The 124,382-nt window shown below is 37.7% G+C and overlaps 3 protein-coding genes across 3 annotated transcripts; 1 reads left to right on the forward strand and 2 right to left on the reverse strand.

Annotated features, from left to right (window-relative positions):
• Positions 1–202: 202 nt before the first annotated feature.
• Positions 203–12,614, reverse strand: CDO1 (cysteine dioxygenase type 1). The gene is made up of 5 exons (XM_081233401.1): positions 12,035–12,614; positions 8,674–8,751; positions 6,943–7,097; positions 1,795–1,964; positions 203–932 (listed from the first exon to the last, which is right to left on the reverse strand). Exons 1-5 carry the CDS (start codon positions 12,202–12,204, stop codon positions 903–905), a joined length of 603 nt encoding a protein of 200 aa, XP_081089527.1. The 5' UTR covers positions 12,205–12,614; the 3' UTR covers positions 203–902.
• Positions 12,615–18,856: 6,242 nt separating this feature from the next.
• On the reverse strand, positions 18,857–36,232 carry ATG12 (autophagy related 12). The gene is made up of 4 exons (XM_081231863.1): positions 35,982–36,232; positions 28,627–28,763; positions 20,686–20,748; positions 18,857–20,022 (listed from the first exon to the last, which is right to left on the reverse strand). Exons 1-4 carry the CDS (start codon positions 36,142–36,144, stop codon positions 19,963–19,965), a joined length of 423 nt encoding a protein of 140 aa, XP_081087989.1. The 5' UTR covers positions 36,145–36,232; the 3' UTR covers positions 18,857–19,962.
• Positions 36,233–36,361: 129 nt separating this feature from the next.
• AP3S1 (adaptor related protein complex 3 subunit sigma 1) lies at positions 36,362–103,999 on the forward strand. The gene is given in 7 exon segments (XM_081231862.1): positions 36,362–36,715; positions 61,204–61,295; positions 64,645–64,756; positions 81,061–81,132; positions 94,040–94,147; positions 103,282–103,375; positions 103,378–103,999. Coding segments are annotated over 7 exon segments (576 nt in total). The 5' UTR covers positions 36,362–36,646; the 3' UTR covers positions 103,407–103,999.
• The last annotated feature ends 20,383 nt before the right edge of the window (positions 104,000–124,382 follow it).

Genomic DNA, 124,382 nt, shown 5'->3' on the forward strand with positions numbered 1-124,382 from the left:
CTTCCCGGACCGGGGCACGATCCCGTGTCCCCTGCATTGGCAGGCGGACTCTCAACCACTGCACCACCAGGGAAGCCCTGGTCTTCTTATATTCTTACATCATAAAAGCATCTTTTGCAGTGCTTTTGGTAGTCTGCATAAACCTAAGAAGCCATAAATTATATGAAATTCTTGTCATGTTAAAGAGAAAGACAACTTCAAATTATGTTCAAATCCACTTTTATTAAAATTATTTGGCAATTCTGGCAGTACAAAGTCTTTGACCACTGGACACATTAGACATGAGTTTATAATTCTGGTTTGTTGTGGGTTTGGTTACATATATTTTTCTAAATCTTCTGCCCCTCATTTCATTACCAAATGGCAAAGCGCCTTAAGTTTCTCTATCTACAATACCCTATTATTTATAGAGCAGGAATTTGTAAAATAAGATTGAAAAAATAAACTGCACAGATTCAAAAACTTCTCTTCAAATATTAAGAACATACAAAGTATAATGAAGACATCTACATTTAGTCCTCCAAGTAGCAAGGTGGGTGATTTGATGTCTTATTTTTATTTATAGCTAATTATAGTTCAGAGACCAGTGTTTCCAAAAACTATAAAAACCTTCATTGACATTCCCAGTATAGTTCCAATGGGTTTAGAGGGTAAAATGAGTGGAGCACTTGATTTGGCCTTTAAGATCACAAGCCTTTTTATCTTTAGTGGGATTTTTTCTTCTACAGTAGCTCAGGGCACTATTTGCTTACTTAATGCCTTATAATTAGCATCTGCCTTATAGTAGATCTAAGTATTGGCCTTGTAAAGTATATTACTGGACCAAATGGAAGGAGGGCTTCCTGTCCAAGGCAAAACTTTCACTGGACCTTAAAGTAAAACCTCAGAGGGTCTGGTGTTCCTTAGTTGTTCTCCAGTGATCCTGAATTTGTCTGTAAGAAAGAAAAAAGCAAGCTGTGTAAGAATCTCTACATGAGACATTTCTTGTTCTAAGTAGTCCTGCTTTTCTGGCAGTATATGAAAGTCCACTGCATGGCAATGGAGCCCTGTTGTTTCGTTCCTGTGATAAGAGTTATCTCTTGGGGCTCGGAATGCAGGAAATAAACAGAGCAATCACTTGAGAAAATTCTGCCCTAGCTTCCTTCAAAGGCTGTACTTTCATAAGACTGATAAGGATGTTCAGACTTTGTTTTCATGCATTGTGTATTTCTGGGCATTCCCATGACTAACTAAAGACCATTCCCCTAAATGGCCAATTTATTTCAGTGATAGAAGATTGCCACATCATATTATTGTTGGTTGCCATCACTACTCAAAGACAAAGCAACTTGGCCAGCAAAACAGGCAAGTTTCTTTATTTATTATTATCAGAATAGGGTCTCAACTGTGCAAAGGTTAACTGTAATTTATTTGTATTATCTCAGCAAACTGGAACTATGAACATTAAGTCACAGTAGTAGCAGTTTTATCAATATAGTTCTCACTCTTATTTCCCTAATAAATGAAGAGAAAATATTTTCTTTAGGAATAAGCATACAGTTTGAAATTTTGAATAAGCAATTCTTTGCATCTAATTTAAGTATTATTTTATAAATTGAAAATACAGTCTCCAAAGTTAAAGAAAATAATAGAATATAATGGGCCTTTTCTCCAAGTTAAGACCTATCTCAAGAATACTTAAAATACTTAAAACTTAAGATATTTAAATAATACCTAGAACAAAAAAGCAATGCATCAGTGTAATGCTGCCAACCCACAAAGCATTTAAACACAGGAGAGAGAAATTATACTTACAAATGGAGTCCTGATTCCAAATTTGCTATGGAATGTCATGGTGACTTTGTTTTTATGTCCTGTTCTTTGATCAAAGGCATGGCACGTATCAAAAGGCGGACTGTACAAGTGAAGGCTCACGGCAGGTTCTGTATGGCTAATATTCTCTACTCGATGTAAGCCAATGGAATCTAAACAATATTGAAGAGGGAAGGGTAGATGAAGGAGCTTAGATGTTAGCTGTAGGTAAAAATCTGGTCAATTGCCCAAGATCTTAAATCAACTGATACATATGAATTATTAAAAGTTAGTTAGAATTGAACTTCCAGTTAAAAATAGTAAATGACACGCATTCTGCTTTCTCCTAAAAACTTCCCTACAACTGCAGCAAAAGAATAAAAAAGACATCAACATACAAAGATAAAGGGAAAAGAAGAAACTTTTTAATTAAAGTTAAAAAAAAAATCTTTAAACATTTGAAAGGTTAGAAGTAGTTGGATGGCTTTGCAGAGGAGAGAAAGCTAAATCCTCAGCTACCCTTGGAGATGGCCAAGAAATAACCTGATTTATGTCCTGAAACTAATAAACAGCTCAGGAACTGGCACCACATGTACTTCCTGAAATGAAGGTAAACATGGGCTATAAATACAAGAACTGGTTGAAGCCTATTTAAGTTTCGTCACAAAGCTTTTTCACCACCTCACCTTCCTTCCATCCCTGGTAGAAATCGAAGATCTATTCTCTAGAAAGAGTACAACAGATAAACTCAGGATTGGTGGATACCCGGTGAAAAACAGGTGACTTAAGTGAAAATTTACACATTGAGTGGTAAGATCTCCACTTTCTTCATCACATGGCTGCCAGAATGCTGCCAGACAGGAATTTCTTCTCCAGGCAGGAGACGGGAAGCAGCTTCTCTGAGAATCTGATCAGCTCAAGAAAAAAGTCCTGAGGATATCACCACTGATTTTTCCTCAAGGAAAAGATTTACCAGATGTTCCTAGAGTGAAGTCCAGTTGGCAAACACCATCCATGTTTGAAAGCTACCAATTAACTTTTTTGTCTCTGGTTTTTAAATATTAGCACATAGTCAAGGCCATCACACCTGTGAGCAGAGCCTCTAGTATAAAAGAGGCCAGAGCAACCTGAAAAAAAGGCAACATGAAATAGACACTACTCAAGAGAAGCCTTAAAAAAACAAAACCAAAAACTTATCATTAATATCTTCACAGAGCTAAGAGGAAGGGAATTCCCTAGGAGGCCAGTGGTTAGGATTTGGCGCTTTCACTGCTATGGCATGGGTTCAATCCCTGGTCAGGGAACTAAGATCCCTGCAAGCCACGTGGCGTGGCCAAAAAAAAGAAAAAATAAAAAGACATGAGGAAAATACTATATAAAAAGGACTAGAGAATAAAAAGAGCTTTTAGAAATATAAAGATGATACCAGAAATAAAAATCCGAATAGAAGGGTTGGAAGAAAAAGCTGACAAAGACTCAAAGAACAAAGGGCCAAAGATTGAACATAGGAAAGATTAAAAAAAAAAACCCCAAAACCAAAAAACTAGAGGACTAGTTCAGGAGGTTTAATATCTGATCAACAGTAGTTTCAGAAACAGAACAACAAAAAAATCAAAGAAACAACTTGAGAATATTTTCTTGAATTGAAGGACATGAATTTCTAGATTGTAAGAACCTACAGAGCTCCCACCACAATGAGTGTCATGAAACAAACTGCATCACTGTGATACTGGGGACAGAGAAAAGACACCCAAAGAGAAGTCCCCAAAAGTTTCTAGAGAGAAAAAATAGGATTCATACATAGTAAGATTCAAAAATCAGAATGGTACCAGGCTTTGAACAAGAAGAATGGAAACTAAAAGACAAAAGATTACCTTCATAGTTCTGAGAGAAAATGACTGCGAGGTCATGATTTCATATTCAGCTAAATTATCTATCAAGTTGCAAGGGTTGTATATAGAGATTTTTAGATATAAGAGGTCTCAGAAATTTACCTTCCATGAACCCGTTCTCATAGGGCCGTTGGAGGATATGTTCCACCAAAACAAGGCCATGAACCCAAGACAAAGCAGACGAGACCAGGAAACAAGGGGATAAGCACCAGGAGACAGTATAGGGAAAGCCTGGATGATGTGAGGGGACCACAGGATGAGCCCTGGCCAACCAATCCACACTGAAGGAAGTCAAAAGGCGTGGGGGAGATGCCTTCAAGAGATTAAAATAAACAAAATACTTGATTTTTATAACTATGTTGATAAGAAATTTATATATAGTAAGGAGAGAGTTGGAAGATTAATCAAGGAAGGAATTCAGTGTATTAGTGTAGTTAGTATAGGCACCTAATTTGGCCTTATGCTTTACGATCTAGCTCCATGAGCTTGCATGACAAAGAAGAGCAAAGCCCGGAAGCAGACGACTTTGGTTCTACTCCCAGCTAGACTGACTACCATTGAACAACTCAGAACTTCTTGGATCTTCTGTCTTCCTCATTTAAAGAAATGGGGCGTAATTCTCAGATCTGCAAACTCTTTGATTCTATAGGCTACTGCTTTTATAATACACCGGCTTGCTTTTGAACAAAAGTTAAACATTCTGAAGAACTGACTGCCCTTTATACAAATAACATTTTTTCTCCAATTGCACCTCCAATAGACCACCCAATGCAAGCAAAGATCCCACAAAAACAAGTCACCCATCCTTTAGAAATCCCCAAAGCTCATGTCTGATCCCTAAATGTTAGTAATCCCAGCATTATTATGTCTTTGCCTCCTTTTCCTTTATGCAAATGATGTACTCTCTGTCACAGTAATATCGGACTTTTCTTGGTGATACTTAGGGATGCCAGCTTGCTTCAGGCAATGTTCACCTTCTGCCTATTACAATAAGTAACTTGATCTCCTTGCCCCACTCTCCCTTTCTTCCACCCTATGACGCATACTGCTACTGGATTAATCAAGATATTCCCGAACAAAATTCTGCTGACTAAAGAAAGTTTTTACTTTAAGCTAGTCTTGGAGGCTAAGGCCCTGATCTTACTTTACTCTCCTACTACTCCTATCCAAGCCCATTCATCTTCCCCTCCGGCTAGACCGTTCCTGCATAGTCTTCATTCTTTGCAACGCTTGAATGAAAAACGTTCTTTGAACATGGGTTGTGCCTTCACCCATGTTCTTTCTTGTACTTGAAACATCTTTCCCCCCTAATCACTATCCACATCTAGCTCTCCTCCTGCATCTGTAAAAAATCAAAGGTTAAAAGTTGGTGGCTTTTGAGTAATGCATCTACAGAAATATTTAGCTTGTCCTATCCAGTATTTTACTGATTGGCAAAATTTCCCATAACAATCAGAATTTCCCACCTCTATGGAAAAAGAAGTCAGGACAATCTCACTGGAGCTGGGTGACCACGTTGTCCCTTTAGACAGGGCAGCTTGCACACCAGTTCCCACAGCCTAGTTCCGGCCCGCATCACTCACTCACTTTACCTGCTTGGCTCCTATAGACTTTTGCATTGAAGACCCTTGAAAAAAAATCTTAGATGTTCTCCAAGATCTAATGTAGCTTTATAATGACTCTATGACTCTAGCTGAAAGTAATTATTCTGAAAGGCTTTTGGCTTTATTGTGAGCAGTACCAGCAATCTTGTTCATAGAAATCTGGTGTGCTTGCTATATACAGCAACCCTCAAATAAAGAGTTTCCTACCACCTGAGAAACTAACTCCTTTGTTATGTGAATGGGGGAAAAACTTCCTGTACAATCTGACTTCTGTAACTGACTTGCATTCTTAAACTAACTGAACAAATTTAGGCTAAGTATCAAGGCCAATACTGAACGTTAAGATCTAAGAAGAAAGAACCTGCTTTGCCAGAAAAACCTCTGTAATATTTTATTTTATATAAGTGGGATAGCATCCCAACTAAGACTATGGGCTTTGGCATCAAATTCTTTGGGTTCAAATCCTGAGTGACCCTGGACAGGTTATTTAATCTTCCTATGTATTGGCAATTTCATCTGTAAGTGGGAATAATATAAAAAGTTATCTCAGGACTTCCTTGGTGGTACAGTGGTTAAGAATCCGCCTGCCAATGCAGGGGACACGGATTCGATCCCTGGAAGGGGAAGATCCCACATGCCACAGAGCAACTAAGCCCACGCGCCACCAACTACTGAACCCATGTGCCTAGAGCCCGTGCTCCACAACAAGAGAAGCCACCACAATGAGAAGCCCACTCGCCGCAACTAGACAACGCTCGCGCATAGCAACGAAGACCCAATGCAGCCAAAAATAAATAAATTAATTATAAACAAAAGTTAGCTCATGGAAGCTTTAAGGAGCTTTTTGGAAAGTTACTAAGTCCTTTAGGAACACAGATATTAATCACTGCCTCTGCTGAAGAGCATTTGGCTCTCCCATATCACATTTAGAAGAAAGAATGAATTCTTTGTAAGAGATCTAGAAATCATTGCTAAGTAATGTGCTTCAGGGGCTTCCCTGGTGGCGCAGTGGTTGAGAGTCCACCTGCCGATGCAGGGGACAAGGGTTCGTACCCCGGTCCGGGAGGATCCCACATGCCACGGAGCGGCTGGGCCCATGAGCCATGGCCGCTGAGCCTGCGCGTCCGGAGCCTGTGCTCCGCAACGGGAGAGGCCACAACAGTGAGAGGCCCACGTACCACAAAAAACAAAACAAAACAAAACAATGTGCTTCAAAAAGTTTCTCTTGAGAATACTCTTTTTAAAGTAAGCTGTGCGCACTTTAGTAAAACAGGGAGGAGCTACTAGCATTCTTAATCACTTCTGGAACATTTCTTTACATTTTCTAATGAAAGACTAACACTACCAAGTTGGCCTCACGCCTTTATTAAAAGACTCTACTTATGTAAATTCATGTTCGATTCTAACTGTCCTAAGACTTGGTAGGTTAATGACTCTTCAGTGGACACTAACTTGCATGCATATGTTTTTAATAAGTGATCCTAATCCACATGCAAATCTTTAAAAAGACAAAACCCACTGCTTTTAGATCACTTCCTAAGCAGATGAAATCATGGCTCCACGATCCAAATTCTATTGCACACTTGTAAGCAAGCAATATTTCAAGTGGGAGTTCAAGGTTTTTCCCACTTGTTGTTAGAAAAATTGGATGTTACCGTTGATGTAGGCACACTGGTTTTCCCTCAAGATTCTTTCAGACTTCTTGATCATCTCATTGGATTTTTTGTCAGGCCAGGCAAATAATGTCTCCTTTAGATTTCCCTGCAGCATCTTCAGAAAGCAGTGGGAGTCAGTGTGATCGTGGATACTGCTATATATACACAAAATGACAACTAGACTCAGTAGATGGTCCAGAACCCACACGTGTAACAATCTGTCCAGAGCTTACAGCTGCAACTGTCAATAGGACGTCTCCCAGGCCAATATCCATTTCAGCTGGAGTTTTAAATGTCATCAATTTATAATTCAACATTGTTCAGGGCAAAGTAATAAAATACTATGTCTTCCATATCAATGCATATAAGGGGTACAGTTTTGATCCATACCCCTACTGAAGAACAATTCATCTTTCTAAACCTTGTTGTAATACTACTTTGATAACAGAAACACAAAACCAGTAACCATTTATCTTCTCCAAAATATAGCTTTTAATTAAGCTGGGCTAGAACTTGACTTAAAAACTACATTAGAGAAATTTTAGAGCAGATAAAGATCCTTTATCTGTAACTGCATCACACTGAGAAGATCACATAACAGTGTTTTTTCCCCAGGCTTTTCATTTTTTCTCCTTCCTCTGGGGGACAAAAGGTATGCACATGTGTGTTACCAGCTGAAAATTATACTATAAAGCATATGAAATGTTAATATTTTATACATTTAGAGTATCCTATCTGTGATTACCTCCCAATATTGATGGGAGAAAAAAAGCAAATTGGATCTGGGGAAATAATTTATTCCTATAATCTTAAATAGCATTTAAGTTTATTAAGTAGTATTAGCTATAGGGTTGATTAAAAAATATGAACCTGTATATGCTATAGCATGTATTTCATATGTTGAATTCTGTTACCCCATATATGTACCATGAGAACTTGTTTCCTAATTCACAGAGCCTTGTTCTACTCCTGACATATAATGTGCTTTCAAAAAATATTGAGAGAATGAAAACAACTTCATTCTATATGAGTAAATAAATGCACTCTATAGACCTAACTTTCCAAAATCTTGTAAATTCTTGTTTACTTTTTCCCACCAAAAATGGGTCTGGATTATTGGCTTTTTTTTTTTTTTTTTAACCATTCTCAAGAGACTGAGAAGGATCTGTTTAAAGAGGTAACAATACTTGACTGGTAGTAAGACTTGCAAATGTATAAACTAAGGAAAAATTAAGGGACCAAGTTTCAATAATTGGTATTAGTCTAAGTTGTCTTATCTTCTGTATACAGAAAATAAACAATTAGCTTGAAGTACAAAGAAAGTTTCTGAATTTGTGAATTGCTTTCCTAGCTCCAAATCTGCATGCTTTGGTCTTTGGTCCGACAATTGTTTACACACTTCAAAGCACCACAAAGGTCAAGTTTTAGCACAACTTCATAGAAAGTTTAACTCCACAGAACACAGAGAGATTAAATTAAGCTGGTTACTTACCTCCACCTCATTTGATTTACTACTCATTTTGGGGGAAGGTCTGTCATAATACATGGTATATGCTAAACCCCTCATGCTAATTCCCATGAGAATTTTTGCTGGGATTAGGGGACATTGTGAACAAATAATTACAACATGCGATTTGTTAGTGCTCACAAGGCATGTGGCCAGCCTGGCACTGTACTTTTCATATGCTGGAATAAATACTGAATAAATATCTGAATGAATAGCTGTATTACCTGCCATGTCCTTCGCCCCAACATAGAATCATGAGATTAAATTTTCCATTTCCTTGATCCACAAGATTTCGGGTATATCTGAAAAGAACGTTTTCAGAAGTTTGAATTTGGTCGATGAGACAAACACAGGGAAAAGTAAGTGTGTCATACAGTATCATTCATTTACAAATGCTAATATTTTTACCTTGAAGCAACTTTAAATGTGGTTGTCTAATTAGAAATCGAGCACAAATGAAAGCAAATATTTTTTCACAGCTCATTTAGACATTTTTGTATTTTGAATCACTGTGTTTATAGCTGCTCAGTTCTAATTAATGGCACGAAAAAGGTAAGAGAAAAAAATTAAATTCCTTGAGTCTCCATGTGACAGCCTCAAACTGATAAAAAGAATAAAAATTTCTCACAGAAAGCATTCTCAAAGTGCACTATTGCTCTAGGCAAGAATGTTGCTATTGTCTTTTTTCCCCCTCCCTGTAGCTAAACCAGAATTTGAGAAACAAGGTTTCATTAAATAGCTGTTCTAGAATTCTCCTTAGTTTTACTAGAGTCCAGACACAAGTGACATCCACATTCAAAAGCATCATGTTGAAACATCCTCCACAAATAGAGTGGACATTGACCTAAGTACCAGAACAAAAGCAATTACACTTGGGAAGTAAAATAACACTCTAAACCTTTTACAATGAGGAGAAATTAGTAATTAGCCCCCAGAAATCCCAAACCAAAACAACCACATCCACACCAACCCCCTACCCCCTCCAAAAAATCAACTTTAAAGTTTCTATTGGTCCCACAGGTACTCTTGACACCATCTAATTAACAAAGTTCGATAATTATGACATTCATTTAGACTAATTTTTTAAAAACTTTTTATTGGAACATAGTTGCTTTACAATGCTGTGTTAGTTTCTACTGTACAGCAAAGTGGATCAGCTATACATATACATATATCCCCTCTTTTTGGATTTCCTTCCCATTAGGTCACCACAGAGCATTGAGTAGAGTTCCCTGTGCTATACAGTAGGTTCTCATTAGTTATCTATTTTATACATAGTTTCAGTAGTGTATGTATGTCAATCCCAATCTCCCAGTTCATCCCCCCAGCCCCCTGGCCCTTTCCCCCTTGGTATCCAGACGTTTGATCTCTACGATAGACTCATTTTTAAGGAAAGGAATCTTTATCCTTTTTGTTTGTTCACATGGTCATCTGTTCACTTATGTCCCACATGCCCCTTCCTCCCCTAGGCTGGAGGCCAGGTGCTGGCAGAGTAGGACCACTGAGAGAGTTGATTAGTAAGTGCTTTCTAGATATCAGTCATCCTTACTTTGGAGCCCTTTTAATGACCTAGCAGGCAGCTGTGCACACAGCCTTTAATTCACAGTAAATGGTTCCTGTACCAGGGATCCTACTTTTCCCTCCTCCAGCCCTAGGGTCTTGCTTGTCTGGGGCTTCTTCCAGACAATTTACTGCTTGGCCCCCAGTGGAACATATTTTGTCTTGATTCTTCTGCACTGGCCTTCCCAAGGTCAGAGATCAGATTCCTTCACAGTACTAGGACACTTATTACATGCGCAAAATACTACCACATTGATTTCTGCTCTCCCATCTCCCTCCCTCCCTACTCCAACTGCCCGCCTAGGAGTGCACCCATTATTTTACTGAGCTGTGCTTCAGAAACCTGTGGAATAGGTCAATCCAAATGTTTCAAGAGCTTGTCAATCAAGATAAATTCAAGGCCCCTGGAAATGTCCTTGTTCTATAGATTAAAAGCCCATACAGCATACCCTGGTTAATTAATTTCACTTGGTCAGTAATAAATCTAGGCAGAAGAAAACTATTATGGCCACCTTGTGTCTACAGGGGGTTTAGCAGTGGTTTAGAGTGTGGGCTCTAGAACAATAATGCTAATTTGAATCCTGGAGCCACTAAGGGACATTAGTATGACCTTGTGCAGGCAATCCAACCTTTTCATTGCCTACTATTTCTCACCTGTAAAACAGGGATAAGAATGGCACCTATCTCAGAGAGCTGTTGTGAGGTAATCAGTTAATACATGTGTCAAGTGATTGGAAGAGTATTAGAGCCCATAACAAGCCCTCAATTACTTGGAGCTAATGGCAAAATTACTCTGGTAGCTTTATTGGCAGCCACAGAATGACAGGAACCAAAGGAATTTCCTAGAACCACTTGCAAGTGGAAAATAGGATCCTAAGTAGACTTCACTTTCTATTTCAGTTCCTAAAGTACAACTGAAACAGCCCTTGGCGACAAAACTTTACCAAACACACTGTATATGCTGACATAAAGTGGCTAAGTGAAACGGCTTCAAAGGAAAGCTTCATCTTTTCTTATTCTTCTGTTTCAACTATGCTCCTTTCCCTGACCTCATCACGACCAACCATTAAGACTGAAGCGCTGGTTACCCTTCGGAAAAGAAACCCTCACTCTTCAGGGTGATTAAATTTTACTTCTCTCCCCAGAGGATTGGTAGGCTGTTTCATTTTTTACTTAATCTCCAAGCCAAGGCATCTCACTCAAGCACCTCTGAGGAGCAGGGGTCTCCAATTTACATTCCAGACCTTCAGATCTAAGGATAAGGAAAAGCATATTGCTTGGGGGCTGAAAGAAAAGCACTCATTTATTTTGAGAACCTGACAGTGGGTTTAAATAAACCCCCAGCCCGGGGAGTCCAACTGGTTTGGGAGAGGGGGCATCTTAAACTGAAAAATAGCAGCTGACAACCCCAAGTCGTTATTTTGTATTAACAAAAATGCTTGTTGGCAGACGCCTGCTTGCAAGCGACCAAGGGAGAAGTGATGGAGAATTGGTGTCGTTTAACTGCGTCCTCCACCGTCCACCCTTTTCTCCGGACCGCTGTTGGAGTGCTCTCCTGAGAACACCCCGGTTAGTCCAGACAGCTAGAGTCTGAGGGCGTCCAGACACCGGGGTTTCCCCGCATCTCCTCCGTGTCCTAGGCTAGCGACGGCTCCATGGGGGGGGGGTGGCGGGTGGCAGAAGGAGTGGCCGTTCGGAAGCCGAGGAGTTGATCAACAAGAAAAGAACAGAAAACTTGCACCGCTCGGTGGCCTCCCCTCTGGGAGCCTGCCGCAGTCTCCTGCCAGTGGGACACGCCTTCGGCCCAAAGCGCCGAACGCCCGCCCCCGTGTTCGCGGGCGAGGAGGCGCGGCGCTGGGGTGCGGGAAACGGCCGGGAGCACTGAGAGGGTGGGCGCTGCGGGCGCCGGGCGGCCCGCGCTCTCCGGGAGTCAAGACCCGCTCCCCACGCGCCCGCGCCGGCGCCCGCTCGGACTCAAGAGTCGGCGCCGGAGAGTCTCGGCGATCAGGGCGAAAGCACGCTCACCTGTACTGGTCGAACTTGGCGTACACTGCCCACTCGGCGGGGCTGCTCTCGTAGGCTTCCAAGACGGCCTGCACCTCCTCTACATTGACCTCCTCGCCGGCGAAGAGCTGGTGCAGGATGCGGATCAGATCGGCCAGGGTGCGTGGCTTTAGCACCTCGGTCCGCTCCATCCCTTGCGGACTGGCGGCGCGCGTCTCGCTGCTGGGCTGCGACGGAGGAGCTGAGCGAGCCGAGGAGCCGGAGGCGAGAGTTCCTAGCTGCTAGCCAGACAGTTACACACAGACACGAAGCCCCAAAATACACGAGTGCCACAGCGTAAAAGAAACCCCCGCCAAGATACCCACCGTGGCGGATCAGAGTACGGGCTGCGCACACAAATCTGGACCAAACCTGCTAGGTTCGGCCTCCCCGGGTCCTTTTTAAGCTCTCGGAGTCACCGGGAATGTACCAACGTTCCTCGGAGGGTGGGGAGAAGCGGGGAGCGACCTGAGAAGGGTGGCGGAGGCGGCGAGAGCGTGCGGGCAACGCCCACGCACACGGCCCCGGCTCCCTCGGCACCCCGGCCCTAGCGGAACCCTTCTCTCCCGGGTCCCGGGGCTCGCGGTGGGCTGAGCGCAATCTCTCCCCCACCGTAGCAGGCCGTCTTTCGGCCGCCCATCCCAACCCCTCTTCCCCCCTCCCCCGCTCCCTGAGGCTCCTGTGTGCAGCCTTGGTTTGCGACGCTAGGACGTCGACAGAAGGGGTCTGGAGAAGGGGCGCAGGACGCTGAGGAAGGACACGGACGCTTCCTTCCAAATGGAGCCGAGGGATTGATTTTGAACAGTTTACAAAGGTTGAGTATGGAGTCCACTCCCAAGGTGGAGAGCTTCTGTTCTGTCGATTGAAACCATCGATAATATGCCCCAAGGCTAGGTGAAAATAAGTCAAAGTCTTCTTTTAAAAAAATTTAAATGTGCTGTGCTTAAACTACAGTTTGACAAGGGAGGCTGGGGTCTAGAGCAACACTGGTGAAACAATAGAAGGCCGGGTATCCCTCTTTTTAAAAAAAAATCAAACATTTCCTTTAAAATATTGATAATATATCCAGGGCAAAGACCTGATGTTTCAAGTAATGGGTCAAAGAAATGATGATTTTTTTTGATTCCTAATACAGTAATTTAAAGGGTTCTAATCAGATTATTTAAATCCTTCAATTCTAGGCTTGTGCTTGAAGTAGCCTACCGGTAATACACACAAGGAAATGCATTTCTATGTTGTGCATAGCACGTAGCAGCTTTGAGATTAACACAAATTAAGTATGAATGAAAATAAGGAAAAAGTGAAGGACAGAAGAAATGCCAGTAGAGATTCCTTCTTTCTTACTATAGATGGATTCAGGGTTATTAAAGGTCTAGACTTCTGGAAGATTGGTCTGTTTCTCCCAGACTTTGCTCCAAGGTATTTGTATGTATATACATATGTATGTATATGTGTATATACTGTATATATTTAAGTTTACTAGTGCCACCTGCAGTCTTAAACACCCCTGATTAAACCGATTACACTATAAGTATTCTAACAATGTTGTCAGGAAGTAAACATAACACCTCAATCATCATTGTTCCAAAAGGGCTACAGGTAGAAAGCACTCCAGAGGCCTACCTTTTGTGATGTAGAGGTGGTTAAAGAATTATGGGACAGAGTAACTCGTACCCTTTTCATCATTTACTCATAATTTCTTTATTCTCGTCAGTGTTTTCTATTGAGTCTCTTAATTACTTCATTTAAGCTATTTTAATCCACAAATATTGGGAATGAACAACAAAAATCGAACACAAGCTTAACTATTTAAAACTCCTTTCAAACATGCTTTTCATTTCCTGGAGGTTCTATTTCCACAGTGAGGCTACCCGAGCTCAAGAACCTCATCCACCACTGCCTACTCTTTCCCGCTTCATTCTCAAGCTCTTTCAACCAATAGCTAACTTTTTAAAACCTCCAGAATATCTTTTATGTTTTTCCACCTTTCTATTCTTATTGCTATTCCACTCAAGCCTCTATTCTAATTTTGGGTGGATTACTATGCTGGCCCTTCCCAGTACAGATCCTTTATTCACACCCACTAATTATACTTAAGTTCAGACTGCTTATGATTCCTGGTCAGAAACTTTCAGTAACTCTTATTTCCTACATACTAGGTTTGTCAACCTGGCATTTAAAATTCTCCATGTTTTGGCTCTATATTTCCTTTTTCATCTTTTACCTTTACTTTTCTTCTTTACCAAATGTCTTCCAGCCAGATTATATTAGTCACTATTTCTTATGGTTACCAAATCCATTCTTCTGCTTTAAGCTTTTCCTTCTGCCTAGACACTAGAAAGACATTTCAATATGTCCAGATCCTACCTTAAGGTCTTAGCTCAAATGCTCTCCTCTCAAATAAGTTATATCTCCTCTTGAACAACTAAGGCAATAATCAGTATCTTTCTTATGGCACTTAGCACTTTGCAGCAGGTATTGTAGTTACTTATGTGGATTATCTTGACCGTGAGACGTTTGGGACAGGCTCCTTTTACATTTTATTTTTGTATTCCTTTCTCTACACCTAGTACACAGTGCCTTGCATATGCATGAATGGTGACTTCAGCAAAAAACATACTGGTAATTGGCTAGAGTAATTCAACTGCTAGTTTTAAGGATCCTTAGGGCTGTGCGTTCAAATCCAGCAGACTAGACTTGTTTCTTTCAAGGTTTTTTTTTTTTTTTTTTCCCCTTTCTGGTTACTCTGTAAAGAAAACCCATATTCTTCCCCACAGACTTGCACATTGTAACTTAACTACTGTCCCTCCCCCCTCCCCACAAAGTGACTGACATTACAGGCTCTATTGACATAAGTAGAATACCTAGATTCAGAGGTGGTAGTTCTACCGCACTCTGCATTGCCCAGGTCAATGATCATCACATTTTAAGCCAGACGTTGACATATGATAGATATCCAGAGAAAGGAGTTAGAATTATTAGAGGTTCAGTAATACTGGTCTATCCATCTGACACATTTTCACAAGCATGTACTATATGCCTGGCACTGCTTACAAAACTTAAGTCTCTGCCCTCAGAGGGCATATGTTCTAATGGGGCTGGGGGTAGCTACCCCAACAAATATGGTATATATGGAGAAATGGACACATAGTACCATACACAATACACGACGGAGAAAAATAAAGCAGGAGAAAGAAGGTAGAAGGTGGTGAGGAGGTGTCATGTGATAGTTGAACAGGGACTGAAGGATGTTAGTGAGAAATATAATTGTCTGGGGGAAGTTTCCAGGTGGAGGAAATGGTAAGCACAAAAGCCCTGGAATGGGAGCAAGTCTAGTGTTTGAATAATAACACCGATGAACACAGAGGTGGGTGGTAAGCTGTAGAAATGGGGACTGCAGATCACATAGGACAATGAAAGTCTTCAACTTTTACTCTGATATGGGAAGCCACTTGGGGATTTTGGCCAGAGAGCAGATAAAGGGAAGCCAATTAGCTGGCTATTACAGTTCAAGTGAAAGATAATGGTGGCTTGGCTACAGTGGGAGAATAGATGAAAAATGGTTGGATTCTGAACATGCTTTAGTAAAGATGTCAGGATTTGCTGATAGACTGGAAGTGGGTTAGAGTGGGATTAATAATTAGTTGAGCAATTGGAAGGAATGGATTTGTCATGATTAAGATGGTAGAAGACTTGGGAGAACTGAGGTGGGAAAGGGGGAAAAGATATGCCTCATAGATCTAGATATATAATAGAACCTCCTAATAGTTTTAGCAGGAAGGCAGAGGGAAGAGGGTTCCATAAAGAATAAATCCACCTCAAAATGGATAGGGCTTTCCTTATGGCTATCACTAAGTAACCAATAAGTTTCAGGTATATCTGCTCCATATGAGAACATAGAAGGAACTATGATTTATAAGGATTCCTCTAACTCAAGATTCTAATCACACTCATATACATACATGTTTTATCTTTCCTTCATCCATATCATATAAGGAAACACAGGAAATTCCCTGGTGGTTCAGTGGCTAGGATTCCGCGCTCTCGCTGCCGAGAGCTTGGGTTCAATTACTGGTCAGGGAACTAAGATCCCACAAGCTGCGCAGCGCGGCCAAAAAAAAAAAAAAGGTAAATCTAATATTTGGTATCAAATTTTATCTTTTTACTTTCTATTATTTCAAAAAATCAACTTAAACTTTCAAGAATTATTTAAATTCGTACCTGACAATCTACCTTCCAATTAGAATTAAAGTTCCAGGAGAACAGGAATCTTATGTCTTATTCCAATGCTGAGGACATAGTAGGCACTCTATGTGAATACACAAATGGAAATTTATAGTTTCAAGGCTTTTGAAAGAGATTGCCAAAATGTCCCCTAAAATTGTAGTACCAATTCACATTCCATTCACCAAGAATATGACAGGACTTATTTCCCCACAATGTTGCCAATACTGATAATTGTTTTAACTACTGATACTATGAGAGGTGATACTCAGCATTTTGTAGTTTTTACCTGTACTTTTTTTTTTTTTTTTTTGCAGTACGCAGGCCTCTCACTGTTGTGGCCTCTCCCGTTGTGGAGCACAGGCTCCAGACGCGCAGGCTCAGCGGCCATGGCTCATGGGCCCAGCCGCTCTGCGGCATGTGGGATCTTCCCGGACCGGGACATGAACCCGTGTCCCCTGCATCAGCAGGCGGACTCTCAACCACTGCGCCACCAGGGAAGCCCTACCTGTACTTTTTATAACTAATGATGTTCAGCACTTTTCATGCTTTATTAGCCATCTATATTTTTATTTTTTGGAATTACATTTTAATGAATTGTGCCCATTTTTCAGACGGTCTTTTTTCTTATCAACTGAAATGAGGTCTTCAATTATTGGACATCAAAACCCTGTCATATGTTGCAAACATTTTCATCTTCTGCCATACAAAAATTAAAAACATGCACATTTCCTTTACTGCTGCTTTAAATCATTCTGCAAACCACATCATAAACTCAATATATAATGAATTACTGATTATATGTGCATAAGGAAATGTACTAAGTATTATGTGTGTGGGTACCAAATAAAAAACCCCCAAACATCCTATTTTCAGGGATATTACAATGATGAAAGGGTGTTGGACATGCTTATAAGGGAGTAAGCGCAGTAACTGCTGTAATAGTGGTAGTTTGCTGTGTTCTTATGAGGGAGAGAGTATCTCCTCCTTGAGAGATTCAGATAAGCTTTAAGGAAGTTAAAAAATGAATTAGGCAGAGAGGTAGGATTTGAAGGGGTGGAGGTGTAGGAAACAAAAACAAACAAACAAACAATGCATGTTCAGGAAATAGCGAATAATCCAGTGTGGGTTGGACAATTTTGAAGGAAAATAGTATTTGTAAAAGTAAACCTGCTGAACTGTTTTCTGAATACTTTCCTTCCATTATGTGGTCTGTAGCTGAATTCCCTTAGTGTCAGAAGCTTACTAAGTATATTACAATCCTTGGAAAATGAAGCAGAAGCTGCATAAAAGGTGATTTTCATTATCATACCTCTGAACACTGTACTTTCCCGCTTTGGGTTACACACAACTAAACTGGTTGACTAATGCTATATAATTTAAAGCATGGTCTGCACTTCTCTTTGAGTTTTCTAATCTTATCAGAGTAGATGATATTAAAGGTCCCTTCAGGGTTCAAACTTCTACAGAAATCAGATTCCAGGAAGTATTCAATCTTATTTTGATTCCAGATAAACATTCTTAGCTTACCTTACACCCTAAATATGGGGAACTCACTGTGAAGGCCTCGGCATAGGCAGCTTCAAAGATGCAAAGCACACTATTCTAACATTATATACACTGTATGTAGAATGGGTCATCTTTGCACAGTAAGATAAAGCGTGGCATTACTGATGTTGATTTTCTCATTCATAAATATGGAAAAGTTAAAATATAACCTGAGGGTTTAGTTCCCCACCCCCCCAAGCTCATTTAAACCAGACATCTGCAAAAATATTTTGTGAATTGTGTTCTAGGTTCTAATAACCAAATAACTTATGGGATCCAGGCTTATGATCCCATGATAAATGTTGTATAGTCAGCACAGAATAATGTAAATACGGTTTTAAAAAGTGTAAAGCCCTACATATTCTTAAAGATTGTGAGTGAAAAAAACAAAGTATACATATTTAGCTAACCTCGGATTGAATAAGTTAGTAAATTATTTAGATCAGAAAAGAATAATTAAGTTGATGACACAAATTCAAACTCAAGTAGTTCTGACTGTTAATAATAGTCTATCATTTGAAACCTTAGCAGCAAACGTAAGATACACATAGGTTAAACATATTTTTCCTATCTGTTAAATATATATGCATATATATTCATATCCTTCAGTAAAGAGAAAGAGCACAAAACTAGAGAACAGATCCTTCCCATATTCAACTTATTTGACCTGAAAATAATATTCTTTCCAGCTTTCAACATACGTACTAATTTCTTACTTAGCCTTTACACAATTCAACCTGTATTATTTCAATGCTAAATACTAGCTGCATTAATTTATTAAACAGGGACATCATTATAAGGGGACTTAGGAATTTGTTCTCAGGCAGAAAATGAGAACTGAACAGTGATTTCATCACCTTAAACTGAATTGTTCCTTAGCATCCCTTAATGATAATGTATGGCAGATCATTAACCATAAAGTACATTCTGGGACTTAAAGGACATAAATGTAGTTCGAAGTCCTTTGACAAAATCATACCATTCTAATCACCTTTGAAAATCAACACTTAGAATTCTTGTATACACCTTAGATCCTGTTTGAACATTCCATTCAATTTACTGGGATTAAAAAAAAAGCTGCATTACAAATACAATACAGAAGAAGAAAAAAGGTTGAATCTTATTTAAAGCAATTATCAGTTTAATAGCATCAGTAAAAAATGGTACTTTTAGTCATGGCATGAAATACACATAAAATCTAGCTATTTTCCAATTATTCTCTGAGCATTTTCAAGTTGGAAAATACATTATAAAAACTGAAAGATGCTGCCTCGTTTACTCACTGAGTGCTTTTAACACTGTAAAAATAAGAGAGAGTTTAATACCACAGTTATAACCACTGGGACACAAGAATCATTAAATGATAAGATTGAAAAGAGTTAGATGACTCATTTGTCCAAAATTTGTAAAGTTCCTTCTGTTTCCCAATAAAACAGTTAAACCAAAACCACGAATTTTCTCTAAAGCAATCTTCCAGTGTGTCAACATGTGTGCTCTCTTGGCTAGATGTTTGCTAGAAATTAGCAGGAATAGCTATTATCTTTTGGCAAAGAGGTAAAACCAAACTGCCTAACTCTTTCTGCCAGCTGGGTTGCCCTCTACTGGACTACGCAAGGTAATGAAGCCAGCAGGTCAATGCAACTTTGTTTCACAAGGTGACACTGTAGATAGAAATGTAAATGAGAAAAGGCAGAACACGTACCTCAAACAAATTGCACTCCCCTGAATAAGCCCCAAAAGAATCCTTTAGTAAATTGACTTTTATGGGGGGGGGGGGGAATCAGCAGAGTGCTAATTTTTCAAGTAAACAATTTCAGTCATTTTGAGAAGTGGTACAAAAGCAGCTTTATATAATCTTAGTCTCCTTTTCAACACTTTGGAGGCAGCTCTGGAGCAATAGTTGTAGTATTGGGTAAACCCTAATGTCAATCTTTTATGCTGATTTGTGTTTTAATACAAATCACATTTTTGTGAGTCCATCTACTCTGTGGATATTTTAAATGTATAGACATGGGTCCCAGTAGATGCATGCTGAAGAGATCACATCCACAAGTCTCTTGCCACAAGATCAAAACTTTTCAGAGCTGTTTGCTTTGTGAAGATTCATTTTAAGTTAGCAATATCTTTTCCTCTGTAGCTCATCCCCATGCCTGAGATTTGCAGTAATGCAGGACCAGTTTACCATCACTGCCAAAACACTACAAAAAGAAAAACGGCAATAAATTAAACTCAATTTTTGTTATTCTTAGATGAAACTAAGAAAAAAAATGTTATACTGATCATAAACATCCTCATACATGTACATGTATCTATAAGGCTAGTTCTTTCAACAGATGCAAGCTACTATTGGACACATATTAGTAATCATAAATGTTTAATAGAACTTGTCCTTTAAGCACCTTAAGCATAGATAAGCAGACATATCTTAACCTTGTCCCTTCTCTACATCTGACTATAATGTATGTACTATTTTTTAGCAATGGTGCTCTAAGAATGCTGAATAAAGTCATTCTTACATAGTCTCCTTTTCAATTTCTTGGAGGGAGATCTGGATTACTGATTATAAAGACAATGTAGAAGATATTACATGTAGGTAAAAAAGGAGATCTTACTTTCTGGTCATATTTCATAGTCATCTTCTGTTTGTGTTATTCATTATTTAATTCTTCAATCACTGTATAATTTATTGAGATCCAACTAAGTTCAAGGTGTTAGAGGTATAACAGAGAACAAGAAAGTAATCTCTTTTCTTGATAGGCAATTAAGAATGGCTTATCATCTCTTTAAATGATGTGAGTTAATGATCATACTATACACAGATGAGCATATTCCATGAAGAAAATAAAGCGGTAATGTTTTACCTCATAGAGGGTTCCAACTTCCTGGTCTGGGGAGGGGGCAAAGGACTGATTCACATAAATAAACTGCAAGAAATAAGAAAATTATGGTGATTCATTTTTAATGGTATGCAGATTAATCTGCATTTTTCTGGGTGCCAATCAGCCAGCTATTTCCAATTGTTTGTCTTCAGAACTGAAGAAAGCTTCCCTAAACCCCTTCTTTCTAATTCTCATAAATTAGTCAGTTAGTGAGATCTTATGAAGAGCATGTCTTTCCTCTGGTGGAATAACAGAATTTTTGTTCCCAGCTTTTTATAACTAAGAAACTTTTGTTTTTACAAACAGCTTTTGAAGGTTTATCCAAGAAATTACATTAGTAAAAATATCAATTTTCTCACTTATTCATAATTAAAGACAGAATTTCTCCTAACAAAATTTTACACACACAGCCTCAAATAAAAACATCTAATAATTGAGATAGTTGGTGCATTTTTCTTGAGTAAATGACATGCACGGTTGGATTTTTTTGACCATTACCACCTCTGAAAACTCTGAGAAGTACTGAATTTCAGGCTGGGTGAGACCACTGTAAAGTCACTTGCAGCCAAATGAAGTAGCAAAAATGTAGCATAATTGAAACCTAATGTCCTTACAACCTTGTTTCTTAAAGGATTCACTGTTCAATGTTTCAGTTTAGTCTGTTTCTACTAAAACATTTTTAGTACTTAAAAAATTCCTGAAGATACTGAAACAAAAGATCACAGTGTCAAAGTGACTTCTGATAGTTTTCTTTTTAGAAAACAAAACATTTGCAGGTTAACATACTCAATTTTCCTTGTCTACAATCAAATTTTAAGACAAATTTCCTGGGCTTCACAAAGACCTTAAAAGTATCTATCAGAATAGTTGGTTGACAGATACTATTTGGGACACCAGCTAGAACAAGAATAAATATCACTTATATTTCTCCTTCAGGCAATAAGAGTAGGGGCTCTACTGAGATCTAGGTTTGAATTCTGGCTATAAATACAAATAACTTTTCTCAAACTGTGTCCTTGTTTGTAAATACAGAAAATAACAGGACCTATACTTCTTGAAGCTGCTGGGAAAAATAAAATGAGACAGTACACATCAAGTGTATGTGCTTGATATATGTACTCAATAGACATTAGTTAGACGTATTAAATTATTTAAAAATAGTTCATGCTTAAATATCAACTCATTATTAAGGCTGAGTAAGGTTCTAACATAATTTCAGAAACAACAGAAATCAGTGTGCATTTTAATGTGAATTTCCTGTGATAAGGATATAATAATTTGTGTTTAGTTCCTGACAGTTTAACTATGAGTGAACATAGATTTTACTCTTTGGAACATTTTAAATTAGGAAAAGGGATCTGGACAACAATTTAGTTTATTTCAGCAAACAATTCCTGAATGTCTATTATGTGCTAGGAAATGCACAAGGTGTGGAATTATGAAGATTAATATGATCTCTCCCCTCAATAAGCAAACATACCTGAATAGATAAGAATATAGATGGGGAAAATGCATCTGACAAGGTCTGTAGCCCAAAGATGGGGCATTAGTTTAGCCTAGCCTTTTGGTCAGGAGAGGCTTTCTGGAAAAAAAAAATGAGGAACAAATTAGGACTTAACTAGGTGCAGAGAGTAATAATTAAGACTCTGCAGGTAAAAGAAACAAAAATAAGATGTGAGTGTTGAGGGGACAGTACAGCAGATACAGTAGAGAACTATAAGAACTTAATGTAATTCTGTAACAGGAGTTAGCAACTAAAAGTGACTTTAATTAAAAAAAAAGCAATTAAGGTAGTTTAAATGGAAGTTCCATAGAGGTAAAAATTTCAAAATACAATCTTTAGCTAAATGCTAGAGCTTAGGAGGATAAAATTTTAAAGAATAATGATTTCTTTTTAAATCACCAGTCTTTCTATAGATGTCTCTTTAGTTATTTTGGTTGTTATAAACTTGAGATTTTGTAGGGAGGGTTCATGGGAACAGCATTCTCTTGAGTTCTTGCACGCTGCTAACTGTTTTGTGCCCTGATTAAATGTCAGTTTTGTAGTATATAAAATCCTTATCTCACACTTTCTTTGTATCTTTGCTGCTCAACTTTGATGGTAACCTAATTTCCTAAGCCATGTCCTTTTCCCCCTAGATGTCCAAAGGATTTTTCTTTTTATTTCACATCCAGTAATCTTACCAGAATGTGTCTCCGTGATTATTACACCGCGTTGGTATTCTCAGGATCTTGGTACATTTTTTTAATATGTAGTTTCAAATCCTTTTAGAAGAAATTTCCCTTGAATTATAATTTTAAGTATTTGTTTTGTTCCTCTGCTTTGGTTTCTTCTTCAGGGACTCCTATTTCTATGTTTACTCTCCTTTGTTCATACTCAATTTGTCATTTTCTCAAATTCTTTTTACATTTCATTCTACCCCCCCATCCCATCCCCCAGCCTGAGCAACCAGATTCTGTTTAACGTTTTTTTTAAGTTAAAAAAATTTTTATACAATTTTTAAAGGTTACTTTCCATTTACAGTTTTTACCAAATATTGGCTATGTTCCCCATGTTGTACAACACATCCTTCAGCCTATCTTGCATCCTTCAGTCTGTATATCCCACTCCTCCACCCCCATATTGTCCCTCCGCCTCCAAACTGGAAACCACTAGTTTGTTCCCTATATCTGTGAGTCTGCTTCTTTTTTGTTATATTCACTAGTTTGTTGTATTTTTTAGATTCCGCGTAAAGTTATATCATACAGTATTTGTCTTTCTCTAACTCATTTCACTTAGCATAATGCCCTCCAAGTCTATCTATGTTGCTGCAAATGGCAAAATTTCTTTTCTACGGCTGAGTAGTATTCCATTGTGTGTGTGTGTGTGTGTGTGTGTGTGTGTGTGTACATCTTCTATGCATTTATCTGTTGATGGATACTTAGGTTGCTTCCATATCTTGGCAGCTGTAAATAATGCTGTTATGAACACAGGGCTGCACGTTATCTTTTCAAACAAGTTTTTTTGTTTTCTTCACATGTATACCCAGGAGTGGAATTGCTGGGTCATAAGGTAGTTCTGTCTTTAGTTTTTTGAGAAACCTCCATATTGTTTTCCACAGTGGTTGCACCAATTTACATTCCTACCAACGGTATATAAGGGTTCCCTTTTCTCCACATCCTTACCAACATTTGTTATTTGTGTTCTTTTTGATGACAGCCATTCTGACAGGTGTGAGGTGATATCTCACTGTGGTTCTGATTTGCATTTCCCTGATGATTATTGATGTTGAGGATCTTTTCATGTGCCTGTTGGGCATCTGCACTTCCTCTTTGGAAAAATGTCTTTTCAGTTCTTCTGCCCACCTTACAATTGGGTTGTTTGTTTTTTTGATGTTGAGTTGTATGAGCTGTTTATATATGTTGGATATTAATCCCTTATTGGTCATACCATTTGCAAATATATTCTCCCATTCAGTAGGTTGTATTTTTGTTTTGTGGATGGTTTCTTCTGCTATGCAAAAGCTTTTAAGTTTAATTAGGTCCCATTTGTTTGTTTTTGCTTTTATTTCCTTTATTCTAGAAGACTGACCCAAAAAAATATTGCTGTAATTTATGTCAAAGAGTGTTCTGCCTATGTTTTCCTCTAGGAATTTTATAGTATCCGGTCTTACATTTAGGTTTTTAATATATTTTGAGTTTATTTTTGTGTATGTGTTAGTGAATGTTCCAATTTCATTCTTTTACATGTAGCTGTCCAGTTTTCCCAGCACCACCTACTGAAGACACTGTCTTTTCTCCATTGTATATTCTTGTCCCCTTTGTAGTAGACTGCTTGACCGTAAGTGCATGGGTTTATTTCTGGGCTCTCTATCCTGTTCCATTGATCTATGTATCTGTTTTTGTGCAATACAGTACTGTTTTGATGACTGTAGCTTCACAGTATAGTCTGAAGGCAGGGAGTGTGATTCCTCCAGCTCTGTTCTTCTTCCTCAAGATTGTTTTGGCTATTCAGGGTCTTTTATGTTTCCATACAGAATTTAAAAATATTTGTTTTAGTTCTGTGAAAAATGCCATTGGAAATTTTACAGAGATTGCATTGAATCTGTAGATTGCCTTGGGTAGCATAGTCATTTTAACAACACTGATTATTCCACCCAAGAACACAGTATATTTTTCTGTTTGTGTTGTCTTCAATCTCTTTCATCGGTTTCTTATAGTTTTCAGAGTATAGGTCTTTTACCTCCTTAGGTATGTTTATTCCTAAGGTATATCTTTCTGATTTTGAAAATTCTTTTTTTTCCCTTCTATTTTTCTTCAGCCATTACCTGTTGTTTATTTGCTCTTATATTCCATCTAGTTTAGTCTCCATTTCTGAAATTTAACCTATAATTCTTTTCCTGAGCTCTGTCACTTCAAGTTTTACTATTGCTGATTTATGTTGTTCTTTCATGTCTGGTATCATCTTTCTTTTGACACCTGTTTTGACATAATAAATCAATTACTGACCTGCTTGTAGGCACATTTTTCTCTGGCATGCTTTCATTGTCTTTAGGGATGTTACTCTGTTTATTTTGCTTCCTTGTAACACTGTGCGGGATTTGACCTTGATACTTCTCTGTTGCTTACTTGTATATGAAATCAGTTTTCTTCAACTTTTAGAATGAAATGGGTTAGTGTAGTTTCTCTAACTCCACAGCGCTCCCTCTACTGTTGTTTTTTGTATAGTGTTGAACAATATGGAGGTCTGCTTTCTTTCTTTCTTTTTTTTAACAATTAACTTTTATTTATTTATGACTGCACTCGGTCTTCGTTGCTGCATGTGGGCTTTCTCTAGTTGCGGAGTACAGGCTCTAGGCATGCGGGCTTCAGTAGTTGTGGCGCGTGGCCTCAGTAGTTGTGGCTCACAGGCTCTAGAGCGCAGGCTCAGTAGTTGTGGCGGCGCATGGGCTTAGTTGCTCTGCGGCATGTGGGATCTTCCCGGACCAGGGCTCAAAGCTATGTCCCCTGCACTGGCAGGCGGATTCTTAACCACTGCGCCACCAGAGAAGTCCCGGAGGTCTGCTTTCTGAGCTTTCCAGGTTGTTCCTCTCCATTTTGACCTGGTCCTTCTTTTTCCTTCCTTTCCCTGCTTAAATGTGTTTCACTTCCAGAAGTTCCTCTTCAGTGTGGGATCTTGTCTTGGAAGGGAGCCTGAGTCTGTTTTGAGAGTTCTCAGGGGCTAGTCTGCTCCAGTCCCTTAAGTTCTCCTTAGTGCAGATATATTGTAATCACCTGCTATTGGAGAGAATCAAACACTCTCAATTTCAGCTACTATTCTTAAATTGGCCCACTGTACTTTCCAGTGAATGCCTGTTAGCTATTTCCAGGTTCTCCCTTTCTCAGTGCTATCAGATGCCAATCCTACTGTTTATTTTTTTCAGCACATTTGCTAATAGGACGCAGATCCTGTGGTCATTGGTGGGTATTCCCACCAACTTGAATCTTAGGTTTCAGGATACTTGTCATCTAAGTTCTGTTATAAGTATACTGATCATGGGGTTTCGGTTTTGCTTTCTAGTTGACTATATTTTTGTGGGAATTCATGCCTTCTGACGCCCCTGCTATCTTCCCAGGATCCCCAGCATTACTTTTTCTTTTGACATTTATTTTGTGAAAATAATGTAGGGTACAGCTCTATGAAGCCAGAAGATGTGAGTTCTAGTTTAATCTAGAAAAGTGACAAAAAGACTACTTTTGTTTATGTTTCCTATTGTTTAAATGGGAAGAAATAATCAGATTTGCTACAAAGGTTTAAAGTTGGACCATATGAAATTGCTGAGTTTTTGGTTAAAGTGATTGATTGGGGGCTTCCCTGGTGGCGCAGCGGTTGTGAGTCCACCTGCCGATGCAGGGGACACAGGTTCATGCCCCAGTCCAGGAAGATCCCACATGCCGTGGAGCGGCTGGGCCCGTGAGCTATGGCCACTGAGCCTGCGTGTCCAGAGCCTGTGCCCCACAACGGGAGAGGCCACAACAATGAGAGGCCCACGTACCGCAAAAAAAAAAAAAAAAAAAAGGTTGATTGATGGCAGTTTTACATGGTTCAACCTAATATATATTGACATCAACCAAGTCCTTTCAGATTACTGAATATAAGCAATACGAAATGTCAAAACTCTAACATTAACATAGAACACAGCATTCTTTCACCTTTTCTTCTATCCACAAATTTCTAAAAGTAATGCCTTAATTACTTGGTACTACTCCTCTGGTTACCTACCTCTCCAACTCTTCATGGTATACTGTTAGTAGAGATAACCTCTGTTCATTTCTCTTAAGTGTATGTTCTCATTACCCTAACTTTTCCATTTAGACTTGGACTCTAGGCAAGGTCCTCTGCTCCTCAGGTTTTAGCTACCATATGCAAGTGGATGACACTATAATATTCTTGCCCATCTCTGAAATTTAATTAAGTTCTATACGGCACTCTTATAAAACAGATCTTTTCTCATTCCGAGTGATCACAAACAGAGATGTTCACCTGTAAAACTCAAAAATCCCCATCAGTTTTCCCTTAAAACTTCCTTTGGAGGAATCCTTGGTTCTATGCTATCCTTACCTCAAATAACTTCTAGTGATTAACCTATCTTGCACTTACTTTTGCACCCATGACGTAACACTTTTGTGAAAGCCACTTACCAACAAAATCTTAGATCAGAGTAGTTTCCACCTCTTCATTGACAAAAAGAAATAAATTCCAACACACCTCACTTTCATAAATAATCACCCAATCCTTACACATAACTGTATTTAAAAAATACTTAGTGATTCTTCAATTATCTATCCACATATACATTACCTGAGTTAACAATGACCAAGATTGTGGTCTGAAGATAAAGGCGTTCTATATATTAACATAACATGTGACAAAATGTCAAATACATGTAGACATTTAAATTTCTGTGGCCAAATACCAAATTAAAAACCTGTGGCATTTAAATTTTTAATCGTAACAACTCACCGTGAAATGCTTAACAGGTATCATAATATGAAATAAGTAGACCTGAACCTTAAAAACGAGGGGGTTGGGGCGCCCACACTGCACAGTCAAAAATCTGTGTATACAAGGCAGATTCAACCGACTGCAGGTTGTGTAGTAGTATAGTATGTATTTACTGAAAAAAATCCACGGATAAGTGGACTGCCACAGTTCAAACTCATGTTGTTCAAGGGTCAACTGTATACCTCTTAGTTCTTCCACAGCACATGGCAAAGGTATATTGATTACCTTGAGAAGAATGGGGAGGAAGCAACATTAATACCAAAACAAAGAAAACCCCAAAACTTTCTGTACCGATATTCTATGATAGATCTTTCTGCATGGGCATTCAGTGACTTTTTGAGGAAAACAACCAATACGGTAGGTTAAAAAAAAAAAAATCAGTCCACCTTTAAAAGCAAATCTAAAATTCATTTCTTTTCATGGTTCTCCACAGAATCCTTCAATAAAGCACAGAAATTCCACTAACAAAAGAAATAAAAGGACATTACTGAAGTAACATATGTGGCTCCTTATGTATTTCTATATACAACAGTTATTCATTGTTGCCTAGGAACTACAGTACCCCCTCCGTATCTATGGGTTCTGCATCCTCCCTCAGATTCATCCAAATGTGATGGAAGATATTTGGAGAAAAAAATTCCAGAAAGTTCCAAAAAGCAAAACTTTAATTTGCCGTGTACCAGCAACTATTTATGCAGCATTTACATTGTGTTAGGTATCATAAATGATCTAGAAATGATTTAAAGTATAAGGGAGAATGTGTACAGATTATACGCAAATATGCCATTTTATATAAGGAACCTGAGCATCTGCAAAGGATGCTCCTGAAATCCCCCTTGAATACTGAGACAAATGTTTTGTGAATTTTTGTAGGGAAATGATCACCATTGTTTTCTTACCAACTGTTCTGAAGCCACCAGTTTAAGGAACTTTTTGATGAAGTCAATGAGTCCTTGGATGGTTCGGGTTCGCTCTACTGCCCATTTCTTTGTTTTCATTATAGGAGTGTCTCCCACAGCCTTTAGCAGGATGTCAACTGTAAAGGAAAAAAAAAATACAGTTGACACAATCAAAACAGGAATGAGGGGCATCAATGTCCACACAGTTGAAAATCCACCTATAACTTTACACTCAGCCCTCTGGATCCACAGTTCTGCATCGCGGATTCAACCTACAACGGATTATGTAGTATTCTAGTACGTATTTATTGATAACAGTCCATGTGTAAGTAGACCTGCTTAGTTCAAACCCATTTTGTTCAATGGTAAGCTATACTGACAAGTACGCTGAAACATCTAAAGAGAATGTGATATAAAAGACTTCAGAAAATTTAAACCTTCAATCAACATACAGTTTATGTATTTATGACACTGGAGGTATGCCTGAGATGATAAATGGAAGATATGAAAAGATTCACTTAGAAGAATTTCACCTTCATCAAAACATTTATTTTTATTGAAAAAAAAGGTAAACCTAAATTTCCAACAAAGATGTTTAGCGGAGACTGGTTAAGTAAAGGATATTATACTCTATGATAGGATGTACATACTGTAGTATAGATATAAAACACACTCTAAACTCCCTGGGTTCAAAATCCTGGCTCGGCCACTTGCTAGGTATGTACATATATATCTAGATAAGCTCTTTAATCTCTCTGTACCACAGTTTCTTCACTTGTAAAATGAGGATAATAGCAGCAACCTGATAAGACTGTTATGAAGATTAAGTGAATACATATAAAGTGTTTAGAACAGTACCAGATCATAACTCACTTATTAAACCTTAAGATAATTAAGCTACAATTAAAGATACTATAAAAGCATATTTAATAGTATGAGAAAATTATCAAAAAATACTAAATATAAAGCAGCATAAGATTTCAATTTCATTAAAACCATCACAGGCACATATTCATATAAATGTGAATATGCACCAAAATGCTATTTCCCAGTAGGGATATTATAGGTGATAATCACTTGATTTTACTTGTGCTTTTTGTAACCACCAAGTTTTCTACAATAAACTTTTTTTTTTTTTTTTTGCGGTACGCGGGCCTCTCACTGTTGTGGCCTCTCCCATTGCGGAGCACAGGCTCCGGACGCGCAGGCTAAGCGGCCATGGCTCACGGGCCCAGCCACTCCGCGGCATGTGGGATCTTCCCAGACCGGGGCACGAACCCGTGTCCCCTGCATCGGCAGGTGGACTCTCAACCACTGCACCACCAGGGAAGCCCCTACAATAAACTTTTAAATAAAGGAAAACAATAAAAATTATTAAAAAGAATATACAAAAACTAGGGGCCAAAAAGGTTTCTGAGAAATCAAAGGTTTCAATAATTTAAAATACAAAGATGCAAACAGAAAGACTATGAATCTGTCTCCTTAAGTTACTTCATTAAAAAGAATTAGAAAATATAAAGAACAACCAAATGGAATTGAAGAATACAATAACTGAAGAGAAAAGTGCACTAGAAGGAATCAACATTAAACTAAATGAGGCAGAAGAATGTATTAGTTCTTCTGACAAAATACTGAAAATCACTGCCATCAAACAGAATAAAGAAAATAGAATGAAAAGAAATGAGGACAGTTTAAGAGACTTCTGGGACAACATCAAATGAGGACAGTTTAAGAGACTTCTAGGACAACATCAAATGGTAATATTCACATTATATCCCAGAAGAAGAGAGAGAGATCGGGCCTGAGAAAATATTTGAAGAGATAACAGCTGAAAATTTCCCTAACCTAAGGAAGCAGTCACCCAAGTCCAGGAAGTGCAGAGAGTCTCATACAGGATTGACCCACAGAGAAATACACCATGACACATTGTAATCAAAATGACAAAGATTAAAGGTAAAGAGAAAATATCAAAAGAAATATACAAGGGAACTCCCATTAGGCTATCAGCTGATTTTTCAGCAGAAACTCATGTCAGAAGGGAGTGGCATGATATACTTAAAGTGATGAAAGAGAAAAACTTACAACCAAGGACACTCTACCCACCAAGGCTCTTGTTCAGATTTGATGGAGAAATCAAAAGCTTTACAGACAAGCAAAAGCTAGAAGAATTCAGCACCACCAAACCAGCTTTATAACAAATGCTAAAAGAACTTCTGTAGGTGGAAAATAAAAGGCCACAACCAGAAATGAGAAAATTATGATACGGAAAAGCTCACTGGTAAAGGCAAACATATAATAAAGGCAGGAAATCATCCACGCACAAAGCTAGTAGGGAAGTTAAAAGACAAAAATCGTAAAATCATCTATATCCATAATAGTTAAAGGATACACAAAACAATTAGATGTAAAATATAATATCAAAACAGTAATCATGATAGGGGAAGAGTACAAATGCAGGGTATCTAAAGTGCGTTTGAAATTAAGAGATCAGCAACTTAAAACAAGCACGTACAGATATAGGCTCCTATACAAAAACCTCGTGTTAACTGCAAAACAAAAATCTATAATAGATACACACTCGAAAAAGAAAAACGAATCCAAACATAATACTAAAGACAGTCATCAAATCACAAGAGAAGGGAACAAAAGGGGGAAAAAAAAGACCTACAAAGATAAATCCAAAATAATTAACAAAATGGCAATAGGAACATACATATCGATAATTACCTTAAGTGAAAACGGACTAAATGCTCCAACCAAAGACAGACTGGCTGAATGGATACAAAAACAAGACCCATATATTTGCTGCCTATCAGAGACACATTTAGGATCTAGACACACATACAGACAGAAAGTGTGGAGATGGAAAAAAGGTATTCCACACAAATGGAACTCCAAAGAAGGCCACAGTTGCAATATTTATATCAGACAAAATAGACTTTTAAATAAAGACTGTTACAAGAGACAAAGAAGGACACTATAAAATAATGAAAGGATCAATCAAAGAAGATATAACAATTGTAAATATATATGCACCCAACACAGGAGCATCTCAATATATAAGGCAAATGTTAACAAACATAAAAGGAGTAACTGACAGTAACACAACAATAGTTGTGTTATGAACTTGGTTAAGTTGTTCGACACAAAATTAATGTACAGTAATCTGTTGCATTTCCTTTTTTTTTTTTTTTTTTTTTAGGCTGCACTGTGAGGCATGTGGAATCTTAGTTCCCTGGCTAGGGATCAAACTTGTGCTCCTGCACGGGGAGCGCAGGGTCTTAACCACTGGACCGCCAGGGAAGTCCCATCTGTTGCATTTCTACACACTAACAACAAAATATCAGAAAGAGAAATTAAGGAAATAATCTCATTTACATTTGCATGAAAAAGAATAAATTACCTAGGAATAAACATACCTAAGAAAGCAAAAGACCTACATTCCAAAAACTGTAAGACACTGATGAAAGAAACTGAAGACAACACAAACAGATAGAAAGATATACTGTGTTCTTGGATTGGAATAATCAGTGTTGTTAAAATGACTATGCTACCCAAGGCAATCTACAGATTCAATGCAATCTCTATAAAATTTCCATTGGCATTTTTCACAGAACTAAAACAAATATTTTTAAATTCTGTACGGAAACATAAAAGACCCTGAATAGCCAAAACAATCTTGAGAAAGAAGAACAGAGCTGGAGGAATCACACTCCCTGCCTTCAGACTATACTGTGAAGCTACAGTCATCAAAACAGTACAGTATTGGCACAAAAACAGACACATAGATCAATGGAACAGGATAGAGAGCCCAGAAATAAACCCAACACACTTATGGTCAAGCAATCTACTACAAAGGGGACAAGAATATACAATGGAGAAAAGACAGTGTCTTCAGTAGGTGGTGCTGGGAAAACTGGACAGCTACATGTAAAAGAATGAAATTAGAACATTCACTAACACCATACACAAAAATAAACTCAGAATATATTAAAGACCTAAATGTAAGATCGGATACTATAAAATTCCTAGAGGAAAACACAGGCAGAACACTCTTTGACATAAATTGCAGCAATATTTTTTTGGATTAGTGTCCTAGAGTAATGGAAATAAAAGCAAATGTAAACAAATGGTACCTAATGAAAGTTAAAAGCTTTGGCACAGTGAAAGAAACCATACACAAAATGAAAAGACTGGGAGAAAATATTTGCAAATGATGCAACAGACAAGGGATTAATTTCCAAAATATACAAGGAGCTCTTACAGCTTAATATCAAAAAACAAACAACCCAAACAAAAAATGGGCAGAAGTCCTAAATAGATATTTCTCCAAAGAAGACATAGACAGCCAAAAGACACGTGAAAGATGCTCAATATTGTTAATTATTAGAGAAATGTAAATCAAAACTACAATGAAATATCACCTCACACCAGTCAGAATGGCCATCATTAAAAAGTCTACAAATAATAAACGCTGGAGAGGGTGTGGAGAAAAAGGAAGCCTCCTACACTGTTGGTGGGAATGTAAATTGCAGCCACTATGGAGAACAGTATGGAGGTTCCTTAAAAACTAAAAACTAAAAATAGAGTTACCATAAAACCCTGCAATCCCACTCCTGGGCATATATCTGGAGAAAACCATGATCGAAAAGATATATGCACCCAAATGTTCATAGCAGTACTATTTACAATAGCCAAGACATGGAAGAAACCTAAGTGTCCATCGACAGATGAATGGGTACAGAGGATGTGGAATATCGTTCAGCCATAAAAAGAACAAAATAATGCCACTGGCAGCAACATGGATGGACCTAGAGATCATCATATTAAGTGAAGTCAGAGAAAAACAATTACCATATGATATTACTTATATGTGGAATCTAAAAAATGGTACAAATGAACTTATTTACAAAACAGAAATAAGAGTCACAAACAGAAAACAAACTTATGGGGGGGATGGGGGGATAGATTAGGAGTTTGGTATTTATATATACACACTACTATATATAAAATAGGTAAACAACAAGGACCTGCTTATAGCACAGAGAACTATACTCACTATCTTGTAATAACGTATAATGGAAAAGAATCTGATTAAGAAAATATACATATATGTGTAACTGAATCACTTTGCCGTACACTTGAAACTAACACAACATTGTAAATTAACTAAACTTCAATTTAAAAAAATTTTTTAAAAAGACATCCACAATCAAAGGAAACACTGAAAGCAGAGGTAGAAGTTCTGCTGCCTGCTAAAGTCAACTCTATTCTATTACAAACTTCCTGTCCCATTCCTTGGTACTAAAAATTGGGTCCCAATGAGGTTACTGAGATCAATTTACTGAAGTTTACCCCTGGAATGAAGCCATCTAGAACACATAATGCACAGTTTATCTCCCTACTAAAGTTTATCTTCCTTCTTCCATTTAGTAATCCTACCCTCAGTTATCTAAGCAAAAGAGATGAACTGGGAGATAACTAAGGAGATTTTGGTTAGCTCACCTTCCATACCTCCCTGTCCCTGCTCCTTCAATCCCCTGGGGCTATCAATCAGTCAACTGTAACTGGGTATTGCAAGTGAAGAATAGTGAGTTGTACTACTGAAGAAGAGAGTGAGAGCAAGAAGCTAGAGAAGGAAAAATATTTATTATAATTATAGCTGTACTTATTACTTTTTTTAATTCTAAAGGTGATTTGCTTATAGTTCTCCACTCTAGCTACACAGGAGACTCAACTGGGGGAACATGTATAAGAACACAGATGTCTACATCAATTAAATCAGAATCTTCTGGAAATAGGGCCTCAGAACTGCTATGTTTAAAAGCTCCCTCAGGTGATCCTAAAGTGCCGCCATAACTAACAAGCTCGGTCTGCTTCAGTAATATGTACATTAAGCCAAAGGTGGAGCATATGAAATATTTAAGTTTTTTCCATGAGAAAAGGTCCTCAAAAAAGGATGACAACTTCAGGGTAGACATTAAATAGCTAGAAAGTAAGTTTTCTATCACAGACGCTAACTCAAATGCTCACAGGAGCCAGAAGATGAAAATTCGATTTTTAAATGATAGTTAAAAATCATAAATTGTGCAGACTCAAGAAAACATGCCATATAACCTCAGGCCATATTTGGGAATGTGGGCCTTATTTTTTAGCCACAGTATTACACAGCAATCTTCAGGGTCAAGTACGTAGTTAATTGTTGACTAAGACTGCTAGATATTAAGACAAACTCTTTGAAAGTCTGTTTCTGCTTATAGTAAATTGCAAGGGAAAAAAAGGAACAACAGTACTGATTCACTTCGCTGTACAGCAGAAACTAACACAACATTGTTAACCAACTATACTCCAATAAAAAAGAAAAAGAATCTCTAAAATTCATGGGATTCGTCTGAAGAACAAGTCTAGTGGTTACCTACAGAAATAATTATAGTTTTTTTGTTTATCTATTGGTGAATAATGTGGAAATGACAGAAAAGATTTCCCCCAAATGTAGAGTCAGTCTGACTTAAAAGGGGGACGGTGCTGGGAGAGACAATTATCCTCCACAGCAGCAGAAAGTGAAGATGGATGAAAGGGCATGATATCACTGAGCACAACATGAGAAAACGAATTCCTGATTTTCTCATAAGCAACTCTACATGGAGTGCTCCACTTAGGAATTACTGTATTTTACAATGGCGAACTAATTCTCAAGCAATAAAGGGTTGAGGACTAATTCTCAAGCAATAAAGGGTCCAGTTCAAGCAACGAAATGATTCATTTACAAAGATTCCAAAACAGTGGTTTTTTTTTTTTTTTTTTTTTTATAAAAAGGCGATGCCTCTGCCTTTAGTTTTCCCTTAGCAGTCTTCATACTGGGTAAAACCCCAGTTTTTTGGTCCAAGGTGTGAATTCACACTCATTTGGTATAAAAAACAGCGACCTAGTCGGAAGGTGTGGATTCTAATTCAGATTTGCCACAGACCATCCTTATCAGCTAAAATCATTATTCAAATAATTAGATCCTGCGTTAAGTACCTGGAACTATCAAGATCCCACAGAGTTCCCACCTTCAAAGAGCTCTCAGTCTGGTCATTTCAAAGGAAGATGAGAGTACAGCGTAATAAAATGTCGTGACATTCAAAAACTGGGTACCACACCGCGAAGGTGCGTCCTGAGATAGCTTTCTTTCGAGGCACTTAACTCAAACGTCTTAAAAGCCGAAAAGTATACTTCCTCTCTCCTGACTGGTCAAAACCCTCGTCTGGAACCAGCCCTCCTCTAAATGTTGCTTCTTTATTAGCCGCCATCCCTATTCGAAGACAACCTCAACCTCCCGCCTCTGCCCAGAGTGAAACTGCTCTGAAAATTACTTTTCTTCTTGGTGTCACCGGCAGGCTCCTCTGTTCCCGGAGAGACTGCAGCGGAAGAAGGGGGCTCCGGAGTGGCTGTTTCTGGGGAGACCTCCGTGGGTCCTTCACCTTCAGCAGCAATTGAGGGAGGCAGCTGCAGCGTAGACTCCGGCTCCTCAGCCATCTTGCTTGGAAGGAGGTGAGGGCGGAAGTGGTGGCTCAGCGCATACAGTGGGCGGGCTTTGCGCCGGAGAGCGGCGCTAGGGAGGCGCCGGAGTAGGGGCGGGGAGAACCCAACCCACCAGTGAGAGTCGGAATTGCAGGTTGGTCCTATGCGTCGAACCTGTTGCAGTCCCCTGACCGCTGATAGACCAACTACGGTTTCTCCGCCCCCCTCAACAGCAAGTTTCCGGAAAAGGTCGGTAGGCAACGTCCCCGTGAGCCGCCGGGAGCGCAAGCGCCCCTATGCTTCGAGCTCCGGCCTGGAGCTGTTTCCGCTTCCCTCCGCGCCGACCCCGCCCAGGCCCCGCCCTATCCAAGTCCTTCCCCGCAGCTTCGGGGCGCGCGCGCGCGCGTGTGCGGGAGGGGGCGGGTGGGGAAGGATCGCCAGCGAGATCCCGAGGCGAGGCTCGCGCGCCCGCCCCCGCCCTGGCCCCCAGCTCCCACCCGGTCGGCCCGGCTCAGCCATGATCAAGGCGATCCTCATCTTTAACAACCACGGGAAGCCGCGGCTCTCCAAGTTCTACCAGCCCTACGTGAGTACCCCGCTGCCGCCGATTCGGGCTAGGGGGAGTCGTTGGCGGCCGGCGGCGCCCTCAGGGCGACCCCCTCAAGCGCGCCGCGGCCCTTCTCGCGCCCGGCCGTCTCGCGCTCCGGGCTGTCAGCCTCCCCGTGGGTGTGCCGGGTGCCCACCTCCCGCCGCGCTCCCTTCCTCCGACGTGGCTCTGCCCAGGTGGCTCCTCCGCCTGTCTGTGGGCTGGGTGGCTTCCCGGCTGCGCGGGCCAGGCCCTGGAGACTTCCCGGTGCGAGGCCGAAGCCAGTCAGTCAGCCGCAGCCCCCCTGCGCCCGCGAGCCCACCCGGCGCTCTCGCCGTTCTGCAGCCCGCGGCTTCTGTTAGCAGCCGAGGGAGACGGCGCGGAGCCGGTAGGTCTCGCAGCCCCACCTCCGTGACTCCCAGCCTTTCCTGGTGGACTTCTTTCTCTTCTCCTGTGGACGGATGGGCTACTGTTTTTCGCTGCCATCCTGTCGTCACGCAGGAACTTTGGTTTCCTGCGTTTGGAGACCTGCACGCTCAGTACAGTCTGTCCAATAGGTTGCCTTACGGGATCTACTGCCCCTGTGACTTTCAGGTGTCTCCTTTTTAACGAAAAAGATAAGTGAGGACCTAACGTTTTTATGTGGCTTTACCCCCAGTGGCTGCAATTTATCTACTCCTGCAATAACTGGCGAGGATTGTAGTTTGACTAGTTAGAACTGTGATGCTATACCTGAAAGTTACCATTTCAGCGGCTGGTTTGGCATTTTTCTACGTAAGGGAGTTTGCCCTAATTTATAGTTTTCCTTTCTCCTTACGAAGAATAGTAATATCTGTTAAACTCTTTTAGAAGTGTAAATATTGTTGAAAAATGCAGAAGATTTTAAGGTAGTGAAGATAAGTAATTTATCAGTGTTTGAGGGAGGGTTACAGACAGATGTGCTTATCTGAGGGCAAAATTCACCACTATGTAGAACACAATATTAGGCTCTCAGTGGTGGGATTAATGTAGAGATAATACCTATTGCGTAGTATTGGGCATTTTGCTTAGAGCCAAAAAATGAGCTTTCAGCTAAATACTGAAAGTGTGCCAAGGCTAACACTTTTATGCAGATAAATCCCAGATGGAAATCATTCCTGCCGTTAAAAATTAAATATGAAATGTCACTTTGCCTCAAATGATAATGCAGTCTGTGGAGGTGTTAGCTGAAGTGAGAAATCTTGAGCTCATTCCTCATTTCCTTAAGTAGTTTTGCTTTTGCTGGCGATAAAGAATATTTTCTACTACTCCTGTTTGGTTTTAGTGTAGCATAATTTAAATACTAATGCTCTAAGAATTCTACATCATTCTTTAATCCAGGATAAAATTCTAGTTGATTCTTCTGAGTGGAAAAAATTCCCTTGACTTTACATTGTTACCCATTTGCCTAAAATATAGTACTGTACTAGCCTTTACTGAAGGAATCTTTCCTTTAGCCATTTTGCCTGTGCCATCCATTTGCAGTGTAGAAACAGTGTGTTCCAATAGTGAAACAATTTTAAAATGTGTTTTTCCATATCTCCACTTAATAACTAAGCACTATTCAAAGTAGAAGATTTCGTGGCTAATCTGTAATATCAGTGTAACCACTTCTGTAGCGTAAAATTTAACCACATACAGAAAAATGTATTGAATTTGGAAATCCAGGAATACATCTTTCTCTTGTCCAATGATGGCAACAGAAATATCTTTTACCTTTACTCAGTAGGTAGCAGTGAAGGTTAATGTGGGAAGAGACAGTTGTTGCAGCAGTGGCAGCTCTGGTGTCATTTTTGGTCCTTGCTCCATGACAGTGTTATGGGCGGGGGGCAGGGAGCTAAGAGATGTAAAAAAGAAGAATCTAGTGGTTGCTGGACATGTGGAAATGGGGATGCTAGGAACTGTTATTGGTCTTTTATAAATTGAGTTTTGCCAACTGTGTATTTATTTTTGTCATTCAGGAATAATTTAAGATTATTTATTTATTTATATATTTGCTTTCTCTGATAGATCATAACCCGTTTGAGGGCAGAAATCTTTTTCATTCAGTCAGTTCATTTATTCACTCTTTATTCCATTTGTTTGTCAGCAAATGTTGATGTCTTGCCTACCATGTGCAGGCAGTGTTTTAAAATTTGGAGGTGAACAAACAGATAACTTCTGCTCTTTCAACAGGGGCATAGACAAAGCTAATAAGTAGAATATATACCATGCCGGATAATAATAAGTGCTGTGGGAAAAATAGAGCAGGGAAGGGTGATAGGGAATGCAAGGATGACACTTTAAAATAGGATAGTCAGGTAAGTTTTCACTGAGAAGGTAATATTTGAGCAAAGACTTGAGGGAGGTGAGAAAGCCAGCCTTGCAGGTATCTGGGGGAAGTTCTTTCCAGGCAGAGGAAGCAGCAGATACAAAGGCCCTGAGGAGGGAATGCCTGTTTGAAGAACCTCTCTTATTGGAAGAATAGGTGCCAAGATGACTGGCCTGGCAAAAGCAGACTATGTAAGGAAAGAGGAGTTGGAAATGAAGTCTGCATGTACAGGGCATCAGAGTTTATTCTATTCTCACTGCCTGGAATGTCCTTCCCTTCCACTGCCAAATGTCTAGATTCCAGGCTTAACTCAAACATCACTTAAGCATCCACTGAATCCTTTTATCTTGCTTAAAGACTTCTCTTGGATTTTATTTTTTTTATAATAAAATCTCTTAGGATTTTATTTTTATCTTTATTGTAGTACAATATTCTATTTCACATCCCAAAATTCCTTGGGGCATTCTAGATTCCTTAAAGGAAGGTATCAGGTTTTAGATATATTTGTGTTACCCCCAGCAATCAACATTCAGCCTTGAATGTAAAGAACTCCATACATCTTTGCTAAATGCATTCATCAGAGTTTCCTACCTTGAGATGGAGTGTGGATTAGAAATGATTTCCTAAGGTTCCTTCCAACTCTTTTTTTTTTGGCTGCGTTTGTCTCATTGCTGCACGCTGGTTTTCTCTAGTTGCAGTGAGCTTGGGCTACTCTTCATTGCTGTGTGCGGGCTTCTCATTGCGGTGGTTTCTCTTGTTGAGGACCATGGGCTCTAGGCGCGCAGGCTTCAGTAATTGCAACGTGTGGGCTCAGTAGTTGCAGCGTGCGGGCTCAGTAGTTGTGGCTTGCGGGCTCTAGAGCGCAGGCTCGGTAGTTGTGGTGCATGCGCTTAGTTGCTCCGTGGCATGTGGGATCTTCCTAGACCAGGGCTCGAACCCGTGTCCCCTGCATTTGCAGGCAGATTCTTAACAACTGTGCCCCCAGGAAGTCCCCCTTCCAACTCTTAAAATTCAGTCCTTTACTAACTAGAAGTTTTAAGAATCCATGCCTTTAGGACAGAAGTAATGATGAAATAGGTGTAACTGCAACTGTTTCTGTTTTTAGTTGAAAGAAGTCTTTAAGAAGTAGATATCCAATAATATTGACAGTTTTTAGTTTAATTTATTAAGGGATATCTAGGTGTGTGGCTGGGGTACCAGTTCTGTACTCTGATAGGATGCTGAGGTTTGAGTCCAGCAATAATGATTTGACACTGAGGAGTTTGAAAACTGTTTAACCATTTGCGAACCAGTTTCCCTTAGTGCATTGGATTTCCATTTCTTATTTATCCTCCCTCATGATACAACAATTTATATGTTCATCTTTACCCTTTAATAGTACAGATTTCCAGTTCCCGCTGTAATAGATTTTTAGGTTTGATTGTGCCTCCAACCTGCTGTTATGTGAGGGACATACGAAGTCAAACCAGTTTTTCTAAACTGAAGTTTTTGATTCATTCTGCTAGAGTCAGACGTTAAGATTTCAAGGGTGGACTCAGAATGCATCCACTTTTTTTTTTTTTTAACATTTTACTGGAGTATAATTGCTTTACAATGATATGTTAGTTTCTGCTTTACAACAAAGTGAATCAGTTATACATACACATATATCCCCATATCTCTTCCCTCTTACATCTCCCTCCCTCCCACGCTCCCTATCCCACCCCTCTAGGTGGTCACAAAGCACCAAGCTGATCTCCCTGTGCTATGTGGCTGTTTCCCACTAGCTATCTATTTTACGTTTGGTAGTGTATATATATCCATCCACTCTCTCACTTTGTCCCAGCTTACCCTTCCCCCTCCCCATATCCTCAAGTCCATTCTCTAGTAGGTCTGCGTCTTTATTCCCGTCTTGCCCCTAGGTTCTTCATGACCTTTTTTTTTTTTCTTAGATTCCATATATATGTGTTAGCATACAGTATTTGTTTTTCTCTTTCTGACTTACTTCACTCTATGACAGACTCTAGGTCCATCCACATCACTACAAATAACTCAATTTCATTTCTTTTTATGGCTGAGTAATATTCCATTGTATATATGTGCCACATCTTCTTTATCCATTCATCTGTTGATGGACACTTAGGTTGCTTCCATGTCCTGGCTATTGTAAATAGAGCGGCAGTGAACATTGTGGTACATGACTCTTTTTGAATTACGGTTTTCTCAGGGTATATGCCCAATAGTGGGATTGCTGGGTCGTATGGTAGTTCTATTTTTACTTTTTTAAGGAACCTCCATACTGTTCTCCATAGTGGCTGTACCAGTTTACATCAGAATGCATCCACTTTTGTTTTCACCTTCTGCATCCTTGAGCTATGACTGCAGAAGTTCAAATGTTTTTCTTGGTTTGTTTCTTTAATTGATATTTAGCCATAGCAACTTGGCAACAGTAAACTTTAGTGTTTTTATATTTGCTTGGCAATATTTGTGTATTACTATAAATGACTAATGAGATTTATATTTCATAAGCCAGATATATATATATATATATTTTTTTTGTTTTGTTTTGTTTTGCGGTACGTGGGCCTCTCATTGCTGCGGCCCCTCCCGTTGCGGAGCACAGGCTCCGGACGTGCAGGCTCAGCGGCCATGGCTCACAGGCCCAGCCGCTCCGCGGCATGTGGGATCCTCCTGGACCGGGGCACAAACCCGCATCCCCTGCATCGGCAGGCGGCCTCTCAACCACTGCGCCACCAGGGAAGCCCCACCAGATATATTTTTACATAACCATCAAGCAAGAGAAAAAAAAATCTCTGGAGTTATGATTCTCATGTTATCAATGCACCATGGCATATCCTGTGGTGAATATCTGTAATAAAATAAAAGTGTTTTTTTATATTAATTATCTTAGTTGTGTCTACACATATAAAAAATTGTGTATGTATAAGCATGCGCACAAAGTGCAAACAGGAAAGTTTTCAAACTCTTACATACATGAGTTGTCTCAATATTCTTATAAACTATGTCTGATTATTAAGTTGTTTGTCAACCAAATGCAAGCCCTAGAAGGAACTCTCAGATTGTTCTTTCCTCTTTTTTTTTGAATGTATTTACATAAAAAATATAAAGTGTAAGTATGTATAACTTTTTTCTTTTAAAAAAATCTTTAAGAAAGATGCATTGGTGTTTACTGATGTCTTTTTTTGGCAGCTATTAAGACAACATGACAGATGGGATACTTAAACTTATTTTTATGATGGAGACGTAGTTGTCAACAGTTCTAAGTATTAATTAAGGTATTAACACATATTAACATATAGTATTTGACTTTTGTTAACAAGATAATTCAAAATGGTTTGATTTCCTTCCATATGTGTTAGGATGCTTTTGGCTAGTAAGTTGGGTTTCATGTAACCTGACTCAAATTTGCTTAAAAAGAACTTTGTTAGGATACAGAATAGTAAGTGCAGACTAGTAGACAAACTACAAAATTATTTGATTCAGCAAATCAATGACTTCATCATAGACCCAGTTTCTTTCTCTTTCTCTGCCCTCCTCTTCACAAAATCGATGTCCAAAGGCTGATTTCCACCCTGAAATCAGTTGTAATCAATAAAATGCACAAGGAGAGAGTGATCTGTTCCTGTAATCCTGGGCTGTGTGTTTCCCTTCAGCCTGATTAGTTCTACCCAAGACCAGTAACAGCTTATACGAATGGGGATCCACCCTTGCAGCTGAGGAGGGTGGAAACATGAAGAAAATTGGTGTTTTGTTGGAAAGGTGGAAGAGAAGAGTGGATGTGGGTAGGCAAAGAAGTGTCCACTATTCTCTCTTCATTAGCTCACATTATTTCTTTTGAATAGGTAGTTTTTTCCTCTGTAATTTTAGATTGCTTCTGAGGATGTTACTATCAGGAATGGTTCTTGATAATACGTGGTTCTGAACATGTGCCACAAAAGATCTTACTTAGTTCAAGGTATTCCTTACACCAATGGATCATTGAAAGATTCAAATTCTAATATAATCACAATTTTTGTGGGTAGTATGCTTGAAAACTTGCTTTAAAAAATTAAGATTAATAAACCTGTTGAAAATTGTATTGAAAGGAAGAAATAGAATGTTCACCATTACAGTGATTTTTTTGGTTTTGGGGAAAAGGTTATAAATAGGACAGTGTTATAGTTCATTCCTCTGCCTTTCGGGACTGGGAAAGGTCTTGTATAACGTGGCTGTATTATGTTTCTTTGGTAAAGCTGATTGTTCAATTATTTATTGTTTTAATTTTTAAATAAGTTTCTTTATTGTGATTACATGGAAAATATTTAAGTTTTAAGGTCACTGGGGGACTTCTGGCAGTGCAGTGGTTAAGACTCCACGCTGCCAATGCAGGGGGCACGGGTTCGATCCCTGGTTGGAGAACTAAGATCCCGCATGCCACATGGCGTGGCCAAAAAAAAAAAAGATCACTAAGGACATCCTTGATTTTACCACCCATCAATAACTATTGATAGTGTATTTCTTGTTTATTTTTTCTTAAATTTTTTCTTCCAGAATATTCCGATGAAGAGTATATACCCTTTAGACATTACTAACACAAAGAATGCATTGAAGCTGTTGTTGGATTTATGGAACATTTGTGGCTTTAAGATAACCAAATATCTGGTTAATGTCTGGCTGTTCTATTGTTAAATGTTTAAATACAATAGTGTATGTTAATTGCACTTTAATAATTTGCATGTATTTTTTTCTCTGTGTATATCTTTTTTTTTTCCCCACATAGTTTAACTTCTGTAAGTAACCTGAGTGTATCAGGGCCCTTCCCTTTTTTGATCCCAAAGGGCAATATTTGCTAATTTTTGTTATAAAGTCAAAGAGTTCATTCTTTAACACTTGGAGTTGTCTTTGTGCTTTTTGGATTATGGATTTCTTCACAGCTGCTGCTAAGCCAAGGTAATTCTGAGTTGTAGACCATCTAGAGGAGCCAGTCCCCTTCCAGTTTCTTGTTGTGTAAAACTCTCAAATTAGGATAAATTACACGTTTTTTCCTGGCCCATTCAGCCATATGAGCCTTCCCCTTACCAAATCCTTTGAACTGCAATATAGATAAACTACTTTATTTACTGAAGGATCAGGCAACGCTCAAGAATACTGCAGTGTAGGAGGAATAAAGGCTGGTATTCTAGCCATCAGGTGTTAAGTTCTTAAGTCTCCAAGGGGAGGCACATCTGGACTTAGTCCTTTGAAAGTAGGAGTGGCCTTTTTGGATACTATCTGACCTGCCCATTTCACTCTTTATGCTCTCTTCCTCTGCCCATATTCCTTCAACAGATATCTATTTGTTGTTTGTATGCCCCTGTTCTAAGCACTGCTAATATTGTAATGAGTAAGACTGATGTCCTTCCTGCCCTATGAGTTTACATTCTAGTGATAGGAAATAGGCAAATTATGTGACAACTGTGATTAGTCTATAAAAAAAACGAAACAGTGTAGGGGGTTAGAGAATGATGGGGGAGAGGCTATCTTAAATAAAATCATCAAGGAAAGCCTCTTTAAAAACCTGACATTTGAGAAGAGAACTGAATGAGGTGAGGGAGTGTTTGAGAACAGCTGATGAAAGAATGTTTCAGGCAGAAAGAGGTTCAGGATCCCTCAGATGGGTCCGAAATTTGTGTTGAGGAATAGCAAGAAGGCAAGTTGAGTGCTCACAGGGAAGAGTGGCAAGAGATGAGTCAGAGAGAAAGACAGGGACAGATCACGCCCATATGCCAAATCACACAGTCTCTTCAAATCTTTCAGTCTGATGACATCATCCCTAACATGCTCTCCACAAGAAGTGGTATTTCTCCTTGAATCCTACTTGTATTTTGCACAATGGAACAATGCCTCTGGCCTCTGCAGGAGAGTCAGTGTTGCTCAATAATGAGACTCTGCTCAATTATATTCTTCTCTACCTGGTTTGGAGAGGTAGGAGAGCTAACCTAGTGAATGAAGGTAAAAGTGAGTGCTCAATTCTGTGCAACCTCTATACTAATGAGACCAGTGATCAAGCTGGTTTTGTTTCCTAAGTAACCTGTGAAGTAATACAGCTCAAGAAAAAAAGCATTTATTTTTCTCAGACATCTCACAGCCTTGATTATAGAAGAGCAAAGTTTATGTGACGCCACTAAACCACCTCTAATATTGTGCGAAGCATCTACATCTTTCCTGCCTTGCTTCGAGCCTTGTCATTCAAGAATGAGTAGCTGTCAGTCATTGTTCCCTTTGTTACCCAGAAGGAGAGGGCTCTTTATCTGTGTGTCAGACCCACTGAATTGTTTTGATTACTATGTGCTGTCTAATTAAGTGGGGAAGACTGCTAGTGTATCCCACCACACATATATTCTTCCATTTCCTGTCATCAATATATCTTAGTGTAATTGTTACAAAATAATTTTTTATGGTGCTAAAATATATGTAATCTGAAATTTACCATTTTAGGTAGTATATAGCTCTGTGGCATTAAGTAAATTCTCAGTGTTGTGTAACCATCACTAACCCTCCATCTTTAGAACTTTTTCATCTTCTCCACTTGAAACTTAGTACACTGTTAAACACTTAACTCCGCATTCTCCCCTTCTCCCAGCCACTGGTAACCACCATTCTCCTTTCTGTCTCAATGAATTTGACTACTCTAGGAATATCATGAAAGAGGAATTATACAATGTTTGTCCTTTTATGACTGGCTTATTTCACTTAGTATGATGTCTTCAAAGGTTTAACTATGTTGTTGAATGTGTCAAAATTTCATTCCTTTTTAAGGCTGAATAATATTCCATTGCATATATGTATGTGCCACACATTGTTTATCCATTTATCTGTTAGTGGATCCTTGGGTTGCTTCCACTTTCTGGCTATTGTGAACAATGCTGCTATGAACACGGGTCATAGGATACATTTCTCTACTGACTAGTAACGTTGAGCATCTTCTCATGTGTTTACTGATCATTTGTATAGCTTTTTTGGAGAAATGTCTGTTTAAGTACTTTGCCCACTTTATAATCTGGCTGTTTGATTTTTTGTTGTTGAGCTGTTCTTTATGCATTCTGGATATCAATCCCTTATCAGATATATGATTTGCAAATATTTTCTCCCAGTCAGTGGTTTGCTTTTTCACCCAAGGAATGGTATCCTTTTTCAAAGGATAGTGTCCTTTGATGCACAAAAGGTTTTAATTTTGGTGAGGTCCAACTTACCTTTTTTTTTTTTCTCTTATGCTTTTGGTGTTATATCCAGAAAATAATTTTTTAATGACCACATAATAGTTTGTTGTCTAGTGTATCATAATTTATTTAACCAGGCTTCTACTGTGGACTTTTATTTTGAAAAATGTTTTTTTAAATGAAGATTGAATAAGAAAATACTTATAAAACCTGATGCATAATAAAGACTCAATACTGTACCTAAATAAATAATAACTTTTATTACTACTTTTATTATTATTACTTTTATTATTACTACTTCTTTCTAATTCCTATCCTTGGTTGGAAAATTATATAATTTCGGGACTGTAGAACATTCCAGAGATTGTTCTCAGATACTCTATTTCCTCAAAATGAATTGTAGACCTTGTTTTGGAATGAACTTCCTTCTTATTACAAAATACAAAGTCCTACAGGATTCTTCCAGAGAAGAGTTTCATTGAGAGATGTTTTAAGGAGAAAGTTAGCTAAAAAACTTGCCCAGCTTTTTTTTTTTTTTTTAAGAATTACCTAACATTAAAAAAACTTTAAGATATAATTTATAATTCACATACTATAAAATTCACCCATTGAAAGTGTACAATTCAGTGATTTTGTTTTTGGTAATCATGGTTGTGCAACTATCACCATAATCTAAGTTTAGAACATTTTCATCAAACCAAATGAAACCTCATACCCATTAATAGTCACTCCCCAATCTGTACTCCCCCCAGCCCCTGGCAACCACTGATCTATTTTCTGTGTCTTTAGATTTGCCTATTCTAAACATTTCATATAAATGAAATCATGAAATATGTAGTCTTTTGTGGTTGGCCTCTTTTCACTTAGCATGATGCTTTCAAGATTCACTCATGTCACAGCACATATCAGTACTGCTTTCTTCTTTATGGCCAAGTAATATTCCATTGTATAGATATACCACATTTGTTTATCCCTTTATCAGTTGATGGATGTTTGAATTGTTTCTACTTTTTGGCTACTATGAATAGTGCTGCTGTGAACATTCATGTACAAATTTTTCTGTGAACATATATTTTCACATCTTTTGGGTGTGTATCTAGGAATGGAATTGCTAGGTCATACAGTAACTTTGTTTATTAATTGTTTAAAGAACTACCAGACTGTTCTCCAGATTGTCTATTCCATTTTACATTCCCATCAACAATGTATGTAGCTTCTAATTTCTCCATATCCTCATTAACTCTTTTTTAAAAAAAATATTTGTTTATTTATTTGGTTGTACCAGGTCTTTGTTGCAGCAGGTGGACTCCTTAGTTGCAGTTTACCAGCTCCTTAGTTGTGGCTTGCCAGCTCCTTAGTTGCAGCTCATGGGCTCCTTAGTTGAAGCATGTGAACTCTTAGTTGCAGCATGCATGTGGGATCTAGTTCCCTGACCAAGGATTGAACCCAGGCCCCCTGCATTGGGAGCACGGAGTCTTCACCAGTGTACCACCAGGGAAGTCCCTAATTAACTCTTGTTATTTTATTATATGTCTTTTTGATTCTAGCCATCCTGGTGAATGTCAAATGGTATCTCATTGTGATTTTGGTTTGTATTTTCCTAATGACACTGACAGTGAGCATCTTTTCATGTGCTTATTGGCTGTTTGCATATCTTTGGAGAAAAGTCTTTTCAAATCCTTGGCTCATTTTTAAGTTGGGTTATATGTCTTTTTGTTATCGAGTTTGTAAGAGTTCTTCATATACTCTGGATGCAAGTACCTTACAGATGTATGATTTGTAAATATTTCTTCCTGTTCTGCTATTTTCACTTTCCTGCTGATATCATTTGCAGTGCAAAGGTTTTTAATTTTGATGTCCAATTTATCTATTTTTTCCTTTGCCTGTGTTTTTTTGCACATCTAAGAAAGATTTGTCGAATCCAAGGTCATATAGGTTAGTACCTATAATTCCTTCCAAGAGTTTTGTAGTTTTCTTACCCTTAGGTCTGTGATCCTTTTTGAGTAAGTTTTGTGCAGGGTGTGAGCTAGGAATTAACGTTATTTTTATGCATGTGGCTATTCAGTTTTCCTAGCACCATTTGTGGAAAAGACTATTCTTTTCCCACTGAATTGTCTAGATACCTTACTCCAACTTTCCTCCCCAAATTTTACTTTGTTTTTGGGTTTTCAGACCTTTCAGCTTCCACCACTGTTCAGGCTCTCTCTTTAAATATTTCAAACTCTGTCTATCACCTTCTCAGCTGTTTGTTATTTAAATTAAATAATAAGGTTTTTGCCACTGAAAGTGGGAAACAGTTTAGTATGGTAGATGTTAATTTTAGAGTGTTAATAATAGCTGTCATTTATTGAGTGCTTTCTTGTGCTAAGTATTTTTAATACAGTTTTATACATTGTGGGGGAAAATGCCAGAGAGTTCAAAGAAATTTAATGAAATATCTGGGCAAGTGTTAATATAATTTCTGTTGCAGGTGCCCTCTTCCCTCCTTGTTTTTTGGGATTTAAGGGTAGCCCCATTATGACTGCTTGTTCTTTATACACTCAGGCTAAAGTGAAGCCTACTCACATATATCAAGTCTCCAGCCAGACTTCCTGCTTGGGAGAGGTCTGGCAAAAAAAACCACTGAATTTTCTTTGCTGGGGCCTTCTTTTCTTCATGATTCCTAAATGTTGGAGTGCTCTGAGGCTTAGTTTTCAAACTTCTCTTCCTTTTAGGAAAAAGACAGTCCTCTTCCTTTTGCAAAATGAACTAATTATTCCTCATATATGCTGCTCGCTTTCTTGATTCCATGCTTTGGCCCAAACTTTTCCTTCTGCCTCCAATATCATGTAACTTCACATTCCCTCTTCTCTGCATTTCTGAATTCTATCTGTTCTTTAAGGCCGTCCCTAGATATCTATCACTTTTCTTTGAAAATAATCTTGCTGCTGAAAATCATTTGTTCCCCTTCTTATAGTATATTATTTGTGCTGTTCTTATGTCAGGGATTGCCCCCTTTTATTATAAAGACATCTATTTCTTTTTTGAAATATAAAAAAGGCAAGATATAGAACATGAAATAAAAATATTAAGTAGTTATATTCATTTTATTTCTTGCTTTAAGCTCTTTGGGAAAAGAAACTTTCTCTTTATCTTGGTAATTCTTGATATTCTAACATTCAGTGGAGTGAATGAATGCATTTTTTTTTTTTATTGGCTGCATTGGGTCTTCGTTGCTGCTTGTGGGCTTTCTCTAGTTGCGGCGAACGGGGGCTACTCTTCATTGCGGTGCTCAGGCTTCTTATTGTGGTGGCTTCTCTTGTTGTGGAGCACAGGCTCTAGGTGCGCAGGCTTCAGTAGTTGTGGCACACGGGCTCTAGGCATGCAGGCTTCAGTAGTTGTGGCACACGAGCTCAGTAGTTGTGGCGCATGGGCTTAGTTGCTCCGCGGCATGTGGGATCTTCCGGGATCTTCCTGGACCAGGGCTCAAACTCATGTCCCCTGCATTGGCAGGTGGATTCTTTTTTTTTTTTTTTTTTGCGGTACGCGGGCCTCTCACTGTTGTGGCCTCTCCCGTTGCGGAGCACAGGCTCCGGACGCGCAGGCTCAGCGGCCATGGCTCGTGGGCCCAGCCGCTCCGCGGCATGTGGGATCCTCCCAGACCGGGGCACGAACCCGTGTCCCCTGCACCGGCAGGCGGACTCTCAGCCACTGCGCCACCAGGGAAGTCCGGCAGGTGGATTCTTAACCACTGCGCCACCAGGGAAGCCCGAATGAATGCATTTTAGAAAAAAATTCTTCGTGTGTGGGAGGGAGGGAAGAGGATAATGACATATTTACTGTTTGATTAGAGGAAAGTTTAGGTTTTAAAGTTGCCTTTTATGATATATGTGTAGGAACAAGGAAGAAGCATAGGAAAAGATATGGTTTTATTAGTGGGATACTGAATTTTTAAAATTTAATTTTCAGTATACATTAAGAAGTATTTAAAATAAAAGTTGTTGCCTTTATGTAACTCTAGTTGTCTTTAGACTGATGTAATCTAGGAGTTGTGACTGACTGAAATGTATGTATACCTTTGTTATGAAACAGTGTTAGGAAATCTCATCAGCCTGAGGCAAGCTCTAGGCTTCTTTATGAAAGCTGTTAAATTAAATTGATTTTTAAAGAAAGGGAAGTTGTCTTATGTAAGCAGAGACTTAATTTGTTTAATTTTAACTTAGACTGGTTATTTGATTAAAATTTCAAGACTTCTTACCAGTATTGATTTTCTTAGTTGAGTATTGCTTGGTATTTTAAGAAAGATGATTCCAAGTAGCAGTCTTGAAGTTCATATGAGAAATTCTTTTCACTGTTAAAATAGTGAAACATAATTAAGGTTTAGCATATTTAACCTGTTATTTGTTTATAAACAATAATATAATGCAAAAAGATAACTTTCCTTAAAATAAAACTCCTCTAAGACCTTTTACACTATCATTAGAATTCTAACAAGGCCTGGAGGTAGATTTTCTAAAGTAAGTCAGTGTTAATCCATGCTTATTATGTGCCAGCTGTTGTTTTTAAGAGCTTTATATATATTAACTCAATCTTCACAACAACTCTGTGAGGTAGATACTGTTATTCTTGCTACAAATGAGGAAAACTCAGGCACTCAGAGAGGTTAAGTAACTTGCTCAAAGTCACCCAGTTAATATAGACCATATTCAGGAATAAACCCCAATAGTCTGGTTGCAGAATCCATACTCTCCTCCTCCCTTTTTAATTTTTAGTTTGCTTATCAAAGTTATACATTAGCATAGGTTAAAGAATATAATAGTTCTATAAGGTTTATAATGAAAAAACAACATGGTCTCATTTCCCCCTTCCCACAGGTACGTACTTTTATTTGATAACTCAGTGATTATTACATGTCTCTAAATAACATGCTTGTTTTGTTGCCTGATTTTTCACTTGTGGGCATGATCTGTTGACTTCTGCTATTGAAAATGATTATTTAGCTCCTTTTCCACCCCTCCCGCCCAGCATCTGTATCCTACCAGTCCTTTCATAGTTACATCATAATTTTGATTAGATCAGTATTTGGTGTTTACATTAATTTCTTGTGTAAACATCCTCAGCTGAACCATGTTGTAAACTGTGCTTAGTTTTTCCTTTCCTGACATTTCATTTTCTTTGCGGATACAGTCGCCTTTTCCTTTGATCAAGTTTTTTATTTACTTATCACTAATTCATGTCTTTGCCAGTTGTCTCAGTCATATACATCTTCTATCAGTTTCATGTTCCTGAAGAAATCCCTCCTGGAATCCTTTGACTAGGTCCAACCTGGACCTGTTTTATGGCAGTCATATTAGGATCTTTGTTATCTTAGGTATTCCTTTTGCCTATTCCTGTGTTGGATCCCTTGTTGCTTGATTTTATTGGTTTATTACCTTACCATGGTGGAGCTTACAGGAGTTATCCTCCAGTAACTTCTTGAGAAAGGTCATGGGAGGTAGATTTTTTTTGAGATCTTGCATGTCTGAAAAGAGTATAACTTTACATTGACTGCCTATAGAATTCTTGGTTGGAAATAACTTTTCCTCAGAATTTTGGTGGCGTTGCTCTCTTACCTTTTAGTTTCCAGTATTGTTATCGAAAAGCCTGATGCAGTTCTGATTACCTGTTCTTTGTGTATGATCTGTTTTTACTGTCCAGAAAATATGTAGTGTCCTGTTTGTCAGCAATTTCTAAAGTTTCATAGACCCTTGCTATGAGTCTGTTTTCATTAGTTGTGCTGGATTCCTGACAGGCTCTTTAATTCTGGAAGTTCTTGTTTTCTTTCCTTGAAAAATTTCTCAGTTTGCTCTCTTCTCTTTTTGAATCTCCTTTTATTCAGCATTCCTCTGGATTGTTGTTCTACTTTTGTTATCCTTTCTCTTCTATTTTCTGTCTTTCCGCCCTTTGGTCCTATTTTTTGAATGATTTTCCATTCTTTCCCCCCAATTTTAAAATTTCTCCGTATATTTTTAATTTACGTGAACTCTTTTTAAAAAATTTCTGAATGTTACTGTTTTGTGGTATGCTGTCCCTGTTCCTGTTTCCTAGTTGGATTATCTTTTCTTATCTCTCTGGTATTAATGATATATACTTAAAAATTTTCTTCTTCCTACTTGGTTTGTTTCCTCTCAGTTGCTTTTCTCCCCTACTTTTGTCCTTAGCTTTTATGTTCGAGCTGTCTTCAGATGTCCACTAATCTTTGGTTGACTTCTGTGTAAAGATGGGATACTGAAAACTAATTGGAAACGCTGAATCCATGAGTAGAGGTTATCTATATGAGCTTTACTTGAGACAGTGTGGCTAGGCAGTTTAGCTAGGGTAACAATTGCTGTAACAACAATCCCCCCAGTCTTAGTGCCTTAACATAATAAAAGTTTATTTCTCACTCACATAAAGTATAGTATTGGTGTTTCTGATCAGCTAGAACCTTCTTTGTGGGCACTTATTTGTCATTCTTGAGATGGTGTTAACGGAACTTCTGCATCTAGTTAACGTGGAAGATTGTGCAGGAATTTTTATGAGTGAGGCTTAGATGGTGTATTGTTTAATTTATTTAATTTATTTATTTTTGGCTGCATTGGGTCTTTGTTGCTGCATGCGGGCTTTCTCTAGTTGCAGCGAGCAGAGGCTACTCTTTGTTGCGGTGCGCAGGCTTCTCATTGCGGTGGCTTCTCTTGTTGCAGAGCACAGGCTCTAGGCACGCGGACTTCAGTAGTTGTGGCATGTGGGCTCAGTAGTTGTGGCTCGCGGGCTCTAGAGCACAGGCTTAGTAGTTGTGGCACACAGGCTTAGTTGCTCCGCAGCATTCCCAGACCAGGGCTTGAACCTGTGTCCCTGGCATTGGCAGGCGGATTCTTAACCACTGCGCCATCAGGGAAGCCCCTACATGGTGTATTTAAAAAAATTTTTTATATATTTTTAAAATTAAAAGAAGTTATTTTTGAAGTATATTTGATTTACAATGTTGTGCCATTCTCTGCTGTACAGCAAAGTGACACAGTTAAACACATGTAGACATTCTTTTTATTACATTCTTTTCCATTGTGGTTTATCACAGGATATTGAATATAGTTCCCTGTGCTATACAGTAGGAGCTTGTTTATCCATCCTATATATAGTAGTTTACACCTGCTAATCCCAAACTCCCAGTACTTCCCTCCCCAACCCACCTCCCCCTTGGCAACCACAGGTCTGTTCTCTATGTTTGTGAAACTGTTTCTGATTTGTAGATAGGTTCATTTGTGCCATACTTTAGATTCTACATATAAGTGATATCATATGGTGATATCATATCATTTGTCTTTCTCTTTCTGACTTCACTTAGTATGATAATCTCTAGTTGCATCCACGTTGCTGCAAATGGCATTATTTCGTTCTTTTTATGGCTGAGTATTTTTCCATTATGTATATGTACCACATCTTCTTTATCCATTCATCTGTCCACGGACATTTAGGTTGTCTCCATGTTTGGGCTATTGTGAATAGTGCTGCTATAAACATACGGGTGCATGTATCTGTTTGAGTTATAGTTTTGTCCGGGTATATGTCCAGGAGTGGGATTGTTGGATCATATGGTAATTCTATTTTTAGTTTACTGAGGAACCTCCATACTGTTCTCCATAGTGGCTGCACCAGCTTATCAGTACATTGGCACCAACACTGTAGGAGGTTTCCTTTTTCTCCACACCCTCTCCAGCATTTGTTATTTGTAGACTTTTTAATGATGGCCATTCTGACTGGTGTGAGGTGGTACTTCACTATAGTTTTGATTTGCATTTAAAGAAGGCATACAGATGACCAGTAGGTACATGGACAGTATATTTTTAACAACTGGCTCACTTGGGAGGAAAGAACTCTATTTTGTAGTATTGGCTACATGATGTAAGTACTCCATTATGGTCAGTTTCATGCTACCAGCATGATGTAGTGACATCATGTGACTGAATGCAGAAATGGGAAGAGATAACGCACTGTGGTTTTCAATTGTGCCAGCTCTGGTATACCACTGCAACTGCCTACCACATCACGTTGTCCAAAACTGAGTTGTATGGCTCCCTTAAATTCAAGGGAGAATGGAAAATATTCTTGAATTGTGTGCTTGGGAAGTAGAGTTTGGTGAACAGATAACAGTTTCTGCCAAAGTTGGAACCTCCAATGTCATTAACTTTAGATCTAGGTACAGTTCCTGGAGAAGTTTGTTCCAGGCTTTAGCCTGGAGGGTGACGAAGGCCTAACTGTAGGAATTCTGGGAACTGATTGAAGAAAAGGACTAGAGATTTCAACATCTGGCTTGTTGACATTTTCTTAATCCCCCTGTTTTCAGTATGGCCTGGTATTCACTTATACTGTTGCTCTAACAAATGACCACAAACTCAGTGACTTAAAAACAACACAAATTTGCAGGCATACCTCATTTTATTGCTCTTTGCTTTATTGCACTTTACAGATACTGTATTTTTTTACAGATTGAAGATTTGTGGCAACCCTGCCTCAAGCCAAGTCTATTGGCGCCATTTTTCTAACAGCATTTGCTCACTTGTGCCTCTATGTCATATTTTGGTAATTCTCGCAATATTTCAAAAATTTTCATTACTATTATCTTTGTGATAGTGATCTGTGATAGTGATCATTGATGTTACTGTTATAAGTGTTTTGGAATGCCACGAACCACACACACATAAGAGAGCGAACCAAATGTGTGTGTTCTGACTGCTCCACTCACCAGCCAATCCCCTATCTCTCTCCCACTTCTTGGGCCTCCCTGTTCCCTGAGACACAGCAATATTGAAATTAGACCAGTTAATAATCTGACAGTGGCCTCTAAGTTCAAGTGAAAGGAGGAGTTGCATGTCTCTCACTTTAAATCAAAAGCAAGATATGATTAAGCTTAGTGAGGAAGGCATGTTGAAAGCTAAGGTAGGCTGAAAGTTTAGCCTCTTGCACCGGTTAGCCAAGCTGTGAATGCAAAGGAAAAGTTCTTGAAGGAAATTAAAAGTGCTACTGCAGTGAGCACACAGATGATAAGAAAGTGAAACAGCCTTATTGCTGATGTGAAGAAAGTTTAGTGGTCTGAATAAAAGGTCAAACCAGCCATAACATTCCCTTAAGCCAAAGCCTAATCCAGAGCAAGGCGCTAACTCTTCAACTCTATATTAAGGCTGAGATAGGTGAGGATGCTGCAGAAGAAAAGTTTGAAGCTAGCAGAGGTTTAAGGAAAGAAGCCGTCTCCATAACATGAAAGTGCAAGGTGAAGCAGCAAGTGCTGATGTAGAAACTACATTGAGTTATCCCGAAGATCTAACTAAGATAATGAATGAAGGTGACTGTACTAAACAACAGATTTTCAGTGTAGACAAAAGAACCTTCTGTTGGAAGAAGATGCCATCTAGGACGCGCCTGGCTTCAACGATTCAAAGGATAGGCTGAATCTTTTGTTGGGGGCCAATGTAGTTGGTGACTTTGTTGAAGCCAGTGCTCATTTACCATTCCAAAAATCCTAGGGCCCTTAAGAATTATGCTAATGTTATGCTAAAATTGTGCTACTCTCCTTGTGTTCTATAAATGGAACAACAAAGCCAGATGACAGCACATCTATTTACAACATGGTCTACTGAATTTATTTTAAGCCCACTGTTAAGACCTACAGTTCAGAAAAAAAAAGATTCCTTTCAAAATATTACTGCTCATTGACAATGCAGCTGGTTACCCAAGAGCTGTGATGGAGATGTACAGTGAGATTCATGTTATTTTCATGCTTGCTAATACAGTGTCCATTCTGCAGCCCACAGATCAAGGAGTCATTTTGACTTTCAACTCTTCTTCTTTAAGAAATACATTTTGTGAGGCTATAGCTGCCATAGATGGTGATTCCTCTGATGGATCTGAGCGAAGTCAGTTGAAAACCTTCTGGGAAGGACTCACCATTCTAGATGCCAGTAAGAACATTATGATTCTTGAGAATCATAGTCAATAGTCAAATCATAGTCAATCATAGTCAATCATAATCAAAAGAACATGAGAAGAGATCATAATATCAACATTCACAGGAGTTTGGAAGAAGTTGATTCCAGCCTTCATGGATGACTTGCAGGGGAGGGATTCAAGACTTCAGTGGAGGAAGTAACTGTAGCTGTGGTGGAAATAGCAAGAGAACTAGAATTAGAAGCAGAGCCTGAAGATGTGACTGAATTGCTGCAGTCTCATGATAAAAAACTTGAGTGGATGAGGAGTTGCTTCTTAAGGATGAGCAAAGAAGTGATTTCTTGAGATAGAATCTACTCCTGGTGAGGATTCTGTAAAGTTTATTGTTACGACAACAAAGGACTTAGAATAATTCATAAACTTAGTTGATAAAGTATTTGCAGGGTTTGAGAGGACTGACTCCAATTTTGAAAGAAGTTCTCCTGTGGGTAAAATGCTATCAAGCAGCATTGCATGATTCCTTCTTTGTGAAAGGAAGAGTCCATCAGCGAGGCAGACTTTACTGTTGTCATATTCTAAGAAATTGGCACAGTCACCCCAACCTTCAGCAGCCACCACCCTGGGGAGTCAGCAGCCACTGAGGCAAGACCCTCCACCAGCAAAAAGATTATGATTCATGGAAAGCTCAGATGATAGTTAGCATTTTTTAACAATAAAGTATTTTTAAATTAAGGTATGTACATTTTTTTAGACATAATGCTGTTGCACACTTAGTAGACTACTGTATAGCTTAAACATAACATATACTCACTGGAAAACCAAAATATTCATGTGACTCCCTTTATTATAATATTTGCTTTATTGTGGTCTAGAACCAAACCTTCAATATCTCCAAGGTTTGCCTTTATATACATCACATTTTATTTTCTTTACCCATCCATGGACACCGATGGACACATAGGTGGTTCCCATATACTGGCTATTGTGTATAATGTCCTAATGAGCATGAGAGTGTTTTTATCTTTTCAAGTTAGTATTTTCATTTTCTTCAGATAAAAACTTGGAAGTGGAATTGCTGGGTCATGTGGTAGTTCTATTTTTAATTTTTTGAGGAACGTCCATACTGGTTTTCATAGCAGCTGCACCAATTTACATTCCCACCAACATACACAAGGGTTCCATTTTCTCCACCTCCTCGCCAATACTCATTATTTTTAGCATCTTTATAATCATTCTAATAGGTGTGAAGTGATACTTCATTGTGGTTTTAATTTGCATTTCCCTGATGATTGGTGGTGTTGAGCATCTTTTCATGTACCTTTTGGCCATCTGTATGTCTTCCTTGGAAAAATCTCTATTTAGATTTTCTGTCCTAATTTTTTAAATTGGATTGATTCTGTATTTTTGCTATAAGTTGTATAAGTTCTTTATATATTTTGGATATTAACCTCTTATCAGGTATATAATATTTTCTTCCATTCAGCAGGTTACCTATTTGTTGATGGTTTTCTTTGCTATACAGAAACTTCTTAGTTTGATGTATTCCAGGTCTTATATTTTGCCAAGTCATTTTTCTGTTGGGATGTTTATCTTTTTCTTACTGGCATTTAAGTGTTCTTTATGTATGCTAGCAACTATTCCTTTGTCAGTTTTTATGTATTACAGATATGTTTGTCATGTTTGTAGCTCTCTTAATTCTTTTTTCTGGTGTCATTTGAGCATTAAAAGTGCTTACTGGGCTTCCCTGGTGGCACAGTGCTTAAGAATCCTCCTGCCAATGCAGGGGACATGGGTTTGAGCCCTGGTCCAGGAAGATCCCACATGCAGTGGAGCAACTGAAGCCTGCACGCCTAGAGCCCATGCTCCACAACAAGAGAAGCCACCGCAGTGAGAAGCCCATGCACCGCAACAAAGAGTAGCCCACACTCGCCGCAACTAGAGAAAAATCCACACGCAGCAACAAAGACCCAACGCAGCCAAAAATAAAATAAATGAAGTTAAAAAAATAAGTGCTTACTTTTGATGTGATCAAATTTGCCAACCTTTTCCGTTATGGTTATCGTTATTTGTGTCTTATTTGAAAGTCCAACACTATTACAATGTTATAAAGATATTCTTCTGTATTTTTAAGTTTTTGTAGCTTCACTATTGACATTTATTTTTAATCAATCTGGGATTGATTTTTGAGTATGTGAGAGCTAGAAGTTCATTGTATTAGAACAAAAGAAAAATTTTTATCCTGGCACCATTTATGGAAATGCCCTTCCATCCTTGCTAATCTGCAGTGAGTATTCTGTTTTAAATTAAATAACTATATTTATATGTGGGTGTGTTTCTGGTTCTATCAGTCAATTTCCCTATTTCTGCACCAATATGTTGCCTTAATTACTGTGGCTTTACAATAATTCTTAATCTGGTCAGCAGGTCCTCTTATATTCCACTTGAGAGTGTCTTGTTATTCTAGTCCTCTGATTTCATATGTAAGTCATGAGAGGAGTCATATTTGGAGTCATAATCCGGTTTTCAAGTTCTCTCCCTACACCCTTGTTGGGATTTTGATTAGAACTGCCTTAAGTCTTTGGAGCATTTTGGGGAGATTGAGCATCTTTATAATATTGACTCATTCAGTCTATAAGCATTGTACATTTTTTTACTTACTTAGGTATTTAATTTTTTCAGTAAAGTTTTACATTTTCTCTTGCATTTTTTGTTGTTATTGTTTCCTTTATTCCTAGGCACTGCATGGTTTTTGATGGTATCTTTTTAAAATTATATTTTACAACTCATAATTGCAGAAGGTTAGAATGGCAGTAGAATTTTATATAATGTCTTTCTTTGTGTTCTTAATAAAACCTTTTACTAATTACAACACTTCTGTGTAAATTATTTTAGATTTTCTATGTGGAAAATCTTTTCATCTGTGACTGACAGTTTTGTTTCTTCCTTTGAAACTAATCCTTTGAAATTTGTTAATCATTTCCATGATTTTCTTTATAGTTTTATTTTTATCACCCCAAAATTTCTGTCACTACATAATATTTAGTTTTGCCTGTTTTTGAATTTTATACTAATGGAATGATTACATATCATTCTGGTACTTACTTTTTTCCCCTGCTGTAGAGTGAATTGTGTGCCCCCCACATCCACATTTTGAAGCCCTAACCCTCAATTTGATGGCATTTGGGATTGGAACTTTGGGAGATAATTAGGTTTAAATGAGATTATGAGGGTGGGGCCCTCATGATGTGATTAGTGCATTTACCAGAAGAGATACCAGAGAACCTGTTCTTGCTGTTTTTCCCCATAAGGACATGTAAGGACGCAGTGAGAAGGTGGTTGTCTTCCAGCCAAGAAGAGATCACTCACCAGAGCCCAACTATGCTGGCACCTCAGTCTTGAACTTTTAGCCTCCAGAATTGTGAGAAAATGAATTTCTGTTAGTTAAACCCTCAGTCTATGGTATTTTTTTAATGGCAACTTGAGCTGTGGTAACTCTTTTTTTCCACATTAAACTTTTGAGAATCATTCATATTGATGGGTATAATATACTGATTTAATTTTTACTGCTTATAGGATTCTATTTTATAAGCATACCACAGGGACTTCCCTGGTGGCACAGTGGTTAAGAATCCGCCTGCCAATGTAGGGGACATGGGTTCGAGCCCTGGTCCAGGAAGATCCCACATATCGTGGAGCAACTAAGCCCGTGCACCACAACTACTGAGCCTGCGCTCTGGAGCCCACGAGCCACAACTACAGAAGCCCGCATGCCTAGAGCCCATGCTCCACAACAGGAGAAGCCACCGCAATGAGAAGCCCATGCACCACAACACTTGCCGCAACTAGAGAAAGGCCGCACGCAGCAATGAAGACCCAATTCAGCCAAAAAAATAAAAAATTAATTAATTAATTAATTAAAAAATGTGTACCATAATTTATGTGTGGTTGATGGACATTTGGGTTGTTTTCAGCTTTTTGTTGTTGTTATGGTGCTTTTATGAACATTCTTCTACGTGCTTCTTGGTATACAGGTTAAGAATTTATTATGTATATGTAGTTGACCAATTTTCTTTTGTTTTTGACCTTCAAAAACAATGGTTTCGGGCCTCACTGGTGGCACAGTGGTTGAGGGTCTGCCTGCCGATGCAGGGGACATGGGTTCGTGCCCCGGTCCGGGAGGATCCCACATGCCGTGGAGCGGCTGGGCCCGTGAGCCGTGGCCACTGAGCCTGTGTGTCCGGAGCCTGTGCTCCGCAACGGGAGAGGCCACAACAGTGAGAGGCCCGCGTACTGCAAAAAAAAAAAAACAATGAAACAATGGTTTCATATGGGTTATCATTGTACCTAAGAGTGGAGTGCTGGATTGTAAAACTTTTTGCCCAAGTGGTTATACCACTTACCTTCCCACTGGTAGGATGAGTTTCTTTGACTCCACATCTTTGTCAGCATTTGATAGTGTCATAATTTTACATTTTTGCTAATATGGTACATGTGGAGTTATTGTCACTTTAACTTGTGTTTCACTTCATTACTAATGAGGTTTACCATCTTTTTATTTGTTTATGGACCATCATATTTTCTTTCCTGTGAAATTCTTGTACATGATTTTGCCCAGTTTTCTATTGCAGTGTTTGAGAAGCTGACTCTTTTTTACTGGGATATGAATTGCTTGGTGAATTTAACTTCATCTCTTTATTTCAGTTTACTCATTTGTAAAACAACGGGCTTTGACTAGTTAATATCTAGTGTCCCTTTTACTAGTGTCTATAATTCATGTGTCTGATATTTTTCTTGTTGGTTTTTGAAGCTGAGAAATAAGTTTTATTGAAGTGATAAACTATAAAGTGCTGATTTTTTGTTTTGTTTTTAATTTTAAAATGTTAGGTCTTGTTTCTTTTAAAGTATGATAGGTTAGTTCTCCAAGGACTGCACTCTCAGATGAATTTCCCAGACAGATACTACTACCTTTTATTTTTTTAATTCTTATAATGCTGTTAAACCTAGAAATTAGATCCTAACATATATGAATTATTCTTTCTCAGAGTGAAGATACACAACAGCAAATCATCAGGGAGACATTCCATTTGGTATCTAAGAGAGATGAAAATGTTTGTAATTTCCTAGAAGGAGGATTGTAAGTAAAGCATTTCATGGACATTTCTAATCTTTGACTATATGAGTAAAATATATACTGTTTAATCGTTTTATCTTAAAATTTCCTAATTTGATTAATTGGATTGGGGGAATTAATTGCCGTTTATGTTAACTATAAATCTAACTTAAATAATTTTTTGAAGATATTTAATCTTTTTCTTTTAAAAATTTATAAAGGCATTTTATATAAAGGTAATATATTCATATGGCAAAAATTCAAACATTACATGGAAGTATAAAATTTAGACCTAGTCTTCCTCCTCCAGCTTTAGTCCTTCTTCCCAGTTTCTTGTGTATCCTTCTAGAAAATTAATTTTGCACTAACATATAGAAGTATAACCTTAAAAATTTTTACTTATGGGATCACACATGTATGCTGGTTTTCATGTTGCTTGTTTGCACTTATACTTTGAAAAACTCTGCATATAAACCCATCTAAAGCAATCTCATTCTTTTTAATGACTACAGAGTACTCCTTAGGCTGAATGGACCTGTTTTCATAAGAATTTAGATAGCACCCTTTATTTTATATTATGATCAATTCTGACGTCTGCTTTTCTAATATATGTGTGTGTCTAGATGGATTCGAATTCAGCTAAGACTTTTCTATTTTTAAAATGAATAAATAAAAATTGCTTATGATTAGTTTGCCAGCTATTGTAAATAGTTTTAAATTAATGGGTTTCATGAAAATAATTTGTTCTCAAATAATTTCATAAACATTCCTTCCCGTGTTTATATGTTTAATTTCTTAACAAGATATTTCCTCAGTGACAATTCAAAAACTAAACTTTAGCTGAACCTCATTATGAATAATCAGAGATTAGTCTGAGAAACTTAAACTTTTCTGTATTTTTAAGGTGTATGATGCATATTATGAAAAACAGTTTTCATAATAGAGAATTCATTCTAACCTGACTATAAATTACTTTTTACCATGTAGAAAGTTTACTTGCATTGAAAGGTTATATCATGCTGCTCTTAAATTTGCAAATACACACCTATGATTTGTAAATTTTGCTGTTAACTCGAGGCCTCCAATGTAATAGTTGAGACAGATGTACTTGCTTTCTGTTTTTGTATTTTAATTGTACTTTACTTATCTCTCTTAAACTGTAGTTGAGTTGTGTTTGCCATTACCATCGTTTCCCTTTATCTCAGCTCCTTAATCTTCTAACCTCATACGAAATTAATCACCCAGCACACTGCAAGAAATTGATTGGTCTAACCAGGGCACTGTTTGAACTAGGAAGTATGACTTGAGTTTGTAATTATTCTTTTCCAACCTTACAAAAAGTAGAAAGCAAATGTTGCATCAGAGACGAGGCTACACATCTGGTTTAGTCCTAGTTTTGTTACTAACAAGCTGGTTTTCTTGGTTAGGTCACTTACATTCTTTGTACCTCAGTTTTCTCCTCTTATGTTAAATAAGATATTTGGACTAAGGATTTCTAAAATTCTGTAGCTTTTATGTTGTGTATTACATTCTATACAAGAATTTGAATCAGTATTGTACTATAGTATAAAGATGAAATTATAACAAAACATGTACTTATATTAATATTTTGTTTTCTTTTAATAACTTGAATTGTCATTTTGAAACTTACAGTTTTCAAAAGTTTGGTCTTCTTTTAAAGCAGATCCAAACAAAAATTTAAGATAATCACTAAATTGCAGATTCAGGATGAAGTAGAGTCTGCTGTTGCTGCTTTTTGTCCCTTTCAAGGAACAGTTGCAATGATAGTCTATAAATACAACTCAGAGAATCTTTAAAGTGCTTGTACATATTTTTAAATTGTGTACCTTTTCTAGATAGTAGGAGTTTTTAATTCTTGTCAAAGATCATTTTCAGTTTTGGTATTAGAGGATATAAAGTAATAAAAAATAATGAGTGTATACTTAGAGAAGTTGTTTCTACAAAACTTGTGAATTTAGTATTACTTTTATTGAGTGACAAATAGGGACTTCCCTGGCGCTCCAGTGGTTAAGACTCCATGCTTCCACTGCAGGGGGCATGGGTTTGATCCCTGATCGGGAACTAAGATCCCACATGTTGCTCAGCGCAGCCAAAAAAAAAAAAAAAAAAAAAAAAAGAAATAGGTGTTATTTTCCTTTGTCTTGTTTGAATGTTCAGTTAGCTCTGATTATACTTAGCCTTGATTTTTTTATGTTTCGTTAGTGTTAAAGGGTCTTTTGAGAAGGTGAATGAATTGTTGTAAACTTAACTATGGAACAGTTAAACTGTATTTAGAAAAATAAAAGGTGTTTGTAATGATTCCTGAATTATTATTTTTAAAACTCTGAAATTCCAGTCAACATAAATAAAAATATTTGGCAAAAGGATTGAGTATCTCTTAGCTCAGTTTTCTTGCATTTATATTCCAAAACAAAATGTGTTTTTGGAGAAGATCTTGATGGTAAATATGTCCAAAACTTAAGAAGAAATGTCATTTTTTTTTCCTAGTTGATAATCAGTGTTAAGCTGTGTAACATACTGTGACCTATGGAGTTAAATCTAGTAAGCTCTTAAAAATGCCCTATGGGGCTTCCCTGGTGGCGCAGTGGTTGAGAGTCCGCCTGCCGATGCAGGGGACACGGGTTCGTGCCCCGGTCCGGGAAGATCCCACATGCCGTGGAGCGGATGGGCCCCTGAGCCATGGCTGCTGAGCCTGTGCGTCCGGAGCCTGTGCTCCGCAACGGGAGAGGCCACAACAGTGAGAGGCCCGTGTACCACAAAAAAAAAAAAAAAGCCCTATGATCTCATTTCTGCCTACTTCTCTGACCTAATCGCTTGCTAATCTTTCATTGATCGCAGGCCTTCTTTTTCTTTCTTGAACACAGATATTTCGTTCTTGATGAAATTGCCTTTTTATTAGTCTACCTTTGCCTGCAATGCTCTTCTCTAAATTTTTTCATGGCAGGTTCCTTATCATTAGATCTCAGTCTAAACATCAACTCTTTTAACACCCAATAGGAAGTAGCAAATCCATCAGTGTGGCATCATCCTCTTTTGATTCTCGAAGTAGTCCCTTCCACTCTGATAATATTTTCTTTGTTTGTTTATTGCTCCTTACCCACTCTCAGTACCTGGCACATAGTAAGTACTCAGTAAATAATTGAATGAATGAATGAACTAATGTTAAGCATCGGCATCTTTTACTTGACTTCTCTGAAGAAAACAACCATCTAGTTCACTTGAATGCTATGTCATTAAATGTTACCTTTCTTTTTATAGAAGGTTTTAAACAAATTGTCAGTTTTCTTGAACTAATGAAAATGTTTTTCATTTTGTAGATATAACATTCCAATTGTTTTGTTTTGTCATTTAGATTAATTGGAGGATCTGACAACAAACTGATTTATAGACATTATGCAACATTATATTTTGTCTTCTGTGTGGATTCTTCAGAAAGTGAACTTGGCATTTTAGATCTAATTCAAGTAAGTTAACACTTGCCTCTTACTGTCTTAAACAACAATTTTGGCATTTCAATTTTTTAAAACTTCTGTGTTCTAAATTTTCTAAAATGATGTTTTGTTTGGTAAGAAATAAGTGTTCCATAGTAGATGTTGGGTGGATAAAAGCGGGATGAGGGATGTAGAAGCACAGTCATTTAATCTAATTAAGACTAACTGCAACTGATTTCCTCATGCCCTTTTTTCCTGTTCATGTAAGTCACCACAAGAACCCCAACACTCATGGGTCTTTTACCATATGTATCCAGATCTAACCCCCAAACCCACCCCTTTCTATCTCCTGAAAATCTTTCATAATGGCCCTGGAACTCAAGGTCAGTCATCAGCAAATTTCTCCTTATCTTCAACCTCTTCTGTTAATATTATCTTCACCTTTTTGCTGTAGGTTAAATCTGGCTTCCCTGATGAAACTACCTGCCACCCTCTCAAGTAGTAGTAGCAGTTTTCTCTTTTGCTTTCTTTATACCATTGAGTCTGGAGGGTGTTCTCTTTGCTTCTCATTACATTTTCCAGACCCTCTTCTCTTCTAAAATATCTCCAGACTTTATCTCATGTTCTCAAACTATACCTACTTCTACCAATCCGGTTGCAGTAATCTCTCATTCCCACTCCCTATTCATTGGATATTTTGTCAAAAACTTTCAGTGGTCTGAGATTTTACTCTACCTGCAAGCTAACAAGTTAACTACCACAGTGTCATGGATGCTGACAGAAGATGGGAGATTTCGGGGCCAGAAACCAAGGACTTTATTTCTGACAGCTAAAGCAGTAGTCAAAGTGACAGCATTTGCTTACACTGGTTACTCAAGTCCCAGTTCCTAAAGTGTGACTTGATAAGGTGCAGGTAAGACCTGCACACACAGCGGATTGAGTTATAAGAGAGGAAGCCCAAGCTTAGTGAACTGGAATCTTTTATAATGGACCGTAAGCATATCTGCCCATGTCCTGGAGGAAGAGAATATCTTCCAAGCAAAGTATAGATAAACCTACCCTTTGCTTTGGAGGGAAACACTATCTATTTTCCAGGGCTGTTGGCTATACGAGCTTGCTTGAAAAGATAATCCACAATAAAGGCAGTCAGTACCTCTGTTCACATGATGTGCAGGAATGGAACACCCATGGAGAATTGTCTCCTAACAGATTTTATTTCTTAGTTCACTGACATTCACTCCAGTACTACTTGTGTTATAGTTCTTGGTTATTTCAACATTCATGTGGATAGTTCATTCAATACACTGGTATCTTCAAACTGGAATTCCTCTTCTCCAGTGAATTTTGCCCGTTACCCTACTTCATTATTCATTTCTGGACCATGTCTTTATCCAGACTTAAGTCCCTCCGTCATCTTAATTTCACAGTTTCCACTCTCTGCTACCATCTCTTATCTTTTATCACAATTACTGTTACTCCAGCAGTTCTTTGAGCCCATTGGGACCTTCAGTCCCTTTTTTTGGGGGGTTTTTTTTTTTTTTGCGGTATGTGGGCCTCGCACTGTTGTGGCCTCTCCCGTTGCGGAGCACAGGCTCCGGATGCACAGGCTCAACGGCCATGGCTCACGGGCCCAGCCGCTCCACGGCATGTGGGATCCTCCCGGACCGGGGCACGAACCCGTGTCCCCTGCATTGGCAGGCGGGCTCTCAACCACTGCGCCACCAGGGAAGCCCATGGTTTTTTTTTTTTTGAGGAAAAAAATTTTTATTGACAGTTTTTTAGGTATAGTTATACATTTTTTTTTTTTTTGCGGTATGTGGGCCTTTCACTGTTGTGGCCTCTCCCGTTGCGGAGCACAGGCTCCGGACACGCAGGCTCAGCGGCCATGGCTCATGGGCCTAGCCGCTCCGCAGCATGTGTGATCCTCCCGGACCAGGGCGCGAACCCATGTCCCCTGCACCGGCAGGTGGACTCTCAACCACTGCGCCACCAGGGAAGCCCTAGTTATACATTTTTGAACTGTTCAATGTTTATTAATAGATAAATGGCAGCTTTAGAAAAATAGACATGTTTATATCCAGAATCCTGTATTCTCTTCCTGTGTTCCTTATATCTTTTCAGTGTGTCTTTGGGACCTTCTGTCTTTTAAATCTATCTTCTCACTGTCCCTGATCCTCCTGATGTCTTACTCTCCTTGCCCAGCTTAAACTCCATGGTCAATCATGATAATCATAGACTTGTATCTACTCAGCTCTTTGCCTGAATCCACATATCTGTACATACTTAGAGAAAAAAAAGATAACCATACATGCTGGCCTCACTTTAAATTCATGATCTCTGACCTCAGTGATTCCTTAATGCTACCCAGTAATCACGTTATATTTCCCTGGTCATTTCACTCTCCCACACTCCTAGACAACTGCTGATACATTCTCCTCCCCTCTCAAACCTGTAGCACTTCTAACGTGTAGCTTCCAAGTTCACTAGGCAATCAGAAGCATTCAGAAGGGAACTTCTACAGACTCTGTATCTGTGTCCTTGTACTCTCTTCTATAAGAGATGAATGAACTTTGCTCCTAGCTAAGGCCAACTCACCCACTTATATACTAGTTTACTTCTTCCTCATTGCTCTAGCATTTTTCTCTCTTCAGTATCATTTTTTCCTCTCTTCTAGATCATCCCCACTAGTCTATAATATGTTTATATGTTCTTCCATCTTAAAAAAAAAAATTCTGTCCCTACTTCCTTCTCCAGCCACTGCCTCATTTCTTTCCCTCTCTTTATAGCAAAACACTTTAAAAACATTTTCTGTACGCAGTGTCTCAAATTGTTCTTCTCCCATTCTTTCTTGAACACATTCTAATCAGGTTTTTCAGCTCTACTGTTGCTGAATCCAAAGGTTCTCATCAGTCCTCCTTTATTTGATTAAGACTGTTTATTACTCTCTTCTTCATGAAATATCTTCTTCACTTGGCTTCTAGGATACCTGGTTTGCATCCTACTACTTTAGTTACTTCATTTTAGTTTCTTGATCTCCCTTACGTCTTCTTCTTTGGCAAATCTGTTGATTATGCAGAATCCACTTACTGCTCTCTGCACTGCCTCCACATGGGTCCACGCCACCATCAGCTCTTGACTATGTCAGTAGTTTTCTGACTGGTCTTCCTGCTTCCACTGTCCTTTCCTCTTTTTCTTTTCTCAGTAAAACAGCCGGAGTGATACTATTCAAATATGTTACATTTTATACTTTTCCATTTTGAGTTCTTCAGTGGCTTCCCTTCTCACTAAGAGTAAAAGCCAAATTCCTTATAAATGACCCATGAGGCCTCACATGATCTGACTCCCCTCGCCGAACCCTACTATTTATCTTACTTCATTTTCTACTCTTTTCCCCTTTGCTCCATCGACACTGGCCTCCTTGTTCCTCAGATACATCAGCATGCTTTTACCTCAGAGCCTTTGTACTTGCTGATCTTTCTACCTGGATTGTTCTCCCCTCATCGATTATTATTTTGATGCTGTTGCTGGTCTTAATGGTTATGATAGCATGGTTGTTATATCTTAGTAGGGAATTATATGGGGAGTTGTCAAAAAACAAATATCCTACATCATATCTGAAGTAAATTCTATCATGTATTTGTGGAAAATGGAAACTATGTCTTGTGTTTTGCAAAAGTTTTTAGCCATTATTATTTGAAATGTTGGTAATTTGTCTTGATGTTAAATAAGATACAGTAAAAAGAATTTCAGGAGGATTGTCTTATTGTCCTGTTTCTAACGTAGGCTTGAGCTGTTTTTTAAAGAAGATCCTATTGAGTTATTACATGTTGATCTATCATGTCACAAAAAAAGAAACTTTCTGTAATTTACCTTACAAGGATGAATTCTGTCACTACCTTGAACATGTTGGAAGTTCTGTAGTTGCTGTCTTTCCCCGGTGGTTATTACAGATCATTAAATACTTAAGAGGGAGTGCTGAGCATGCATAAGTCAGGCACTTGAAAAACATTGGTTGAGTGAACAAAGATGGAAGGGAGTAGCTTATTGTTTCTGCTTCTGTTTCATGAAACAGCTATTCAGAGTTTATTTAGAACTGATTTTCTTGCTTTGTCCATCCTCTAGTTTTGAGAAATATAATAAAAGTGGAAAATTATAAATCAAGAGAGTTTAGACCAAAGCCTCTTGGTTTTGTATTTTCTTTAGGGAATGGGTCAAGAAAACTTAGTAAACATCAACATGTGATAACTAAACACAGTTTCATTTGGTTTTTTTTGAATGTTTGTATTTTACTTTTATTTACATTTCTAGAACTGTTTAAAATACAGGAAAACACAAAGGATAAAACAATAAATACCTATATTCCTATCATCTAGAATTAAAACTTTTTAAAAAACTTTTTTGAATTTTTTGAAGTTTTGAATTTTATCATTTGTTTTTTTGAACATTAAAAATGATATAATTCAAATGATCATTAGAAGCTTATATTTTTATGCAAAGGTTTTGTGTTTCTAAGGTATGTATGTATTGTCCCAGATTTGACTTCTTACCTTATATAAAATCTGAGAGAAGGAATTCTTAGTAAATTCCATGTGGGAATTATACTAGTATGTCACCAGGTTGAATAATCAACTTCTGTTTGTTTTCTTTTAATTCTTTGTTAGTTGGGAAAAAAAAGGTAATCTTTTTTTGTTTCTGGTGTGTACTATTTTAATGTGATATTGATTACAATATCAGCTAGTTTCAGAGTTGATAGCTAGCCGTGTTTGAAGTCCCTTCTGTTATAGCATGTTGTCATTGGAAGTGTTAAAATATTTACAGAGTGAGAATAGAAGTTAATTAAATATTAATGTTGGTTGTTTGAGTTATTTATAAGCAGTCATATTGTCCTCATTAATTTAGTTGCCACGCTGATATGGAGGCATAAAAGTTCACTAGATAATTCCAAATTTTGTAACAGTTTTCTGTATCACATGTAGCAATTATATCAGCATCAGCCTTGTTCAGTTATAGTTAGGAAAAAATTGAGGACTAACAACTAAACTTATCTTTAGGTTTAGAAAGATATGTTTTGACCATGGTGTTAGAATATGTATATAAATTAGAGCTGTTATGTATATAGCATTTGTCAGTACTACAGTACTGAGCATTAGACTGAGTTTTGTGAAATTATTTTACTTATTGCTATTAGTGTTAATTTAGTATGATATTGAGCAAGTCATTTAATGTTAATAGACCTTGCATTTTTCACCTGTAAAGTATGCCTGTTTCAGTATGCTGCCTATAGACCTCATGAGTTGTTAGAAATATCAGTGAATTAAAGCAAAGTAGTAGTGGTTAAAACCATTCAGGCCCTTCTCTGTACTGGCTATATAACTTTGGGCAAGTTATTTAACCTCTTTGACCCTGATTTTGTTCATCTGCAAAGTGGAGGTAGTAATAATAATAATAATACCAACTCATAGAACATGTGAAAGCATTAAAAAAAGATGGTGTATGTGAAGCCTGTCGCTAAATGACTGACCTGAAGTAGTCAGTGGTTTTTAGCTAACATTATCGTTAAAGCATGTATTTTATAAGGAAGGCGTATAATTTCATTAGTACACAAACTGAATTGGGTAAAGAAGTCCTTTTATTTTTCTTTTTCATTTTTACAAGAATTTGTGAATCTATTTATCCTATATGTTCTTTGATGGCTTGGAAGGAATTCTGCATTGTGATAGAATTATGTGATAAGAATAGGCTTAATTGAGGAAACTTGTAAGCCAAGCATACTTGAGAAAGATCCCCTGATCTTCCTACTATCTCATAGGAAGCTGCACTGATGTAGATACTACTAAACATAGAATAATTTGCCAATAGAGGCCTCACCCCTCCCATTCCACATCATTGTTCTCTTTTATTGCAAGGGTAGGCTCATTGAAGCATCCTTGTCAGTGGGGTGGCATAAACATTACTTAAGCTTTGAGCTATACACGTTTAGGTGCCACGTGTCTTTAAGAGTTGCCTGGGAAAACTCGCTGACCAGCTCTTGAGGACTGTGGGAAGTTGCAGCTCACCTATTGGAGGATTGAGTGGGATAAACCCCTGGTCCCATGGAGAGATGAGTTCTGGTGCAGTTCCTCCTGCTGGAGAAAGAGAGAGCCCTGGCCCAATTTGTTTATTTTCCAGGCAATCCAGAGTGAATGCCCAGGATCATTTTAGGAAAATTCTGTGGTGTTTACTACACCATACTGTGTTACCAGAGTATTAAAAACTTCTGTTTTTAATAAGATTTGTTTCTTACATACGTAAGCAACCAAAAAATAGTTCCATAAACAATTTGAATCGGACACTGTTAGAGTGATTCAGTATTCTTTTTTTTTAAATTTATTTATTTAATTTATTTATTATTTTTGGCTGTATTGGGTCTTCATTGCTGCGTGTGGGCTTCCTCTAGTTGCAGCGAGCAGGGGCTACTCTTCGTTGCGGTGTGTGGTCTTCTCATTGCGGTGGCTTCTCTTGTTGCGGAGCACGAGCTCTAGGCACGCAGCCTTCAGTAGTTGTGGCACACGGGCTCAGTAGTTGTGGCTCCCGGGCTCTAGAGCGCAGGCTCAGTAGTTGTGGCGCATGGGCTTAGTTGCTCTGCAGCATGTGGGGTCTTCCCAGACCAGGGCTCGAGCCCATGTCCCCTGCATTGGCAGGCGGATTCTTAACCACTGCGCCACCAGGGAAGCTCGATTCAGCATTCTTAAAATCCTTTTCCTATCTTATTTTCATTGTTGAAAAGTCTGATTTACAGTCATTGGAAATGTAATAATTCACTTTTCAGTTATTTACATTGCTTCTTCTTAATGATAAACCCAGGTAACAATTTGATGATACTTACCATTCTAATTTACATGTTTTGTTGACCTCTCATCAGTGCTCTTGGGAGGCATTATTGTGTTTGGAGTTAGATGGTATGGGTTTAAATATTGGCTATGTTATCTAACAGTTCTATATCTTTGAGCAAATTACTTAGTCTTATTCATCCTCAATTTTCTTGTCTGTAAATGTTGATATTCATACCTACTTTGCCAGCATTATTATAAGAATTGGAGCTAACGTATATAAAGCAGTCAGCACAGGGCCTAGAAGATAGCAGACACATTGTTATTACTTACTTTATAGTGGTGAAGAAAGTATTTTGGAACTCAAGTACTTAAAGTCAGAGTTTTGGAGCTAGAAGTAACTTAAAATTTATTTTTTTCCCCTTCAAAGTAGGTTTGAGAGAGTGAAAAACTCAGGTTATGTTGGTATTTTTCTTTGGTTTATGATGAATTCCTTATTTCTCAGTGTAGAATAGTAGGTTTCAGGGAGGGGTTGGATATAGAGGAGAAGAGTTCCTTTTGAGCTTGTTTTTTCAAAAATTTTCTTCTTTTAAAAAAAAAACTTTTCATGTTGAAATTATTTCAGACTTAGAAAAGTGGCAAGTATAATGCAAAGAATTTTTGCATACCGTATCTTCATCCAGATTCCTCAAATTTAACATCTTCCATAACCTCAAGTAGGTAATTAAAATCATGAAATTTACATTGATAGAATATGATTATCTAATCTGCAGATCTTATTTAAAATTTGCCAGTTGTCCCATTAATGTAATTTTTCTTGTTTAGAGTTCAATTCAGGTTACATATAGTGTTAGTTTTCTTATCTCCTAAGTCTCCTTTACTCGGTTATAGTTCTTCATCTGTCTTCCATTCATGTCTTTCTTACCTGGATCCTTTGAAGAGTACTAGCCAGTTATTTTGTAGAGTATTCCTCAGTTTGGATTTGATGTTTCTTAATGATTAAATTCGGATTATGTATTTTTGAATATCACAAGTGATGTTATATCCTTCTCAGTGCATCATATTCAGGAGATACATGATATCATTTTACCCCATTACTTGTGATATTTATTCTGATTCCTTGGTTAATGAGGTGCCTGCCAGGTTTACCTACTTAAACTTCCATTTTCCCTTTGTGCTTAGAAGTATCCTATGGGGAATAATTTTGAGTATATAAATATCCTTTTTCTAATCATAATTTGGTCATTACTTTTAGCATCTGTTGATGATTCCTGCCTGAAAGAATTATTGTGGTGTTTGCCAAATAGTGATTTTTCCATCATGCTTTCTGTACTTATTAGTTGATATTCTGTAAGGAAAAGCTAAGATTTTTATTCATTTTATTTTGTTTTAAGTCTGTTCAAGATACCAATTGTACCATATTCAATTATACACAAGAGAATATCTTTCAAGGCCAAATACCATTAAAAAAATGAACTTTTGGGCTTCCCTGGTGGCGCAGTGGTTGAGAGTCCGCCTGCCGATGCAGGGGACACGGGTTCGTGCCCCGGTTCGGGAAGATCCCACATGCTGTGGAGCGGCTGGGCCCGTGAGCCATGGCTGCTGAGCCTGGCGTCCGGAGCCTGTGCTCCACAAGGGGAGAGGCCACAACAGTGAGAGGCCCACATACAGCCAAAAAAAAAAAAAAAAAAAAATGAACTTTTGCTTGGAAGTTTAAATGGAGTTCTAACAATTGATGTCAATATGAGTTTTTTAAATGTTCTTGGAGTAGCTTCTGTGCACCAAAAGAAATAATTCAGAGGCTACTTTCATTTTCTAAATTAGTATTTGATATATTAGCCTTACAAATTCAAAACCCTACTTCCTTAGATGTCTAAATCCAACATACAAATCATATTAAGTCACTTTAATGGAGAGACTACAATGTAATTAAATTTCCTATAGTACAAGAAGTCTTTGCACAATACTGTTGTTAATTTAGGTGATAAAAGTATGGACAGTTAAAATTTTTGCTTCACACTTTTATGTATTTTCTAAATTTTCTGAATAATCACCTCTTACTACATTAAAAATAAAAGATGATTTTTGTTGTTGTTGGAGGGAGTATCTCTAGTGAATAAGAGTGTGGGTTCTGCCATGAGACTTTCTGGATTTTAGTGAGGACTCTCCTACCTAACTGTGCTAGTAGTTAGTTAACTTTGTACTTTAAATTACTCTTCTGCAGATGGTTGATAAAAAGTACCTGCCTTATGGGATTACTGTGAAGGATTAAATAAAATAATCTATTTAAAGCACTTGGAACAATAGCAGTGCCATAATAGTATATACTCAATAAGTGCTATTATCATTGTTAGCTTTTAAACTTTAACAAAATTTTTATTTTAAAAAATAGAAATAAATCACACAATATGAATCATTGAGTTCTTTAAGAACTCTTAAAGAATCATTATGACATCAATATAGAAGACAGTCCTTTTATCAACTCTCAATTTTTTCATATTGAAGTCAAGAGTTTAATATGTCTAAATTAACTGGTACATAGTAAATGCACAATAAACGTCTCTATTTTTACTGTTAGAAAAATATCCGTCATCACTGGCACATTAGTGTCTAGGTCAGGTTTAGTGGAAATCCAGTTCAGAATCCAGTCATAGGCTAGCCTGAGTGCTACTTACACACCTTAAACACCATACATTAAAGATTCTGAATATTATATGCAACAGTGCTGTATTCATAGTTGTTCTTCAAAGCTAATTAATCTGATTTTAAGTTCAGTCTGTGTTCCCTAGCTTTCTTGGAACATTTTTAGTGGTATTTTTTGATTCCTTACTTGAGCTAAGCCAGTATCTCTCTAGAACATCTTGCTGCTGACTGAAAAAAAATTTTTTTAATCTCTTGACATATTCCTAAATTTATGCCTTCTATTCTTGGGCTTAAGACTTTTCCTGTCTTATAACATGTCAGTTTAACATTTACATATTTTATTTAATATTATAGATTAGAAACAGTAAGAGCAATTCCTCCTGAAATTTAACAGAATTCCCCAAACCCAGAAATTTTTTTTTCCCCTAGAAACTCTAAAGAAGAGTCTGCCAAATAAGTGATATTGCTTAAGGATATTTTTGTGGCATTTATTTTATCTAGTGCACATTTTTATTTTTGCATCTGTGTATAGTATTATAATACTAGCTAAAATATATTGAGTACTTTTTTTGGTGAGATACTGTTCTAAGCCATTTATATTTATTAATCACTAAAACAACTCCATGGCATAGGCACTATTATTATACCCAAATGAGGCTTAGAATTAAATAACTTGCCCTAGATTTCATAGTCAGAGGCTAAGCTGGAATTTTAGTAGAGTACTAAGTACTCTTAAGTACTAAGCTGCTTTGGAATAGATTCCTGTTACCCTTTGTGATCCAGGGATATAGATTTGTAATTAAAGGTAAAGGAAACACAAGGAAATTTTGTTGATAGAAGGGCACAGGGAAGGGAGACTCTGTTTATATGTGGATGTGTCATTTTTCTGAATATCTCTATATTTATTTTTGAAAAACTATATAATTATTTAAAATGAAGGAAAACTTAAAATATTATTCTTAATAAATTAAAAGTAATTTTTCTTCCACCAGCCTTTGAATTTCCAAGGCCAGAGATTAATGAGTAGCTACTTAGTAGATAACAGTTATATTGAAATTGACTTTAAACTTTTATCATTTAAAAATGAAACACAAGAGGGTGCCATGTACCATGTTGCTTCGAGTTTTTTAGTCTTTTTATGTTTCTCTTTGTGAAATATAATGCAACAGCAGTTTTATTATTTTTTGGTTGTCCTGGCTAGAACCCCCAAGGCCCATTAATTTGTTTTTCTTAATTTCTTAACTTCAGTTTGTAGATTATTAGTTTTGTATTGACCTTGTCCATGTAACGAATCATCAGTGTATATTTACCTTGGGGCTCCAGATTCTAATTACATTAAGTAATTCTTGCTAACTCAAAAGAAAATTAATGGAGAGTTTTTTGAAGTGGGTTTTTAAGTTTTCATCCAAACTTAACATTTGAATGCCTTAAATCTTAAGCATTCTTTCCCGAAGTTAAGAACATGTAGTTGTAATGATATATTGCTGCAGGGCACTTTTTAAAAAAGTATTTACATTTTTCATACTTGGTATTGTTCTGTTTTAAATATTAACAACCTTTTTTCTTTCTAAGTTAGTAAGCAAATCCCCAAAACTTGGACACCACAGTATGTAGTTACCTTGCTTTTATATCAGTGTTTATTAGCAGAATTAGAATTATCTCTTTCTGTTTTAGTTTTGTAATCATATGTTTTGAACAGCCAGATAAATAGTACTGGCTTTTGTTTAGTCGATGTGTTTTGGGCAGTGTTCAACACTTTATCTAAATTATTTAACTAAACCTTTAAGATAATCCAGAAAGGTAGATAGATGTATAACTATTTTATAGTTCTGATATTTGGAGGAGTTAAGTGACGCTTAGGCTCACATAGCTAGGTAGTAGCTAAGGAGGAATTTGAAGCCAGGTCTTTCTGGTTTCCTCACTACTTTGCTATACTGCCTCTATAGACAGCTCATACTTTTTACACACTATATTTCACCAGTGGCACATTCAATGCTACCAAGAAATTTTTTTCTCACTTTGTCAAATGTAGTCTATGTTCAGTGGGTTCCACTGATCCTTCGTAAGTAATACATAAGTGAAGGGAAACTATTCAGACAGCATTTTCACCAAGATAGTCATCTTCTGATGGTTAAGAAGGAATGGCTACAGTATATGGGTAATCAAACCAGTGGATCTGGAAAAAGTAAACATGAAAAAATAAAGCCATACTGGAAACTTTATTCTGAATAGTAAGTTTAATAATGATTTTAAATTAAGAAAGACCACCTCACACCACATACGAAAATTAATTCCAGATAGATTTGGTCCAAACATGAAAAATAAAACCATGAAGCTTTTATTTTCTTCTGGGAGAATATCTTCCTGACCTTGCTGTAGGCAAAAATTTCTTAAATTGGACAAAAAAAAAGATTAACCATAAAGGAAAAAAGCTGATAAGTTGGACTATATTGAAATTTAAAGCTTTTGTTCTTCCAAGAATGTTATTAGGAGAATGAAAAGGCAAGTCAGAGTAGAAAAAGATATCTGTAATATGTGTGTGTGACAGGACTGTATCTAGACTATGTAAAGAATTTCTATACATCAATAAGAAAAAGACAGGTAATAAGCAGAAGTCTTGAACAGAAAAATGAGCAGAAGTCTTGAATAGACATCATGAAAAAGGATATCAAAATGGTAAATATGAAATGGTGGTCCATCTCTTTAGGCTTCAGGGAAATACAAATGAATATCACCATGAGAGACCACCAGACACCCATAAGAATGACTAAAATTAAAAGATTGACAACATACAGGGCTGACAAGGATGTGGCACTGTGGGAACTCCCATATACTATGATTTGGATTGTAAATTTTTTTTTTTTAATGGCTGCGCCACACGGCTTGTGGGATCTTAGTTCCCTGAGAGGGATCAAACCCACACCCCCTACATTGGAAGCGTGGAGTCTTAACCACTGGACTGCCAAGGAAGTCCCTGGATTGTAAATTTTTATAATTGCTTTGAAAATCTATTGAAAATCACTTTGAAAACCTATCTGCTCCATGGCCCAGTGATTCTACTCTAGGTATACATTCAGTAGATATGTGTATGTATGTTCACTAAAAGACTTATATAAGAATTAGTATCATTACTAATTGTAATGGCCCCATGCTGGACCCGAACTTCTGTCAACCGTGGAATAGATAAATACATTGTGGTATATTTCTGCAATAGCACACTGTATAACAACAAGAATGAATGAACTGTTATACTAATATTATGTAACAAAATAAATGAATCTCACAAACAAATCAATGAATAGAAGAAGCCACTCATATGGTTCCATACTGTATGATTCCATTTAAATACACGGTTGTCCCTTGGTATGGTAGTTGGCATCTGCCGGGAATTGGTTACAGGACCTGCTATGACCAGAATCCGTGGATGCTTAAGTCCCTTACAGTTGGCCTTCTGTATCTGTGGGTTCCGCATCCCTGGATTCAGCCAACCATGGGTAGTGTAGTACTATATTTATTGAAAAAAACTTGTTTCTAAGCATGTGCGCAGCATTGGACCCACACAGCTCAAGCCCAGATTGTTCAAGGGTCAATAGTAGTTCAGAAATAGACAAAATATATCTTTAATGTTAGAAAGCAGGGTAGTTACCCTTGATGTTGATAGCTGCCTAATGGAGTATGAGAGGACTTCTACAGTGCTGGTAATAGTCTAACACCTGAATATTAAGTGCTGGTTACACAGGTGTACTTACTTTGTGAAAATTCATCAGGTTGTACATTGTTATGATTTGTGTACTTTTTTTATTATTGAGGTATAGTTGGCTTACAACATTACATTGGTTTCAGGTGTACAACACAGTGATTCACAGTTTTTATAGACTATACTCCATTTAAAGTTATTATAAAATATTGGCTATTATAAAATATTGGCTATATTCCCTGTGCTGTATAATATATCCTTGTAGCTTATTAATTTTATACATAGTTGTTTGTACCTCATAATCCCCTATTCCTATCTTTCCCCTCCCCCTTCCCTCTTCCCACTGGTAACCACTAGTTTGTTATCTATATCTGTGAGTCTGTTTCTGTTTTGTTATAGTCATTCGTTTGTTTTATTTTTTAGATTCCACATGAAGGTGATAACAGACAGTATTTGTCTTTCTCTCTGACTTATTTCTCTATGCATAATACCCTCCATGTTGTTGGAACTGGCAAAATTTCATTCTTTTTCATGGTTGAGTAGTATTCCTCTGTATATGTGTGTGTGTGTGTGTGTGTGTGTGTGTGTGTGTGTGTGTGTATACCACGCCTTTATCCACTCATCTGTTGATGGACACTGAGGTTGCTTCCATATCTTGGCAGTTGTAAATAATGCTGCTGTGAACATTGGGGTACATGCATCTTTTCAAGTTACTGTTTTTTTTTTCTTCAGCTATATACCCAGGAGTGGAATTGCTGGGTGATATGGTAGTTCTGTTTTTAATTTTTTGAGGAACCTCCATACTGTTTTATGCAGTGGCTGCGCCAATTTACATTCCTACGAACAGTGTTGTGTACTTTTCTGTACATATGTTATACTTCAGTAAAAATTTACTGAAGGACAGAACTTAAATGGTTTTATTTCCTGTAACTTATTTAACTATGAGTTTATAAATGTATTCAGACCACTTCCATGTTAGAGATACTGTGTCAAAAATAAATTCATCTTTCTCAATGGGAAAATTTTCTCTGACTCCTCAAGAAGTCAGTATTTGTTAAATGCTTATTCTTTGTTCAAGAAGCATTATCCCATTCTATCCTCATAACAAGAATGTGTTATAAGAAGAAGAAAAGTGAGTCAGAATTAGAAATAGAATGAATAAAGTCATTTCACGGACCATGTCACCAAGACCTTGAGGAGAAATAGATGAAGTTGGGAGTTTGGATAGGTACTCAACAATATATATTTTCTCCTTACCACACAGTTGAAACAAACTAGGCACTCATTTGAGGATGACCTTTGTATGCCCCACACTTGGTCATCTTAATAACTTGCCTTCTCATAAATGAAACTATGTGTAAAGCTGTATATTCTTGGTTACTACTGATCTTTTATTTCTCCTGGTCTAAGTCAAGGATCAACAAATTACATCCTGCAGGTCAAATTCAGCCTGCTACCTGTTTTTGTAAATGAAGTTTTATTCGAATAGAGCCATGCTCATTTGTTTATGTATTGTCTGTGGCTGCTTTTGTGCTATACTGTATGGCCCACAAAGCCTAAAATTAAAATCTTTACTCTCTAGTCCTTTGCAGAGAACGTTTGCCAACCCTTGGTCTAAGACAATGTTGATCATGGTCATATAGTTAAATACATGGTTTCACCGTCTTATTCATCTACATTGATGCCAGGAAGGAGCCTTGGATTGTGGATCTGTGTAAATTGGCCTCAGATTGGAGTAGTTATAGCAAGAAGCCTGTTGTTTAGATTTTACTCTGTCCGGTAGGATCACCTATGAATACAGTGACCATACATTTCAGTTTGCTTGGAACAGTCCTGGTTTACATCTGTTGTTCCAGGTTATTATTATAGTACAATAACATTGCATACTGTTATTATAATATAATAATTAATAGATGCTCTCTTTTACTCTTAATACCCCCCAGTTCGAATGATAAACTTATGGTCATTCTATCTGTGAAAATTACCACTGAGAAGGGTAGTGGATACAGAAATAGTGATAGAATAGTGACAACTATGCAAAGTGGAATTTAAGAGATTAATTTTGGAAAGTTTGTATCAGAGGTCCCCAAGACCATCTCAGTGATTTTTTAGGAATCACAGGACTCAGAAGTTGCTATGTTTATGGTTAGGGTTTATTACAGTGAAAGTACACAGAGTAAAACCATCAAAGGCACATGAAGGGAAGTATGGAGGAAACCAGGTGCAAGCTTCCAGGTGTTGTCCCTTTCTACTGGAGTCACACAAGATGTGCTTAATTCCCCCAGAAGTGATATATGATGACATGTGCAAAGTGTTCCAAACTAGGCAACTCACCCTAGCCTGGGTTTCCAGGATTTTTATTGGGGGTCAGTCACATAGGCATGTGACACCTCCATGACTGACCTTGTTTACTTAAGCTCCAGAACCTCAGAGAAAAAATATGTTCATTGTAAATCACACTGTTAGCATAAACTGTCTGCTCACACTGGTACAGTGTGGCCCAGGGCCTCAGGCATGCAGAAACACTCTTATCAGATAGAACTTTCCAAGGGCTCAGAGCTCAGTTCCCAGGAACTAGCCAAAGGCTAGTCTGAAAACAGGCCATTTTGGGGAATGTATAGGGGTTGAACAACCCAGGCTTACTGAGTTAACCCTTTCCCACACAAGGTCGTACAGGTATTTGAACCAGAGTTTGAGTCCAGGTAAATCTGATTCCAAAGTCTGTGCTCTTCCCATAAGTTTAATTTTTAGTGATCTTTTATACTGATTTGCTAATTTAAAATTATTGGCTATATTAGATGTGGTTGAGACTTGGACTGTGCCCATCTAGCTTGATAGATACTTATGACAAGCTTTCTTTTTTCCTCATATGAAGATAGGGAGCCTGATTTGAGTATTTTTCAGTATTTTTGTAAGTAATGGTACTAACAATTTTTAGGTCTTAGTAATTTTCAGTGAAGTTTATTTTGTTTATTGTATTTCATTTATTAATGTATTGAAAAATAGTTTAGATGTACAGGCTATAATTATTCCTTTTGCACTTAATACAGTTTTTAATTTAAAAAAGAAATGTGATAATAGAGTTAGAAGTTTTAATTCATAATTAAGAATTGTCTGCCTTATAGGTAATAGATTTGAATGAACTTATTCAGTTCTCAAAAGCTTTTAACCTTTTTTCTTTTCTTTAGGTATTTGTGGAAACATTAGACAAGTGTTTTGAAAACGTCTGTGAACTGGATTTAATTTTCCATGTAGACAAGGTACAGTTTCTACATTATCAAATTTTCTAAGCTTTTTATCTTAGAAAAAAAATGTTAATTTGTATTTGTCAAAGTAAAAATAGATTTAGTGAATAATACTGTTTTTATTCCTTTATTCAATTCATAAGTATATTTACTGTGAGCCAGGCACTGTGCTTAGTGAAGAAGGTTCAGACCCTGGCCTAGAGGAATTCACATCTAGAGGAGGACAATGGGAATGGAGGAAATTATATTTAAACTGGATTTTTTTTGGGATTAGTAGATATTTCACAGACAGAAAAGGAAAGGATGACTCTACAGGCAGAGATATAAAATACATGCTTTTTGTGAGGGGAGGATTTGATATTGATCATGAGGCCTTAAAGTACCTTTAGTGACATGGATTTTGGGCTTCATTCTGAAGCAATTTAGTTTTTTAAAACAAGTTTCTATTAACATTATTGTTGCTTTGTTCATTTTTTGCGGGGGCAAGATAATTGTTTTTTTCTGTGTTAAGGATGTTGGATTGGTAGGTGGGAGATTAAAGTCAAGGAAATCAATTAGAAGTCTATTGCAGTAGTCCAGAAGGAAGTGAACTAAGGCAGTAGAGTGGGGATGAAAGAAAGTATATAATTGATAGGACTTGATGGCCTATTGAAAGGAGGTGAGAGAAAGGAAGAATGACTGAAATTCTCTAGCCAGTATTATTGGGTATTGGGGATAGGAAATTTACGAGGAAGAGATTCCACTTTTACTATCTATAGATTTTTTTTCTCTATAAGTACATATAATGTAACAGACTGTTTTGAATGGTTAAGCCATTGAATAAAATTGTCTGGAAATAATCTGAAAATTTTAGCAAAAAATTGTGATTTTTAAAAATCAGCTTTATTGAAGTGTAATTTACACACATGAAAATTCAGCAGCATTTGACTAAGTTTTGGCAAGTGCATTTAGTTATGTAACCATTACCACAATCAAGATATAGCACAAGGAATGCATTATATTATTTGTGAACTTCAAAAGAATACATTTACTATTAGCTGGTCCTTTAGATCATATTTCTCATTTACTAAATGATTTAATTTCATATATTGACTCATTTTGGATATAGAACTTAAACTTGATATTTTTAAGAGAATTATTTTAGTTTTCTACTGCTTTTCTCTATTATCTGTCTTATGCTATTTGCACTTACAAAGACTCCTGTTATTTTTAGGCATTAAGGTTCACAATATTCTAAAGTATGTTTTGGTACATGGTTAAACTGTTTAAAATTCTATGTTTAAAATGACTGCTCAAAGATCACTAGCTTATATGTTGCATCTAGCAATTTTCTGAGAAAATTGAAGATCCTATTGTAAAATATTGTAGCCAGAGTAAAGTTGTCACATTTGTAGCAGAGAATAAAAGTTTTCCTTAATAGGAAAATTAAGTTCTACATATATACAACTTGCATACATGATACACAGTGTTTTTAAAACTTCTATTTTATGTTAATATATGTTCATTTTAGAAAAATCAGAAAATATAAATAAGAGGAGAATAAATAGACGCTATCTCAATTTCAGAGATTGCCTAGTATTAAAAGATAAACTGAGGCACACTAAAAATTTTAAGAGTTTATTTGAGTAAAAATTGATTCAAATTGGTCAGCACCAAACCGGAAGTGGTTAGGAATACTCCACTGACAGGAACTAGGAGAAAGACGTTTATAGAGAAGAGTCAGAAGCAAAGCAAGGGAATTATCTGATTGGCTATTGCTTAAGCACCTGTATTATTTGGGAAAGCCAAGTTGGCTGTTTGTGATTGGTTGCTCTTAGGTGTTGATTTCTTAACCTTGAGGCATTTTAGGCTGAGGTTGTGCTTTGCTTATATATTAGAGCTGCCTCAGTCTAATCGCCTCCTTTTTTTAATTAACACTAGTGTTAACATTTAACATTTTAGAGTATGTGTATTTCTAGACTTTTTTGTACAAATGAGTACTGAAACAAATATGTCTTTAAAAAAATCAAAAATAGGATCACATATGTAGTCTGTATAGCCTGTTCATTTCACACAACAGTGTATCACTGTTGTGAAACCTGCCAAAATTAGCTGGCCTAAACTCTTGTTTTAATTTTTTTTCAATGCAATGAGAAAAAAGCTTCAGTATAACAAGAGTTAGAGACCAGTAAAATAGACATTTCCTGTCCCTGTACTCTGTGTCTAAAACAATGCTAGTCTTGTTTTCAGCCCTTGTATGAAAGTAGGCTTGTTTTCAACTTTCAAGCAGCCCTGGACCTTCCAACAGTCAGAGATCTCCTAAACAGCTCAACTCATTTCTTTCTAGGGGCAAATACAGAGTTTTGTACACAATCCTCTGTATGCTGTTATACTACACTTGGATAGAGGGAAGGAGGAAGTTGTAAAGAATACCCCTTTTGTTATCAGTCAAGATGGGCTAGTTTATGCTGCAGTAACAATATCAGAGTATTTCTAATTCACACAGTATGTTTATCATGTCCCACATGCTGTCAGTCTGGAATCCATGGTGACAAAGCTGCCAGTATCTGGAAAATCATCCGTTTTTATGTCAGAGAGAAAAGAGTTTTCATGGGTAAATTTATCTGCTTTTCAAACTATCACACATGATAGTTTTGCCAAATGTTTTGCCACTACAAGCATGGATCACTAACTTTCTAGCCTCCAATATAATAGTTTCCATGTGGCCTACTGCCCAACCCCTAAGTCAGTGTCTTTTCCTTTATTGTGATTGTTATCAGTTTCTCATTACAAACCTTCAAGTACTAATTTGTGTATCAGTCACATAAGCTAATATTTGTAGTCACCCTGAAGTAGTGGAACAGCACCCGCTGCCCAAAATTGCTTTGGATGTAGAGACTGAAGATACCACATGTACACCAAGAGGATCTGATCTGAAAAGGTTTATCATTCACATAATAAGCTTTTGGGGGAAAACAAGGAACAGCGACTGTCTTGGGGTTTTATGTGGTTAGGGGGTAGGGCTGGGTTGAGGGTTTCCACATGCAGGCCAGATCTTGTGTAAATTAAACTTCCCGCCAGTGCAAAGGAAGGAGCACCTGGACTTTCTTATCAACTTGCCCACATGTGGGCAGAAGAGGAAGGGAGAACAGTGGGACTTGAAAGCTGTCAGCAGGCAGGCATCAAAAATGGAGTCAGACTCTTTATTACAGCTAAGTTGTGCTGTGGTAATAACACCTAAAATATGAGTAACTTGGTTTATTTCTTACTTATACTGCATGGCCGCTGTGGGTTTGCTGGGAAGGTCTGCTTATTTGCGCAACTGTGTTACCTGCCCATTTCCTGAACACTGTGGCTTTAATTGGGCAGCCCCAGGTTGTCACCACTACTGCAGCACAGCATCAAATCCCAGGGCAAAGATGAAAGAGCTAAAGATGTATAAAGAGCTTGGTTTAGAGCATGTATGACATGTATTGACAGCTATAAAAGTGCTCTGTCTACTCCTCCCTGCATTCACCCCATTCCCCAAAAGATCAGGGTAAGGGAGATCTGATTGGAGGCCTCAGTGTCTTTCCTACCCTCCAGGCCAGGAGAATGAAGAATTAAGAGTGAGAGTGGAGAGGTTTCCTCTAGCCCAGTCCCTCTTAAGGAGTTTGATAGCCTATCCTTAAACTACAGGACACAGAGTGAGAGTCTTCTTTTCCTTTCACCACCTGAAGAAATCTAACCATTAAGAGTATCTCAGCAACCACACCTAAGTACCAGTGAGCCGACAGAGAAAAAAGAATGCCATCTCAACAAGAGAGATGAGGAACAGGCTGAACAATCAGAACATATGCTCCATGAAAAAGAACTACTAGAGGAGATCGGTGAACACTTGAAATTTTAAAATGGTAAAAAGTGCTTAAGGAGATGCAATTCGAAAAGGTCTTCCTGGGGCTTAAAAATGTCTTTTCAAACTTTAGAGTTTAAAGAAGAGAATGGTCACAGTTGAGGCTTGAATTACAGATAGAAGATGAATGCAGGAAATAATCTCAAAGCATATAATTGAAAGATTAAGAGATAGAAAACATGAAGGAAAAGATATGAGAATATGAAGTATTTAACATGTATTATAAAAGTATTTTGAAGCTGTTATCCACCTGGGGGAAAGGAGAGTAGGGAATAACAGAGCATTTAGTAGGAAAACAAGGCATCTCAGTGGTAGAAAGACTTGATATTTTACAAATAAGAATAAAGTCATATTTGTTTGATTAAAAGAGCAAGGAAAGAGATAGTCTTCATTAATAAAAGTTATAAAAAGTAGAATCTCTTATTTAAAAGGGGAAAATAATACAAATAAAGTCTGATCAAGACAACCAACTTTGGGGGAAAGGGAAATTATTTAAAATAAATGTATTATTCAGTATAGTAAGTGTGAATTGAATGAAACAATCCATTAAAAGTCAGAGATGATGGGTTTTAAAAGGTGCAGCTTTGGGGCTTCCCCAGTGGCGCAGTGGTTGAGAGTCCGCCTGCCAATGCAGGGGACACGGGTTCGTGCCCCGGTCCGGGAGGATCCTACATGCTGCAGAGTGGCTGGGCCCGTGAGCCATGGCCGCTGGGCCTGCGCGTCCGGAGCTGCTCCGCAAAGGGAGAGGCCACAACAGTGAGAGGCCCACGTACCGCAAAAAAAAAAAAAAGTACAGCTTATATAGGAAAGACAGGATAAATTCTAGAGTATTTCCCTTTATTAACCAGTTTCCATAACATTTGGTTCCCTAGTAGTCACCAGAAGTGATCATTGAATTTCTTTTTTTAGTACCCTTGTGACATATGAATTTTAACATAATTGATTTGTTTTAATCCACTGTGGATATTATTCTTTTTGATGCTCAAATTGCCCTATCTTTGGCCAGTGGGGGAACCCCTTCACGTTGTCTTCTGGGTTCTCTTCACTTGACCCCTCTCCCCCTCCATGGACTTTGATAGCTTCTTTGTGTTCTGGTACAACTAGATGTTCCAGATTCACTTTATTTATTTCCTGCTCTAGATATGTTATCAGTCATTCCTTCTAGGAGCCCTGATTTTTGTTTTTTAAAGTGGGAAATGGTATGGAGAAACCATAGTCTGGATGGAGGTGCTTGTAATTATGAGGTTGATCATTGTTTCTCCACCTTTTCTATGGGCAGAGCGTCTTATATATTTTTTGCCTTAGCCCTCATGTTAGTTTTCTCTCTGTAAGGTTCCTTTTAGTGGATGATGATGTATAGAAATGACAGTCCTAGCACCATATATGCTCGTTGGTAGAGTTGTGATTATTACTTCTGGTTCTCAGTGAACCAAGCTAGGAAATAGATGTATGTACACACACACACACCTGCCTATTTCTATATCTTTATATATATTAAAAATCATTGAGTTCTTCTTAATACCCCAGCATCTAGTGCAACACTACAGAATTTATTCTAGCCTTCATCTTTTCCATATCTGCACTTTGCTTCTCTGACAGTGAGAGATTATTCTCATTACTATTATTTGTATTATTGTTGATGCATTTACTTAATTTGCTTAATCCTTCCTTTCTATAACCCAGCTCCTGGCTGGGCCGTTCAAAGTCAGACATGCCAGGCTTCACCCTCCCCTGCCAGCACTAGTCAAATGCTTGGCACCCCCCCTTCTACTGAGCAAGTTGTTAGAAAGTCAAACCTGATAAAAAATGAGGCATATCCAATATCTGAGTATCTGATGGCTGAGAATTTTCCAGAATTAATGGAAGATGCCAATCCACAGATAAAAGAATCACAAGCAGAATAAATAAAAAGAAATCTACACATAGACTAATGATAGTAAAATTGAATAGCAGAGAGAGAGCTCTTAAAATCATCCAGAAATAAAAGACATATTACCTTCACAAGAGCAGTGGTCAGACTGGGAAGTGACTTCTCAACAGCAGCCACAGAAGTTAGAAGATGTTGTGTTGAAAGAAAGTAACTGTCAACTGTAGTTCTAAAATTAGCAAAACCATCTTTCAAGATTACAGGTGAAATAAAAACATTATTTGAGAAATAATGAGGGAATTTGCAACCAGCAAGCCTTTGGACTAAAGGAAATTCTAAAGAGGGCAATTTACACAGAAAGAAATCTGAAATATAAGGAGTGAGTTGAAGAGGGAAGAAGAGCAAAGAAAGAAGTAAATTTGTGGGTAAGGATAAAAGAACATTGACTGTTAAAGTACTTATGAGATTAAAATGAAAAAAAAATTGTAGCATTAAAATACAAGTCAACAATAACACATAAGCCAGGAGTATTCTAAGGTCTTTTAGTGAGCATCCATGATCCTTATGATAAGCAGCCTTTAAAAAGGATTTCTGGGGCTTCCCTGGTGGCGCAGTGGTTGAGAGTCTGCCTGCCGATGCAGGGGACACGGTCCGGGAAGATCCCACATGCAGCGGAGCGGCTGCGCCTGAGAGCCATGGCCGCTGAGCCTGCGCGTCCAGAGCCTGTGCTCCGCAACAGGACAGGCCACAACAGTGAGAGGCCCATGTACCGCAAAAAAAAAAAAAAAAAAAAAGGATTTCTGTATAATCAACCCAAAATATAGAATAGCAAGTAGAACAGCTTTCTAGTTTTTCAGACTTGAATATTTTGAATTTTCCGATTTGAAACATTCATATTCAGTGTAAGTATAAAATGCATTGTGTAGCAAAATAGAATTACTCTTACCTATTACTCTATTTATTTATTTTTGGTTTTTGTTTGGCCACACAGCACGGCTTGTGGGATCTTAGTTCCCTGATCAGTGATTAAACCTGTGCCCCTGCAGTGGAAGCGCTGCATCCTAACCACTGGACCACCAGGGAATTCCTTTACCTGTTGCTTTAAATTACTATACCACTGTTGCTTTCCATTGGTCAGCAATTGGCAAATGTCTTCATTATTATTAGTATATTATAGTATGTTAAAGTATGTTATATACTTAACCTTTCTATTTTGTCTTGAAAATTTTATCAAAATTTTGATGGCTAACAAAATGTACTTAATTCCTTTCAAAATTACTTACAAAATTGTCATACTTTAGACTTTTCTTTCATGATATAATATTAAAGAAGAGAGAAGCTTGTGTGGGGATTATGCTCTTTATCAGGAGAACCTGCTCAACTGCATCAATCTCAAGATATTATCCACATACCTGTAGAACCGATTATTTCCTTAGCAAACACTTTCTTCAGGTTAATGATATTATCAAGTGAAAGTTTTGTTTTGATTTTTTGGCTGTGTTCATTGCTGCATGCGGGTTTTCTCTAGTTGCAGCGAGTGGGGGCTACTCTTCGTTGTGGTGCGCGGGCTTCTCACTGCAGTGGCTTCTCTTAGTTGTGGAGCACGGGCTCTAGGCGCTCAGGCTTCAGTAGTTGCGGCACACAGGCTCAGTAGTTGTGGCTCACCAGTTCTAGAGCTCAGGCTCAGTAGTTGTGGTGCAAGGGCTTAGTTGCTCCGCGGCATGTGGGATCTTCCTGGACCAGGGATCGAACCTGTGTCGCCTGCATTGGCAGGCGGTTTCTTAACCACTGTGCCACCAGGGAAGTCCCCAGGTGAAAGTTTTGATTTATATAACACTTTAATATGTCAGCTATCCTGTTGGAGAATAATTATACAAAAATTTAATATATTTTTAGATTTAATGAAGCTCTGATAAATATATTTTGAGAGGATGTATTTCTGAAGCTAAGCTTTTCTTTTTTAAATGTTGGTAGTGACTCCAGAAAAACCCAAAGACACCCATTTTCTTACTTAAATTTTTTCATTATAGCTTTTATTTATAAATACCTGTAGAGCTAAAGCATGACAAGAAAATATCATACTTCGTTGATTCTAAAATGCTGATTTTCTTTCACATTTTAACATTTTTGAGATCAGTATGCGTTTACAATTCTATAGCTTGCCATAATTTTTTTTTTTTTACTTTTTCTGGTAGTTACATTTTATTTTTTTAATTTATTTTCTTTTGCCGCATTGGGTCTTCGTTGCTGCACACAGGCTTTTTCTAGACCACTTAATCTTATATGTTACAGTAGTTTTAAGCAAAAGTCTCAGGTTCTGCATTGACACATAAAAAGACTTATTGTTTAACACATGTAAAAAGTGGCATGCTTCTCTTACCACTCACAAATATTCACCACCTTTGAGCTACCTCTTAAATAACTTAAATAGGTACATGGCCATTGCCTTTAATATTGTTCCTCTGAACGATCTCTCTTACTCTTTAGGAAGGTTTTTTTTTTTAAGCAATATATGCTCGTGTTAAAAGTTTTCAAAACAAACAAACAAACAAACAAAAACTATGAAAGAAAGCTAAGTCTCCTTTCTTCCTCAGTCCTCCAGTCCCATTCTTTAGGCAACTACTATCTATTAAAAAATATTTGCAGCACATTATATACCTATTGGAATGGTCAAAATCCAGAATACTGACAACGCCAAATGCTGGTAAGGATGTGAAGCAACAGGAATTCTCATTCATTTCTGGTGTGAATGCAAAATGATACAGTCACTTTGGAAGACAGTTTGGAGATACCTTAAAAAACTAAACATACTCTTATCATGCAATCCAGCAATCGTGCTCCGTGGTATTTACCCAAAAGAGTTGAAAACTTATGTCTATACAAAAGCCTGCACATGGATGTTTATAGCAACTCTTTTCATAGTTGCCAAAACTTTAAAGCAACCAAGATGTCCTTCAGTAGGTAAACGGATAAACAAGCTGTGTTATATTCAGTCAATGGAATTTTATTCAGTGCTAAAAATAAATGAACTATCAAACTCTGAAAAGACATTGAGGAACCTTAAAATGCATATTACTAAGTGCAAGAAACCAATCAGAAAAGGCTGTGTACTGTGTGATTCCAACTATATGACATTCTGGAAAAGGTAAAACTATGTATATACTGAAAAGATTAGTGGTTGTCAGGCTTGGGGAGGGAGGGGGATGGGTGAATAGGTGGAGCATAGAGGATATTTAGGATACTCTGTGTGATACCATAATGATAGATATATATCATATTTATCCAAACCCATAGAATGTACACCACCAAAAGAGAGCTCCTGAGGTAGACTATGACTTTGGGTGATTATGATGTGTCAGTGTAGGTTCATCAGTTGTAACATATTTACCACTCTGGGTAAGCTGTGCATGTCAGAGGCCAGGCTGTATGTATGGGAAAGTTTCTGTACCTTCCTCTTAATTTTGTTGTGAACCTAAAACTGCTCTTAAAAAAATAAAGTCTTTTTTTTTCTAATTATTTTCATGCCTTTCCAGAATTTTTCTGGGTATATCCAAGTGTGTGTATGTGTGTAATTTTTTTAGTATACCTCAATGGGACCATATTATAGATAGCGTTCTGTCCCTCTCATTTGTTCATTTAATAACTTACCAATATTTCTGAGGAATCTGTATATTTCTCATTTTTAGGTATGTGATAATAGTGTAGATTCACCGTTTTGGTTTTGTATTTTTCTTTGCTCTTACCAACAGTTTCATTGATCATTCTTGTACATATATCTGGTTCCAGTAACTTTTATTATTTTATTAATTCATAATGCTCATTTTCTCTTGCCTCTAACTTTCAATTCAATCTTTTTTTTTTGTCGTTCTTTTTTTTTCCCATTTAACATCTTTATTGGAGTATAATTGCTTTACAATGGTGTGTTAGTTTCTGCTTTATAACAAAGTGAATCAGTTATACATATAATATATCCCCATATCTCTTCCCTCTTGCGTCTCCCTCCCTCCCACCCTCCCTATCCCACCCCTCTAGGTGGTCACAAAGCACCGACAATTCAATCTTTATTTTCTTGTAGAACTGTGGGAATAATGTGTACAATGTGATCTCATTTGTGTACATTAGATACACACACACACATATATAACAAGTATATGCATAACAAGTTTTCTAGAAGGATATATAAGATACAATTAACTGTGATTATCTTTAGATAGAGGGACCTAATAACAGAAGCAGAGGATGGTAGAGACTATTTTTATATATAAGTTTCTTTATGGTTTATATTGTGATTTAAAAAAAATAAAAATGAAATTTAGAAGTTACGGTCTATGTCCAGAAGAAAAAGGCAAAAATACACTGTTAGTGTGGTATTTGCCACTTTTTAAACACTTAAGTACCTATAAAAATTCATAAGAGAGAGTGAAAACTCGTTGAACTTTTAGGTAAACATCAAAGCAATTTAGTAGATGAGTTGTATTATAAGCATATTGTTACCCTTTTATTTCCATGAAAATCTGTTTTAAGTAAAATTTATAAAACAAAATACTGAAATATGTCAACCATAGAGTTAGGGCTAAGCTAAAAGCAGAGCTTTATCATCCTCTTTCTCTTATTAAGTCTGCCAAAAATTCTTGTCAATTCTTGGAACATGAACTTTTCTATCAATAGACATGTTCACCTTCTTAATTTCCCCTCCTCATGTGACATACCTTACTTTGGACACCATAATCTGAATAGTATTGGAGTAGCCTCCCAATTACTAGTTCTCATTCCCACGATGTTTATCTCCTTAAATTTCTTATTTATTTATTTAAATTTATTTTATTTATTTATTTTTGGCTGCGTTGGGTCTTTGTTGCTGTGCGCGGGCTTTCTCTAGTTGCAGCGAGCAGGGCCTACTCTTTGTTGCAGTATGCAGGCATCTCATTGTGGTGGCTTCTCTTTGTTGTGGAGTATGGGCTCTAGGCATGCAGGCTTCAGTAGTTGTGGCATACAGCCTCAGTAGTTGTGGCTTGCAGGCTCAGTAGTTGTGGTACACAGGCTTAGCTGCTCTGCGGCATGTGGAATCTTCCCAGACCAGGGCTCGAACCTGTGTCCCCTGTATTGGCAGGCGGATTCTTAACCACTGTGCCATGAGGGAAGCCCTCTCCTTAAATTTCTACATAACGTATTGTACCTCCTCACTGAGAATACACTCTTTAGGCATTTATTATCTTTATAATAAGTGAGATTATGTTTAAGAATTTAGCTCACAGGCCCTTCAATTGTATTTTCTGTCTCTTCTGGATCTGAACTGGCTTTCATAGGAATTATTTTTACTTTAAGGACATATTTACATACATTTCTTAGAATTTCTTACATATGACCCACATTTGTAGGCTGCTCATATTTTGTTACCTCTAAAGTTGGTAGATGTTTCAGTATTGCTGCAATCTGTAGTTTCCACCAATCTAGTGCTTCTGTCCTGAGATGTTTCGAAAGGCAATAGTACAATGTATATGTAGGGATGAACCCATAAGAAAGCCTGAGCAAAATGAGGGTGGTGGAGTTGTTACACTTCTATCAGCATTACAAGTCATGCTGTTGCATAATAATTTGTTTTAAAAAGAGAAGAGGAATTTCCACTGCTAAAACAGAAGTTTTAATGAATCTCTGTACCCTGGCCATGGCCTTTCTTTCTAAACACTTTTTATGCATACAGTACCTATTAGCTATTATAAGGTAATTTTATTTTATCACCTAGTTATCTTCTTGACCTTTAATTGAATTTTCATAGATTATGATTTGCTGTATCAATTTCATTTATTATTGTTAACAGAAGAAAGCAAAGTACTGGACTTGGATCACTCAGATTTAGGTTTGAGTCATTGATTTACCACATACTAGCTTATGCGTCTTGAGTAAGCTGGTTTATTCTCTCAGCTGTAACAAAGGTTAATGTGAGAATTAAATCAGATACTGTAAGTGCAGCATCAAAACGGAGTTTTAATAAATGGTATCTAGTAACAGAAAAGATAGTAGTAGAAGTGATGATATTTAGCACTATTGTTTAAAACAATTGTAGCTTCTGGTTTTGTTTGCTAAGGAAAAGTAATTTCTGTAATTCTTCAAAATTGGTATGTGAGGTGTCCATCTTTGCAAAATGAAACATTAATAAATAATAGGATATTTTAAAAATCATGAGTACATTTGCAGGAAATCTTAAAAAGGAAAGAAAATCGAACAGTATAATTATATATTTAATTTTTAAAAGTTTTTGTTTAAAAAACCTATTAGGTTTTTTTTTTTAAGCACCTATTAGGTGCTTCACTTGAATTTATTTAGTCCTTATGATAATTCTATGAGGTACCCATACTATTTCTACCTCTCTTTTACAGATAAGGTAACAGAGAGGTCAAGTAACTAACTTCTGAAGGGTATACAACTAATAAGTGATAGAGTCAGTATTTATACCTATCTAATTTCAGAGTCTCCATTCTTAATGCTGCCACATTATTTTTTAAAAATTATAGCACAGTATACTGTTCTGTGACACTCCAGCTTTGACTTGGTGATTTTTGATCCAGTAAATACCTTATGACAAAACACCTGGGTTATAGTTTTTCTCCCCAATGGAAAATGTTGTTTTTTGTCATTGTAAGATGTATTTGATCATAAAAAATCTGAGTAATTAGATATATAGAGAGGGCTTTGGGGTAAAAGCATTATTAAAGTACCTATAATATAAAGAAACTTTTACTTCATTTTAAATCTAGAGCCTGTAGGAATGCCACATAGCCTCATTGAGTACCTTGAGCATAAAACAACTTAATAATTACTGACTAAGGATCAGGTATAAAAGGCCTTTATAGGTCTTTTTTTTTTAGCATTAATCCTGATACTATAATGGTAGCTAATGTTTATTGATTATTTACTTTGTTTTGGGCACTTCCATGGTCACTGACCTCACTTAATCTTTTCATCAGTCTATGAAGGAGATACTATTATTATCTCTGTTTTACAGCTCATTAAACTAAGATTTAAAGAGGTTTGTATAATTGCCTAAGGCTTCACAGTAGTGACATAAGTGTATTATGCGTCTTCAATCCAAATTATTTTTATTTTACAGCTCATAAAATAGCAGTATTTGAAAGAAAAATTACTGGAATCATGAAACATTCTTATAGTGAGTTTTCTTTCTTTAGGTTCACAATATTCTTGCAGAAATGGTGATGGGGGGAATGGTATTGGAGACCAACATGAATGAGATTGTTACACAAATTGATGCACAAAATAAACTGGAGAAATCTGAGGTAAGAATGGAAAGTGCCTTAGTTAATGAAGGTAGTAATAAGCATGATCATAAATTATGCATGATTTGTAGCTTTCACTGTTTGTCCTTCAGTATCACCCTTTAGGTATAGCTGGTATGCTTATTCAATTTTAAAAAGAAGTGGAATATACACATTTTAGTATGTTAAATGTTCTGTGACCACTATCCACCAAATAGGTTTGTGTATTCTTTTAACCGCAGTCGTAATTGCTTTGGGTAATGGATAAAATTCCCAGTTCTTGTTGCTTAAAAAAGAAATTATGAATAATGCAATCACTATTTGTTATTAAACCTGAGTCATTAATTATCAAGGAAGTCTTAGAACTGGTTTTCTAAAGATATATAAATTTAGTGTTTTATAAAACTATTTCTGCAAAAGGAAAGGAGAGAAAATGGAATTCTCATAAGGAAGTAATGTTATAATGGGTGCTTAGTAGGCCTGAGTGCACATTGAAAGAAGAAATTCAATGCTCTAATCTTTTAATTCTGGATCCTTCCTAAAGTTCACTGACAAGTTAGCTAGATCATACATTCCATATAATGATACACGTATTCATGGCTTTTACTGCATTCTAGAAGAGAAAGATTTGGTTAGTTATATACAGCTAACTTTGTGCTGCTAAATTGAGTGAATGAGGACCGACCAGCAGTTTAGCCTTTTGTAAAACTCTACTTTAGAATTGTATGACTCTTGAATATCAGCTGTAGCTGAGCCTCTCAAGTTTACATGATTTTGGTTGTTTCTTATTGCTATACAGAAATTTAGAAAGATGAATAGTCTTGATATCTCATTCAATACTACACATGTTTGAGGATACTCTTACCTTTGGTATTTATAGTCATAATGCAGTAAATAATTTTATTTATAATTATTAGTACAGTTATTTGGTTGATCTAAAGTAAATATTACTATAAAAGCAGAAAGATATTAAAAATTTGCTAGCATTAATTTACAACAGGTGAGTTCTGAAGAATTTTTATCTTGTTGGCTCTTCAAAGGATCAGCTTAAAATGCTGTGCTCATTGAAATGGAATGAAACACAGGATGGTGGATAAATCTGAAATCTGAGGATTAGAAACAGTTGAAGTTTTATATAAAAACATTTTCCAATGTTCTGTTTTAAATTAAAATAGTCCTTCATTTCTCCTTATCTCAAGTTATCATCCTCCTTGGTTTCCCAAAGGAGAGGGTTGTAATGGGGAAGAGCTTAAAATTATGACTCTTTTTAAGTAATTGTATATATTTTGTGTGTTCTACAGCCAATTTTTAAAATACTGGTTTTTGAAAAGGGAAAACAAACTAGATTAATAGAGAAAATTTTGTTTTAGGACAAGGAAAAGGGCTAAGAATATTATTTAATAGAGTTGGCTTGCTGTGTATTGTTCAGTATGGCAAAAGGTTTACCATAAACTCTAAGCTATAGTTTTTAAAGTCTTAAAATGATAACTTGAAATTTATGTCTGTTAAACCTTGCTTTACAAAACTATATGGTTATAGATTTTAAATGCCAAGAGACAGTGATACAATCCATTAATAATTAGTCTAAAATGAGTGGATATGTGGTAATTTGTGAATTCCATGTAATCATCTGTAAAAATATATCGACCTCTTGTCTGGAATTATCACATTTCCAGGTATTTAACTCCTTTCCATTGGTGGTGCCCTTCCTCCCACCTGCCCACCTTTTCCTCCTTAGGTTTGCTATATATAATATTGACAGAAGTCATGAAGGACCTGTAATAATTACATAATGGATATTTGCTTTTTGATTGTCCAGTAAAACTTTGTTAATGAGCCAGTTTTTTTTTAATCTATAAAGAGCAGTAAAATACAGAATTTACATTTTCAGTGGAAATAGTTATAAGAACATTATAACTTAAAGTCCTTTAACAGAAACATGCTATTTAAACATGCTATTTAAAATGGTTTTGAATACTGGTGAATATTTATTTTTCATCCACTGATTGTCTTTTAACATGTATAATCATTTGTTATCTGCTACCAAATTAGTTTTTCTTTTTCTCCTTTACAAAAAAAGTATGGATAAACTAACATATGTTTATCAAGTGTTTCTCTATATGTGATGTCTGCTAATATTTTCCTCATAAAGTAGGATTTTGAGTCACAGTGAAGCCATATAGTTCTGATCATACTTTAAGAAATTGTGTTGAAATAATGTTGATTTTGTATAATTTTTCAGTGATTTTCCTATATTTTAAGTATGTTTGGAAGGCCACCAGCTTTATTCCAGATGCAGTGAAATGTCAAGAGTTTTCATATGGGTTCCTTTTCCATGTTATTTAAACTGGTTATATCTACCAAATATATGACTGCAGAATAATCCAAAATTATTTGAGAGCAAGCTATAAGCTTTTATTAATCTTACTCTTACAAAATTTTAGTTAAAATGTATTATGTAAGCAAAAAGCTACAAAGCAAATCTTAAAGTTCAGAATACCATGATTGATGAAAAGACCTGTTTATCATGTTTTAAAAATTAATTTAAGTAATGTTTAGAATATCATTTATCTTTTAAAAAGCCTGGATATAATTAAGATACAGCTTTTAAAATATAACATGGATGTATCGAGTTGCCTTTACTTTGTCAGAAATCAAAGATTTTATTATTTTATCTTAAAAGTAGTATATTTCCGGTAACAGTCAAAAGTGAACCAGTTTAATTCCCATTACCTAGACAGGTAGAAGTAAAGATCACCCAGATCTTTAAAGAGACGAGAAGCAAAGATACGCTCTGAATATATTTTTATCTATCCTGCTTTGATAGATAAATGGTTTACTATAACATTGGGGTCTTGGGAAAGGAGGGTTTAAGCTGGGAGGTTGGTGGGATTTGGGGGAAGTGTAAGAGGCACTCAGGAATCTGCCTAGGAGTAAAAGGACTCCCTGGGGGTGGAGGTAGAGGGGTGGGGTTGGGGAGACTTGTTAGCTTTTACGTATTTCATGTGATTTTCAAGATGAATAAATGGGTCTGAATTTAGTCACTACTTTTTAAAAGTCAGTCCTCTTTTTTCCGAACATCCTGATCTTTCTAGCTCTTTCCGTTCTTCTCTCTTACAGACCTTTATCTTTCAATCTCCCAGACAGGACAGGTAGACAAGGTATTGCTGACTTTGAGAAAAATGTACTTTAACAAAGGGAAAGCAAAATGATGTCAAAGGCAATTAATTATTTAGGCCAGACTCAAAAATTCTTTGTGTTAATGAACCCATATAGTCCCTGTAGCCTATTTTCCATTCTAGTTTCTCCTTGTAGTTTATTCATCTTTTATTGGACTTAGTGTATTTTACTAGTATATCATTGATGTCATGTTTGTTCTGTTTTGTGTGCCTGCATTGTAAAAGGAAAGTTTAAGTTTTTTTGTTCTTTTTTTTTAAACATTGTCATTTAACTGACAAATTACATTTGTAGAAATGACAATTTACTTTGTATGTAAATCAGAGTTTATTTTTAGCATCATATGGCAGAACCTTAATTTAGCTCTCACAGATTTTTTTCCCCCATGTTTCTAAATTAGGATTCTAACATAAAATTGTATGCTGGGTTTTGGAAGCTGTGAATTTACAAACCAAAAGCTGAACCTTTAGAGATTAGCATACAAAGTGGGAACTGGTAAAGGCTTAGAACAGTGACTGTTAAATAGTCCCCTTCTCCCCACCTAATGGTTTTCAGTTCCACAGTCTTAACAATTGCTTTTGCAGTTTTGACTAACAGGTGAATATTAGAAGTAGCCAACAAAAAGTAAGATCAGAAATCTTCTAAAATAGAAATAAATACTCTAAAACATGGAATTAAATATATTGACCAAAATAAAATGGATCTTCACTGTAGCAACCTTCTGATATCCAAACATATCATAGTAAGACTCAATAAGGTATTGTAAACCCTGAAAATTTTTGCAAAGCATATTGGCAAAAATTGGAAATGTTTTAAATAGACTCCTAGCCGTACAAAACTAAATTTTCTCTGCTAGTTCCTGTGCATTTTACACACCATAAGTTACCTGTGTGAATTACTCTTTAAACATTTCCATGTCGAGATGGTGATGAACAACTTTTTTGTACAAAGCCATTTCAAAAAAATGAAAATGTTTATATACTTCCATTTAAAAATTTCAAAATGAAAATACTTTATTGAGTGTCATGCAGGGAAAAAAATGTGTAAACTTAACAAGTTAGATTAACCACTTTAGTAATTAGAAAAATGCCACTGGGAATTTGGCATTGCCTTTTAGACACTAAATTACTACTTTCTGGATGTGTTTAAGAAGCAGCAACATACAGGTAGCTTTACAATTTCTTATCCCAAGTTAGTGGGCTATGTATCATGAAGCTAGGGACACCACTTTTGGACCCTGGATCTGTATTACTTTATCCTGGGAATAGAAAATATGTAATGGTCTCATTTACTCCATTGATCTCAATTACTGCCAGTTTCTATGTTCCAGTCTTTAATTTATGTTAAATTGCTTTTTCTACCAAAGAACCATCAATCACTTAGGTCTTCCATCACTAGAACTAGTAATTTGCTTTTTTTTTTTTTAAATCAAGTATCTATTTTCAAAGAATAGAGAACAAGAAAAGCGGCCCTAAGATACAGATGTTGGAAAGCCAGCTTGTGAGTTGGTTCTGCCCCTCTACTTTGACATGCACAGTTACTCTCTTATTCAGAATTATGGTGAGGACCCTTGAGGTCACTTGTGAGGGTCAAAACTATTTATATTAAATCCATAAATGACATTGGTCTGCTATATTTATTTCACACAGGTAAATCTTATGCTAGAAATTAAAGCTGTAATTTAAGATTACATAAAATGACTAGTACTGAAAGGTTTAAAAATTTTTTAATATTCTCATTTTGATAAAAATTTTCATAAAATGCCATAGTTCTTGCTTACTAGAGGACCGTCATCAGCATTTCTAATCTGTTTATAATTGCAGTATTAAAGCACTGCCTTTAAAGCAAAGAGCAAGGCTGTCCCCAGTTTAAAAGTTATTCTGCCTTAAATTCAGAAATTAAAATATTGACATTTTCTATTCTGCTCAAAGCATGCTTTCAAAATCTGCCATTATTTTGTTAATGATTTTGAGTCTGAAACCATTTAATACTGTGTTTATTAATGTTGATGTTCTTTCACTTTGCTGTTAGGTCAAAATTATGAATGTGCATATAGCAACTTCCAGCAGGATGGGTGGGTAAAGGTTTTAGTATGTACAAATTATTTCAACTACCATCTTATTATGCTATATATCAAGCTTGAAAAAATATTTTAAGATGGTAGGATATTTTATGTGTTAGATGAAGTAGATATCTAGGTTCTTTCCTTTTCCCTTGGAGAAAGCTAATTGCTTATTGCATGAGGAAAAGGGAGTCTTCAGATTCTTTGAAATATATTTTAGTAATGCTGCTTTTTCAGTTTCGCTTGCACATATTTTGTTTATTTTTGGGTCTGGCAATTTAAAAACAAAATCAAAAACAAATCATATCCATCCATTACTATCTTTGTGATTCAAGTGCTTGAAATTTCTGAGAGTATGTCTGTATAAGTCTTCTGTTTGGCCTCATTTTGGTATACTTGCAGACTTCATTTTGTTTTCTTTCTCTTAATTCTGTTAATTTATTTAATCTCATGGGAGAGAAAACATGACCATTCTTTTATATGCTGTACTTCATTCTTCCATCCGATTCATACTCTTAACTGCTTTGGATTCATGTATTTGTTTTTGTTAGTGGAGTTGCTGCAGTTTACCTGCCATGGTGGTGCTCAAGTATAACAACATAGATGGAAACAAGTTATTTCTCCAGTAGGGTTTCATTCTTTTTATTTCTCCTTTATGTCAACTGTGTAATCTTAAATCTATAAGAACTATGCTGTACTGTCAGAACTATCTTATTTTTACATTTTAAATTGTACATACCACTAACAAGTCAGGTAAACTTAATTTCTGTAAATTATAGTGTTCAAAAAAATTGTGTTTAATAAAAGTTATCTTGTTGTTTTGAGTATATCTTACTAAAAAAAAATCTTAACTAAGATGAAAATTCCTTTATACCTTTGTGTTGGCAAACTTATTTCCTAATGGCAAATTACCTCTTTTACATTTTATTCTTTAATAAAAATGTTTCAGAGTTCACGTTCGTGGAAGTCTGAAACTGAAATATGTTTTATAGCAGTTCTGGTGTTAACTATCTGAGTGACATGAAGTTTTTTTTTTTTAAACCCTGAGTTTTTGTATATAAACATTGACAGCTCATTTAAGCATCTGAGTAGTGATCAACAGTCCTTCTCATATTTTTCTTTACATTTTATATTCTACAGAATCTGATTTCTTAAAATGTTAGTTTAATTAAAACTTAATTGAAGTACACATTACAATTTTTAAATTTACTATCATCTAAATTTGTGACATAACTACACAAAAGTATTGAACATGCTTGAGAAATAATTTGATCCTCTTGATTCATTTGCGTGTTCTGAGTAGTTACCATCCTTTGCATGTCTATGGCTTGCTGCTTATGTTTAGAGAAATTGTAGTTTGTTGACTTAGAAACTTCTTTTGGTTTTACATAATATGAATTTGGCACATGTATGCTATTGAAATCAATTGCTATATTGACTTTATGTATTCTCATTAGCAGCTAACAGTCAACACCATCTGTGGTCACAAAGAAACGACTTAATCTAATGACATTTAACAGGATGAAGTTTTATTCTTTAGTTTAGCTGCTCATGGTACAGGGTATTATGGAAAAGAAGGCTTCTTGACAATGACATTTAATACTAAAAAAAGTATTTTTACTACTTATAAATGTTAACCATAGCATCCAGTAAAACAGACAGATGGACACACACATACACACCCTACCTTTTCTCTCTTTTTCTCAATAATAAAATCCCCTAATAATTCATGCCTTTTAAAATGTTTATAGTTAAATACCTTGTCATTACTTTTCTATAGCCTACTCATAATTAGCACCCTGTATAGAAATTCCAAAGTAGAAATAGTGGCAAATTGATTTTTTAATTAGAAAAAATATAAAATCCTTCTACTGGAAAAATGATACTTAGTTCCAGGTTATCTGTAAGTTTGTAAAATAATTTTTGTTCCCTTGGCAAACAACATACTTCCTAGCAAAAGGAAGCTCTTTGAATTAGAGTCTTCTCTGATTCTCAACCATTCTAAATTTTGGGAGCTAAACACTGAACTTGAAAAGATCAAGTTAAAGATCCTTTTGAATATGATTCATGCTACCCTAAATAATATTCATCTATATCTCCAACATCTTTTGGGGGGCAGTTGGAGAGAGGTGGGGTATAACAAAAACTGCATTGCTTCAGGTAGGTATAAATGTAGAGGTCAGTCAAATTTTTAGTTATACATCAAAAACAACTATACTCCATTAAATTATAGAAATTGAATTCTCCAACCCTATTCAGTCTTTAATTGGGTATGGAGTTTTTCATGCATATCACCCTTATCATTGCCTGTGTGGACCATATAAAATACTATTTTACTGATTTTTCTATTATTTCCAATTCTAACTTGATAATCCATGGCTTTTATTTCATTGCTTAACAATGTTTGTATCCTTTATTCAGCAAATAGTTTACACTGGCCTATTTTGTATCACTCAAGATTTTTCTCAGGTAACAGCTTTATTATTATTATTTTTTTAATTAACAAAAGAGGTAGGATTACATGAGAGAAAAAAACTAAATTACAAAAAGGGACATTAAAACTAATCTTTCTGATTACATGGACACTGTCTCATATATGTAATCTAAGCAAAGTAGAAGATTTGTTTTTGTTACTTAATTGCTTTTGTGCAAGATAATGTATGACACTGAATTCACATCTGTTTGTTGGCTTTATTACATAACCTGAATAAAAATTGATGAAATCTAATTGGTATATAAATTAAATCATAAAAATATGAAGACTGTTGATGTAGCTATTTGAGAAGAGTGATATATATGCATTTTTCTTTATTTTTAAGCATATTTTCTCTCAAAATTATTTCACAAATTATAAATTTTCCAACTAAGATGAAAGCCAAATATTGTACACTAATGGTATTGGAAATTTTAGAATTCATTTATTTATATACATCCTACCTTTTGCATTTATGCTGTTCTTTCTCTAAATTTGTATATTGTAAACTGAACATATGTTGAATCTACTTTATATGACAAAATATTTTTAATCATTATATTTTTACTAATTCATTGAAGGGTTGCATTGATCCTCTTCTTGCAGTTTCATTTTTAGGCAGAACCGTTCTCTTTGGATTGAGGCTTCACTTCACTTTTTTTTAATTTTTATTGAATTTGTTACAATATTGCTTCTGTTTTATGTTTTGGTTTTTTGGCTTCAAGGCATGTGGGATCTTAGCTCCCCGACCAGGGATCAAACCCGCACCCCCTGCGTTGGAAGGCAAAGTCTTAACCACTGGACCACCAGGGAAGTCCTGAGGCTTCACTTTTAAAGCCTGATTTTTTTTAAATGTCCTAGAACTTTCCTAGAAAAGTTTAGAAGAGCCTCTACAATTTTAAAAAATAATTTTTAAAAACTTTATTGTTTTGAAATGTTTTAAGGGTTTAACCCTAAGAAACTAAACGAACATGATTTATTACTTTCAGTTTTTATTTCACAGCATATATTAATAATACATGACAGTTGAAAAACAAAAACCCAAAATCTATCACAGTTGTTGCAAGAGATGTCTAATAAGGAAACTAATGTAAAATATGCTTTATGCTTATATCATAAGTCCATTAAATCAAAATATAAGTGAAGATCTAGCTTTGTCATTTGAATATTGTGTGTGATGTTTCTGTAGTACAGGTTAATTTGTATTTAAATCTTTACATTGTTATCATTGCATGTATTCACTGTATTTTTTAAGGTGTCAACTGTTTTCTCTTTATAGATTAGTATTTCAAAGTAACCATTCCATACCAATTCAAACTACCATCTGGTCTCTAAGCTTGTTTTATGAAACTCTTTTATCATTGTCCTCCAGTTTTAGTGTTTTGTGATGGGCTACACCTGAGCTGTACATTTTCTTTTTCTTTTATTTGCTTCTGTATACAGGCTGGCTTAGCGGGAGCTCCAGCCCGTGCTGTATCAGCTGTAAAGAATATGAATCTTCCTGAGATCCCAAGAAATATTAACATTGGTGACATCAGTATAAAAGTGCCAAACCTGCCCTCTTTTAAATAAAAAATTTAAAAGGCTACTCCCAGGTAAAATCCGGGGGAAATGTCATCTAAGTTTACCATACAGTTGTTTACCAAAAATAGAGGAGGAGAGTCTTAACTTTTGCTCTTGGATTTAAGTCAAGGTACTGTATAGAAGTTATGTAAAATCAGTATGGAAGTTCATTGTTGCTTTTCTTGCTCAGTGATTTTGAAGAAATTGAGTAGTTACAGTGTGATTTTTTCCTTTATTTTCTAAACTGCATTCCTATGGCCACCTAAGGCATGCCTCTATGTATTGGCTACTACAGTATTTTGAAAAGTGTTTGGGACATTTCTTTAAATTATGTATAACCCAAAATGTTGGTGTTTTGTATGGATCACAAATACAGCATTCCTTAATTCTCTCTGTTATTTGTCAGAATTGTTATTTAAAGAATGAAGTATGTATTGCATGAAAACATTATGACCTTTTTCTCTTAGTTTAAATAAACTCCAAGGTAACTGGACTTCTAAAGCACCGTTCTGTTTGCCTGGTATCTACTTTAGCAATAATTTTTTTTACGACCCCCTGACTCAACGAAGTAAATAAAAGTATATTTTATCACTGTTAAGCAGCTGTTAATGTTGATTTATTTAATTTATACTTATATTTTTAACATTCAGAACCTCATTATTCTAAAACTCGATTATTTCACAAGTCAAGAGTAGGGTATCTCATTGTATATTGTGTAGGATGAGATCTGGAGTGGGAGATGACAAATCTTTTCTAAAATCCATATTGAGAAATTGCAAAATCCGTTTTATACACATAGGTTTAAGTCTTGCATCTGATCCCTTCTTGCTAAGATGATGAAAAATAATTTCATAGCAAATACTTAGTTGCTTTTGAACACAAAACCCTTTGGGGCCCCGCTTGTTTCATCCCAAAGTCAAGACTTTCTTAAGTCCTAATACTCTCATATTCTGGTTTCTCATAATTTGCCCACATTTTCTTATTTAATCTTATCTTGGGATTCATGAGTGGGATTCTTCTTCCAGTTAGACTAAGGTTTTCCTTCTAATTCTAGTCCTCCCTCCCCAAATATTATTTTTTGAAACATTTCCTTAGATGTGTGGTATGTATGAATTTTACTCCAAGCTCTAGGGTGTAAGAAAAGTCACTGTTTTTTCTAAATAAAATTAATCTGACTCTAAACCTCATCCTGCTGAGGCAACAGGAAACTCAGTCTGTGATTATTGGGATTTCCATCAGTTCAGAGATGTATAAAAGTCCTAGAGGAAGGTTATGCAAAGCAGAACATGCAGGGAGGTCCCTGGTCTTCAGTCATTTGAATGTGCCAGGTGAACAAGTCCCTGTCCTCATGGACATATATGCAGTACCACACTTTTCTCTTTTCCCTTTTTTTGGGGGGTGGGGGTGGATTATGGAAAGATTTAAGTTTTGATTTGGTTAGAATGTACCAAAATTAGGGAAACTTCTGGGCCGGGTCGTACTTTAACCTCAAGAAATAGTCAAAAGGGTTTCATCTTTTACTATATTCTAGTATGAAAAAGAAAACCCAGTCATGTGCAAATGACAGAAATAGGCAAGTCATAGAAAACTAATTCTCAGTGACCGCTAAATATGTAGAAATGCTTAATTTCACTAGTAGCCAGGGAATGCAAGTTTAAAGGACAATTAGATTTTATTTTCACCTGTCATATTAGCAAAAATTAAAAGGGGTGACAGTATCCAGTGTTGGAGAGGATGTGAGGAATGAGAACTATCATACATTGCTCGTGGGAATGTAATTTACTGTAACTTAAAAAAAAAAAGAATATGCCAAGTTCTGTGGAAATTTTTAAAAATCAAAAATATACATATCATACGTACCCTGTGACTCACTTTGGGAACTCTCTATTCTCTTAGCATTCCTGGATATCTTTATATACAAAGGTAATTATTTCATCAACTTTTTAAAACAAAATAATAATAAACTGGAGATATCTTAAATGCCCACCAGTAAGGAAATGGTTGAGTAAATTATTGTAACTACCACACTAGTTGTAATAGCAAAGGACTGGAATGACCCAAATGTCCATTAGAAGGAGATTGGTTGAAAAGCTGGATTACATCCACATTGTGGAGTCCTATGAAGCTATCAAAATGAAAAATATCTCTCTGTATTACTGAAAATTGATCCCTAGAATATAATGTTAAGTGAAAAAAAATCAAGATGGAAAAAAGTATATTGATGGTGTGTGTATTAGTCAGGGTTCTCTAGAACCAGTATTTGTGTGTGTGTGTGTGCGTGTGTGTAATGAGATTGACATTTAACTTAGTAGACTGAGTAAAGCAGATTGCCCTTTTTAATGTGGGTGGGCCTCGTCCAATCAGTTGAAGGCCTGCATAGAATAAAAGGGCTGACCCTCATCCAAGTAAGAAAGAATTCCTCCTGCCTGACTGCCTTCAAACTGGGATGTTGGCTTTTTCCTGCCTTCAGTCTTGAACTGAAACATGGGTTCATCCTGTGTATCAAGCCTGCTAGCCTTCAGACTGGAACTATACCATCAGCTCTCCTGGTTTTCCAGCCTTCAGATTTGGACTGGAACTCCATCTTAGGCTCTCTGGGTCTCCAGCTTGTCAACTCACCCTGCAGACCTTGAGACTTACAAGCTTCCATAATCACAGGGGCACATTCCTTATAATAAATCTTTTTAAATAAAATCATCAAGTTGGTGATTTTGTTTAAATAAGAGGTTTATTATAAAACTCAAAGTCTGAAGGCAGGAAAGTGCCGATGTCCTATCTTGAAGGCAGTCAGGAAGGAGGAATTTCTCATACTTGGACAGAGGTCAGCCTTTTAATTCTATTCATGCCTTCAACTGATTGTGTGAGGCCCATCCACATTAGGGAGGGCAATCTGCTTTACTCAGTTTACTGATTTAAATGTTACTCTCAACCAAAAACACCCTTACAGAAACACCCAGAATGTTTGACCAAATGTCTGGGCACCCGCATGCCCCAGTCAAGTTGACACACAAAATTAACCATCACAGTATGCTACCAGTTATGTAAGAAAAAGGGAGAGTGAGTGGTGTGTGTGTTGTGTGTACTTCTAAATGAAAGGATAAGCCATATATATATACGCACATACATACATACACATATATACAACATATATATTATATATATAGTGAAAAGGAGGAAACAGGGCAGAAGTGTGGGGATAGAAGCTAGACTTCTTAGAATGTACCTTGTTTTGAAACCCTGTAAATATTTTAAGTAATTAGTAATCAAACTTAAATTTTAAAAAAGTAAGCCCTAAAAATTAAAAGCAAAGCAGATAAATTGAACTATGTGATGAGTTGGCATAATCACCCAAAAGGGAACTGCTTCACATGACTTTAAAACTCTTGACTATACACCACTAAAGACTAAAAGACCTTCCCTCCCCACCTCCCAAATTAAATTGTTTTCTGTAATCCTGGTACTGGTGATATTTTAGAATTCCGAGGCTGTGCATGTGGACTCCGGGGTAAAGCAGAGGAGAAGGTGCCTCGGTGCCTGTAGTGGATGCTGTGGCATGCATCCTTTAGGACTGAAGCACTCATTTCCTCAGCTGCTGGCAGTGTTGGTGGCTACGAGCACTCAGCTGAGTTGCTGAGAATCGCCACCAGCTGAAGGGAGCTACTTCACTTGAAGTCACGACGACTCCTCTCCAAAGACATCCTACATCCAAGTTATAAAAGCCCAACCCACTTGGCTAAGGCAGGACAACTCGGAAAGGCCATCCCAGCTCCAGTGCTACCCATGGGATCAGCTAAAGCCTTTGTCATGACTGCATTGCAGTTTAACTCTTCCCTCTGCCTCATCCTACTTCCTTTAGATTTCAGGCTTTGATCCCAATGGCATATCACAGTGATTAGCTTGCATCCAAATCACTATCTCAGTCTGGTTTTCAGGGGAGCCCATCTAAAACAGAGCCAAGAATGGTCTGAGGAAGCAGATTCCAAAATGAGATTTTAGAGCTGGACCACCCACTGGCAGGCTGGCAACAGAAGACCATGTTACTGGTGGCAGGTGGAGCATGGTTCACTAGCATGCCGTAGCAGTGTAATTGTTGAAACTTTCACTGATGGTGAACTGGGAATGCCTTGGTAGGGACAGTGTCTCAGGCATTTGAGAAATATAAGAGAACTAGTAATTATGAAGAGTATGGAATTGGATGGCTGTTCTTACAGGCATTCATTCCATTAGAGAAATGCTGAGGGTGATTAATTACCGATTAAAGGCTATGTATGAAGACCAGAAGGGCTTCTTAACAACGTATAAAAAGACTTTCGTCTCTTGCAGCTGGAGGACAGAAAAAGCTGAGGATCTGGCCCAGGCCTTAACTGTAAGATGGGCAAAGTTCAAGAGAAGATTGGATTCCAGCCTCATCATGTCTGCTAAGCCAAGGTCAGGGACAAAAATCTTGGATACAGACCTATAGAAGTAGCCCACTTCTTCCCATTAAGCTACCACTCACTCCCTTCCTCCTCCTTGCTTGGAGAGGATGCAGAAGCTTCTGCCTTGTAGGTTAACATGCACCCTCCTGAGGATTTGCCTCACCTGCTCTGATCACCAAGCCAGTCGGGTCAAGACAATATAATTGGGCCAGGGAAGTGCTAGGGCTGCCAAAGTTGTTGCAGAACCTTGCCAGAATAAACCTGGAAGAGCCAAGAGAATATATTTGGGCCTGGATCCTGAGGGTTCTGGCTTAAGGGAGAAGGAACATAAAGCTGGATGAGGGGGAGTGTTTTATATGTAAGCCCTCCAATGATAGAACATTTAACACTGGCAGGGACCTGAGGAGACAGTGCTGACACACTGCTAGGGTAGTTCTTGGAAGCTTGGAGAAAGGCTGAGCCACTACACTTGGCCCAGCTAAGTGAAGTAGAACAGAACCTGCAAGCAGACAAGGGGAAGAAGAGATTACAAACCTTAGAGAAGTGTGTGGGCTAAAGCGAATATACTGTGTAAGGTAAGACAGCCTGGAAGTTCCTCCATTTACCAAAGCAGGAAGGAATATGTCACTGTTTATAGGGACACTGGCATCATTTAGAAACTCGGTAGTGGCTGTCTTCTGAAGGCCAGGACTTAATAGTAGGAAATGCTGCCACAGAGCTGGGTGCCCTGATATCAATGGGGATGATGAGATCGTGAAATAATAGATGCCAGGTTGTGGCACTTAACCAGGAGGTGCATATTGGTTTAATTATCTTAATGAACTGCAGGGTCAGAGTGGCAACCAAAGATCCTGATCCACAGAGAGCTATAGAGATGGTTAATGGAACGAAGCTTTGGTAGGTACAAGGTAGATGGTCAGCCAGTAAGGGCGTTGCCCAATCTAGATAATCTAAAGAACTAAAAAATGGATGATCAGGAGGTTGAGAGCAGCCACCACAATAAAGTCATTACTTTTGTTCCAGTTTCTGGTCCTGAGCCAGTTCTCAGACCCAAAACTCATTGATTGACAGAAGGACCAAATCTCCAGGAGGAAGGACCCTGCACACCATGGCAAGTGCATAATATTAATGATTTTTCAACTACTTCCTTAAAGGGACTTATTTACTTGGATAACTATACACTGGGAAATGGAAAATACCCAACGTTTTGAGGACTTTGGGGCACAGTTTCCAAGCTGACACTGATAACTAGGGACCAAATATCATCACTTGGTCCCTGCCCCCATTACAGTGGGAGCATATGGGGGCTAGGTAATAAATTTAGTCCTGGCCCAGGTATAGCTCATAGTGAGTCTGCCAGGTCTACAAATCCACCTATTGGTCATTTTTCCCCCATACCCGAATATAACTGGCATGGACAGTTATCTGTGGCATAAGAGCTATTATAGAAAGAAAGACTTAAGTGGAAGCTTTGCAATTGCCCCATACTCACAGCCAAGATAGGAAATAATGATATTGTGTCTTGGGGAGGAGAGAGATTAGTACGACACTTAAATACCTAAAAGATTTTAAAATGGTGGCCTCCATCACATACCCATTTATTGACCAGTTCCCTACAGGTGGATCCTGGAGGATGACAGTGGACTACTGAAAACTGGACCAAGTTTTAGCTCTAATTGTAGGTGTTGTACCAGATGTGGCATCTTTGTTAGAGAAGATTAACAAGGTCTCAGATAGATGGTATATGGCCATCGATCTGGTAAATGCCTTCTTTTCCATCCCTGTTAGGTGGGAGGACCAGAAAGTTCACATTATGGATACACAACAGTGTACTATGGATAGTAACTCGCCCTCGGAACATAACATAGTCAGAAAGGATCTGGGTCATCTGCATATACTATCACATTGGTCCACATTTTGATAACATTGTGTTACTTGAACTGGATGAACAAGGAGTTGCAAGCACATCGAAGCCTTTGGTGAGATGCATGCCCTCCATGGGTGGAAGATAAACCCTGTGAAGATTCAGGGCCCTACCACATCAGTGAAGGCTTTAGGGATCTGATGATCTAGGATATGCCAACCTATCCCTTCAAAGTAAAAAACAAAGTATTGTACTTCACAGCTCCCCCACTCAGAAGCAAACATAGAGTTTGGTGGGTCTCTTCAGGTTCTGGAGGCAGCATATTTTATACTGGAAACACTATTCCAACCCATTCATCCAAACAGCTTCTAGATTTGAGTGAGACCCAGAACAGGAAAGGGATCAGCAGCAGGTGCAGCCTGCAATGTAAGTGTCCCTCCCTCTTTTTTTTTGCGGTACGCAGGCCTCTCACTGTTGTGGCCTCTCCCGTTGCGGAGCACAGGCTCCAGACGCGCAGGCTCAGCGGCCATGGCTCACGGGCCCAGCCGCTCCGCGGCATGTGGGATCTTCCCGGACCGGGGCATGAACCCGTGTCCCCTGCATCGGCAGGTGGACTCTCAACCACTGCGCCACCAGGGAAGCCCTGTCCCTCCCTCTTGAACCATACTTCCTGACAGGCGCAATGATATCAGAGCTGTTAGTTATGGCAAAAGATGCCATATGCTGCTTATGGCATGCCCCAGTTGAACAGTTACAACATAAACCCCATTACAATCAGACAATGCCACCTGTAGTGGAAAATTACATGTAATTTGAAAAACAGTTCCTCGGGTACTCCTGGGCCCTGGTTGAGACAAGCATCTGATCATAGAAGTGATCATACATCCAGAACTGAGCTGGGATCTGTCAGAGTCACAAAATCATAAGGTTTGGCAGAACTAGCAACAATCTGTAGTAAGATGCAAGTAATACATGGGAAAGAATGGAGCCAGAGGGCATAAGTAAACCACACAAGTCCTGATCCCAATATTATTCTCCACTGTTGACCACTGCCTCTCCTTCAGCTCCAGGGAAAGATAATAGTGTGGAGAAATCCAGTGGGCAGAACTTTGGGTTATATACATGTGCATCCACTCTATGTGAAGAAAAAAGTGGCCCAAGGACGCACAGGCAATGCCTAATGACTTGGTGAGCCAAAGTCTTGGAAGGAGGAAGATTGGAAGATCAAGGACAAGGTTTGGGGAAGAGGCATGTGGATAGACCTATATAGGAATAAGCATGAAAATATGAAGATTTTTGAATCATGTGTTACCTATAGAAATCATCTGAAGAGACACTATACTGCCAAATAGAATGACTCAGCACAGTGTTATTGTGCTTCTGTTATTGGCCTCAGTGTTGACACAGTGGGAGCTGGAATGGAGTATCCAGGGATTGAGGGCTACACGTGGGCCCAGCAGCATGAATTCCTACTCATCAAGGCTGATTTAGCTACTGCTTGGGTCAAATGTCCTAACTACCAATAACAGAGACCAATGCTGAGACCCTGATACAGCACCTTTCCTTGAGGAGACCAAGCAGCCACTTGGTGGCAAGTATTTAATTTTGGGCCCCTTCCATTTTAGAAAGGGGAGTGAATTAATCCTGACAGAATTGACACATATTCTGGATATGAGCTTTTGTTTCTTGGCTGCATGACCTCAACCAACATCGCTGTGGAAGGATTTACAAAGGGTTTGATCAACCTACATGGGAGCCCACATAGCATCACAAAGGACCAAGGAATCTACCTTCCAGTAAAGGAAGTGCTGCAATGAATGCAGAACCATGAGATGAACTGACCTTGTTATATGCTGCCCAACTGAAGCTGCTGGACTGATAGGGAAAGTAATGGTCTTTTAAAAAGGCATACCTGAGGCACTAGGTGCCTAAATTGACAACCGTTATATGGTGCTGTGTTCCCAACAAGTAGACTACAGGGGTCCAGGCACCAAGGGATAGAAGTAGGAGTGGCTTGACTTACACCACTCCCAGTGACCCACCAGGGGAATTTGTGTCACAAACTCTAGGATCTATGGTACAGAGGTCTTGGATCCCAGAAATGCTTCCTCCAGGGGTGCAACAAGAGTTGTATTCACCTTTAATCTACAGCAGCCCTCCATTCATTTCAGGATGCTCATATCAAGAGATCTCGTTGGCAAGGAAAAGAGTCCTCATCCTCCATTCCTCCAAGCTTATTGAAGTCTGACCAAAAAAAGAGTCTTTCAGAGCACCAAAAATAATAGCTGTCATGACTCGTGTAGTGAAAATCACAGCTATTTGGGAGATAGGTTTCATTAGGACTCTGTTGCTGGTGTTGCAGCTGCTGATTTAGCACAGCTCACTCAGTGTGACTTCAAAACCAGATGTTAAAAATACATATATATTTTGTGTGTGGAGAGGGAGAGAGATTAAACTGAAGAGTAACCAATTATTGCAGGTGAAGAAGAGGTGTGGTCACTACCCATGTAAGATCGCAGAAATTGGAGAACATAATTTCTATGTCAGAATTACCTTCTGTAATAGATCGATACCTAAGAATTGATAGGGAGTGACGTCAGCATAATAGCAACGTAAGATGTTGCCATTTTCTCTCCCCGCTTTTTAGCAATTAATTAGACATCTCTCCATGAACAAAAGTGCCTCGTGGGGAGCTGTGGGACCTACCACCCTACACCAAGGGACCTGGGAGGACTTTCACCTACCTGTGCTTCGAAAAATAGACAAACAGACATGGTAAGGGCTGCAGACCCAAGGGAGTCAGTGAGCCTGCCCCATCCCTGCTCACTCCAGTAGGGGAAAAACCTGGAGAGTACTGGCCTATTCAGATACCCAGGAGCAAGAGGATTTTGTACAAGTCCAGCCTGCCTGAGGGGAGATACCAGTACACCATTAAGACGGGAAGGATAAGAGTTTGTACACAGTGGAGAGGAAGGGACTCTCCCAGAGCCCCCTTCCCCATGCAGGGCAATGCCTACATAGGGCTAAGCTGTCAAGTATTGGTGACCTCTCCTGTGGAGGAGGTGGAAAGCTGTGAGTGAGTGCCCAGCTAGCCCAGTTTTGTGGGTTACAGCCGGAGAAACCCATTTTTCTCCAGCAGCACCCAGAGTACTGAGGTGGGACCTCCATGACTGGGGAGAGGAGGATAAAGGGAAGGAAGCAGATAAGAATATCAAAAGGCATTAAGGAGGTTCCTGCTGACTACTTCAGCACTTCAGCAGGAAGTCACCCTCAAGCTTTTGGCGTTATCCCACTGGAAAATCCTACCACTGGATCCATGGGCACCCCCATCACCTGGAGTGCTAAACTCACACTCCTACCCGTGCCCCTCCTCCCCCCGCCATTCTGTGGATGGATCCTTATGGGTGCTCCAGAGTACAGAGGTGAGAGAGCAGGTCCAGTAATCAGAGTGCTCTTAGAAAAATGGACCAGGGAGAAACTACAAACTAGAGCTGTAGCGCCACCTTCTGGAAGACATAAGAGGTTTCCAGCAGTCAGCCTGGTGAGTTATAAGAGTAAGAAAAGATGTTAAATCTTAAGAATTCTGCCACCTCAAGAGGGAACAGGAGAGTTGAGCAGGTCTACCCTCAAAAGTTGAGGAAACCCCAGATATAGCAGCAGCAGTGATCACTGCCCCATCTGAAGGCAACCAATAAAGATTTAAGGAGTTGTCTTCTACTTCAGATGGAAAAACAGCAACACAAACATATAAGGAACCTGAAAAACCAAGAAAATATTTCACCCCTAAAATGAATAATTCTCCAACAGCTGAGCTCACAGCTACAGAAAACTGTGATCTAGCTGATAAAGAATTCAGAATAGCTGTTTGAAGAAATTCAGTGAACTACAAGAAAACACAGAAAGATAGTTCAATGATATTAGGGGGAAAATACATGAACAAACAAAATGAAATCTTGACGAAAGAGATAGAAATCATAAAAAAACAACCAAACAGAAATTCTGGAGCAGGAGAGTGAATGAAAAGATTACAATAAAGAGCATGTGTAGCAGACTAGATGGAAAATAGAATTAGTGACTTAGAAGGTAGGAATTTAGAAACAACATGGAAGTGAACAAAGAAAAATAAAAAAGAGCAAAGAAAGCCTGAATGATCTATGGAACTCAATCAAAGGGCAAATATTAGAATAGTAAGTGTTTCAGAAGGAGAAGAGATAGAGAAGGGGACAGAGTTTATTTAAAGAAGTAATAGCTGGAAACTTCCCAAATGTGGAGAACGACTTGGACATCCATGTTCATAAAGCTAGTAGATCACCAATTTACAAATGTAGGCATAAACAGAAGGAAAAAAGAAACAGTGGAAATACAAAACAACCAGAAAGCAATCAATAGGATGGCAATAGTAAGTCTTTACATATCTTTAATTACTCTAAGTGTAAATGAATTGAATTCACCAAGCAAAAGACACAGAGTGGCTGAATGGATAAAAACACAAGACCCAACTTTATGCTGCCTATGGGAGACTCACTTCAGCTTTCAGGACACACATAGGCTCAAAGTAAAGGGATGGAAGAAGATACAAGGAGAAACCCAAAAGAAGTAGAGTAGCCATAGTTATATCAGACAAAGCAGACTTTAAGCCAAAAACTGTAACAAGAGACAGGGTCATTATATAATGATAAAGGTGTCAATACATCAAGAAGATATAGCAGTCATAAATATACACACCAAACATTGGAGCACCTAGATATATTAACCAAATACTAGAAGGTCTGAAAATCAACAAGGAAATGTTGGAATTGAACCATATTTTAGACCAAATGGACCTAACAGACATATAAAGAACATTCCATCCAGCAGCAGAAAATACATTCTGGTAAGTGCACACAGAACATTCTCCAGATAAATCATGTGAAAGGACAAAAACAAGTCTTGGCAAATTTAAGAAGATTGAAATCATACCAACTATTTTTCCAACCACAGTGGTATAAAATTAGAAATCAGTAACAAAAGGAAAGCTGGAAAATCTACAAATATGTGGAAACTAAACAACACACTTCTGAACAACCAATAGGTCAAAGGAGAAATCAAAAGGGAAATAAAAAAAATCTTGAAACAAACAAAAAAGGAACCACAACATACCAAAACCTATGGGATGCTGCAAAAGCAGTACTGAGAGGGAAGTTTATAGCAAGGAATGCATACATTAAGAAATTAGAAAGATCTCAAATAAATAACATAACTTTACATCTCAAAGAACTAGAAAAAAAAGCAAATTAATCTTAAAGTTAACAGAAGGAAGGAAATAATAAAACCAGAGTGGAAATAAATGAAATAGACACCAGAAAAAAACAATAGGAAAGATCAATGAAACTAAGTGCTGGCTTTTCAAAAAGATAAAATGTACAAACCTTTAACTACACTAAAGAAACTTTTAGCTAGACCAAGGGGGAAAAAAAAAAGGGAGAGAAGACGCAAATAAATTAAAATCAGAAATGCAAGAGCAGATGTTACAACTGATACTACAGAAATACAAAAGGTCATAAGAGACTACTATGAACAATTATATGCCAACAAATTAGGCAGCCTAGATAAATTCCTAGAAACACACGCCTCCCAAGACTGAATCAGGAAGAAATAGAAAATCTGAATGGACCAATTACTAGTAATGAAATTGAGTTAGTAAAAACAAAACAAAATAAAACAAACAACAAAACAAAAACCCTCCCAACAAACAAAACTCCAGTACTGGAGGGCTTCACGGAGGAATTCTACCAAATATTTAAAGAAGTCTTAATACCTATTCTTCTCAAGCTATTCCAAAAAATTGAAGAGGAGAGAACACTTCCAGACTCATTACATGAGGACAGCATTACCCTGATACCAAAGCCAGATAAGGACACTACAAGAAAAGAAAACTATAGATCATTATTCCTGATGAATATAAATACAAAAATTCTCAACAGAATATTAGCAAAGTGAATTCATGAACACACTGAAAGGATTATACACATGACCAAGTAAGATTCATCCCCCTAGGGTGTGAGGATGGTTCAACATATGTAATTCAATAAATGTCCTACACCACATTAATAGAATGAAAGATAAAAATCACATGATCATCTCAATAAATGCAGAGAAAGCACTTGACAAAATGCATCTTTTCATGGTAAAAACCCTCAACAGATTGGTTATAGACGGGACATACTTCAGCATAATCAAGACCATATATGACAAATCCACAGGTAACATTATAATATTATACTCAATGGAGAAAAATTGAAAGCTTTTCTTCTAAGATCAGGAACAAGACAAGTATATCCACTCTCACCTCTCTTGTTCAGTATAGTACTGGAAGTCCTAGCTAGAGCAATTAAGCAAGATAAAGAAAGAAAAGTCATCCAAATCAGAAAGGAAGAAGTAAAATTGACATTATTTGCAGATGATATGATTTTATATATAGAAAATCCCAGAGACTCTATGAAAAAATTGTTGGGACTAATCAACAAATTCAGTTAAGTTGCAGGATGTAAGATTAACATACAGAAATCAGGTACATTTCTATACACTAAAAATCTAAAGAGCTGAGAAAGAAATGAAAACTATCCCTTTTACAATAGCTTCAAAAACAATAAAATGCCTAGGAATAAATTTAATCAAGGAAGTCAAAGATTTGTAGAATGAAAACTCCAAGACTTGTTGGAGGAAACTGAAGAAGACACAAACAATTGTGGATTGGAAAAATTAAAATTGTTAAAAAGTCATCTGTGTTCTGACTGTTTATTTTTCACCATTGCTAGAGTATAGTGCACTTTGATTTACTTTTATGTCACTGATTAGCATCCTTTTTTTCCTGGCTGTGTTGGATCTTTGTTGCTGCACGTGGGCTCTTTCTCTAGTTGTGGCAAGTGAGGACTACTCTTCGTTGAGGTGCGTGGGCTTCTCATCGCAGTGGCTTCTCTCGTTGCAGAGCACGGGCTCTAGGCTCACGGGCTTCAGTAGTTGTGGCGCATGGGCTTAGTTGCTCTGCGGCATGTGGGCTCTTCCCGGACCAGGGATCAAACCCGTGTCCCCTGCATTGTCAGGCAGATTCTCAACCACTGTGCCACCAGGGAAGTCCCAGCATCTTTTCATTTCAACTTGAAGAATCCTTTCAGCATTTCTTACAAGGCAGGTCTAGTGGTGATGAATTCCCTCAGTTTTTGTTTGTCTGGGAAAGTATTTCTCCTTCATATCTGAAGGGTAACCCCTGGATAAAGTATTCTTGGCTGGCAATTTTTACCTTTCAGCTCTTTGAATATTTATTTCACTCTCTCCTGTCCTGTAGCATTTCTGCTGAGAAATATGCTGATAGCCTAGTGGCAGTTCCTTTGTAGGTTACTTTCTTTTTTTCCCCTGGCTGCCTTTAAGATTCTATCTTTATCATTGATTTTTGACAATTTTGTTAGAATGTATCTTGGGAAGTTATTTTTGCACTGAGATAATAGGGTGTTCTATTAGCTTCTTGGGCTTGTATGTCCAATTCCTTCCCCAGGGGTTGGACATTCTCAGCTCTTAATTCTCTAAATACACTCTCTGCTCCCTCCTTCCACTCTTCTCCTTCTGGTAGACCAATTATCTTTTATTTGTTTTTCTCATCATATCTCATAGTTCATAGGGTTTCTTTACTTTTAAAAAATCTTAGTTTGTCTTTACTCTTCTGAGTCATTTCTACGTTTCTATCCTGTGGGTTGCTAATTCCTCTTTGATCTTTCTGCATCTTTTCCTAAATTCTCTAATGTATTCTTTATCATTTTCATTGACTTTTTCAGCTCCAGAAATTTTGTCTGGTTCTTTTTAAAAATGTCCGTCTCATTGGTAAATAACTCCTTCTATTCATTCATTTTACTCCTGAGTTCATTTAATTGCCTTTCTGAGTTTTCTTGTAGCTCATGGACTCTCTTCATAACAGCTGTTTTGAATTTTTTATCAATTAGATTGCAATATTCTGTGCCTTTGGGTTCAGTTGCTAGAGAATTATTATTCTTTTTGTTATACCATATTACCATGATTTCTCTTAGTGATGAAATGTGCCTCTGCTGTTGCATTTGAAATACCACATACCTTTCTTGTTTACTTTGTTCAGTTTAACAGATGGGCAATTAGAAACTTCTGTTTTCCACACGGTGGCGCCGTTGGTCAAGCTTTTGGCTCCCTTTACCTGAACTAGCTCTGGGGTTGCACTTGGGAGCACCTGGTTAAAACAAACAAACAAACAAACTGGCATAGAAAAAGCTAGCAGCAGAGTAGGGTGTAGTGTGGGCTTAGCCCCTGGGGCTTTCTGGGTGCCTGTTGCCCAGTAGGGTGTTCCTCAAGTTGGGGTTGAACCTCCTGCTGAAATCTTGAAGCCGGCAGCAGGGCACTTGTTCCTTTAATGGCCTTTGATATACTTGTCTGCCTCTTTTCCTTTCCTCCCCTCCGCCCCCCTCAGTCACAGAGGTTTTTCCTCAGAAATCCATGCTGCTGGAGAGAAACAGATCCATCCTCCTGTGACCTGTGCAGCCCAGTGGTCAATCACTCATACTCTTTTCCTCTCCACCTCCTCTGTGAGGGAAGTCACTATTGCTACTGCTGGGAAAGCCCAGAGCATGTTGTGTCACCCTGGGGAAGGAGGGCTGACTTCTTGAGATTCTCCTTCTCCTCTGCCTCCAAACTGGTCTCTCTCCTGGCCCAACGGCATGCCTGATTTTCCTGCTAGCCTGTCTGGACTTCCACAAATTCTGTCTCCCTTGCATGTGTGCCTTGTTTTGCATTCACTAGTCTCCCCTCCCCTCCCCCACCCCACCCTCTGTGTTCTGGTGTAATGTGAAGAAGCACATTTGTTTGGTTGTGAATAACCAATTTGTTGCAAATAAAAGGGGAAAGAAAAAAGGGATAACTCATGCCACCATGATGCTGACATCAACCCCCAACCCCAAAGCCATTCACAGATTCAACTCAATCCCTATTAAAGTTCCAATGACATTTTCCACAGAAATAGAAAAAAAAAAATCCTAAAAGTTGAGTGGAATCACAAAAGACCAAAGCAATCATGAGAAAGAAGAACAAAAGCAGAGGCATCACACTTCCAGATTTCAAACTGTATTACAAAACTACAGTAATTAACAGTATGGTACTGGCATAAAAATAGACACATAGACCAATGCAACAGAATCAAGAGCCCAGAAATAAAGCCCTGCATGTACAGTCAACTAATATTTCACAGGGGAGCCAAGAAAAACCAATGGGGAAAGGACAGTCTCTTCAACAAATGGTGCTGGGAAAACTGGATAAGCACATGCAGAAAAAGGAAACTGAACCCTTTCTCCAACCACTCACAAAAATTAAAATGGATTAAAGACTTAAACATAAGACCTGATATTATAAAACTCCTAGAAGAAAACACAGGGAATAAGCTCCTCAATGTTGGTCTTGGCAATGGTTTTTGATACCAAAAGCACAAACAACAAGAGTGATAATCGACAAGTGGGACTACAACAAATTTTAAAGCTTCTGCACAGCAAAAGAAAGAATCAGCAAAATGAAAAGGCAACCTACAGGATAAGAGAAAATATTTTCAAACTACATATCAGGTAAGGGGTTAATATCCAAAATATATAAAGAATTTATACAAGTAAATAACAAAAAAAAACCTGATTAAAAAATGAGTAGAAGAACATTAAGTATACATTTTTCCAAAGAAGACACCCAGATGGCTAACAGGTACATGAAAAGATGCTCAGCATCACTAATCATCAGGGAAATGCAAATCAAAACCACAATGAGGGAGAAAGTGGCCAAGATGGCAGAGTAGAAGGACCCTAAGCTCACCTTCTCTTATGAGCTCACCAAAATTACAACAATCTGCAGAACAACCATCAATGAAAAAGTCTGAAACCTACCAGAAAAGATCTACAACTAAAGACATAAAGAAGGAACCACAGCAAGACCAGTAGGAGGAGCATACTAACAATATAATCAAATCCCATATGCCCCCCCCACCCAGTGGGACAGCCACAAACTGGAGAATAATTATATTTCAGAGGATCTCCCACAGGAATGAGAGTTCTGAGCCCCACATCAGTCCACCCCCAGCCCAGGGGTCTAGGGTTCTGGAAGAAGATCCCCCAGAGCATTTGGCTTTGAAGGCCAGCAGGGCTTGGTTGCAGGAGCTCCACAGGATTGGGGGAAATAGAGACTTCACTCTTAAAACGCGTGCACAAAATCTCATTCAAACCAGGACCAAAGGCAAAAGCAGTAATTTCATAGGAATCTGGGCCAGATCTACCTGGTGGTCTTGGAGGGTCTCCTGGGGAGGCAGGGGGGCGGCTGTGGCCCACCCTGTGGGCACAGGCACTGGTGGCAGATATATCAGTAGTGGTTATCTGCATGCTCCCCTCGAGGCTGACATCTTGCTTGGATCGTTAGCACCAAGACCTGGACCCATCCAACAGCCTGTAGGCTCCAGTGCTGGGACACCTCAGACCAAACAATTAACAGCCTACAGACCAAATCTGCAAAGGCAGGCCAGACATTACCCTGGGACCAGCTGGCCCCTGACCCTTGGGTGACAAGAGGTGAGTGCACTTCTGGGATGCATAGGACATCTCCTACAGAGGGACACTTCTCCAAGGTAGAGAAACATAACCTGCCATGTACATAAAAATACAAATAGAAATTTAGACAAAATGAGGCGACAGAGGAGTATGTTCCAGACAAACGAACAAGATAAAACCCCAGAAGAAGAACTAAGTGAAATGGACATAAGCAATCTACCTGAGGCATATAGATCAGTGGAACAGGATAGAAAACCCAGAAATAAACCCATGCACTTACGGTCAATTAATCTACAACAAAGAAGGTAAGAATATACACTGGAGAAAAGACAGTCTCTTCAATAAGTTGTGCTGGGAAAACTGGATAGCCACATGTAAAAGAATGAAATTAGAACATTCTCTAAAACACCATATACAAAAACAAACTCAAAATGGATTAAAGACCTAAATGTAAGACCAAATAATAAAACTCCTAGAGGAAAACATAGGCAGAACACTCTTTGACATAAATTGTAGCAATAGTTTTTTGGATCCGTCTCCTAGAGTAATGGAAATAAAAACAAAAATAAAGAAATGGGACTTAATTAAAAGCTTCTGCACACAAAAGAAACCATAAATAAAATGAAAAGACAACCTACAGAATGGGAGAAAATATTTGCAAACAATGCTACTGACAAGGGATTAATTTCCAAAATATACAAACAGCTCATACAGCTTAATATCAGAAAAACAAACAACCCAATCAAAAAATGGGCAGGGCCTCCCTGGTGGCGCAGTGGTTGAGGGTCCGCCTGCCGATGCAGGGGATACGGGTTCGTGCCCCGGTCCGGGAGGATCCCATATACCGCGGAGCGGCTGGGCCTGTGAGCCATGGCTGCTGAGCCTGCGCGTCCGGAGCCTGTGCTCCGCAACGGGAGAGGCCACAACAGTGAGAGGCCCGCGTACTGCAAAAAAAAAAAAAAAAAAAAAATGGGCAGAAGACCTAAAGAGACATTTCTCCAAAGAAGACATACAGATGGCCAACAGGCACATGAAAAGATGCTCAATATCACTAATTATTAGAGAAATGCAAATCAAAACTACAGTGAAATATCACCTTACACCAGCCAGAATGGTTATCATCAAAAAATCTACAAACAATAAATACTGAAGAGAGTGTGGAGAAAAGGGAACCCTCCTACACTGTTGATGGGCATGCAAATTAATGCAGCCACTGTGGAGAACAAACAGTATGGAGGTTCCTTAGAAAACGAAAAATAGAGTTACCATATGATCCAGCAATCCCACTCCTGGGCATATATCCAGAAGAGATGAAAACTCTGATTCAAAAAGATACATACTCCCCAATGTTCATAGCAGCACTGTTTATAATAGCCAAGACATGGAAGCAACCTAAGTGTCCATTGACAGATGAATGGATTAAGAAGATGTGGCATATATCTATACACATATGTACACACACACACATACACACACACACAATGGAATATTACTTGGCCATAAAAAAGAATGAAATAATGCCATTTGCAGCAACATGGATGGACCTAGAAATTATTATACTAAGTGAAGTAAGTCAAAGACAAGAATCATATGATATATATATATATATAACTGAATCACTTTATTGTACCTCTGAAACTAACACAACATTGTAAATTAACTATACTTCAATTAAAGAGGTTAAAGAAAACCACAATGAGTTATCAACTCACATCTGTTAGAATGGCTGTCATCAAGAAGACAAGAGGTTAAATGTTGGTCAGAGTGTGGAAAAAAAATACACATACACACACAATTATTCAGCCACAAGAAAGAAGGAAACCCTGCCATTTGCAGCCACATGGATCTTGAGGTATTATGCTAAGTGTGATAGGTCAGACAGAGAAAGACAAATACTAGATATATCACCTGAATATGGAACTATCACCTGAATATGGAATCTAAAAAAAGCTGAATTCATAAAAACAGAGAAAATGGTAGTTACTGGTGTACGGTCTCTAGACGTGCGGGTTTCAGTAGTTGTGGTTCATGGCAACTAAGCCCATGAGCCACAACTACTGAGCCTGTGCTCTAGAGCCCGCGTGACACAACTACTGAAGCCTGTGTGCCTAGAGCCCATGCTCCACCACAAGAGAAGCCACCGCGATGAGAAGCCTGCGCGCCGCAATGTAGAGTAGTCCCCACTCGCAGCAACTAGAGGAAGCCCATGCGCAGCAACAAAGACCCAACACAGCCAAAAAACACACAGATGCACACACACACACACACACACACACACAACATGTTTTTGCTCCGGTGGAGGAAATACCTACAAGTACAGAAGGAGCCTGGCTGGCTAGTAAAGAATATTTTTCACTTTCAAGGGTCTGTTCTGCTTGGAACACTGCCTTCTGGAACTTTCTCTTTTGGACACCTTCCTTAACTATTCAAGCTCCTGAATTTTGGTTTGCTAAGACCTCCTGGCTACTATTCCAACCTCCCCTGGGGTTGGGTAAAGGCTGCATATTGCAACACAGAAATTAAGATCAGAGTATTTTCCACAGTAAAGCTATCTTAGTTTCAGAAGGCAGGAATTCTAATTATTATGTTTAAATCCCTCTTTGTAATGTATCATCCACTTCCTGGAGTTTATTTTTATAGGTGCTTTCATGTTTCTATGAAACAAGAAGAGACAATAATACTCCAGCCACGGAACCATTTGTTCTAGAATTAACAATACATGTGGTATTTTTTTCCCTAAAGACCACCCCAAATATGAAGGCTAAAATAGATTATTTTCACAATCCACCATTTACACTAAGCACCACCACTCCCTTCTCTATGTGTGTCACCACTGACCTCTATCCCAATGAGCTGACCCTGTGAATGTGGCCTGGGCCTCCCTTAGAAAGTTAGCCACTATTGGCTTTAATTAGATGTCCTTTCCTAAATATATGGTGTATTTTATACCAGTTCCTCGTAGAAACAACAGAAGGTAGTTATTGACTGTTCCTTCTACCCTTAAGCTGCTTTCTGGTGCCCCACCATGGAACGTATAGAATTAGGGACACTAAATTACTTTTAGAATGAAAAACAGCTTTATAATGTGGAAGTCATTATCTTTTCAACTTTCAGTAGACCAATGCTAATTGTGTCCCATTCAGATGATTTTCAAATGTTCTTTAACTCTGACTGTAGTAAAATCTAATAAAGCATAAAGATGACCAGATGAGCTACTTTATAGTTTGGAAAGTTTGAAACAATTTGCAGGTGTGGCTGTTTAATTCACTGAGAGCAGCAGCCTGGAATAAGCCGCTGTGTGCCAAGAAGATCTCGTGCACATTTCACCAGTCACTGCTTTCCATTAATAAACTCTTCTAAATGCAGCTGTCACTTATCCCAAGCTGCTATGGTCTGAATGTGTCCCCCGCAAAACTCACATGTTGAAATCTAACCCCACCCACCGCCGTCCCCCGCAAGGTGATGTTATTGGGAGATGGTCCCTTTGAGAGGCACTTAGATCATGAGGGTGGAGCCTTCATGAGTGGGATCAGTGCCTTTATAGAGGAGGCTCTGCAGGGCTTGCTCTCCTCTTCCGCCAGGGGAGGATACAACGGAAAGTCTGCAACCCGGAAGAGGAACCCCTCACTCGACCACACTGGCACTTTGATTCGGACTCCCAGCCTCCAGAACAGCGAGAAATACATTACTGTTGTTTATAAGCTACCCAGTTTGCGGTATTTGTTACAGCAGCCCAAATGGACTAAAACATAAATGTTATTCACAAGAGTTTGTGAATGTTTTATGCCAGGTAGGAAAGGCATAATTTTGGACCACAGGACATGGTAAGGGAGAATAGGCCTGGAAAGGGCTTCAAAAGAGACTGACACAGCCGGTTTGGACATAGCTGACTAAGATGCAACCGGACCTTGGTTTCTCATCCTCAGCACTATTGGCATGCAGGGCTGGGTAATTCATTGTTGTGAGGGCTGTCCTGTGCATTGAAGACTGATTATCAGTATCACCCCTGGCCTCCACCCACTTGATGCCAGTAGCTGCCTTTCTCCCAGCTGTAACAGCAAAAATGTCTCCAGACACTGCCCAATGTCCCCTGGGCTGCAAAATCACCCTCAGTTGAGAACCATTGAA

Source organism: Mesoplodon bidens (assembly GCF_964165515.1).
Source record: "Mesoplodon bidens genome assembly, chromosome: 4".
Taxonomy (NCBI): domain Eukaryota; kingdom Metazoa; phylum Chordata; class Mammalia; order Artiodactyla; family Ziphiidae; genus Mesoplodon; species Mesoplodon bidens.

Bases quoted from the DNA above. Each gene is read 5' to 3' on its own strand.
- CDO1 (XM_081233401.1), bottom strand. From the start codon at position 12,204: ATGGAGCGGACCGAGGTGCTAAAGCCACGCACCCTGGCCGATCTGATC. The intron at 8,752-12,034 runs GTGAGCGTGCTT...CGTTCTTTTCAG, and splicing joins GCCAAGTTCGACCAGTACAG to ATATACCCGAAATCTTGTGG. The intron at 7,098-8,673 runs GTAATACAGCTA...GTGTATATATAG, and splicing joins TGGGGCGAAGGACATGGCAG to CAGTATCCACGATCACACTG.
- ATG12 (XM_081231863.1), bottom strand. From the start codon at position 36,144: ATGGCTGAGGAGCCGGAGTCTACGCTGCAGCTGCCTCCCTCAATTGCT. The intron at 28,764-35,981 runs GTAATTTTCAGA...TTTCCTTTACAG, and splicing joins CGGTGACACCAAGAAGAAAA to TTGACATCCTGCTAAAGGCT. The intron at 20,749-28,626 runs GTAAGAAAACAA...TATTTCTTGCAG, and splicing joins TGGTGGCTTCAGAACAGTTG to TTTATTTATGTGAATCAGTC.